Below are 115552 nucleotides of genomic sequence, written 5' to 3' on the forward strand. Positions count from 1 at the left end.
GGCTGGTCTTGAACTCTTGGCCTCAAGCGATCCTCCTGCCTAAGCTTCCCAAGTCACTGTGATTACAGTCGTGAGTCACTAGCCCAGCTCACATCACTCTTATAGATGGTAAAACAGAGTATTCAGCAGAGCAAAATTTAAAAATATAGAGAGAAACAGCAATGTTTCCAAATAGTCAATATGGCTACCTGTTAATTTCAGTCAAATAAGCAGCCAAACAAGAAGAGGGCATGGAAACCCATAGAATTTTGTTCTAAAATCCTCGAAGTTGGTTGTGGAAGTAAAAATGTTCTACACACATTTTTAGAAGTTTAGAAATTATATGACTTGCAATTTCATAAAATTCTGAGTGAACGTTGTGTCCAGGACAAAACAGATCCCTAATCAATGTATTATATTTGCACAAGTCCCCTAATGTCACAGATATTAGTCACTAAACAAAACATTTATCTATGGCAGACTGAGTAGATTCCAATTTAGGGCTGAGTGCGGTGGCTCACTCCTGTAATACTAGCACTTTGGGAGGTGGAGGTGGGCAGATCGCTTGAGGCCAGGAGTTTGAGACCAGCCTGGGCAACAGGGCAAAACCCCGTCTCTAAAAAATCTTTTAAAAAAATTACCCAATCATAGTGGTGCGTGCCTGTAATTCCAGCTACCTGGGAGGCTGATGTAGGAGGACCACCTGGGCCAGGAAAGGTCGAGGCTGCAATGAGCTGTGATCTCACCACTGCATTCCAGGGACACGAAGTCTGAAAAAAAGAAAACAAAGCTTCCAATTTAGTATTCCGTAAACCCAAAACCATAGCCACTCTTACTGTGCAAGCTTTACATAAAACTCTAACTTCCATACAGAGTTTTGTGTGGGAATTTTTGGATTTCAACTTGTCACATCATCTATGTACTTTCTAAAGTGTGAAATTAATCCAGACACTTAGAAAAAGTTATCCAAATGATTGTATTTACACAAATGGCACAAAGTGAATTAAACAGTCTATGCACATGCATACATATGTTTGAAGTCCATAAAACATTATTATTCTTGTTCTATACAATTGATATTAACTTAAATTTGCCCTCATATTAACCCTTCACATTACTATTCATTCTTTCATCTCTGAGTTTCCATCTGGGATTATTTTCTTTCCTATAAACTTATCCAACAATCTTCTATTGTTGTTTGGATATTTGTGTATTTTCATGTATACATATATAAACAGACAATATTTTATTATATTAATTATAATAATATACCATTATTGTTCATGTGGTCAATGTTCACTTTTTTTTTTCCTTGAGACAGGGTCTTACCCTGTCACCAGGCTGGAGTGCAGTGGCACAACCACAGCTCACTGAAACCTCGATCTCCCAGCTCAAGCAATCCGCCTTCCGAGAAGCTGGAACTAGAGGCACCCGACCATGCCTGGCTAATTTTTGTACAATTTTTGTACTTTTTTGTAGAAACAGTGTTTCACCATGTTGCCCAGGCTGGTCTTGAACTCTGCCCACCTCAGCCTCCCAAAGTGCTGGGAATACAGCGTGAGCCACCACGCCCAATCCAATGTTCACTCTAAATTTGCTCACGTCTTTGCCTTTTTTGTTGGGCTTCTTGCATTTCTAGGTTTCCATGTGGGTAATTTTTTTTTCCCCTGCTGGAAGGATACTCTTTCACATTTCCTTTATTGTCTGTCTGCTGATGACAAATTCTCTCAAGTTTTTGTTTCTGAAAATGGCTTTGTTTTATCTCTATTTTTAAGGAATATTTTTGCTGGGTATAGAAATCTAGATTGGCAGGGGTTGGTCTATTTGTCAAACTCTGTAACTGCATCTGATCTAATTTCCAATTATCAAGGAAACTCTACTTTTGATTCTTCCAGGGAAAAAGTAGACAGAATGAATATTTCATCATATTTGAGTGAACATAAATTCTACATTTCCTAAACTTGGGAATAAAAATATGTAACTATGAAACCTCATTCAGGAAAAAATAAATAAATAAACACACATTCCTTGTGCACCCTTCTAGTATACACAAATCAGAATAAATAAAGTGAATATCAATATTTAGAAGTTTAAAAGAGCGAGAAGTCACAAAATGCAGTCAGGAAAGTGGATTGGACTGGCAAGATGTAGTGCTGAAAGTGGAACCCTGGATGTTTGTTGGAATTCTCCAAGTTTTAGAGATTGTTCTTTTTGTCTCCTTACTCTCTTAAACACATTCATCTATTTCAACAAGTTGTTTTTTGTTTTTGTTTGTTTGTTTTTTTAAAGCTCTGGTTAGTGCTAGATACTATAAATCCTGATTAATCAGACATGGACTTAGCCTGCAACGAGCTTCCAACAGAAACATTAACAGATATGCAAATACCAGTAACAGATGGAGACAGCCATAACAGATGCATAGACAAAGATTATTCCCCGTTAAGAGCAGTGAACAATTATTTGTGGGGAATAAGGAGACTAAGGGAGAAAAGAATCAGAAAAAAGCGCCTCCAGGAGGCAGCATGTAAGTAGTACTTTTCAGAAAAGAAACGGTCATGCCAAGATAATTACAAGTGACAGATGACAAGCTTTTCTGGGAAACGTTGTCCAAGAAGGAATAGGCAAGAACTGCAGTCAGGCAGAATTACATATGCAAAAGAGCAGTGAGAAATAGGAGAAAATGGCAAATTGCAGACGGCCCTAAAAGCTAGGCTAAGAAGTCTGGTTTGAGACAAACGTCCAGCTAAAGCACTTCTGAGCGTTTTTTCCACAGAGGTGAGGGAGAAGGGCATGTATCTATTAGGTTGGTGCAAAAGTAATTGTGACTTTGCCATTACTTTCAGTGGCAAAAACCACAATTACTTTTGCACCAATTTATTCATTTATTTATTTTTGAGACAGAGTCTGGCTCTGTTGCCCAGGCTGAAGTGCAGCGGCATGATCTCGGCTCACTGTAACCTCCACCTCCCTGGCTCAAGTGGTCCTAGTGCCTCAGCCTCCCGAGTAGCTGGGACTGCAGGCATGCGACACCACCCCCGGCTAATTTGTTTTTTCCTTTTTTATTTTTGTATTTTTAGTAGAGACGGGGTTTCACTATGGTGGCCAGGCTGGTCTCGAACTCCTGAGCTCAGGCCATCTGCCCTCCTCGGCCTCCCAAAGCGCTGGGATTACAGGCGTGAGCCACAGCTCCCGGCCTACCATCCTACGAGGTAGGCATCAGGATCCCTACACAGCGAAGGCGCCCCCACTACGTATCTGTCTACAGGCGTGCTTTCTGCGGGCTCTGCTGTGGACAGCACTTGGGATGCCAGATTGACCACTGATAAGGTGGATCCGTATGTACTGCTGTGGGGCTGAGTAACTGGTAGAGGGTCCCACAGTTAGAAAGCACCTGGACCTTGGCCGGAATTGGCGGAAAGTCCAGGCAGCGGAGAGGTGCGGTCCCTGGGACTGGGCGTGCTCTCGGCACCAAGGTCAGGGCAGGCAGGCTCCGAGAAGCCCGCGCGCTCCGCCGCGTCGCACTAGTTTGGCTTCCGGAGCCCAGCCAGCTGGCGGGGCGGGTGCCTTCCAGCTGGGGGCGGGGCCTTGCCAGCTAGCGGGTGGGGCCTTGCCGCCGGTAGGGTGGGGCGGGCCGCGGGCGGTGGGCCTTGGGCCGGGTGCGGACTAGCTGAGGCGGAGAGCCGCGAGCCGCGATCCTCGAGCCGCGAGCCGCGAGCCAGGCAGTCCGGGGCATCCAGGCTGCAGGCCGTGCCCAGGCTGCGCCGCCCGCCCGCCTCCCGCGCCGCCGCGCCGCCAGTGCGAGCGCTCCTCTCCAGCATGCTGCGGTGGGGCAGCCAGGCGCTCCGGCGCTTCTCCACTGGCCGGGTGAGTCCGGCCCGGGCGAGCGTCCCGGCTGTCACCCTGTCCTGGTTTCCAGACTCCGGGGCGGGAGGGCCGGGGCGGTGGGGCTGGGGATGAGCAGCGATGCTTAGACTTTGCTAAAAACCAAGACAGCGTTTAAAACAAACAAACAAAAACAGAGAGACCTCAGAGAAGGGCCTGGGGAGGGTCCCGGATGGGAATTGGCACGCAAGCCATTGTCTACTGCCGGGAAGGGGCTGAGGATGCAGTTTTGGACGTGTCAAGTCTGGCTGGGATGGCAAGGTGGGAACGGTCACTTGGTAAGGAGGACAGAGTCTGCTTCCTTTCCTTTTTCACTTCAATCATGAGATCCCTGGTCAAGAGCCGGAGCCGTATGGGGCCGAGACCGTCTCCTGGAAGAGGAGGGGAGTATCAAGTCAGTAGGGTCCTCTTTGGCCGCCTGGGAGGTGTAAGCGCTCGAGACTGGCACGGTGGGCCGGTTCAGATAATGGCACTCAAAGCCGATGGCTGCAAGCTCAGTATTCCGGAGCTGAGCCGCAGATGGCAAAATTTCTAGAATTGCCAGGCGCTGCAGGGGCAGCCACGCTGGAACACTATTCTACTGTAGCACAAGAACCGAGTTCTGGCCCAGCCCCGCGCCTTGGAATTGCATCACCTCCTCCAGAAATGGAACCGAGAGCGGACACGTTGCACTGTGGTGCTGCCTTCAGCACCCAGGGGACCTCGGGACTGTTTAGGGAAGAGAGAGAGAGAGAGAAAAAAATAAAAATAAAAACTGTCTTATGTATCGTATCTCTTTTATAGGAAGTACATTAAAAAATTTGCTTATCGATTCTTTTTCTTGGTCGTGCCAAAGCCATATGTACATATGTATATATTCAGATGTAAAAAACTTGGAGGCAGAGAGAAGTCTTGAGTAGCACCAAAAACTGGCCCAAACTTGCATCAAAGGAAAAGCTTTCTGTATCCCAGACAACCCCAAATAATAAGAATTCGTTTTACTCTTTGCAACCAGTTCTAGTTACTTTGAGGTATATTCACCTTTTATAAAATGGGGGTGGGGAGGTGGGGAAGACCTGCTCTGCTAGGACTTTTGCCTGCTCTACTGGACCCCTCATTAGCTCCCCCCACCACGTGGCACATGAGATCCCAGATGGATAGCACAGAAAGCAAGGGGCTGTGCCGAGTGCCTGAGCCTGTTTTGTCGGTCTCCTCTGTCAACACCTTTCATTGACTTGTCTTTTTTGGAGAGCAGAAGGAAGTCTTGAGGAATGAAAAGATTTTGATAGTGGAGTTTGCTAAGATTTCAGTAATAAAAAGTAAACATCCTAGGTGGCAAATGACATAAACAAAGCCATGGATGTGGGGAAGCACTGGCGTGGTCCGGGTCTGACTGTACCCAGGGGTGCATGTGGAAAAGCAGTGACACGTATGGCTGGGAAGAAGACAGTTTCCTCAATGGTCAAAAGGAAGCTACTGAGTGATGAATGAAAAATGTGGGATGTTTTATCCTGTGAAAAATGTTCTGGACCGTATTTTATGAGTTATTCAAAATCAAACAGATACATGGCTGGTGGGAATATAAAAAGGTACGGCCACTTTGGAAAACTGTTTGGCAGTTTTGTATGTAGTTAAACATATACCTATCATATGACCCAGGAATCACACTCCTAGGTATTTACCCAAAAGAAATGAAACCTTATTTGCCCACATAAAAACCTGTTTGTTGATGTTTATAGAGGCTTTATTCATAATTGCCAAAAACTGGAAATAAATTGTCCTCAACTGGTGACAGGATAAACAAGCTGTGGTATATCCATCCATATAATGGAATTCTACTCAGTGGGGGGGGGAAAAGGAATGAACTACTGACGCATACAACATGGATGGAACTCAAATATGTATGCTAAGTGTAAGAGTCAGACTCAAAATGCTGCATATTTTATGATTTCATTTATCTGACATTTTGGAAAGAGTAAAACTATGGGGACAGAAAAAAGATTTGTGATGTCTGGAGCTGGAGATAGAAGGAAGGATTGATTATAAACAGGCATAAAGGAATTTGGGCGGTAATGGAACTGTTCTGCATCTTGATTGTGGTAGTGGTTACATGACTGTGTGTTAAAACTCACAGCATGGTACACTGAAAAGGGTGCATTTTACTGTATGCAAATTATCTTTTAATTTTAATTTTTTATTTTTTTGAGACAGAATCTTTGTCACCCGGGCTGGAATGCAGTGGCACAATTTCGGCTCACTGCTATCTCTGCCTCCCGGGTTCAAGCGATTCTCGTGCCTCCGCCTTTTGAGTAGCTGGGATTACAGACATGCACCACCATTCCCAGCTGATTTTTGTATTTTTAGTAGAGACAGGGTTTCGCCATGTTGGCCAGGCTGGTCTCGAACTCTTGGCCTCAAGTGATCTGCCCACCTCAGCCTCCCAAAATGTTGGGATTACAGGCATGAGCCACTGCACCTGGCCTAATTATCCCTTTATCTTTAAAAACTGAAAAGTCAAACAATGCTTTTAAGTTTAGTATTAAAGCAGAATGAAGGATGAATAAAAATAAAGCTTTCAGAACCTAGCAAAATCCAAGGGAAAAATTAGTTTATAACATTTCCTGATAGAATTCCTTTTTCCATCCTCTGTCTTAAATAAAGGGAGTTAGAAACATTTAATGATTTCAGCTTAGTGATATGGCTGGATCTTTTTAACTAAAACAGCCGTTTGTTTTAAAGCCCTTTGTCAATTAGGTATTATTGCCCACCTCTGATATCCTGCCTGGCTCACTGCTTCTTCTCCCCATGGTAGGAGTTATTTAGCCCTCTATTCATTTGGCGCTCCTTTGTTTAGCTTTCTCTGCCAGTGTCTCGGTCAGGTCTGTCTGGTAGCTCGGGTTTATAGCCTGGCTCCAGGTAACTTGAGGTTACCTCTGATCCAGCCCAAAGAGGTAGGACCCTTCCTTGGTCTTTGGAACCAAGTACCTGCTTTATTTCTCAGTTCTAGGAACCAGGTTCTTAACTTGCTTCCTCATTGCATGACCTCTGCTCTGGTGTCTTATCTGTTCACAGGATCTCCAAATTCAACTTCAAACCATATTTAGTTGTCAATTATACACTGAGGACTCTAAATCCTGAGGATATAATAATATTAATATATAGCATTAATAAATATTTTACATATACAGTTGTTCCTTGTCCCTTGTATTCATAGGGGATTGGTTTCAGGACCTCCCATGGATATAAAAATCTGAAGATGCTCAAGTCCCTTATATAAAATGGGGTAATATTTGTATATAACATATGCATATTCTCCAGTATAAATTACCTGTAGATAACTTATAATAATGAATACAAAGTAGATGCTATGTAAATAATTGTCCCACTGTATTGTTTATGGAATAATGACAAGAAAAATTATACATGTCTAGTACAGATGCAATTTTTTCCAAATGTTTTTGATTCATGGTTGGTTGAATCCACGGATATGGAACCCACAAATACAGAGGGCGACTGTGTACTCCTTTAATCCTCATGACATCTCAGTGAAGTAGGTACTAGGTTGAACATCCCAAATCTGAACATCTGAAATCTGAAATGCTTTAAAATCTGAATATTTTTGAGCACTGACATGACACGCAAAGGTAATGATCATGACAGCATTTTGGATTTCAGATTTTCAGAGTTGGGATGCTCAAATGGTAAGTATAATGCAAACATTCCAAAATCTGAAAATATCCAAAATCTGAAACACTTCTGGTTCCAAGCATTTTGGATAAGGGATTCTCAACCTAGATTATTATGACCATTTTACTGATAAGAAAACTAAGACCCAGAGAAGTGGACTAACTTCTTCAGACTCTCATAACCCAAAGATAAAACAATAAGCAAGAAAGAAATAGTCCCATTTTCAAGGAGTTCATAGATTAGTGGGACAGACTATTAAATCTGTGTTTTTACGAAAAGAATAATAATACACAATACACTAACTAAAATGATATACCAAAAAGGAAATATAAATGAACAATAAAATATGAAAACACACTCAACCAAACTAGTAATCAGACAAATGCAATTTAGAACAAGATACCATTTTTCACTTATCAGGGTGGCAAAAATCGTAAATTTGATGATATTGTATGTTTCGCAGGGGTGAGAAAACATTTCCTCCAATACTGTAGAAGTCAATTTGATGGTATCTACTTCAATTAAATTTAGGTTTAAAAATGATCCTGCAGTTTCACTTGTAGGTATCTGAGAAAAATACTTCCACATGGGCACAGGAAGCATGTACCACGATATTCATTGCCATGGGATTTGTAATAATGACATATTGAAGGCCAAAATATTTCTCAATAGGGACATGAACAAGTAAACTGAGATATAGCTACACTAAGGAATACTGTGCAACGATTTCAAAGAATGAATTATATGTACCAACAAGGAAAGTTATGGAACATTGCACATAATATTATTACATTTGAATTATTTTTGGAAACACAAAATAATACTTTTTGTATATATTTCCATGTTTTTATTTTTTATTTTATTTTATTTTTGAGATGGAGTCTCTCTCTGTCGCCCAGGCTGGAGTGCAGTGGCGCGATCTCCGCTCACTGCAAGCTCCGCCGCCTCCTGGGTTCACGCCATTCTCCTGCCTCAGCCTCCCGAGAAACTGGGACTACAGGCGCCAGCCACCACGCCCGGCTAAATTTGTTTTTGTATTTTTAGTAGAGACGGGGTTTCACCTTGTTTACCAGGATGGTCTGGATCTCCTGACCTCGTGATCCGCCCGCCTCGGCCTCCCAAAGTGCTGGGATTACAGGCGTGAGCCACCGCGCCCGGCCATGTTTCCATGTTTTTAAATGCCTAGAAAGATCTGTCGAATTCACACCAAACTACAATACTAGTTTCCTCTGGGGAGTGAGGAAGGGATGCAGATTGGGAGTGATAGTCAAAAGGGGCTGTAGTCTTATCTGTGATTTTTTTTTTTTCATAAGGAGATTGTGTGTATATGTAATACGTATAATTAAAAATTAGTTTAACAATTTTTATACAATTAAAATATTATAGTAGCTGCTGTGCACGGAAATCCTGCCTCTCTAGTACTGGAGTCCGTTTCTGGACTCGAGCCCTTTGGACGGTCTCTCCCTTTACTCAAAGTCTTTGAAGTGCTCTGTGGTCACCAGCCTCGGCCTAGGAGCTCTCTCCAGTCTCTGTGTCCTGAGCATCCCCCTCTGGCATTACCTGCTCATAGGCCCCTGTATTGACATCCCTCTTTTTAAAATCTTTTATCCTTTTTATGATGAAAAAACAAAAGTTGGCCAGACATCCAAGAGAGCCCTTGCTGATATCTTCTTTATATAATGATGCAATAGGAAAATCAAGTTGCACAAGTTTGCATTTATGGTGGTATCCTGAATCTTGGTTGAATCTTGCAGATCTACCTCTAGGTAAAGTGTAACTTGTTGCTTCTATTAGTATGAGAGTTTGTTATAATCGGTTGCAAGAGCTTTTACATTATTCCAAACTACATCCTGTGAATATGCTGAAGGTGGATTGCTAGGTCAGCTTTGATTTTCACGCTCTGTTCCATTCTCAACACAAGAGGTGTGCCTACCCAGAGCTAGTTCATGCCTCCACAGTTGCATAAGCAGTCTATTAGCATAGCAATTAGACTCTCCTGCTTTCAATTAACTCTCCTGCTTAAAGAAGCTCAGTGAATCTCATTGTCTTCACAATAAGGCCCAAATTATTTGACACAAAGCCCTCCATATTGTCTCTTTCCACGTTGTCACTTGTCACCATTCCCTGACTCCCAGTATTGGACACGCTGTGCACGTGCATTTGTTTCTTTGTAAATCCTGCACCCTCTGCCTGGCACTTCCCAAGGACCTCCTACAATCCTCTCCCTTTTCTCTGCCAACTCCCAAGATGGATTCTCTAAGATTCAGCTAAGGAGTTGCCTTCTGGAGAAGTCTTCTCCTCTCTTAACCAAACTGTGCTCTCCTATTCTAGCACTGTGTTACTATGTCTTAACTTGTGTGCCCTCCCTACTAGTTGGTGGATTCCCGAGGACAGGGACCACTGCTTTGTATCTTTAGTGGAGGGGTCGCAAAGAGAAATTCCCACAGAGGTCAAACAGGTAAAGCAAATGAGGGATTTGAGCTGGATGGAGGGCAGACCATGTCCAGGGTAAAGGGGCCACAACTGCTCAGCGCTAGCTGACTGTTGCTATATGGGGCCATAGACCAGGGATGGCAAACCTCCTGAGCTTTTTTTGATTTTTGTTTTCTGAGACAGAGTCTTGCTCTGTCGCCCAGGCTGGAGTGCAATGGTGCGATCTCAGCTCACAGCAACTTCTGCCTCCCAGGTTCAAGCGATCCTCCTGCCTCAGCCTCCTGAGTAGCTGGGACTACAGGCACGTGCCACCATGCCCAGCTAACTTTTTTGGACTTTTAGTAGAGATGGGGTTTCACCAAGTTGGCCAGGCTGGTCTTGAAGTCCTGACCTCAGGTGATCGGTGCCCAGCCAAACCTCCCGTTTCTTTTTCTTTTTTTTTTTTTTTGAGACGGAGTCTCGCTCTGTCGCCTGGGCTGGAGTGCAGTGGCCGGATCTCAGCTCACTGCAAGCTCCGCCTCCCAGGTTTACGCCATTCCCCTGCCTCAGCCTCCCGAGTAGCTGGGACTACAGGCGCCCGCCACCTCGCCCGGCTAGTTTTTTGTATTTTTTAGTAGAGACGGGGTTTCACCGTGTTAGCCAGGATGGTCTCAATCTCCTGACCTTGTGATCCACCCGCCTTGGCCTCCCAAAGTGCTGAGATTACAGGCTTGAGCCACTGCACTCGGCCCCCAATAGCTACTTTTTTAACCCTTACCCTCATCCAATGTCTTCTATCCATGCTTATGTCTTCGTCATTTAATTCTTTCACAGGTTTATTTCAAAAACAAGCTGAAGTTGGCACTAATTGGCCAGAGCCTCTTTGGACAAGAAGTCTATAGCCACCTCCGCAAAGAGGGCCACCGAGTAGTAGGGGTGTTCACAGTTCCAGACAAGGATGGAAAAGCTGACCCTCTGGGTGAGTGCATCTTGGGACGACTGGGTCAAGAATTCTCAGGTGCAGGTTGGCCATCAGCTGGTGTGGCAACTCTGTGTTCATCACAATACACACTCCTTCTATTTGTTGTTTTGCCCTCACCAGTGCTGGACTTCCATCTCATGGTCCAAGGTAGCTGCCTCAGCCCCTACTATCACATCTGCATTCCAGCAAGCAGGAATGAAAGAGTGGGAATCAGGGGAAAGCGTTTTATTAAGGGTGTAATACAGAGTTGTACATATTACTCCCACTTGTATCCCATTGGCCAGAACTTAGTCACAGGCCAAATCTGTTTGCAAGAGTGGCTAAGAAATATAGATTTGATTTGGGGTGGCTATGCATTCAGCAAAACTAGGGGAATCCACACTGCTAAAGGATGAAGGGGGACAACTAGCAGTCTCTGCTATATACGTGGACTTCAGAAGCATTGCAAGCATATGACTTTTAGACCTCTTTTCAGAATGAATCCTGGGAAATGAACTCTTCCTTGGTGCCTGGTCCCAGGGTCAGGACCCCCTTTCCATTGGTCATGGCCCCCTTTCCACTGGTCATGGCCATTTGGGCTCATGGCATAACTCAGAAAAAGAAAAACTACCAGGCCGGGCGTGGTGGCTCAAGCCTGTAATCCCAGCACTTTGGGAGGCCGAGACGGGCGGATCACTAGGTCAGGAGATCGAGACCATCCTGGCTAACACGGTGAAACCCCGTCTGTACTAAAAATACAAAAACTAACCGGGCGAGGTGGCGGGCGCCTGTAGTCTCAGCTACTCGGGAGGCTGAGGCAGGAGAATGGCGTAAACCCGGGAGGCGGAGCTTGCAGTGAGCTGAGATCTGGCCACTGTACTCCAGTCCAGGCGACAGAGCGAGACTCCGCCTCAAAAAAAAAAAAGAAAAACTACCAACCTCACTTATAGAGTAACTATATGAGGAAGTGGTACAGCATGTGGGTAACGGCATATATTCTGGAATCAAGGAATGAATTCTGATTCTGCCACTTACTAGCTGTATGACCTTAGGCAAGTTACTTAATCTTAGCCTCAGTTCAGCGGTAGCTACCTCACGTGGCTGCTATGAAGATTAAGTTAGATTAATGTACACAAAGTGCTCACAGTATGCCTGGTTCATAATAAGGAAGCACTAATGACAGTAACTGAGTATTCTTGTTAGAATAGTCAACGAGGACAGCCAAAAATAGCTCTGGGGCAGCCAAAAACTGAAACGGAAGCCCAACACCTGGATGTCTCAGCCAGTCTCAGTGGAGTGCATTTTTTTTTTTTTTTTTTTTTGAGATGGAGTCTCACTCTGTTGCCCAGGCTGGAGTGCAGTGGCACGAACTCAGCTTACTGCAACCTCCACCTCCCGGGTTCAAGCGATTCTCCTGCCTCAGCCTCCCAAGTAGCTGGGATTACAGGCACCCACCACCACATCTGGCTAATTTTTGTATTTTTAGTAGAGACGTGGTTTCGCCATGTTGGCCGGGCTGGTCTTGAACTCCTGACCTCAGGTGATCCACCTGCCTTGGCCTCCCAAAGTGCTGGGGGTTACAGGTGTGACGCACCACGCCTGGCCTAGAGTACATTTTTTACAATGAAGACTTCTAAGTTTCCTCCACCCCAGTTTTCTTTGCCATATGATCTTTCACAATTTCTCCCATGGTCACATATTTTTACCACCATTTATCCATTTTCCTGTCATCTGACATGTGAGTTCAGTTTTATGAACATTCACATTTTGTGAACATTATTGTGCTGGTCTCTCAGATTCTTCCAAACGGATTGACCAGGGGCTAATCATGATGGCTGGGGTCCTTCAGGACTTCCTTAGGCTTTAGAATTTAGGTTTCATGGTGGAGGCATCATCTCATCCTGAGTCAATGAATTTTGTTGTTCAGATGTAGGAGAAAGGAAGGGACACAAAAATGCAGATAGAAAGCTTTAGTTAAGACTTCTGGAAATTGCCTAAAATTAACATATATGCTATTATATATTAAATATATAAATAGTATATAAAAATATATACTATTATTATACTATAAAAGTAATATATAATATAAAACATGTATGCTAATATTAATATATACTATAATTTCTATAATATATTAATATATACAATTATATATTTTATACACTTAAACACTTTTTTTTAGAGACAGGGTCTTACTTCGTTGCCCAGGCTGGAGTACAGAGGTGCGAAAATGGCTTACTGCAACCTGGAACTCCTGGGCTCAAGTGATCCTCCTAAGTAGCTCAGACTATCAGTATGTGCCACCACATCCAGCTAATTTGAAAATAATTTTTTTTTTTGGTGGAGACGGAGGTCTCATTATGTTGTCCAGGCTGGTCTCGAACTCCTGGGTTTAAGCAATCCTCCTGCCTTGGCCTCTCAAAGTGCTGGGATTACAGGTGTGAGCCACTGTGCCTGACCGATTTTTTAAATATATACTACTTATATATAAAACTGTATACTTAAATATATATATATACATACTGAAGATATAAGACACATAGTAAAAATGACATTTCATTATGAAAAAAATAGGCTTGTGCTGTTTGCACTTTGGTGGGCCATTTCATATGGCATTAGGATGGAGCCGTTTGTTTGGGAGGGGACAGTGCTCTTCTCAGGAAGGAGACTGTGGTCTGTTCAGTGTGGCAAAGCCCTTAGCAGGAGCTGAGCATGTATTCTCCATTCTTGGCCTCTCAGCTTTGTTAACTTATTTGTTTGGTGAATTTGGGAGAAGGGAGTAGAAAAGCTCAGCTCAGCACTTGGCAGGCAGAGTGTGTTCTGGTCTACAGTTTGTTCTGTATAGGGAGCGAAGAGATTCATGGCTTTCTAACTGTGCCAGAGGTGCGTGTGTTAAATTAGTGGGTGAAGCATTGGCGCATGCCTCCAAGTCTGAAGCTGTTCTTAAAAGGTTGTATCGGTAATAAAGGTACCATTTTTTATCTAAAAAAGAAAAAGCTTTCATTAAAATCTTAAAATATCATCTAGCCAAAATCTTTTCAGTTCTAATGTATTACGCCTTAAGTATATAGATATGTATCACCTTAGTGTGATCCAATTACAACAGGTGAAATTCTAGTCACAATCTAAATTGTTCTTCACCATGTTTTATTTATAAATATTTCATGAAACTGTAAAATTACAATATGTGAATTCATAGTGATATAAAATGACTGCTAACTTCTAAAAACAAAATCTTTTTTATGCTCAGCTTTGGCTGCAGAGAAAGATGGGACCCCTGTGTTCAAGCTTCCTAAATGGAGAGTCAAGGGCAAGACCATCAAAGAGGTGGCAGAGGCCTACAGATCCGTGGGTGCAGACCTAAATGTGCTCCCTTTCTGCACTCAGTTCATCCCCATGGATATAATTGATAGTCCAAAGCATGGCTCTATCATTTATCACCCATCCATCCTGCCCAGGCACAGAGGAGCCTCTGCTATCAATTGGTGAGATTTTTTCTTCTTACATTTTTGTTTTTGAGATGGGGTCTTGCTATGTTGCCCAGTCTGGGTTCAAACTCCTGGCCTCAAATGATCCTCCTGCCTCGGCCTCCCAAGTAGCTGACATGTCAGGAGTGTGCCAGAATACCCAGTGAGACTTTTTTAATTACAGAGAGGGTGAGTGTATTTCCATTGCCTACATTCTTTCTGTTTTTTACCTAGGTGATCAAGACAAGAAACTAGGCATGCCTGAACAATTGTGAGGTCCTGATCGGTTACTACTATTGCATGAACTCCCCTGAGATCTAGAAATACAGTGTGAACCAGGACAGCATTTACCAAGAATAGCCTATGGAGTACTAGCTCCATTGACTGTTACTAGGTATTGAGCAAACAAAGGTTTTACAATCAGGAAGTTTGGTTTATGCCAGATTTTGAACTGCAGGATTCATTTGAGCTATTAATACGGGCTTTAATGTCAGTATCATAATCCCCTAGAGGGAGTCTGAATACACAATGTTCCCAAACTTATTTGACCACAGAACTTTTTTTTGCATAGAGCTTCTCAAGTACATTTCAGGAAATGCTGAATTACTTGAAATAATCATCAAGTAATTACTTGAAATGATGAAATGATCACCTTCATTGTCCATCTTCCCCATTCAACTCTAAGCTTCTTGAGGAAAGGGACTTTGCACAACATTTGTATTGCTATTTTCCAGTGTCAGGAACAGTGGCTGGTACACTGTAGGTACCTAACACCATAGGGACACAATGCTGTGGGTTGAGGTGGGCCCTCCTACCCTTTCTGCTTTCTGTCCTTTACCTGCACATCTGCCTAATATTCTTCGGTGTCAAGTTGTTGGAATAAGCTGGAAGCCTACACTTGGTTTAAATGTGATGAAAAACATTAATTGTATTTAAACTTTGATTACATGGATTGATTTCTTTTTGGCTCTTATAAATAGCACACTATTATTTAGTAGATATCTTCGCACTTAAACTTGTATTTTTTCTCAGTTTACACTGTTTCCACATGCAGAATCATTGGATCAGAGCATATCAGTATTTTCAAGGATCTTGATAACAATGCCAGTTAATTTCTTAGTATTTCTTAAGAGTTAGTGATTGATGGATTGATTTAGGTCTTGATTTGTACTCAAAAGTAAAAAGTATTTAAATTATTACATGGCTGACCTATTATCATACTCTGTCTGTATTAGCTTGAATTCATCATCACTTCTGTCTTTCACATTTGCTTCACATTCTGTCCTTTACAGAGTATCCTATTTTATCTTCTGTTCTTATTCTGCCTAATACAGGGTCAAGCACGATGTAGGAACTGGACCTAGTGGGCAAATTACTTGATCTTGAAGTAGAAAGCTGACCCCTGAGAGTCAATGAGTGGTAGTAACGATAGACTCTAATGCCTTTTTGAATTCACTGCAAGTCCTTACTATACATTAACAAGAAAGACTTAAGATATGAAGATGTATGATATAAAATAGCAGTACCATTAGACACTGCTTTTTATGAGCCCTGACATCTCCCAGTTCTACTGTTAATTTCTCATGCTAGCTTCATTCATTGTCTACCTTTCCATTATAACTCTCTTATACTTTAATATCACTAATTCATCACTTTATGATACAGTTAACCAACATTTTAAATTGAAATTCTTCTTTTCACAGGACTCTAATTATGGGAGATAAGAAAGCTGGATTTTCTGTTTTCTGGGCTGATGATGGCTTGGATACAGGACCCATCCTTCTTCAGAGATCATGTGATGTTGAACCCAATGATACAGTGGATACACTTTATAATCGGTTTCTTTTTCCTGAAGGAATCAAGGCCATGGTTAGTATATTTTGCCACCCAGAATTTAGTAAACCTTTAAAGTTTTGAAAATATTTTTTCTTTTAGCAAGAAATTATCCATATGAATTTTCACCAAAAACTTAAAGTTTAAAAACAAAATTAGATTTTTTTTTAACTAATGGGATGGTATACTTAGGATGGAAATCTGAACTTTTCAATTTCTTAGTCTATGAAACTGACTTGTTTTTCTGAGAGCAGTGATCCAATGGATGCAGTAGCATTTAAACTGCTCCATTCTTTTGCCAAATACTTGAATCTTCAACCCTGCCTATAACGATTAATTGTAAAGAAGTATATTGAATCTTAAGAAATATTGCTACGCAATTTGTTATGGAAATTTAAAAGTACTTTAAATTAGCCTCTGTAACAGGGTGAAATTTGGTGTTGCTGTATTTATTCAGAGGTGCTCTCGGGTAAAAAAAAAAAAAAATCCCCAAACATGTATACCATCAAATAAAAATATTGAAATACTTGCCTGTAAAAATATTGAAAGCTTTAGCCAATAATTTTGATGTCATTTAATTTTTTTTCAGAGCTAGTATGAGAGAAGTAGCAAGATTATGTACACTAGTAACCATTGATTTAGGAGATAGGAAAGCAGTGCTTTGCTTGTATCATTTAATGATTAAGAGAGTAGGGCTTTGATGTCAGAAAAACCTAAGCTCAAGTTTCCATTCTACCTCTTCTTTGTTGTATGACCACAGGCAAGTCACTTAGCCTCTGTAGCTTTGATTTCTTCATCTATGCAGTGTGGATAATACCATCTGACTTGTAGGGCGGTTGTGAAAATTAAGTGACACTATTTGTGTAAAGCATCTGGCCCACGGTAGCTGCTCACAAAATGATCATTACAATCAATATAGCATTCTGTGTGTTCAATGATATTTGCTGAAGCCCAGATTCTAGACCTAGTTATAGCCTAGATGGAGGTGGGTGGAATGAGCTGTAAACTTGGCTCTATTCCCCTGTGGCTATCAGACAGTTTCCTCAGGTGTAAAACAGTAATAACAATATCCACCTTGCAGGATTCGTGTTATGTTTTCAAGGGATATTTTACATAAAGTAGCTACCACAATGCTTGTCAGGATAGACCTGAAGAAATGGTAGTTATCATCATACTCTTGACTCTCTGAACAGATTTATAGGTAGTAATTCTGTTATGCAGAAACTTTAGTCAAATAGACTATGCCATTGTTGATCATTGGGCTGTAACACAGGTGACGTCTTTGGCCTTAGGTAGAAGCTGTCCAACTCATAGCCGATGGAAAAGCTCCTCGTATTCCCCAGCCAGAAGAAGGGGCAACATATGAAGGTATCCAGAAAAAGGAAAATGCTGAGGTATTTATATCAACTCAATAACACATCTCAGAGTTCATGGCCCTCTACCTTTCAGTAGTTCCCCACGTACTATGATCTTGCCAAAAGGTAAGCCAGCCTGCCCTAGCCCTACCTGTTAGAGTAGATAGGTGGCCAGACATATGCAGGAGAGGGGAGTCCCCTAAAGAAAATAAAGTCTGGGAAGACTCACGTCTGAGAGACCACCCAAAATTTGCATATTAATAGTATCTCTAATGCTGGAGTGGGTGGGCACTTAGTCAAATGTGCATAGAAAGGAGAGGAGATACTATGCAAACAAACAAACAAACAAACAAGCAAATAAAAACCACCCAGAAAGGCCTCTTAAGTCTGCTCAATAATCCTTCACTCTGCAGTTAAAATGTCAAAATAGCGCTAGCTACATGCTAATGAAAAGGGCAAAGGGGATATTCCTTAAAAAAAAATGTCATGCTAGGTGCGCTGGGCACAGTGGCTCATGCCTGTATTCCCAGCACTTTGGGAGGCTGAGGCAGGAGGATCACTCGAGGCCAGGCATTCGAGACCAACCTGGCCAACACAGTGAGACCCCTGTCTCAAAAAACAAAAAACAAAAACCTGGAGCCATAAGTACAGCTTAGGGCAGAGAAAGAAATTCCAAAAAAAAAAAAAAAAAATACAGATGCAGTAGGTATAGATTTGGCCACTATACAACCTTCCTGTGGTGACGATAGTAAACAACACAGGCATTAGGTCATATCATATCCAAAACCAACCCACACATACACACCAACTAATAATATGGGGGGTCCTGTAAACCTGAGACAAAATCTAGGTGCAGACAAAGCAGAGAGCTAAGACAGACACAAACAAATGAGACAAAAAAAAAAAAAAAAGGCAGAGACTTACCAGAGGTGGGAACTTCAAAAAAAAGTTCAACCTAATAAAAACCCAACATAAAACTCTCCAACAGCTACTGCCCTCCTCCCATCAACAGCCCGCTCTACGTCATCTTTACAAAGCATACCGTCCCTTTAAATAACCCTCTGCTTTTTATTTTCCTTCAATAAAGTCTCTTTTTTACTAAATCAGCCACCTGACAAAATACTCCAAATAAAACTAAGAAGCAAAAATTCCTTTACTTCCCAATGACATACTCGTTTCTGCCTCTGATGACGAGAAGCGTTTTTATTGCCTTTGAGGTTCACAGCCACAGGAGGCTCAGCCTGTGTTTTGTGCCTTCCTAGATTTCTTGGGACCAGTCTGCCGAAGTTTTACATAACTGGATTCGAGGTCATGATAAAGTCCCTGGAGCCTGGACAGAGATAAATGGACAGGTACGTTCTACAGACCACTCCCCCCGCCCCCCTCCCCGATTATTACCTTTGTAAGAGATAGTATAGATAAATCTGGGCTTCCCATGGTTCTTTCTTGGTCATGAGGCGGGTCTGTGATTCACTCTCCCCTTTACTCAGCATGTATTGAGCATTTATTGTGCAGCAGACGCTAAATCCGGTCCCTGATCTCCAGGAGCCTGCAGTTCTATGGGGAGTGCAGAGAAGTGAATAAACACTCTCAGTGCAGTACGATAAACGCTATCATGGAGGCTGAGACTCAGGTATATTAGGAAAGGCTTCCTAGAAAAGCTCACTGCTTTGCTCGAACCTTGAGAAGAGTTAACCAGGTTGAGAGCAAGACAAGTAGGTGAAGCCCCAGAGATAAGAGACTCCAGCACCTGGTCAAGGACTTGCAAAAGGAGTTCAGTGAAGCCAGGGTCTGGACTGTGAGGACAGGCATGGGGAGAGCTGAGGCAGGAGAGGCGGGCAGGGGCATGAAGGGTCTTCTATCCATGGGTAATTGACTCAGGCCAGGCTGCCAGGTTTCACCTCTTCCAGGAGGTTTCCTGATCTCACATGCCCAGCCTGGCAGGGTTTGATGGCTCACCTCTGGGTTCCAGCAACACTCTGCCTACCTCTGGTATGGCACATCATATATTGTGAGGGTCTCTTTATTCCCCCCAATACTAGCCTGTGAACTCCTTAGGGGCAAGCCCTTCATGTGATTGTCTTGATAATCTGAGCAGTTAAGCAGGAGTCTGGGTACATATTAAGTGCCAATAAAAATCCATGGGCTCGATGGGTGACCAAGGGAGGGAGTTTAGTGTAATGGTTAAGAGTGCAGGATCTGAAGCCAGAATGCTTCTATGAAAATTTACTGTGTAACCTCGGGCAGGTTTCTTAACCATTGGGTGCCTTGGTTTCCTCATTGTAAAATGGAACTAATAATACTGCCTCCCTTAGGTTACAGGTAATTGTGAAGATTAAATGAGTTGGCCAGCCACGGTGGCTCACAGCTGTAATCGCAGCACTTTGGGAAGTCAAGGTGGAGGATTACCCGAGGTCAGGAGTTCGAGATCAGCCTGGCCAACATGACAAAACCCTATCTCTACTAAAAATAGAAAAAAAATAGCTGGGTGTGGTGGCATGTGCCTGTAATCCCAGCTACTTGGGAGCTAAGACAGGAGAATCACTTAATCCTGGGAGGCAGAGATTGCAGTGAGATCACACCACTGCACTCCAGCCTGGGTGACAGAGCGACACTCTGTCTCAAAAGAAAAAAAAAAAGAATTAATACATGTTAACTCATTTAAGTACTTAGCCCTGGGCCTAGAGTATGTATTCAATAAACCATTACAGCATAATCATAATAGGCTCCATATATGATAGCTGATCATCCTAGAATTGCAATAAAAACTCAGTCAGCGTCAGTGTCTCTTGGTTACTGTCTGGATCCAGTCCTTTTTCCATGAACGGACTCACAAAGCACCCTGTGCTTCTCATCACTTATCACCCTGCACTGTAATAGTCTGGTTACCACTGCGCATTGCCCATCACTGATGCCCACTCCCAACACCTCCCCACCCACCCAAACCCTACCTTCAGGCTGTAAAGGCTGAGAGCTTTTGATCTCATTCACCTTTGTATCAATGGGAATATGTGATAAATGCATATTGATGCCACCTGGATGTGGGGCATTTTGGACTCTCTGGTGACATATTCACAGACTCTTTCTTGCCTTGTGTCATTTCCACGGATGTTTGAGACAGTTTCTCCCATTGTGGTGTCTCAATTTTATTACAGATGATAATATGAACTTCAGCATTTTTGCAGAGAATGATGCTTACACATACCGCCATGAACAGCTTTTCTCCTGATTTTACAATCTGTGTTTGATCTCTTTACTAGGTGGTCACTTTCTATGGCTCGACATTACTGAACAGCTCTGTGCCTCCTGGAGAACCACTGGAAATTAAAGGTGCCAAGAAGCCTGGTCTTGTTACCAAAAATGGACTTGTTCTTTTTGGTAACGATGGAAAAGCAGTGAGTGTTCAATATGGCTGCCTATGAAATCACCTTTTGATTTTCTTCTATAACCCAAGCTATTAAGGGAATAGCTATCACAAGTTATTCTGGCTTTGCACTGGGCTATGGGGAAGCTAGGACATCTGTGCCTCCATTGCTGGCTGGGGAGGAGCTGGCTCTGAGTGCCCTGATGGAGATGAGGTGTCTCAAGATAGACCCCCCAGATCTGCATAGGCTGCCTTGTGTAAAGTGGAGAGAGGAATTCAGTGGGGAGATAAGGATGTGAATCCCTGCTTTCCACTTTCTGGTCTTGGGCAGGATGATTCTTCCCTTTGAGTCTGTTTTGCCATCTATATGACAGAGAGGAGAATCTCATCTGTCTGCCTTCCCAGTGCCAGATTCTGGGAGGATCAAGAGAAATGGATGTGGCCCTCATCAGATGCCCCTTGCCACTGATCCACCAGGCAGGTGCCACCTACACTGCCTATGCTCAGGAGGGTTGGCCTTGGGCCTCAGAGTGCCCTTGCAAAGCTTCCCAATGAAGCGTTCAAAGGGAATTTGTACCTTACAGATATTTTCCAGTTGCTGCAGGATAAATCAGTTAAGACTGTAGGCTTAAGAGTCCCGCTAGTTCGGGGTTCTACTCCCAGCTCTGTTGCTTACTATCTGTGTGGCACTGAGCAAACTACTGAACCTCATTGAGCCTCCCTTTCTGCATCAGTAAAATGGGAATAATAATGGCATCCGCCTCCACTGGCATTTATGAAATTAGGTAAGATCCTTCAGCACATGCATGCATTCATTTTTTAGTATATGTGCTGCCAAAGCAAGCACTTATCCATGCATTCTTGAGCATGGTGCAGAGCGAGTGCTCAGAGGCAGCAGCTGCAGAGTTGCAGCAGCACTAGTGGTGTCTGTTATTTTCACAATAGATTCTAGTTCAAATACCTACATCCCAGTGTCAAATTTACCAGGACTTATTTGCCATTTTGAGATGTACCCATCCCTAGACCTCACTTTTTCCTTTCTGCTGCCATTATTCAAATGCCATTTCAGCCCTTTTACACATAATGGTGAATGCTTTTAATCCATATTTTTGTATTTTTCCAAATAAACTTGCCCTTATATGCATATAATCTATAGGACTCCTCCCGCCAGCCTCACTTTTGTATTGTCTCAATCTCGATTTTTATGCTTGTTTTGCTGCTATTTTGTAGCTGATGGTGAGAAATCTGCAGTTTGAAGATGGAAAAATGATCCCTGCCTCTCAGTACTTTTCAGCGGGTGAGATGTCAGTGGTAGAACTGACAGCCGAAGAGGTGAAAGTGGCAGAGACTATCAAGGTGAACACATGATGACTTTAGACTTTAATCTTACTGTTACCTTGGAAAACTGAAGCATGTTTGTAACTGGTACTATCAGTCCTCAAAGTAGTGAAATCAGAACTTTATTTCCTCTTTTTTTTGTATTAGCTGCAAGAGGAAATCAACCTCCAAATTCATGTGCTCAAACACAGTATATACAAACTGATTTTTCACATAAGACATCCAAGGCAGTTCCAGGTTGGCACGGGGGTTAGGGGTGAAGTCATTCAGGAACCAGTTTCTGTTATTTTCAAGGTCTCCCTGGGGGGTGTCTCCATTCCAGACAGCCAGAAGGCCAAAGGAGCATGTAGAATGGTGTGGAGGAGGTTTACATGGGCTAGGACTGGGGTGGTGCAGGTCACTTCCACTCCTATTCATTGGCTGCATCTAACCTGGAGAGGTGCTGAGAAATGTGGTCCAGCTGTGTGTACAAGATGAAGAGGGAATTGGTTTGGTAAAGAGCTAGCCCAGTCTCTGCCACATTGTTCTACGTGGCACTTCCCTCGTAAGAGTTTCCTTTTTGTGTAGGTCATCTGGGCTGGAATTTTAAGCAATGTCCCCATTATTGAAGACTCAACAGACTTCTTTAAATCTGGAGCAAGCTCAATGGATGTTGCCAGGTAAAACCATGACCTTATTGACTCACTAGGGATTCCCTCACTAGAGATTTTGACTTTGGCTTTGACAGTGAAATCCACACACATCCTTTGATTCGGATGTGATTACCCTATCATACCTATCTATGACACATCTTTTTTTTTTCTGAGATGGAGTTTCGCTCTTGTTGCCCAGGCTGGAGTGCAACGGTGCGATCTTGGCTCACCGCAACCTCTGCCTCCCGGGTTCAAGCAATTCTGCCTCAGCCTCCCGAGTAGCTGGGATTAAAGGCATGAACCACCAGGCCCAGCTAATTTTGTATTTTTAGTAGAGATGGGGTTTCTCCATGTTGATTAGGCTGGTCTCGAACTCCTGGCCTCAGGTGATCCGCTTGCCTCAGCCTCCCAAAGTGCTGGGATTATAGGTGTGAGCCACCGTGCCCGGCCAACACATCTTTATTCTTTATCTTTTTTGCTGTTGTTTCCACGGTCAAGTAGATATATCTACCTATTTATTTCTCTTTGTTGCCAACCAGAAGTTGTTTTCTTTTCTTTTCTTTTTTTTTTTCTTTGAGACAGAGTCTCGCTCTGTCGCCCGGGCTGGAGTGCAGTGGCCGGATCTCAGCTCACTGCAAGCTCTGCCTCCCGGGTTTACACCATTCTCCTGCCTCAGCCTCCCGAGTAGCTGGGACTACAGGTGCCCGCCAACTCACCCGGCTAGTTTTTTGTAGTTTTTAGTAGAGACGGGGTTTCACCGTGTTAGCCAGGATGGTCTCGATCTCCTGACCTTGTGATCCACCCATCTCGGCCTCCCAAAGTGCTGGGATTACAGGCTTGAGCCACCGCGCCCGGCCCAGAAGTTGTTTTCATATCTTCCGTATACCTAAAAAAGCAACCCTTAGAATTGTTTGCATCTTTTAAAAATTTGTCCTTCCAGTTTCTTAGCTAATTTTCCTCCAATATCACATCATAATTGAGAAGCTCTGGGTGAGAATGCTAACAGGGAATTTCCTATGCAGCCTGATCCAGACTATTATCTGAATAATATGTGTTACCTGATATTAATAATATTACCAGAATAATATCCGATACCTGATATTAATTATGCTTTCCCCTAAATCTTTTTTCTCCTACCCCCACCCCCCTGCAAATTACCCAGTAAGATAGATCTAGAATGAGGGTTATCAGGCTGCTTGCAAGGACAATTGTAACCAACCAATAGTCAGAATTTCTCCACAGAGGTTTAGAGCAAGTTGAAAGGGCTGGAGTCCCAGAAAGCCTCTATCGCAAGAAAACAGGACCAGGATCCTACTGGTGCAGCATCTTGCAGAGGTGTTTTTCTTCGAGTAACGCGGATAACAAGACAGCTGGGAGCTCACCAGGGACTGTGCAGTCCCTTAATGGTGGGTACAGAGAATAGAAGCTAAGAGGATTTGACCCCAGGCCACATTGTGGCCATTCACTAATTAAACAAGGCAAACATATTCCTCCTCTTGACAAAATCCTTCATATTGACAAAGCAATGTTCCTGATGAATATTCCATCGATTCACTCATTTACTTAACAACACTGATTGAACACTTACTACGTGTCAGGAACAGTGTTAGCACTGGAGATACAGTGTAAACTAGACAAGGTCCCTTTATTCATGGAGGTTTTATTCCGGAAATCAAAAACAATCATTTCAAGAGCACATAGTGTTTTCAAAAGTCAAGAGTTTTGGCTCCTCAAATTATAGATTTCTCAGCTGTGATTCATGAGTTCCCAGAAACTTCTAATTAGCTTAAGATTTCAATACTATATTATGATGATGATTATTACAGATAGGGCCTCACTCTGTCACCTAGGCTGGAGTGTAGTGGTGTGATCACAGCTCACTTGCACTAGCAGCCTTGCACTCCTGGGGTAGCCATCCTTTCATCTCAGCCTCCCTAGTAGTTGGGATTATAGGCATGAGCCATCACACCTGGCCTCAGTACTGTATTATTATTATTATTATTATTTTGAGACAGAGTCTTGCTCTGTCGCGAGGCTGGAGTGCAGTGGTACAATCTTGGCTTACTGCAACCTCCGTCTCCCAGGTTCAAGCAATTCTCCTGCTTCGGTCTCCCAAGTAGCTGGAATTACAAGTAAACGCCACCATGCCCAGCTAATTTTTGTATTTTTAGTAGAGATGGGGTTTCACCACATTGGCCAGGATGGTCTCCATCTCCTGACCTTGTGATCCGCCTGCTTAGGCCTCCCAAAGTGCTGGGATTATAGGCGTGAACCACTGCACCCGGCCAGTACTGTATTATTAATACTTTTTTTTTTTTTTTTTTTTTTTGCTAGCAGGAATTACTCATTTTCTGTTTGAGTGTCTGGCTTACCATAATCATCTGATATTATTATCTTGATTACGAAGGTATCATCTCTTTTAGAGAATAAAATGATTGAACCACAACCATGGTAGACTTTCTACACGGTACCTCGTACACCACTGCTATTCAAGAAATGTCAGATAACAGCTGTCATTTGACAAACTAACAGTGGAAATCAAAGGATTGGAAAGGACTTCAAAAATTGTATTGACCTACTACATATGGTTCTAGCTAGTACCTATGTTAACTACATAATACAAACAAATGTCCATCTTATACTTGTAAATTAGAGAAAATATTCTACAATATGACATTCATCTCTCACAATCTTTACAGTTAAGAAAGTGTCTTTGCTTCTTATTCTTTGAGTATATATGAAAGGAAAGGAGTTGACTTTATATGCTCCTTGCTATCTTGCTTATAAGTAATTAAAACATTTTTGCCTTGATTTATTTTTAGTCACGGATAAAGTTAAAAAAAAAAACTGCCACTGTCCTTTGAGATATATTTTTAATTTCTTGCCCCAGTCTTATCAATTTCTCTGATGAGTATCACAGAAGATCTCATAGGATATAAATAGGCATGCGATGTAAGTCTTACCTCAAAACAACTTGACAAATGCGAATAACAGTCTTCCTAACCCCTTTTAAAAATCTAAGTAACGCGAAGCTGGTTCTTACTTTAAGGCTGGTTGAAGAGATCAGACAGAAATGTGGTGGGCTTCAGTTGCAGAATGAAGATGTCTATATGGCCACCAAGTTTGAAGACTTTATCCAAAAGGTTGTGAAGAAACTGAGAGGAGAAGATCAAGAGGCGGAGCTGGCTGTAGATTATGTAAGCTTTTCCTCGATGTTATAACCCTAAATCAGTGAGATCCATACACTATGAAAGACTGCTGTGCCTGTTGCCCATTTGTTTTTATATTTATGACCTTTAAAAACAACAGCTTTACTGAGATTTAATTCGATGCCATAAAATTCCCTTTTAAAATGTGCATTTTGGGTGTTTTTTAATATATTCACAGGGTTGTGCAACTATTATGTCATCCAATTTTGGAACATTTTCATTATCCCAAAAAGAAGCCCTGCACCCATTGGCAGTCATTCTTTACTTTTCCAGGACTACCTCGTACAAAAAAAGTTCCAAAATTGGATAGCATGATAGTTCCTAGAAAATGCGAATCTCTTTTCTGTCTCTCTGAATTTGCCTCTTTTAGAGATTTCGTATAAATAGAATCATATAACATGTGGCTTTTTGTTTCCGGCTTCTTTCTCTTAGCATAATGTGTTCAAGGTTCATCCATGTTGTATCATCATTTCATTCCTTTTTCTGGCCAAGTAATATTCTATTGTATAAATATACCACAGTTTGTTTACCCATTCGTCAGTTGATGTACATTTGGGTTGTTTCTACTTTTTGGCTATTATGAATAATGCTATGAAAAACTCATATAAGTTTTTGCATGAACATATGTTTTCAAGTCTCTTGGGTATGTACCTAAGCGTGGAATTGACGAGTCATATGGTAACTCTATGTTTAACTTTTTTGAGTAACTGCCAGACTGTTTTCCGAAGTGGCTACACCATTATATAATGCCACCAATGTATGAGGGTTTCAACTTCTCCATATCCTCGCCAATATTTACTCTCGTCTGTCTTTTCTCTTTTAGCTGTCCTAGTGGGTGTAAAGTGGGGTCTCACTGTGGTTTTGGTTTGTATTCCCTAGTGACTACTGATGTTGAGCATCTTGTCATATACTTGTTGGCCATTTGAATTTCTTCTTTGGAGAAATGTCTTTTCTTTCAGATCCTTTGCTCATTTTAAAACTGGCTTGTCTTTTTATTGCTGAGTCTTTAGAGTCCTTTGTCTATTTTAGATACAAGATCCTTATCAGATATAAGATTTGCAAATGTTTTCTCTCATTCTGTAGATTTGCTGAAAACTTTGAGTGTCCTTTGACACACAACAGGTTTTAATTTTGATGAAGTCTAGTTTATCTATGTTCTTTTACCGCTTATGCTTTCTATATGTCTTGTCTGACACCTTTTTATTCCTCTACTTCTCCTTCACTGCTTTCTTTTGTGTTAAATATGTCTAGTATGCCTTTTTAATCCATTATTTTTGTTTTTTTTTGTTGTTGTTGTTTTTGAGACGGAGTCTTGCTCTGTCACCCAGGTTAGAGTGCAGTGGTGTGATCTCGGCTCACTGCCAGCTCTACCTCCTGGGTTCACGCCACTCTCCTGCCTCAGCCTCCCAAGTAGCTGGGACTACAGGCACCCGCCACCATACCCAGCTAATTTTTTGTATATTTAGTAGAGACAGGGTTTCACCGTGTTAGCCAGGATGGTCTCGATCTCTTGACCTTGTGATCTGCCCACCTCGGCCTCCCAAAGTGCTGGGATTACAGGCGTGAGCCACCATGCCCTGCCTTAATCCCTTATTTTTAATTTTACTAAATTTTAAGCTATTTTCTTAGTGGTTGCCTTGAGGATTATAATTAACATTTTTGCTTAAAATGGTCTGGTTCAGATGAATAACAACTTAATATCAATAGCATAGGAAAGCTTTGCTGTAACATTGTTGTGTACTTCCCTAATTTGTGCCATTATTGTCATATGAATTACATCTTTATATATCATGAGCCCACCAACACAAGTTTATAATTACTGCTTTATGAGGTTGTATTTTTAATGATAGAGTTAAAAATATATTTATACCAATGTTGATATTGACCTATGTAGTTACCTTTACCAGGCACTCTTTATTTCTTCATGTGTATTCAAGTTCATTGTCCAGTGTCCTTTCATTTCAACTTGAAGGAGTCTTCTCAGTACTTTTTGTAGGCCAGGTATGCTAGCAATCAATTTTCTGTTTTTGTTCATTTGGGAATGTTTTAATTTCGCCTTCATTTCTGAAGGATATTTTTATTGGGTATAGAATTTTTGGATGATATTTTTCTTTTATCATTTTAAATATTTCATCATATTGCCTTCTGGCCTTCATGGTTTCCGATAAGTCGTTAATTTTATTAAGGACTCTTTTGTATGATGAGTTCCTTATGTCTTGTTGTTTTTGAGATTTTATCTTTGTCTTTTGATTACTTGTTATGATATGTCTAGGTGTGGGGCCTTTGAATTTTCCCATCATAATTTGTTGAGCTTCTCGGATTGTGCATTCTTGAAATGTGCAACTTAATGTTTTTAATCAAATTTAGGAAGTTTTCAGCCATTCTTTCTTCAGATATTTTTCCTTTTCCTTTCCCTTCTCCTTCTCCTCTCCTTCTGGGATTCCTTTTATGCATATGTTAGTATACTTGATAGTGTCTCATAAGTCTCAGAAGCTCTGTTCATTTTTCTTTATTCTTATTCCTTCCTGTTGTTCAGGCTTTTATTTACCTGCTTGAATTTGCTATTGGGTCCCTCTAGTGAGTTTTTATTTCAGTTATTGCACTTTTCAACTTCAGCATTTTTATTTGGTTCTTTTAAAAATAATTTTTATCTCTTCATTGATATTCTCTGTTCGGCAAGACATTATTCTCTTACTTTCCTTTAATTCTTTAGACCTGGTTTCCTTTAGTTCATTGAACATATTTACAAAAGCTTATTGAAAATCTTTCTTTAGGAAATCCAGTGTCTAGGTTTCTTTAGGAATGGTTTCTATTAGCTGCTTTTTCCCACCTGTGTATAGGCCATACTTTCCTGTTTCTTTGCACATCTTGTAATCTTTTGTTGACAGGTGGTCATTTAAAAGAATAGAATGTCATAACTCTAGAAAGCAGACTAGCCAGGCGCGGTGGCTCAAGCCTGTAATCCCAGCACTTTGGGAGGCCGAGACGGGCGGATCACGAGGTCAGGAGATCGAGACCATCCTGGCTAACACGGTGAAACCTCGTCTCTACTAAAAAATACAAAAAACTAGCTGGGTGAGGTGGCGGGCGCCTGTAGTCCCAGCTACTCGGGAGGCTGAGGCAGGAGAATGGCGTGAACCCGGGAGGCGGAGCTTGCAGTGAGCTGAGATCTGGCCACTGCACTCCAGCCTGGGTGACAGAGTGAGACTCCGTCAAAAAAAAACAAAAAAACAAAAAAAGAAAGCAGACTTTCCCCCCATCTCCCTTCATAATGTTTGTTGCTGTTGCTGCTGCTGCTTTGTTGTTGTTGTTCAATGACTTTCTCGATTAATTCTGTAAATCTGTATTTTTTATTGTTTGCCATCATTGAAGTCTCTTTTCAGTTACCTTAATGGTCAGCTAATAATTGGGCATATATTTTCTTTTTTTTTTTTTTTTTTTTTTTTTGAGACGGAGTCTCGCTCTGTCGCCCAGGCTGGAGTGCAGTGGCCGGATCTCAGCTCACTGCAAGCTCCGCCTCCCGGGTTTACGCCATTCTCTCGCCTCAGCCTCCCGAGTAGCTGGGACTACAGGCGCCCGCCATCTCCCCCGGCTAATTTTTTGTATATTTTAGTAGAGACGGGGTTTCACCGTATTAGCCAGGATGGTCTCGATCTCCTGACCTCGTGATCCGCCCATCTCGGCCTCCCAAAGTGCTGGGATTACAGGCTTGAGCCACCGCGCCCGGCCTGGGCATATATTTTCTTATACACCTTGAGCCAATAAGTCTCCCAGCCTTTGCGAGGGGGCTCTGTTTGTGTGCTGGAATACACCTTCAGTGCTCCAGCAGGCAGTTTACAGCTCTGCTTCAGCCTTCACACTTCCTGCCTGCACAGGGCCTCAAGTGTCATCGAGAGTTAAGAGATAAGGGCCTTCTGAGGTCTTTCCTGGCACGTGCACAAGCCCTGCATATATATTGGTCTTCTGGATTCCCAGGAATAAGTCAGAGCTTTTCAATGCCTCCAATGGATAGCTCATTCCCAGTTATTCCTCTTAAGTTTTTTGGTCAGCCATTTGTTAGTGGCTGCGGGCAGCTGAAATATTAAATAATTGCCACTGATTATTTTTGACAAATGTCCTAGGAATAGGGATGTTTGTGCATTAACAAGCTCTGAGTCAGATCAAATAAAGACAAGCCCAAGCCAGGCATGGTAGCATATGCCTGTAGTCCTAGCTACTCAGGAGGCTGAGGCAGGAGGATCACTTGAGTCCAGGAGTTTGAGGCTGTGATGCACTTCATCACACTGTGAATAGCCACTACTCTCCAGCCTGGACAACATAGTGAGACTCTGCCTCTAAAGACAGAAAATCTCTGGGAGTGGAGCTTTTCAGGGAGCTGCCAGGCAGGCCAAGTAGTAATAGTTCTTTGGGATGAGGTTTTTGAAGAGCTCCAAACCCATTTCATCCCCACCAGGGGCTACTAGGCTGCTGGTTTTCACAGCTACTATACTTGCAATGATGGTTTTTTCAAGGCTATGGCAGAGCTTTTGAGAAAGATGGGAATAAGGCAGTTAATACACCATAAAGCTCACTTTTCTTAGTGTGATTCAGCTATTCTTCTTGAAATGGATTATTGCAAGTCTTTGGTTAGTTTCCAGAGTCCCGAGAGAAGTGATTTTTAACAATATTTTCTAGTGTTCTTATTGCTTTTATGAAGGAGTGGATTTTCAGAGGTCCTTACTTTACTGTCCCAGAAGTGCTTCTCACCCATTTGTTTTTAATAAGAATTAGGCAAATCTGGAAAGCAGTTTAGCATCATCTGGTTAAGAACATGAATTTTGGAGTCAGACCAACCTAAGTTTGAATCCAGGTATCATGGCTTACTAGCTGTGTGACCTTGGGCAAGTTACTCAACTTCCCTAAGCCACAGTTTGCTCCTATTATTACCCTCCATTATTATTACCTCCATTATTATTATTTCCTCCATTATTTTTACCCTATTTATAGAGTATAATTTGATTCTCCCAACAATTCTCTGTGGTGGACATTATTATTATTACTCTAGAGATTGGGTAATTATTATTATCACCTGCAAAACATTCTAGTATGCACATAACATGAAATATGTCTTCTGTTACTTGACTCATATCACCCAATTTATAGGGTAGTATTATATAATAATATATTATGTAATAATAATATGTAATATATTATGTAATAATATATAATAATATGTAATAATATATTATATATTATGTAATAATATTATGATATAATAATATATTATGTAATAATATATAATAATATGTAATATATTATGTAATAATATAATAATATATTATGTAATAATATTATGATATAATATATTATGTAATAATATTATGATATAATAATATATTATGTAATAATAATATATTATGTAATAACAATATATAATATATTATGTAATAATATATAATAATATGTAATAATATATTATATATTATGTAATAATATAATAATATATTATGTAATAATATTATGATATAATATATTATGTAATAATATTATGATATAATAATATATTATGTAATAATGATAATATCTACCTCAGAGAATTGTTAGGAGAATCAAATTAGGTGCTATATGTAAGACATTCAGCATATTCCCAGAATGATAATTTAAGAAAAGTGGACTGTTTGTAGAGACTGAACACATCAATTCCCATGAAATTTCCTTCATTATATCCCACATAAACACAATGGAAATAGCTCATAGATCATGAGCACTCAGTGTGAGAAAAGGCAAGAGACCTTCTTACTATTTTTTTGTTTCTTTTTAAAGCACTGACAATTCCTCCCTGTGAAATAATTTTTAAAATAATTAAATTTCCTTTTGAATACCTAGCATTGATACATTACCTCAGTTTTCCTCCCAATAACTGTATGAAGCCAGTATCATTATCTCCATTGCATTGTTGAAAAAAACTGATCCTCATCAAAGATCATTGACTAACCTCAATTTGCTTGCCAGCCACTGGCAGAGAGTACAATTTAGGCAACACATGTGTAACAGACAAAAAGTGAAAACTGAGAGGAACTTAAGGAAAGCAAACTTAAAACGGCACCAGTGTAAAAGGAAACCTATTGACAAAGGCATTTTCAAGGATTTCAATGAAAGCAATAGCTGCACTCCACCAATGCTGCCACTAGATGGTGGTGTTTCCATTATCTAGAGGTCTTGTGCGTTACCTTTTACCTGTTAAGAAAATCTGAAATCTGTATAAAGCCTGGCCTAGAGCACTTCTGTCTTTACAGCTTCTACCCTCCTGCCCCAGTTGCCAAGGCAAGCATCTTGAGACCCAAATCTCACATATGCATGTCTTCTGTATGGTTGGAACTAGATTTTGACTTCTCCCTCTGTATTCGTGAATATGCTTCTTTATTGCTGTTTGACACCAAATTAGTAAACACGGAAATCCATTGACTCTATTAATATCATTCTCTCAGGTTTCAAAGGAGGTCAATGAAATGATGGTAAAAATGCCATACCAGTGTTTCATAAATGGACAGTTCACAGATGCAGACGATGGAAAGACTTACGACACTATCAACCCAACGGATGGATCTGTGAGTAATTCTGTAGTGTTAGTAGTGATCACTGGTGGTGGATTTTTAGTTTATACACCGTTGTAAAAGAGGCAGTCTTAAGAAGCCCATTCATTCTCTCACTCTGCCTCTAAGCACTTCATGCAAATGTACCTCACGCTTTTCTTTCAAAGACTCAGTGCTGGTACTAGCTGCTATTAACTGTAGTAACCTATTTTATAGAACATTTATGATAAATTTAGACAGGTAGCTTTACCTATAAACATCAGAGGCACTCATCTGCATAGAGATACATGTGAAAAAATGTTTCAGACTTTGAAGACTCATGGCAAGAAATTCAGCTTTCCTAAGGCACTGGAAGAACTACAGAGTCTTCTGTCTTCCTAAATGTGTTCTTCCATAAAGTAGTATGACATGAGAAGTACCAAATTTCTGGCTCACAATTTTCATATTAAAATGGTTCTTTTTCTTTACCGTAGTACTGGATATACTCATTTCTCATCATAACATTTTTTAAAAAATCAGTAATACTCTATTTTTTCTATTAATACAATATTAATTCCAAGAACCATATTTTCATATCTCTCATGTGACCTATTTTTACTTACCTTGAAATAGACAATATGCAAAGTATCCTATGCTTCTTTGGCGGATGTTGATAAAGCAGTAGCAGCAGCAAAAGATGCTTTTGAAAATGGTGAATGGGGAAGAATGAATGCAAGAGAAAGAGGAAGATTGATGTACAGGTATTTTTATTTTTTATTTTTTAGAAAAGTAATTCTGGTAGAGATGGGGTTTCACTATGTTGGCCAGGTCTCAAATTCCTGACCTCAGGTGATTTGCCCACCTCAGCCTCCCAAAGTGCTGGGATTACAGGCGTGAGTGGTGGCACGTGCCTGTAGTCCTAGCAACTCCGGAGGCTGAGGCAGAAGAATTGCTTGAACCTGGGAGGCGCAGGTTGCAGTGAGCCAAGATCACACCACTGCACTCCAGCCTGGGCAAGAAAGCAAGACTCTGTCTCAAAAAAAAAAAAAAAAAAAGATAAGAAAAACAAGTCTACTACCTTTGGATATTGGCTAACATTGCCAACATTTTAAAAATTCCTGCAAAACATTCTGGTATTCACCTAGCATGAAATATGTCTTCTGTTACTTGACTCATATTAAATCCTATATATGTTGATTATGTTAGTATTGCTTGCACCAGGCAGGTCCTAGCTGCAAAAGAAGTTTAATAAAGAACTGTTTACAAAGACGTGGGCTAGGTCAAAGAAATCCAATAAAGGATACTGAAACATCCAGGCAGGGCTAGCAGCAGGGGGAAGCTGCTACGTCTTCAAGGTCTGAAGGGACAGGAGAAGCAGCTGTTACTGGAATCTGGCAAGATCTGTAGCTATAGGAGAAAGCCACACTCCAGTGGAGGGGCATGGCAGCTTCTGAACCACAGTCCTTCAGCGAGGGAGCCAGGGAATCCAATTCCCCAACCACTTTTTCCTTCAGTTCACCAATCTTCTGTGGGTGCCTCCCAGTGGCCTCTCACTGGCCAAGCCCAATGGGAGAGCAAGGGAACCAGGTGATATAATCTATAAAGGTCATTCACCAGGGTCAAGGTCACAGAGCAGGGTGGAGAATGGATACAGAGTGGCAAGTGGAAAATATCCAGTACCCCGTTGTTTAAAAAAAAAAACCATTTTATATCAACTTGATCTGTAAGGAATAGGAACAAGAAAGAAAAATAATAAGGACTGAGAATATTTTAAATCAGTAATGAAGGATGCCAGGAGTAACTAGATTCAATCATAAATTCCATTTGCTGTTTACCTAAAATCCAATATCTGACCTAGATCAACAGATCTCTTAGAGCAATGATATGATTTGGCTGTGTCCACACCCAAATCTCATCTTGAGTTGTAGCTCCCATAATTCCCGCGTGTCATGGGAGGGAACCAGTGGGAGGTAATTGAATCATGGGGGCAAGTCTTTCCTGTGCTGTTCTCATGAAAGTAAATAAGTCTCATGAGATTTGATGGTTTTATAAAGGGCAGTTCCCCTGAACATGCTCTCTTGCCTCTTTCCTTTATAAATTACCCAGTCTCAGGTATGTCTTTATTAGCAGCGTGAGAACGAACTAATACAAGTAAGATCTGGAACGAAGATTGTAGGAGGGGGATTTCTTTTTTTTTTTTTTTTGAGACGGAGTCTTGCTCTGCCGCCCAGGCTGGAGTGCAGTGGCCGGATCTCAGCTCACTGCAAGCTCCGCCTCCCAGGGTCACGCCATTCTCCTGTCTCAGCCTCCCGAGTAGCTGGGACTACAGGCGCCCGCCTCATCGCCCGGCTAGTTTTTTGTATTTTTTAGTAGAGACGGGGTTTCACCGTATTAGCCAGGATGGTCTCGATCTCCTGACCTCGTGATCCGCCCGTCTCGGCCTCCCAAAGTGCTGGGATTACAGGCTTGAGCCACCGCGCCCAGCAGGAGGGGGATTTCAAGTTGGACTCTAGAGTGGCCCCAAAGGAACAGCTCCGAGAACCACTACAATACAGAAGAAAACCAAATAGAGAAGTTGACCACAAAAGATGAATTTTTACTGTATCGTAGTCATTATACAGTCCTGCACTTACCTTCCCATAAAACCGAATACCAAACAGAAATCTGTTGTAGTGTTTGTAATTCATTGTGTACGTTGCTATCTTGTCTCTTCAGTCAGTGTTGGAAATATTTTTGTGCCAACTGGAAATCCTCAAATGTTCATGGGTTCTCAGAAGGTGTGGGTTCTGGGAATGTGGTTCCAGTGACTGGTACTGGCTCAATCATTGTTCCACTTCTTACGCATAGATGAGGCAAATTATATACGCTTCCAATATCCTCTGCTTCTCCTTTGTAATTCTTGAAACAAATGATTTATGAAATTATTTGTTTAATGTCTTTCTTCCCTACTGGACCATGATCTCCATAAGGGCAGAGATCTGATCCATATGTGTTTACCTCTGAATCCTCCATTGTTAGGATACTGCATTGTATGTAACAGGAGCTCAATCAATACTTGTTGAATTTATTTTTTTTTTATTTTATTATTATTTTTTGAGACGGAGTCTCGCTCTGTCGCCCAGGCTGGAGTGCAGTGGCCGGATCTCAGCTCACTGCAAGCTCTGCCTCCTGGGTTTATGCCATTCTCCTGCCTCAGCCTCCCGAGTAGCTGGGACTACAGGCGCCCGCCACCTCGCCCGGCTAGTTTTTTATATTTTTTAGTACAGACGGGGTTTCACCGTGTTAGTCAGGATGGTCTCGATCTCCTGGCCTCGTGATCCGCCCGTCTCGGCCTCCCAAAGTGCTGGGATTACAGGCTTGAGCCACCGCGCCCGGCCGAATTTATTTCTTTCACTGACCACACAGACTTGCAGACCTACTGGAAGAAAACCAAGAAGAGCTGGCAACCATTGAAGCCCTTGATTCAGGGGCTGTCTATACCTTGGCTCTGAAGACTCACATTGGAATGTCTGTGCAAACATTCAGATATTTTGCTGGCTGGTGCGACAAAATTCAGGTAAGCACAAATACTATTTGTTCTGAAAGAAAAAGGGATTAACACTGATTAGTTTGTACCAGGCACTGTGTGAGATCCTCTTTTTATGTAGATTTTTTACACCAACATAGCAGGGTTGTCTCGGTCCATTTTATGCTGCTATAACAGAATACCTGAGACTAGGTAATTTATAAGGAACAGAAATGTATTCTCTTACAGTTCTGGAGGCTGGGAAGTCTAAGATAAAGGTGCCAGCAGGCTTGGCCTCTAGTTTTAAGATGGTGCCTTATAGTACATCCTCTGGAGCAGAGGAACGGCGTGTCCTCACCTGGCAGAAGAGTAGAAGAGAGTGAACCCACTCCTGCAAGCCCTTTTTATAGCGGCATTGATCTGTTCATTAAGGTGGAGCCCTCATGACCTAAACACCTCCTATTAGGCCCTGCCCCCCAACACTGTGGCATTGGGGGTTAAGTTTCCAGCACATGCATTTTAGGAGACACTTTCAGACCCTAGCAATGGTTATAACAACTACAGGAAGTAAATGGATAGCTCTTATCCCCTTATTACATGTGAGCAAACAGAGGCTTGAGGACATGGATGCCTTTCCTATAATTTGTAGCAAGTAACCCATACGACCAGATTTGAACTCAAGATTTTCTGAATCTAAAGTCTAATGACATTCTTTGCACTTTACTATAATATCTCCTGAGGGTGTTGAATATTTTTCCAGACATTTTGGAGAAGCCTAGTACCGTGAAGGGTGTACAAATTCAAATACCTGCAGAGGCCAGAGAGCTACCATAGATGGTGGAAGAAGACTCAGTATAAGAAAAACTTTGTCTTTGAACATGTGTCCTAGGAGAAATACATTTTTAAAAATGTATTTATTTTTTTCTTTTGAGACAGAGTCTTGCTCTGTCACCCAGGCTGGAGTGCAGTGGCACCATCTCAGCTCACTTCAACCTCTGCCTCCTGGGTTCAAGCAATTCTCCTGCCTCAGCCTCCCAAGTAGCTGAGATTATAGGTGTGTGCCACCACACCCGGCTAATTTTTGTATTTTTAGTAGAGACGGGGTTTCACCATGTTAGCCAGGCTGGTCTTGAACTCCTGACCTCAAGTGATTTGCCTGCCTTGGCCTCCCAAAGTGTTGGGATTACAGGCGTGAGCCACTGCACCCAGCCAAAAAAAAATTTTTTAAGGAAAAATTTGATAAAGACACAGGAATAATAAATAAATATTTCATTTTCCTTTTACTATATAATAAATAGCAAACATGGGGTGATCAATGGCAACAACACTAGCTCCAGCACTGGGGATATAAAAGGGAGAGGTAGGGCTTGTAGCAAACTGCAGTATGCATGTTCTTCATAGACTCATAATAACCACTGCAGTACCAGTTATTGCAACCACATTCCCAGCAGCAAAAAGAAGCAAGTGAGAAAGGAGGAGTGGCAAGAGGAATTTCACAAAGCATCCTTACCTTCTCAGTACCTTTTGCTCATTTCCCTCCTTGACCATCTCTATCTGCTAAGGAGACTGGGAAACATCGTATTTCATCTGACTACATTGCTGCCACCAATGTTAATGTACAGTCAGGCAGACCTGAGTCCAAGTCAGCTTTGGCTCGTATCAGCCAATGTTGTTCAAGTTGTTTTATCTCTCAGAACCTTACTTTCCTCCTCTATAAAATGGTCACAATAATACATACTTTGCAAGTTATGTTTTGAGGACTGGAAACAAGTATTTGTACACTACAGGATTAGACAACTCTGCAACATAGCAGGTATGCACAAAAATGAAGTTTTTATTGTGATTCAGCCACAAAGTCATGCATATATTGATATTTACTAATGGTAGTTCAGGTCCATCTCTTATCCCCAATTATGAAATCCAAATAGCTCTGAAACCTGAAAATTGTTTGATTGGTTCAAACTCATTTGATGCCAAACCCTGACTTGAATGAACATAATCTATTAATAATATTTATTTACATCACTTAAAGTGAATATTCATATGTTTCAGTGAATCAATACTAGTGTGTTTGCATGGACACAGGGAGGGGAACATCACACAATGGGGCCTATCAGGGGGTGGAGGGCTGGGGGAGGGATAACATTAGGAGAAATACCTAACGTAAATGACGAGTTAATGGGTGCAGCAAACCAACATGGCACATGTATACCTGTGTAACAAACCTGCACATTGTGCACATGTACCCTAGAACTTAAAGTACATTTAAAAAAATACTAGTGTGGGCCGGGCGCGGTGGCTCAAGCCTGTAATCCCAGCACTTTGGGAGGCCGAGACGGGCGGATCACGAGGTCAGGAGATCGAGACCATCCTGGCTAACACGGTGAAACCCCGTCTCTACTAAAAATACAAAAACTAGCCGGGCGAGGTGGCGGGCGCCTGTAGTCCCAGCTACTCGGGAGCCTGAGGCAGGAGAATGGTGTAAACCCGGGAGGCGGAGCTTGCAGTGAGCTGAGATGCGGCCACTGCACTCCAGTCCGGGCGACAGAGCGAGACTCCGCCTAAAAAAAAAAAAAAAAAAAAAAATACTACTGTGTTTGATGATGGGAGGCTTATTCAAATCCTGCTGGGGTAGCAGATAATATAAGGTACATGCACTATATTACATTTCTAAAGTCCAAAAAATTATGAATTCCAAGACATAACTGGCTACAAGTATTTTAAGAAATTGTACACTCTATTAGTAGTAGCAATAAGATTTTATGTGGCAAAGCAAATGAATAGCTTTCATTAAAGCCTACTATTGTGAATCTGTTAGGATTCAATTGGCTGCATATAACAGCCAACTTAATCCTGTTTTTTAACCCTATTATTTTTCTCTCACTTTCAAGGAGTCCAAAGAAAGGCAGTCAGGACGAGTATGTGAGATGCAAACTCTTTTTCTGTCTTTGCCAGGCCATCTTTAGTACCATGTGACCTCCACCCTGAAGGCTAACTCATGATCTCAAGAAAATCACTGCAGTGCCAGACATTTCAGCAATAGTCTAAACAGGAAGAAGGAGGAAGCAGACATGGAGGGAAGAATAAAGGAGTTGAGTTAGTCTAGTTTAAATAGCAGTCACCTTCCAATGCTTTGTGCTTATATCTTCCACTGACCATCCCTAACCTGGAGAATGGGAACCATAGTATTTGATCTAGGCATATTGCTGTACCCATTATTAATACAGGGATTCTGTTACTAAGGACAGAGGGGAGAGTGGATAATAGGCAGGCAGTTCACATTCTCTGCCAGGCCAAGCAATTGGGAATGAACAAAATGAGAATTATGTTTATTCTCCTGTGTTTCATGGTTCTCTTGAGAAACAAATAGCTGTTCCTTCTTTGGCATGGATATAGTTCTTATCAACAAACACTCTTTCACATCAGCTAACAAAAAGTAAGAGAGGAAGACAGAAAATGGATCCTTTGAGATGAAATTTACTTATTTAAATTAGTAAAATAAGTATCAACTTTTCTTATTCTTTAGGGTTCTACTATTCCAATCAACCAGGCACGTCCAAATCGCAATCTGACCTTCACCAAGAAAGAGCCACTTGGGTAAGATAAGGAGAGTGCCTCTGAGTGAATCATGAGTTGTGTTATTTGAAACAACTAAGCGTGTCGAATTTCTTCCCCTGCAGTGTCTGTGCCATTATTATTCCCTGGAACTACCCGCTGATGATGCTGGCGTGGAAGAGTGCTGCGTGTTTGGCAGCAGGCAATACCTTAGTGCTCAAGCCAGCACAGGTAAGGCCACAAAGGGCCAGGTACAGAATCGCCTCCTTCTTACATCCAGTACTTCAAAAGAGTGACATATATTTATAAATAGCAAACAAAAATGAGATCGTATGGCATTTTTCTCATACATCATGGACAACTTTTCATGTCAGTAAATACTCATTTTTAATAGCTACCTAATCACATTGTATGGAGATTCTACAATTTAAAATTTTCATAATAATAGAAGCAAGCATGGTGCACATCAGTGAAGTCCATTGACTTTCTACAAACCAATTCAATTCTTGCAAAATGCCAAGTGCTCAACATTTAGGGAATTATTTAGAGTAATCATGGGATATCAGAAGAAGTATTATGCAGGTATTCAAATTTAATTGTCAAAAATACTGTAAAGGCAGAGGTTGCAATGAGCCGAGATCGTGCCACTGCACTCCAGCCTGGGCAACAGAGTGAGACTCTGTCTCAAAAATAAAAAAATATATATATATATATAAAATATGTATATATATATTAGTTCACTATATATTATATATTATATACAGAGCAAGACTGTCTAAAAAATAAAAATATATAAAATATATATTTATATGTATATTAGTTCACTATATATTATATATTATATATATTATAATATATATATATATTATATGTAATATATTACACAAAAATATATTTATATGTATTATATATTGGCTCACTATATATTATATATTATATATTATATAAAATATATATTATATATATTATATTATATAAAATATATATTTATATGTATTATATATTAGCTCACTATATATAATATATATTATAATATATATATATATACCATAATATAGTATATATTATATAATATATATTATATATACCATAATATAGTATATATTATATAATATATATTATATATACCATAATATAGTATATATTATATAAGATAATTATATATAATATATTATATATATTAGCTCACTATATATATATAGTGAAGATGTAGAAGATGAGGGAAAAGCATGTAAAAGAACATCTGTAATTATAAAAATATATCTAGATGGATAACAAGAAAATACTTTTAAGAAATAGTTAAGGTAGTTTTCAAAAAAATCTTTTAATGCTACAATAGCTTTTTAAGAAAAAAATATGGCAGCCAAGTTAACACTGGCTGAGACTTTACTATATAAAGTGCACTATGCAAAATAAGAAGAAAAACAAACTTCTTAATTGGGTTTCTGTTATATGCAGGTAACTTTACTATGTAGTAGGCATTCTGAGGTGCATAATTCATGGAGAAAACTTGGTCTTTATTCTAGAAGAGTTTATAATTTGTTACCTCTCAATCTTTCATTTCTTCTTTCAGAGCTTAAAAAAATACAGTTTCATTTGGCATAGCTACATGGTCATGTGACCATGGCCATTTTGTTTTAATCATTAAAAACGATTTGAAAAAGTAGGTATACATTCAAAGTTTTCAAAATTCAAAAGATACAAAGAGGTAGATAGTGAAATGTCTCCCTTCTATCATTACTCCCCAGCCAACCAGTTTACCTCCCAGAGACAACCAATGGGATAAATTGTTATCTATTAGTGGCTTAGATATTCCAAAGATAGTCTGTACCTATATATGTGTATATTTATGAATATGTAGTTTTAGATGTATATGTAGAGAGATATATATTATTATATGTAGATATATATTATTATATATGTATATATGTATATATTGCTAATTAATGGGCATAAAGTTTCAATTACTGGCCAGGTGAGGTGGCTCACGCCTGTAATCCCAGCAGTTCGTCTATTTTTTTTTTTTTTTTGAGACAGTCTCGCTCTGTCGCCCAGGCTGGAGTGCAGTGGCGCAATCTCGGCTCACTGCAAGCTCCGCCTCCCAGGTTCACGCCATTCTCCTGCCTCAGCCTCCCGAGTAGCTGGGACTACAGGCGCCTGCCACCACACCTGGCTAAGTTTTGTATTTTTAGTTGAGACAGGGTTTCACCGTGTTAGCCAGGATGGTCTCAATCTCCTGACCTCATGATCCGCCCACCTCAGCCTCCCAAAGTGCTGGGATTACAGGCTTGAGCCACTGTGCCCGGCAATCCCAGCACTTTGGGAGGCCAAGGCAGGTGGATCACTTGAGGTCAGGAGTTCAAGACCAGCCTGGCCAACATGGTGAAACCCCATCTCTACTAAAAATACAAAATATTAGCTGGGCATAGTGGTGGGCACCTGTGATCCCAGCTACTCCAGAGGCTGAGGCAGGAGAATCGCTTGAACCTGGGAGGCAGAGGTTGCGGTGAGCCGAGGTCGCACCATTGTACTCCAGCCTGGGCAACAAGAGTGAAACTCTGTCTCAAAAAACAAAGAAACAAACAAAAAAAACAACTTCAATTATGTAAGATGAATAAGTTCTAGAGGTCCTCTGTACAACATTGTACCTATAGTTAATACTACTGTATTTTACACTTCAAAATTTGTTGAGAGGCCGGGCGCGGTGGCTCAAGCCTGTAATCCCAGCACTTTGGGAGGCCGAGGCGGGCGGATCACGAGGTCAGGAGATCGAGACCCTCCTGGCTAACACGGTGAAACCCCGTCTCTACTAAAAATACAAAAAACTAGCCGGGCGCGGTGGCGGGCGCCTGTAGTCCCAGCTACTCGGAGGCTGAGGCGGGAGAATGGCGGGAACCCGGGAGGCGGAGCTTGCAGTGAGCCGAGATCGCGCCACTGCACTCCAGCCTGGGCGACACAGCGAGACTCCGTCTCAAAAAAAAAAAAAAAAAAAAAAAAAAAAACAAAATTTGTTGAGAGTAAAGCTCACATTAAATGTTCTTACCACAATAAAATAAAATTTTTAAAAACACACACAAAAGTAGCATTTTATATACTTACCAAAAAAAAATTCTTCCTTTTTTTTTAGCAGTTTCCATCGTATAGATAAAACATTTTACTTAACCAATCCATAATTATGGATATTCAGATTTTCTCTCCTTTTGCTGTATAAACCATGCTACAGTTAATAACCTTATAAACCTTATAAGTATAATGCACATGTGCAAGTATATTTATAGGATATGTTTCTAATTGCAGAATCCCTCAGTTAAAAGATACATATATTTGTGTGATAGATATTGACAAAGCCATCCATGGGGGTTGTATTAGCTCACCAGCATTATACAAGACTACTGTTTCCCACTCTTGTTTAATGGGTGCACAACACATTAAACAGCAAGAAGCTAGCTGAGTGAAGTGAGGAGACAGATAATCTAGCCCAGTAGAGCTCCACACTGGCTGTACATTAGAATCACCTAAAGTTCTCCTTTTAAAATGCTGATATGGGGCCCCACTGGCAGAGACGGGGCCCCATATCAGCATTTTAAAAGGAGAGATCTGATTTAATTGCTCTGAGTTGGAGACCACGCATTGGTATTACTTAAAAGCTTCACGTTTTTCCAAGACACAGCCAGGGTGGAGAACCACTGAATGATATCCAATGAGAGTGCTAATTACTGAGGAATGGCAATGAGTATATATAATGTCCAAAAATTACAAACATTCTTTGAGTGCATACCAGTTGCCAGGCAGGTAGTAGTGATGAAGATACACAAAGTTTCTGTCCCCATGGAAATTACAGTCTGGCTCTATCTGCAGTTTAAAACTGGCAGTTTTGGCCGGGCGCGGTGGCTCAAGCCTGTAATCCCAGCACTTTGGGAGGCCGAGACGGGCGGATCACAAGGTCAGGAGATCGAGACCATCCTGGCTAACACGGTGAAACCCCGTCTCTACTAAAAATACAAAAAACTAGCCGGGCGAGGTGGCGGGCGCCTGTAGTCCCAGCTACTCCCGAGGCTGAGACAGGAGAATGGCGTAAACCCGGGAGGCGGAGCTTGCAGTGAGCTGAGATCCGGCCACTGCACTCCAGCCTGGGTGGCAGAGCAAGACTCCGTCTCAAAAAAAAAAAAAACTGGCAGTTTTATAGTTGAAGATAATTTAAATCCTGAGAATGAAAGACCCAAAAGTGCCATTGTTATGCTGGACTTTTTTATTTTATTGGATAATATTATGCAGTGATGCATTTATAATATTAGGGCTCTGTGTGAACGTCAAGAGGACTGAATTTAGATGACTCTTCTTAAACCGGTTGTCTGCTTTGTTATATGTGTGAAAGATTCCCTCCTGGCTTCATACAAAAGCAAGCAGATTTTCATGGCCTAGAGTGGTTTGGTCCAGGTGTGACAAATTCTGACTTTATTAACCTCATATTTAGCAATGACCTACACTTGCCCAGAACCATACTAGAGGCTTTCCCATATATTATGCAAACCTATAATCCTGCAGGGACACTGGATAGCCAAATGGAAGAAAATCAATAGAAATGAAAAGAGCTGTGATAGAGATGAAACCATTTATTTTATTTATAAATGACATTTTAAAATCTTTATATTCTTACTTTAAAAGAATTATAATTAATTCAGGATAGTTTTTAAACATCTTTCTAATTATGATGGTTTCATACCAAGACATAATCAGATATACTTGGGCTAGGATCATCTTCAACTATACTAGATGTAAATCCACTATTTTAACAGTCTTGATAACTTCAAATATTTTGGGCCAACTTCTCATCGAGTTAAATCTACACTGACATTTTACAAACCTCACAATGTGACTGTCATGGACCTGTTACTAGAAGGAGGAAAAGTGGTAGCCCTGCCTCTTTCTTGTTTGCTTGTTAACATTATTATTTATTGTGCAGTTTCTATGCACATTTTTTGGCCACTTGTCCATTTTATGAAGACAAACTTAATTAAAATAACAACATAGTCTGTGAAACCATGTAATCCAGCCTGTAAACTTCATCAGAGGGCAATCTTCTGAAAGCAAATGAGCAAGGGAAGGAACCACTGCTACCCTCTTGGCCTGGTGAGCCTCTATTCTTTCCTAGGACACTGCCCATACCTTTGTGACCTATGACCATATGACCTTCATTCAGACTGTGTGAGAGCAGCATTATCCAGCCATACAATAAATGTTAGTTATGGTTCATTTATTTTATATCTTTGTCAGCTAAAATATATAAATAAAAGTTCCACTATTTTCTTTTCGCACCTCAATGGATCCTCTTGCACATCCCATTTTTAGAGTCCAAGCTAACCAAGTACTGACTTAAGACTGGATGGATGTTGGTTTTTAAGAGTGTGAAGGTATTGCTTTCATTTTGCTTTGGAGATTTGCATTGCTATAATAGATGTTTAAGGTGAGATCCATATTATGCCACTTTTTATGTGAGAAAGAAGGAAAAATAAGAAAATATGTATTTGCTGATTTGAATACAAGGAAGCACAGGAAAGATAAACTAGAGACTAATGAAACTGATTATCTATACAACATGGGATGAATGGGGTGGAAAGGAGGGTGGGAGAACAACATTCTCTGAATGGACGTTTGAATAGTCCTGACTTTTGGAAGCATATTCCCCATATTCAATGACAACAAAAAAAAAAGAAATATAATCAACAAAGATGGGGCCAAAACCCTAAAAGTAAATGTAAACAAAACAAATTAAGCCATATTTCAAATGAATAACATGACTCCATTGAAGAGAGTGAGGAAGCATGAACCCAACTCACTTTTGACTAACTTTGGACTATATGTCCTCAGGATAAAGGCAATGCAAAACAACAACAACAAAAAAAAACCCAAATGCATATTCAACTCTAATTAATAGGCTTCTTTTTCACAGGGACATGGCTTAACAATTCTCAAATTACTTTCTCTATGTTTTAGGATTAAGCAAATAATTAAATATATTGTGGATAATGGGAGCCATGTCTCTCTTTCTTGGAGAAGAGAATGACAAATGTAAAAAGGGCAGAAGGATAGAATCGACCCTGAGATATTGGATAAAGGTATCAGTGTATTTAGATAGTTAAATAAAGAAATGGATATAGGCATATGTGGGATAGATACACACATATATTTAGGGGGGTGTGTGTGTGTTGTGTATACATACATCTCTTTCCCAGCTCTGTCTGCTAAAAGGGCCTAGAAGCGATGACCCCTCAATAATGTCCAGATATCTTGGTTTCTAAAATACCATTCTTCTCTCAAAGAAACTTGGGCTCCTTGGAGAAGGAGCTGGTGTAGGGAAGAATCAAGATGAATCTGAAATATTTTGTTGGGCCTGAAAGCAATGTAATGCTCCAAGAGTAATAGGGGCATGGCAGAATGATAAGGGGCCATACTAAAGGGACTGCCTCAGCCAAATCTAGAACGACTGAACATCAAAATCAATAACAATAGTAAAAGATGACAACCTGCTGATTACAGTAAGAATCTATGTGTTCACACTGATATTAATTAATTAAACAGAAAGGAAAACACTTAGAGAGCCAACAAGTACATGTAAAATGAATGATGGAATTGGAAAATCACCATTTGGCAACCATCATAATACTTTATGATTATTATCCAGAAATTATCCATGGATACTAAAACTAGTGGATAAAAATTTGAGGAGTACCTCCCCACAAAATATTTATTAACTACAATGTATAAAATAGTAACTTACAGCGATGATAGTTGGCAGACCACATTTGCCAAATAATCGAAATCAACTTTCCAATATTGGAACTATTCTACAGCACGTGCCTCCCAATGTGATGTCCTGAGAAAAGCCCAGCATCGCTCCAGTGGTATTGTTCCCAAAAGTGCATAACTTGAATCTAATCATGAGAAAACATCAGACAGATCCAAACAAAGAGACATTGTATGAAATAACTGGCATGTACTCTTCAAAAATGTCAGTGTAATGAAATAGAAAACTCAGAAATTCTCCTAGATTACTGGAGACTACAGATAGAACTAAATGTAATGCAGATGTTGGATTTTCTTTTGCTGTAAGACATTATTGGGATAATTGGTGAAATCTGAATGTGGTCTGCAAATCATGTATTCTATCAGTTGTTAATCTCCTGATTTTGATAATTGTACTATGGTTATGTAAAAGAATTTCTGGTTTTATAGAAAATGCACACAGAAGTATTTAGAAGTATGGGATATGTCTTTACTGTATTCTTAAATAGTTCAGAAAAAGATACCCCTTAAATGTGTCTTTAAAAAATAGTTTAGAAAAATATATATAGAAAGATAAAGCAAATGCAGTAAAATGTTAACATTTGAGGAATCTGAATGGAAATGTATATAAGGAATACTTGTACTATTTTTGCATCTTTTTGTAAGTCTGAAATTATGGCAAAATTAAAAAAATAAGACAATGTACAATAATAATAAAATAAGCTCTAGTGCAGCTATCAAGGGAAAACTGGGTTCTGGGCTAAAGGTCAGATTAGAGCCTGAAGAAGGTAATTGCTGTCTGCTTCTCCTCAGGTCACGCCCTTGACTGCTTTGAAGTTTGCAGAACTGTCTGTGAAAGCAGGCTTTCCAAAGGGGGTCATCAACATCATTCCCGGCTCAGGCAAGCCACTAAATGACTCACTGTGCTATAACTAATGAATGGTACTGGGGGAGCTGAGTGACTGTTTTACCACTAGAGACTTGTCCTGAATTATAACTGTATTAAAACTAAATACAACTTACCAAACAGTTAAGGATGAATATACTTACCATGTGCTAAAATCTTAAAATGGAAATACAGTGGTGGGTGAGTGGCAGTGGGGAGGGGGGTTGTACAATCATGTAAAATTACCCTAAGATGTTCCATTTTGATTTTCAAGATAAAAATCAAGGCTTACCCATCATTATTTTGGGAGTCTGATAATTTCATAAAGGGTATTATTTTAGACTTTCATCAGTTTGCAATTAATACAGAAAATGTAAAACGAAGGTGTCGATGAGAGCTTAGACTATCTACTTTCATGAATTTAAAGCCATCTTCACTATATGAATTTGAGTATGTTTTTGTTTTTGTTTTTGCTTTTTGAGATGGAGTCTCACCCTGTTGCCCACGCTGGAGGGCAATGGTGCGATCTTGGCTCACTGCAACCTCCGCCTCCTGGGTTCAAGTGATTCTCCCTCAGCCTCCTGAGTAGCTGGGATTACAGGCACGTGCCACTATGCCCGGCTAATTTTTGTATTTTTAGTAGTGACAGGGTTTCACCATGTTGGTCAGGCTGGTCTCAAACTCCTGACCTCGTGATCCGCCTGCCTCAGCCTCCCAGAGTGCTGGGATTACAGGTGTGAGCCACCGCGCCCGGCCTTGAGTATGTTTTAATTCATGTTTTATTCCCTGATTCTACAGGTGGCATAGCAGGACAACGTCTGTCTGAACATCCTGACATCCGCAAACTTGGTTTCACTGGTTCCACTCCTATTGGCAAACAGATCATGAAGAGGTATTGGTTTTAATATGTTGATTCACTGCAGATCCTGTTAAACGAGGTTTCAATTTTTGTTTAAACAGAGTACTTTTTGAGTGAGGAAAACTACATCTACTTTGGAAGGGAAATCTACTTATCACTGCTGAGTACTGAAATATTTGAAAGTAATAAAATACTTTCCAAAGCATTAAAGCCCAGAGTTAATAAAACCAAAGCTATGTTGAAATTCTACACCCTACTGGTAGTTTTAATAATTCAGGACAAAAGGCTTTCTGTATTAAAGCTGTGGCCCAAATTGTTTTCAGAGTATGGGTAAAAAACCAAAAAGATACATACATGTGAAATTTATATATTTTATATGACAAACCTGGATTATTCATAAAATGGAGTCCCCCAAAGCAATATTTTTTTTAAACTGTAAGCAATCTAAATGTCCAAAATAAACCAGTTGTTAAAATATGTCAATGTAATGGAACACTGTGCAGTCACGTTCAGAGAGAATTTTAATAACATTGAAAACTGTTGTTAAAATAATAAATGGAAATAAAAATAAAGTATAACATTGTATATACTGGATGATCTCAACTATGTTAAACAAGGCAAAAGCTATGGTAGGACAGATCACAAATAGGTAGTATATCAAAATGGTAAAAACAATGGTCACTGAGGCATGGAACAGAATTTTGTGATTTTTTTCTTCTGTTTGCATTTTGGGGGAGGTCTTTTCAAAGTGTTTTAAATAAAAATACTTTTGTAAGAAAGGAAAAATAAACAGCATACTTTTAAAAATTGGTATTTTTTCTCCCAATGCTTCAGTAGTCTGGTTAGAGGTTTAATTCCTTGCCAGCCTTTTATGTAACCAAAATTTCTAAAGAATTTGAATTAACTTATGAGAATCTCTAATCATTTGACCACAACATTATTGAAAATTTTTTATTATGGAAAAGTTCTAATATATAGAAAGCAGAAAAGCAAGATGAATTCTATGTACTTATCACTCAGCTTCAATGGTAATCACCATTCTACCTTCTATGTTTTATCTATGAATAAGTTTTCCCTTTTCCTTTCTTTCTTTCTTTTTAAGAGACACAGTCTCACAGTGTCACCCAGGCTAGAGTGCAGTGGTGATCACAGCTCATTGCAGCCTCGAATTCCTGGGCTCAAGCAATCCTCCTGCCTCAGCCTCCCAAGCAGCTGACACTACAGGCGCACACCACCATGCCTGCCTAATCTTCTTGTTTTTTATAGAGATGAGGTCTTACCATTTACTCAGGCTGGTCTCACACTGCTGGCCTTAAAGGATCCCTTCTGCCTTGGTCTCCTGAAGTGCTGGGATTACAGTTGTGAGTCACTGTGCCTGGCCTTGAATAAGTTTCTTAATATTACTGAGGCTCAATATGTTTTCCATGCCAGGTGGTAACTTACAGCTTAAAAAGTGTGTGTGTGTGTGTGTGTGTGTGTGTGTGTGTGTGTGACAGAGAGAGAGAGAGATGTTAACTAAATGCTCATTTCTCATTTATATTCCTCTAGCTGTGCTGTGAGCAACTTGAAGAAAGTTTCCCTTGAGCTTGGTGGCAAGTCTCCACTTATAATATTTAATGACTGTGAACTTGACAAGGCTGTGCGAATGGTAAGAGAGGGTCAAATTCAAGTAAATAAGTACCTGGGCCAGGTGCGGTGGATCACGCCTATAATCCCACCACTTTGGGAGGCAGAGGCGGGTGGATCACTTAAGATCAGAAGTTCGAGATGAGCCTGACCAACATGGTGAAACCCTGCCTCTAATAAAAATGCAAAAACATTAGCCAGGCATGGTGGTGGGCACCTGTAGTCCCAGCTACCCAGGAGGCTGAGGCAGGAGAATCTCTTGAACCCAGGAGGCGGAGGTTGCAGTGAGCTGAGATCACACCACTGTACTCCAGCCTGGGCGACACAGTGAGACTCCATCTCAAAAAAAAAAAAAAAAAAAAAAAAAAGGTGTTTGCTTCTAAAACACAATTCACCTCTTTCTTTATCAGAGGTCTTAAATGACATTTGGTTTTTGTCTAGTCATAAATTAAAACCATCGTTTTTATGGTTAGAATTGGGAATACTCAGAGCACTTCGTTTTTAAAAATATGTCTTTATAATTCCCCTACTAAGGTGTTTTTAAAACAGGATATAAGTCATAGCAGGCATGTAGAACAGTTCAAAAGATATTCTATTAAGGCTTCTAGCTTCTCCCTCCTTTCCCTACAACATCTCACCCCATCAACCTGAACAGTCCTGCTTTTACCTGTTTTGCACATTGAGCTTCTGGTAAGCCTTTTAGACACAACAAAGGGTTTAATATTTAACAAGTAATTAGCAACATCAGTTTCCTGGTTTTAACAATGTACTATGGTTTTATAAGATGTTATCACGGGGGAAGCTAGGTAAAGGGCACAAAGGAACTCTCACACTATTTTTGCAACACCTTGTGAGTCTTAAACCATTTCAAAGGATAAAGGCTTATTTTAAATAAAATGTAAAGGTTAAAACAAACAAACATTGGCCTAGTTATCATTCTTCACCTCTGGGATACAGACATAAAATGAGTCAATGCTTGGCATGGGTTGTGCTAAGCTTTCTTGTAATTGTGGGGGAAACTTACGGTCTTCCCAGTTCTGTACAACTGTCCAGCCTGTGCACTAAGCAGACTCTGTTCACCACTGCCCCTAACTGTAATTTTAATGCACACTCACAGCCAAACTTCATCATGTAAGCATCCCAAAGAGAATGGAGTGGCCTGGGAGTGAAGAAGAACCAAGTACCCCTGTGGCCAGGGCCTTTGAATGAACCGTCTGGAGGTTTCAGTGACAGATAATGGCTGGGGGTACTCAAACTGACATCAGGGGTTGGGACTCCCCTGAATGTCTGGGTTAGGAATATATAACCATAAAGAGTCTGTTTTAACAATTTAAGAACCCCAAACCCAAGATGGCCAACATGTTTTTGTAATGTTTACAGATAAAATGTATGCACAGGAAAAGCATGTTATTTCAAAGCATTCATTATACTTTTTGTTTTTGAGATGGGATCTCACTATCTTGCCCAAGTGGGTCTTAAACTCCTGGGCTAAAGTGATCCTCCTGCCTTGGCCTCCCAAATGGGTGGAATTACAGGTGTGAATCATTGCACGCAGCCACATCCATTTTTTTTTTTTTTTTTTTAATATATACAGTCCAGGGAGGTTTCCTGCAGGTGAATTAGAAACTGGATTTCTAAAAAGGGAAAAATGCACAGAGTGCATCAGTCTTCCAAATCTGTCATTTTTAAGTGCCTTCATTTCAAAGATTTCTCAAACTTCTCCTTGAAAAGTAGGTATTTTTTTTCATGAGGGGGTTAGAGAGGCTTTCTAAATATTTATGATTTATGGCTGGGCATGGTGGCTTATGCCTATAATCTCAGTACTTTGGGAGGTCGAGGTAGAAGGATCACTTGAGTCTTGGGGTTCAGGACCAGCCTAGGCAACATGGCAAGACCCTGTCTCTACAAAAAAAATAAAATAAGCCCAGCGTAGTGTTCACCTGTGGTCCTAGCTACTAGGGAGACTGAGACGGGAGGATCACCTAAGCCCAGGAAGTTGAGGCTGCAGTGAGCCATGATCACGTCACTGCACTCCAGCCTGTGCAACAGAGAGAGATACTATCTTAAATAAATAAATAAATACAAATAAAAAATTTTAAAAATTGTGATTATACATTCTAATGTAGAGATTTTTAAAAGCAAAACTTGGTATACAAGTTATTGCATTTAAATTTATAGAATAATCTAGACTTTTCTAGGCCAAGGCAGGAGGATTGCTTAAGCCCAGGTGTTGAGACCAGCCTCAGCAACACAGTGAATCTATGTTCTGTCATAGATGGAATGTCACATGGAATCTAGCTCTGTCACCCAGGTTGGAGTGCAGTGGTGTGATCTCAGCTCACGGCAACCTCTGCCTCCCGGGTTCAAGCGATTCTCCTGCCTCAGCCCCCTGAATAGCTGGGATTACAGGGACCTGCCACCACGCCCAGCTAATTTTTGTATTTTTAGTGGAGATGGGGTTTCACTGTGTTGGCCAGGTTGGTCTTGAACTCCTGACCTCGTAATCTGCCCACCTCAGCCTCTCAAAGTGCTGGGATTACAAGCGTGAGCCACCATGCCTGGCCTAGATTTTCTTTTAACACAAAATTTGTTTCTAATGACACATCTTTATTGTTACACATACATTTTTTTAAAAAAATGCTCATGGACCAAAAGGGGGAAAGGATAAGCAAAATCTCTTAAATCATGCTAAATCAAAACAGAGTATCTCCAAGAATCTTTCATCACTAACAAGGCCAAGAGGATTGTCTATGACTTATCTATGTTGTCTGCTGTCTTCCAAAAACAACTAATTCCCTCTGTGTACAACTTTATGGGAATCTTGACTTCTCAAATGATGTTAGCAGTATTTTCTCTTCTCCCACTGAAGGGCATGGGAGCAGTATTTTTCAACAAAGGAGAGAACTGTATTGCTGCTGGGCGGTTGTTTGTGGAAGAATCCATCCATGATGAATTTGTGACAAGAGTGGTGAGGCACCTTCACATTTACTCTGAGTCGTTTAGAGATTTTGCTTTTACTTGAAAAATCATACTTCTAGGATTGTTCATGAATTTTCAGGTGTGATAACAGTATTGTGGTTATGTTTTAAAAAAAAATCAGCCCCTAGTTTTTTTTATAGCTACATACTGGCATATTTACAGATTAAATTATATGATGTCTGCAATTTGCTTCAAAATAACCCTGGAGGACAGGAAATGAGTGGGGGAATAAATTGGCCAGAAGTTGGTAGTTGTTGAAGCTGGGTGATGAGTACATGGGGTTTCACTGTATTATGTGTCTACTTTCACATGTGCCTATGACTTTTTTTATAGTAAAAAAGAGGTTTATATAAAAACCTGATAAAGTATATTGAAGAGCTATGATACCTTACTCTACATTTGTAATACATTAGATCCTTGACACGTGTGAGAGTTACACTCCTAGATTTTTATAAATCTCTAAATAAACTATGAGAGATATACCACGAATCCCCAATTGCAGTTGACATGATAGCATATAATTCCTTCCACTAAAATAACTAGCTAAATAAATAAACAGCCCCAGTACATTGATCATGACTCCATAAACATGGGACTAAAAGTCATCTATAAGAGTGTTAAGATGAATTATGTGGCTAAAATAAACTCTAACTTATACCATGTTATTATGAAGGTAGTATTAATCATGAATTTGCTTATATTTGCAAAACCAGCACCCAGTGATTTTTTCCCCAGAGCCAATTCCCTACACCCCCACCCACCAAAAAAACGAAGATATTCTTTCTTCATAAGAATGAGTAACAAGTAAGTCATATAGACAGGCAGATGGAGGGCAGTCAGGTAGGCAGTGGCTGCCTCCTGAACATCACAGTGTAATTTAATTTTGTGTCTCACTAAAGTAAAGTCTGCAGTGCTACATGTCATGGGCTTTCACAATCAGCTACAACTTGTTGAAATTTCAAACACTGAGACCAGAAATATCAAGGATTTGCTGTATTAGTACATCAACAAGCATATTTTACAAACAGGCTGTTCGTATTCATTCTTCAGCAGCATTTCTCAAGCACCTACTTGGTACCAAACACTGCATGCTGGGAATATAAAGGTGAACAAGGCAGACATGGTCCCTGGCCACTCAGAACTTCTCATCCAGTGCAGAACCCTGGGGAATGCACTAAGAGATTACGGCCAGGCCTAAATTCAAAGTCATGGACCTGCTGGGTCATAACTCCCATTCTTCTTACCAGAATTGGACTTAACATTAGAAGATGCAGAAGTAGGTTAAGATAACTGGGAGTAGAAGAGGTAATTACAAAGACATGTCAGTGATGAACATTGTGCAGTGAAGATTGTTTTTCATCAGAGCATTCTAGTGAGGCATCTGGCATGGCTGTACCATGAGAATTTTACAAGGGCAGTCTACCACATTTGAGGAGGAAAAAAAAAAGATAACAATGTGACCATTTTAGAAATTCTTTTGCCATGAAGAGTGTAAATATGTGATATTAATAAATATTTCAGAACATCAGTTTGCTATTCTTTTTTTTTTTCTGAGACGGAGTCTCGCTCTGTCGCCCAAGCTGGAGTGCAGTGGCCGGATCTCAGCTCACTGCAATCTCCGCCTCCCAGGTTCACGCCATTCTCCTGCCTCAGCCTCCCGAGTAGCTGGGACTATAGGCGCCCGCCACCTCGCCTGGCTAGTTTTTTGTACTTTTTAGTAGAGACAGGGTTTCACCGTGTTAGCCAGGATGGTCTCGATCTCCTGACCTTGTGATCTGCCCGCCTCGGCCTCCCAAAGTGCTGGGATTACAGGCTTGAGCCACCGCGCCCGGCCAGTTTGCTATTCTTAATGGATTAACATTTAGGATAATTTTCATACAGTGTATGTAGCTTATATTGTGCTAGTAGGTAATGGTTAAGGACTTTGGATTTCAAGTGGAAAAAGTCTACGGTATTTAGTGGTTGTGGGCACTTATTTAACCCCTCTAAGCCTCAGTTTCTTCTTCTGAGAGGCTGAGGTGGGAGGATCACTTGAGCTCAGAAGTTCAAGGTTGCAGTGAGCCGTGCCATGCCACTGTGATCCAGTATGGATGACAGAGTAAGACCCTGTCTCCAAAAAGGAAAAAAAAAAAAAAACCAAAACCACCACTACCTCTAGTACTATTGTAAAGACTAAATGACAAAACATCTATAAACACCTTAGTATAACACCTACCACATGGTAGAAACTCCATTATTATTGTTATTAACAATGAATTGTGTTTTTATGGACTGGGTAACATACAGGTAGAAGAAATTAAAAAGATGAAAATTGGTGATCCACTTGACAGATCCACTGATCATGGGCCCCAAAATCATAAGGCCCATCTGGAAAAGCTGCTGCAGTACTGTGAAACTGGAGTGAAAGAGGGGGCCACTTTGGTGTATGGAGGAAGACAAGTCCAAAGGCCAGGTAAGATCACCTCTGTGGGGGTTTACTGGGTGCCCGCCTTCTTCAGTTGGAATGGACAGCGACAGTTTAAGACCAGCCTGGCCAACGTGGTGAAACTCCATCTCTACCAAAAATTAGCCCAGTGTGGTGGCGTGCACCTGTAATCCCAGCTACTGGAGAGGCCGAGGCACAAGAATCACTTTAACCAAGGAAGCAGGTTAAAGTGAGCTGAGGAGGCTGCAGTGAGCTGAGATCAAGCCACTGCACTCCAACCTGGGCAACAGAGTGAGACTCTCTCAAACAAAACAAAACAAAACAAAATAAAACAAAACAAAAGGAGAGACAACTGGATAATATGTGTCGCCTGATGGAATGAAATGTGTAATACACAGTATCACCTATGAAGTGTTCCTGCCAAAAAAGCTTAAGCTGAATCTAATTATACATTTAGGCCAATCTTTCTATTCATAGGAACTGTAGTAGGGAGGGAGGAAGGAACAGGAAGTTATTTTTTAGTGGGTATAGAGTTTCAGTTTTATAAGCTGAAAATAGTTATGAAAATAGATGGTGGGGAAGGTTGCATATTATGAATTTCATAATACTGAGCCATACACTTAAAGATGGTTACAATGGTAAATTTTATGTTATGTGTATTTTATCACAATAAAAGTCATTGGGAAAAAAAAGCAATACAAGAGATAGAGAAACAAATATCACCCAAAGGAAGCAATGATAAATCCAGAAAGAAAGATAATGTATAGAACAACTGACCATCTCTTTAACATGATGATGGAATAAAAAATAAGGGCAGGACAAAATGGGGAAATGTTTTAGAGTAAAAGATCCTTAAGAAATTTAAACACCAAATACAATGTGTAGAAAAATTTGAATCCTAAATCAAACAAACCAACTGCAAAAAAGCTAATTTCTAGACATTAAGGAAATTAAAATATAAATTCTGAATAAAGAATACTTACTACTTTTGTTAAGCATGACACTGTATAGTGGTTATGTAAGAAAATATCCTTATTTTTTGCAGATTTGTACTGAAATACTCAGGTGTTAAAATTATGATATCTAGAATTTGCTTTAAAATATTTCAATAAGGAAAAGATAAATAGAGCAAAATATGGATATTTATTTTACCATTCATTATACTGTTTTCTCTACTTTTACATAGGTTTGACATTTTCATAATAAAGATATTAAAAAATAAGAACCTGGGCATGCCAACACCAAATAGAGAAATGCAACTCTTCTTGGTTTTACTGAGCCAGAGGGAAAGAAAAAATTATAATGTAATTAAGTGAGAGGACTATTAATTGAAAATGACTTAACCTATAGTTGACATTTTTTTCTTTGTTTTTTCCAAAAAGGCTTTTTCATGGAGCCGACCGTGTTCACAGATGTGGAAGACCACATGTACCTTGCCAAAGAGGAATCCTTTGGGCCTATTATGGTCATTTCTAAATTCCAAAATGGGTAGGTTCTTCAGACACAATTTAACTTAGGTTTTGACTAGATAAGTCATTTTTCCCTTTGCCACTGTGCTATATACACAGCATGAAATTAATGAACATGTAATTTTCTACCATAAGAATAATTAACTTAATTAATTAGAAGTTACGCTTTTGCTAACATCATAGATCATAGCATATTTTTGCTTTCCAGCTTCAATTAATGGCCAACATAATGGGCTTTTAGCTGATTAAATTTTAGTTTTTCTGCACTCGACATTTGAGATGTCTGTGGAACAAAGTAAATAACTGAGAAATAACAAAACTGGTTTTCACATTTACATTCCTATGGTAGGTGGCATCTGTGAAATCTTATTTCCCCAGAGGAAGAGTGCTGTTATTATAGGGGATATTGCCCCCCAAAGCTTGATATTCAACTTTTCATGGAAATGTTCACAATCATCATATAATCAACAGTAAACGGCATGCTGGTTTGTGATACTACAGGAAACTTTGCAAAGAGTTCAGCTTATCAAAGAGGACCAAGTGGTAACTGAGCTCATAAAACAATACTTAATAGAGTGGGGTCTCATGGTATACTGCATAAAATTCTTCAGAATGGCTTTAGATTTATTTCAGCCAATGAGAACTTGAAAAAAAATAAAGAATGGACTTTCTCGGTCTTCGATAGATACAGTATAAAAGACTTCAGGGGACTATAAGGTGTAGTGAGTAACCTTGGATATATCCATCCAAGGATGCATACTATCCCATTTCTCATCATACATTCTCCCATGGTGTCGGTGTTAAACGTGCAGACAATAGAAGTCAGGTTTGAGGGAATCTCCTGTAACATGGTTAAGTCACAACCCCTGTCCTTAAGGAGTTTATTATCTAACAGGGGAGACAGACAGAGATGACAGTTAGTCCACAGAGGGTCAGAGGCAGGATGGTGCAGTGGGTCAGAGGACAACTCTGCCTCCTCTCCCCTCGCTACCTCTCTGAGCTTGGGTCAGTTACTTAACCACTCCGCACCTCACTCCTATAATCCCAACACTTTGCAAGGCCAAGGTCGGGGGATAGTTTGAGGCCAGGAGTTTGAGATCAGCCTGGGCAACACAGGGAGACCCTGTCTCTACAAAATTAAAAAAAAAAAAATCAGCTGGGCATGGTGGCATATTGCCTGAAGTCCCAGCTACTTGGGAGGCTGAGGTGGGAGGATCACCTGAGCCCAAGGAGATGGAGGCTGCAGTGTGCTACGATTGTGCCACTGCACTGCAGCCTAGGCAACAGAGCAATACCTGGTCTCTTAAAAAAAAAAAAAAATTTAAGCAGATGGCAGTAATGTTTTCCTGTTTCTAGCATAGATGGGAACATTTTCAGAACATAAAATGAATCTTTTGCTTTACATTTAATGAAGTTTTATGTCTTCCTAAAAACATAGGTACATTGATGGAGTGTGGCAGCAAGCAAATAATACAGAGTATGGTTTGGTAACAATGTCTACCTCCTTAGGTCATTCTGAGTATTACTAAGTCAAGTATTTGCTGTTGCTACTGCCATCAATATATGCTTGTCATTGCTGTAGACGTAAACAATGTGGTATGGAGCTATGGTGATATCCTGATAGTCCTCAACGAGAAATGGCATAAAACCATCTTTCTCTCTCTAGTCCATTCTATAAATATTTGGGTCTCTATGCATCAGGAAGTGTGAGAGTTTTAGCAGAGTCCAAGTTCACTCCAGGTTAGGTTCCAGATTTCTTGTGCAAGTTTAAAATTTTGAATAGTCAAGATGCCTTTGAAAATCCCTTCATAAGGTATTACACTGAAACCTGTGCTATCTCAATAAATTCAGCACGATTTTTTCCTCCAGTTTTGGAACAGATCCTGTGTCTTTGCTGGAGCACCAGATGAAATACCTGGCTTGGCCAGGCGCAATGGCTCATGCCTGTAATCCCAGCACTTTGGAAGGCCAAGGCGGGTAGATCACTTGAAGTCAGGAGTTCGAGACCAGCCTGGCCAACATGGTGGAACGCCATCTCTACTAAAAATACAAAAATTAGCTGGGTGTGGTGGCGGGCACCTGTAATCTCAGCTACTTGGGAGGCTGAGGCAGGAGAATTGCTTGAACCTGCGAGGCAAAGGTTGCAGTGAGCTGAGATCACACCACTACCCTCCAGCCTGGGCGACAGAGTGAGACTCCATCTCAAAAAGAAAAACAACAACCACCACCTGGCTTGTATTTGCTGGCCACGTGGTAGAAAATGTGTGTGTTTTTAAGCATTCAGATCATGCTAGAAGAAGGGGACATACGCTATGATGGCACATTAGAACTCGACTCAACTGAGAAAAGAGTAGGTTCATGTCTTCACCTACTTGGATGTGTATACAAACTAAGTCAAAAGGCAGGGAAATCACGGGACCTGTTTTGTTGAATAAGCACATGTAATCCCATTCACTCTCATTCGACGATGCAACACCATAGCATAAAGAGGTGTATGAGACGTGAAGTTATCCCTGCCCTCGGGGAGCTTTTATCTTCCAATTTATGGATGGCGAACCATTACCTACAGGAAGAGTTAAGTCAGCACTATATAGTTGGTTCTACCAAAATATTAAGTTTGGAAAAGTATGTGCTACCTGATGATAGCTGGCTTTTATTGAACATTTATTGTGTTCCAGGCATGATATGTTCATTTCATCCTCATGACTAGACAGGTCTTTTTATTATTATTTCCATTTTTCACAATAAGAAATGAAGGTGTGGGGAGATGAAGTCATTTACCCAGAGCCCTCTCACAGAACCACCCTACTCTCCCACCTCGACAGTGGCATTGGTGGGATCTGAAACGGCTTCAGGCACTGAAGGAGGCTTGAACCTGGTGTGCAAAATCGGAAGAGATGGAAGGAAATAGGGAGGACACTCTGAAAATCCATCTAGAAGTGGGAGTCATGGGAGAGGGGAGGGAGTGGGAGATCATGAATGAGAACCATTGAAGAAGATTGAATATATGACTTTGGGTCAGATTTTAAAAGGTGTTACATGGTATATATGAAAAATGTAATACTAGACTTGTAATATTTTGGGGGACTTTCTTTTGGTGTGAGCCTAATATTTTTCATTTATAAAAATTTAATCAGGCTGGGCACAGTGGCTTATGCCTGTAATCCCAACACTTTGCAAGGGCAAGGTTGGGAGACAGTTTGAGGCCAGGAGTTTGAGATCAGCCTGGGCAACACAGGGAGATGCTGTCTCTAAAAAAAAAAAAAGAATTTTTTTTTTTTAATTAGCTGGGCATGGTGGCACATGCCTGTAGTCCCCGCTACTTGGGAGGCTGAGGTGGGAGGATCATTTGAGTCCAAGGAGATGGAGGCTGCAGTGAGCTATGATTGTGCCACTGCACTGCAGCCTAGGTGACAGAGCAATACCTGGTCTCTAAAAAACAACAACAATGACAACAACAAAAAAAACATTTAAGCAGATGGCAGTAATGTTTTCCTGTTTCTAGCATAGATGGAAAAATTTTCAGAACGTAAAATGAATCTTCTGCTTTACATTTAATGAAGTTTTATGTCTTCCTAAAAACACAGGGACATCGATGGAGTGTTGCAGCGAGCAAATAATACAGAGTATGGTTTGGCCTCAGGGGTTTTTACAAGAGACATAAACAAAGCTATGTATGTGAGTGAAAAACTACAAGCAGGAACTGTTTTTATTAACACGTATAACAAGACAGATGTGGCGGCCCCATTCGGCGGAGTTAAACAATCTGGCTTTGGAAAAGACTTAGGTATGGCTTTACTTTTCTGCTTCACATTCCCTTTGTTGTCACATCACAGAAAAATCTGCTGTATGTTTCATGACTTGTGTATGATTTTGAGGGGCATTTCCTACATGGCAGTTAGATCTGGGTTTAGAAGGGCACTCTTTTTTAAAATATTAAACATTTCTATTGAATATACCATACACACAGAAAAGCGTACGCATAGTGTGGAAAGATACTTTTTTTCAAAAGATTAATGTTTGAAAGGAAAAAGAAATTGCAACAATATACTTTAGCTGAAATATATTTGGTGTTTAATCTGACATTTGGCATGAACTTGGGTTAGCTGTCACGAGATTAAATGGAACCAAGAGAGGCAAATGGGTGGGGAGCAATAACCAGCGAGCTCCAAGAATAAATCCTGTCTTGGAGCTTCTTGGCAGGCTTTCAGAGTCAACACTGAAAAAACCCTGCAATTGGCAAGGTTCGGGGGAGCCTGAGCAATAAGAATTAAGAGTTTGTAAAAAGCCCAAAATGCAATTCACTGTGAGCAGTGACACTCACATCTTTCTTTTTTTTTTTTTCTTTTTTTTTTTGAGACGGAGTCTTGCTCTGTCGCCCGGGCTGGAGTGCAGTGGCCGGATCTCAGCTCACTGCAAGCTCCGCCTCCCGGGTTTATGCCATTCTCCTGCCTCAGCCTCCGGAATAGCTGGGACTACAGGCGCCCGCCACCTCGCCCGGCTAGTTTTTTGTATTTTTAGTAGAGACGAGGTTTCACCGTGTTAGCCAGGATGGTCTCGATCTCCTGACCTCGTGATCCGCCCATCTCGGCCTCCCAAAGTGCTGGGATTACAGGCTTGAGCCACCGCGCCCGGCCGACACTCACATCTTTCAAGCAATAGCTTACTTTCAGTGCCAAACCCATGCCAGGCCCCATTCCACTTAGCCTGTATAAGCAAAAGCAATTCTCACACGAGCTCAGAGGAATAGGTACTACTGTTATCTTATTGTACAGAACAGGAAAATGGGGCTCAGAGAGGCTGGATGAGTTGCCTCAAGTCACAGAGCCAGGCACTGGCAAGAGAGAATTCAAAGCCAGGCAGTCTGGCTGTAGAGCGCATCTCTTATTCCCCTCAGTCTGCTGTGTTGTTTCAAAAACTGAAATGTTTGTGATTTACTGAAATTACAGTCTGATAAGTTTAGTTCATTTGGAGCTTTTTTGTTTTGTTTTGTTACATTTTCTCTTTACTAATTATTTTGGCAATGTATTTGCAACAGTAAAAGTAGTTCTCATTTTAAATTCCACTGGGTGAAGGTAAGGGCTTGTTTCCCCCTTTTGCATGTCTTTAATCTGGTTTTCATGCCTGAATCCAAATCATGGTGGGAGACTTTCTTAGGGAACTTATCATTAGAAAGTGAGGCATCCCTGTTTCACCCGTCTTTTGAGAGAAAGAGCAAGTGTATTCGACCAGCTTCAGGTCTGTTTTACTATAAAATACTACAGTTTTTCTCATAGTTTCTTCCTCCCCAATTTTAAAACCCCTTAGCCCAGTGGTTGTCAACCTTAGTTGCACAGTGGATTCAAATCACCTGGGAGCTTCAAAAAATACAGAGATACTGATCTAATTGGTCTAGGGTGTGACCTGGGGTCAGGAGTCTTAAAAGCTCCCTGAGTGGGGCCGGGCGCGGTGGCTCAAGCCTGTAATCCCAGCACTTTGGGAGGCCGAGACGTGCGGATCACAAGGTCAGGAGATCGAGACCATCCTGGCTAACCCGGTGAAACCCCGTCTCTACGAAAAAATACAAAAAACTAGCCGGGCGAGGTGGCGGGCGCCTGTAGTCCCAGCTACTCGGGAGGCTGAGGCAGGAGAATGGCGTAAACCCGAGAGGCGGAGCTTGCAGTGAGCTGAGATCCGGCCACTGCACTCCAGCCTGGGCGACACAGCGAGACTCCTTCTCCAAAAAAAAAAAAAAAAAAAAAAAGCTCCCTGATTCTAATGTGGGGACAAAGTTGACGGTCCTTATTTTAGCTCAACTTCCAGAATCATGCACTCATTAGTTTCCCCATGGTATTCACTGCCCTTTAACCATTGTAGAGATTGATGACGGTACTGGCTCAAAATAGAAAGGTCAAAGAAAGGCAGATCTATTTATTTTTTGCCTAGACAGGTTCCCCTGTGTTTCTAACAAACAATATAAACTGAATTTTCCTTATCTTTAAAATAAGATTAAACCAAACGATCTCAAACTTTCCTGTGCTCAGTTCTGCTTTAATTAATATAATCTAGAAGACAGTATCCTGGTTACTTCTGTTTAGCTTAAATGGACAAAAAGGCAGAGTCCGTCATCAAGTAGGGAAATAAAAGAGAAGGGTTTTGGTTTGAAGCTGACCAGACAACACTCTCCGCTCCTAAGAAAGCCTGGTAGCCGGTCTGGGCTGTTACTATTCAAAGTGTGGTCCATGGACCACTAGCGTCAGCATCATCAGGGAATGGTTAGAAACACATAACCTCTGGCCCACACCAGATTTAATCAGATCAGGGTCTGCAACTTAGCAAAGTGTTCACATGGTTAGTATGAACCTCAAAGTGTGAGAAGCACTGGCTTAGGCTACATTCCATTGACTTAGTGACCTGTACACCTGCGTACACCTATGTCTGAAGGTCTGAAGACATCACATGTCTGCCTTTGAGTGTGGTTTGTCAATTGCTTTTCTCTGCCCTAGGTGAGGAAGCTCTACATGAGTATCTCAAAACCAAGACGGTGACGCTGGAATATTAGAGCAACACTATCATCAGGAAAGCCTTGACAGATAGCCCTTTTCAACTCGGGACACACTTAAGAAGACTGGGTGTGCTGAGGCAGGAGGTGTCAGCCACAAACCAAAAAATACACAGACGAACCATGAAGAGGGTCAGGCCATGCTAAAGCATTTACACACGTGCCTATTTCTAATACACCTTCCAGTGATTTGCAGTTGTTGGGTTTTCACCGTTGTGTATCATATGCATTTCTAAAATACCAAGCTGCTTTTCCCCTACCTAGACGAATCTATTCATAGTTTCCATCTTGAAGATGTCAGTACCATGCAGTATAATACACAAAGTGCATTTATTGGAAATTTTGTATAATATGTACAGGTTTTTAACCTCTGAACTATACATAGGGGGTTATTAAAAGGATTTTCTATAAATTTGCTTCTAAGGAACAGTATAACTTGTAAGGAATGTGAAGGTAGTTCTTTTTTAGTATTTGGAAATAAGATACATCTTTGTGCCTTTGATGTTCCATTTTTTTTAACCCACTATGATGGGTGATTAACCTAGAAACATTATCTTGAGTGCCTACTAGGTACAAGGTACTATATTATGTTCTGAGGAGTATACAGAATTTAATGACATGATGGCTGGCCCCCACATAAATTTTAGTAAATAGCTTTTGAAGTGAATTTTACGTATGGTATAGTAGGAAGTAAATAGCCTTTGAAGGCTGATCCTGGTTGGTATCATACCATCTTACTACCGGTGTGACTTTGGGAAACTGCTGCAACTCCTCTGAGCCTCCGCTTCCCTATGTGTAAAACAGAGATAGTAAATGCCTTCCTCAGGACCCTTAATAGGAGAATTCCTTGCAGTAATGTAAGTAAAGCACCTCACATTAATGCGTTGCTCATAGTAAGCACTCAAATTTTTATTTTTATTTTTATTTTTTTTTTGAGACAGAGTCTCGTTCTGTCGCCCAGGCTGGAGTGCAGTGGCCGGATCTCAGCTCACTGCAAGCTCCGCCTCCCGGGTTCACGCCATTCTCCTGCCTCAGCCTCCCGAGTAGCTGGGACTACAGGCGCCCGCCACCTCGCCCGGCTAGATTTTTGTATTTTTTAGTAGAGACGGGGTTTCACCGTGTTAGCCAGGATGGTCTCGATCTCCTGACCTAGTGATCCGCCCGTCTCGGCCTCCCAAAGTGCTGGGATTACAGGCTTGAGCCACCGCGCCCGGCCAGTAAGCACTCAAATTTAACTCTGATTTCCTCCATCATTATTCTTAAAAGATATTGAGATAGTTTAACTAGATGAATTCATTTCCCACAACTCTTTTCAATCATCAATGCCTAGACTATTTTTCTCATCCATTGTTCTGACACAATGCCTGATACAGCAGCACTGAAAAATGCCACATAATGAGAAATGGCAATAGTGCAAGGAAAAGGGGTGCTTTTCTTTGGGCAACTCGCTTGTCCTTCATGGGACATCTTACTTTCCATTATTCCACCTATTGGTTCTGCTGCTCACTGGCTGTGTGATCTTGGGCAAGACTGTAATCTAGTATCTCGGAGCCTAGATTGAGTGTCTATACAATGAGAATCAAATCTCTATCTCAGTAGGTATTGCAAGGAATCATTGACATAATATACATAATGCACTTAACAATGCGTTTGGATCATGGCGTTGAAGAAATGGAAACTATTAACAGCCCATTTCCCGTTGGCAGACAGAAGTAGTCGGGTGAGTACGTTTTCACCATCTATGTGTGACTAGAAGGTGGCAAATTTCTGAATCACAGGAGTCTCCAGAAGATAGCCAGAAAGTTAAATTCTATTAGTCCTCCTTTAAAAATAAAATTTCAGTCAACATTCCTTTTTCTTTGGCTTTGAAGAAGCCCTTAGGGAATATTTGTCATTTTGGAGACTTGGCAGAATAACATGAGATTAGAGAATCAATAAAAACTAAACAACAAAATCAGAGGCAGAGAACATTTTCAAAAGGAAGAATAGCAGGTTTGATTCCAGCATGATAAATGGAGCGAATTTGGCCTGGAAGCACTTTTGATTATTCTATAGCTCATTTACCATCCCAGAGTTTGGCACAGCTGCAATTTTAAGTTGGAATGAATATTCACTGGGGCCAAAATGACAGTTCATATTTGAGTAAAAGTGACAAAAGCCTTTTTATAAGTAATCACTTTTAAGTGAAATGTTTTAACTGATTTCATATGATTTAATCAAATTATTTTAATGATGGATGGAATGGCAAACAAAAACATGCCTGTTCTTCTAGACTGATTTTACTTTACCCTCTAATGTTCATCTCAGTAGCGGTGTTTTAAATCTTCTCTGGGCTGCAAAACTCTTTTGGAAATCTGATAAAAGCTATGACACACACTTCCTGTGTCCCGCTTCTACCCCCAAATTCATGTGCACACACAGAATTCTGCAAATATCTTCAAGGGGTTCACAGACCTCCCAAAGGCCATGCTTGGGCCCCAGATTAAGAATCCCTTTCTCTATAGCAAGTTTTAAACATTTCTTACCAGCTTACATTTTTAGATCTGTAAAATGTAATCTGTAAAATGAATCTCTGATCAGAATCAAAGGCTCTGTGTAATACATAAAGTTACCAAGTCAGCTGGAATTGGAACATCACGATCCCCAGCCTACTGGGTGATTTACTTAATACACAGAGTAATAAAATCATCACTGTTGCTTCAGATCACAGGTTATTTTGCTAATAATGCTAAAGATGAAGCTGTGATCTTATTATCGCCTGAATGGGGAGGTGTCGATGCTTTAAGCAGTTCCATTTTCCTTCTAATTCCCCATCCCCATGCCTTTGCTACAGCTGTCCCCTTTTGCTCTAACACCCTTCCTGGATCTTCCTACCCCTACCTGGGCTAATTGTCTCTCCTCAATGCTCCCACTTTTCTCAAACATAGCATTTATCACTTGTACTAAAATTACTTGCCTTCCTAATTGGATATGAGCAACCCTCCCCCACTCCAGGATGGGCCTTCCGTCAATAATAATACAACAGCTACCATTTATTGAGGGCCTCCCGTGTGCAAGACCTTAGGCTAAGCATGTTTTAAAGCTCACAATGTCTGAAAAAAATGAAGAAATCGAGGTGCTTTTCTTACTACCTCTACCCCAGAGCCATCATTACTTTTTTTTTTTTTTTTTTGAGACGGAGTTTTGCTGTTGTTGCCCAGGCTGCAGTGCAGTGGTGCGATCTTGGCTCACTGCAACCTCTGCCTCTTGGGTTCAAGCGATTCTCATGCCTTAGCCTTCCAAGTAGATGGGATTACAGGCATGTGCCACTACACTTGGCTAAGTAGAGATGGAGTTTCACCATGTTGGCTAGGCTGGTCTCGAACTCCTGACCTCAAGTGATCTATCTGCCTTAGCCTCTCAAAGTGCTGAGACTACAGGCATGAACCACTGTGCCCAGCCCATTACCTCTTTCCTACAATTTTGCTCAAGTCTCCCAACTGGTCTTCTGGATTGCTCTCTTGTGTGGTCCTGTTCAAAGCTTAAGTCAGACAGTGTCACTCCTCTGTTTAAAACCTTTCAATGGCCCCCATTTCACGTAGACCAAGTCCAGCATATTTACCTGACCTACCGATCTTGCTCCTGGCTACCTCTGACCTCATCTCCTGTCAATTTCCCTCTCATTCTGTTCCACCATCCTGACTGCCTTGACTTCCTCAACAGAACAAGCCTGCTACTGCCTCAGGGCCTCTGTCCTTACTGTTCTTCTTCCCAGGGGTGTGCTGGTAAAATATTTAACAAGTAGTTCTCAGGGGCGGGGGAGACAACCCTAATTTGTAGCATTTGCAGGTATCTGTGTGTAAATACTTTCATCAAGGCTACTTTTGAGCTACTAATTTGCCTTCACTGAACACAGAGTTTGGGAAGAGATGCGTGCCATCAGAACAAATGCAAGCTAGCACCAGCACACCACTGCCTCATCCTGCAACTCTTGCCCATACACAACCTCATGGCTGGCTGGCTCACTTCCTGCAGGTCTCTCCTCAAATATCATCTGATTAGAGACACATTCCCTGATTATGCTGTCTAAAATAGGCCATATACTCCCACATTCATACCCCATCGGCTGTCATTCTTTATTCTAAGTGCATTATTTTCATAGCACTTATCACTACCTGTTGTATATTAATCAATGATCTTTTCCCATTAGAATGTGAGTTTCATGAACAGGTACTTGTTTTGTTTAATACTGTATCTCCAGTCCTAATATGTAACAGGCGCTCAATAAATGTTTGCTTTCAAATGGAAAGGTTAAGTAACCTGCTGAAATCACACAGCTATTAAGTGGCAGAACAGGTTTTCAAGCAATGAATCTGGTGGTTTTAACTAAGTTGAGATAGTTTTTATTCCTAATGCCTAAATCAGGGCCTGGGTAGTGAGCTGTGGGCACATATTAAGAATTAAACTTAAAAAATAATAATAAGCAAAATGGACATTATCTGTAAAATCTTTTGTGGAAGTGGCTAGAGCTAGGGTAAGGAACCAAATTTGGTTCCCCATACCTGCCCTCCAAGAAAATAAAGCTGTCAAGGAAAATCTGCGCTGAGTAGGATATAAGGGATGATGGATAAGGCATGAGACATGAGAGATAAGGGGGATTAAATTATTATTAATATTATACAAATGATGCCTGATTTTTAAAATGATTAAATACCCAATTATGTAAAACAAATTTTATAAAATAGGAAAGTAAGACTTACTCAACTATAATTTGTTGAGTCAACGCAAAAATCTATTTGGTTATTTCCAAACAGAAAGAGCCTACAGATGATATCTGAGATTGTTTCAAACTTTTTCTGTGAATATGTGTACTTTTTTTTTTACAGAATTAATATAATACTGTTACCTGCTTTTTCAATTAACAATATATCATAAGCATCTTTCTATGTCAATAAACACAGTTCTGCATATTTCAATGGCTTTAATTTAACATGTTCTCTATTGTCGGACATTTAGATTTGCTTTTTGCTATTTTAAATGTCACAAAAAATCTTATATAAAATTTATGACCAAAGTCATACTTATGTAATTAGAACAAAAACCTGGAAGTGGAATTCCTGAATCAATAATCCCACTGACAATTTTCCCAAATCTTTGCCAACATTGTGTATTACAAGTTATGCACTTGGTATCTCTATGCCAATTTTCTCAGCTGTGAAGTGAATATAAGTGTATCTCATAAGGTGATAGCCTTTTTTTAAAAAATAAGGAAATTTATTCTACCACCGAAAACAGCCCAGCAATAGTGCAGTATACAGGTTATTTGATGCAGTGACTCTATTATGTTCTTTGCTCTTGTCTGCTATCTGTGGCGTGCTCACTTTACCCTCAAGAGCTGGCTCCATTCATGGCCACGAGAAAGGAGTTCCAGGAATCATATCCCATCATAATGATAGGGACAGGAAACAGGAAAATTCTGGACAGAAGAGGATGGGTCCCCAGTGAGGGCCCCACCCTTAAGCCTGGAACCACAGCCCAAAATGAGAACGTGCATTCCCGTTTTCCTGCTCGAATGTTGCCTTTTCCAAAACCACTCATGGCCTGCCCTACCCCAATCCTGTGCCCACAAAAACCTCTGCAAGCAGAGAGAACAGGAGCAGTAGCTGGCCATCAAAGACTACGGTTGGATGTTGGAGAGAAGCAGCTTGATTTCAAAAGGACAGCTTGACAGTGTTGCTTCAAAAAGTTGCTCAGCCAGGCCAGGGACAGCTGGACTCCAGGGGAAGATTATTTTCCCGTTCTGTCCCTTTTTCAGCTCCCCTTCCCGCCGAAAGACGCTTTCATCGGCAATAAAATCCCCTGCATTTACCCTTTCCAACTTTCATGCACCCTCATTTCTCCTGGACACTGGACAAGAATTTGGGTGCAGGTGCAAAAGGCTGTCACACTGACCCTCCACTGAGCTGTTAACACTTAAGCCATCTACGGACAGTAAAGCTAAAAGAGAGTGGACTGTAACCCTCTTTCCGGGGCTTCAGGGGTCACAGGCAGCCCTCTAGATGATGCTGTGAGGCCACATGGAGTTTTGCTCCTGCCACTGCCCAAAAGCACTCACCCAGCTCCTGCACCTGCTCACCTGTACTCCCCTTCCTGCAAGGGGTGGAACACAGTGGGACAGAGTGCGTGGAGTCTGCTGCTTCTGGCACTGAAGCAGCTGGCTAGTTCTAGTGCCTGTGCACTCCCATGAAGGGGTCAGGGAAAATTTCCTGCCTTGCTATCTTGTCCTTTCTTCCAAAAGAAAGGAATCATTTTGTCATGTGCCTCCTTTCTAGGAATGAGAAATACATTCATGTGTCATGATTCCTTCTGAACAAGGCAACATTAGGGATTTTTGTTGTGTGAACACCACAATGTGTCGCACGATTTCTTCTGAGCAATGCATCATGAGGCGATTGTGTCATGCGAATAGGCTGTATGATACAGCCTATTGCTCCCAGGTTACAAATGTGTACAGCATGTTACTCTACTGAATACTGTAGGCAACTGTAACACAACAGTAAATATTTGTGTATCTAAAAATACCTAAATATAGAAAAGTACAGTAAAAATATAGTCTTATAATCTTACGGGACCACTGTTGTATATGTGGTCCATCGTTGACCAAAATATCATGATGCAGCACATGACTGCACTTTCCTTCCCAAAAGTCTACAGACTTTCCAGAAGACTTGCTGGTTAGGCTCACATCACGTGCCCATTCCTAAACCAGTAATTGGCAAGAGTTTTCCATGAACAGATGGTGAGGAGTCAAACACGAAGATTCCAACATTAAAACTTTTGGGAAAAGTCTATAAATCATATATATCCTGTATTTTTGCTTCAGGATTTTGACCCAGGATTGTGAGCTGATGTTTAAGCTGAATTATTTTGTTGACATAAAGAAAAGGAAACAAGTCAGTTTAATGAACATTTATTGTATATTCCAACTGAGTGAAAGGCACTATGCTAGGCAGTGAGAGAAATACAAATGAAAGTAAGACTCAACCTCTTTTCTTACATTTCTTTTTCTTTTCTTTGAGAATGTCTCTGTCACCCAGGCTGGAGTGCAGTGGCATGATCTTGGCTCACTCCAACCTCCACCTCCTAGGTTCAAGCAATTCTCCTGCCTCAGCCTCCCAAGTAGCTGGGATTACAGATATATGCCACCATACCTGGCTCATTTTCATATTTTTAGTAGAGACAGGGTTTCTCCATGCTGGCCAGGCTTGTCTGGAACTCCTGACCTCAGGTGATCCACCCACCTTGGCCTCCCAAAGTGCTAGGATTACAGGTGTGAGCCACCATGCCTGGCCTTTTCTTACATTTCTTATCACAGTCATGGATACAGGCAGAGTAACACAAACTATCCTGCTAGGCAGTTTTTAAAAATAACTACCATATTTGATGCATAATTAAAATGTTAATGGAACAGATGGGAGATTTATTCAGAATGAGGTTTTTGCTTCAAAAGCCATTATACCTAATTTTCAGATCTGTAACTGTCACAGAGCCATAGAAAGACGGTACGCCACAAGTTTGAAGAGAACATTTCATTCATTTTAGGAGTGCCACTGTTCTCCAAATGACTGCCATCAACTCACACCTAAGCATCAGAGTAAGCAAAGGGTTGGAAAACCAAAGCACAACAGTAATGCACTTTCCACACACTGTAGGGCAAACTGCTTTCAAACAAAACAACTTTTAGATAAAGCCATAACATACTGATATGTTTCGGCTGTGTCCCCACCCAAATCTCATCTTGAATTGTAGCTCCCATAATTCCCACGTGTTGTGCAAGGGAGCTGGTGGGAGGTAATTGAATCATGGGGGCAGGTCTTTCCTATGCTGCTCTCATGTGAAGAAGTCTCACAAGATCTGATGGTTTTATAGAGGGGAGCTACCCTACACAAGCTCTCTTGCCTGCCACCATGTAAGACATGACTTTCTTCCCGTTTACCCTCTACCACGATTGTGAGGTCTCCTCAGCCATGTGGAACTGTGAGTCCATTAAACTTCCTTTCCTTCATCAATTACCCAGTCTTGGGTATGTCTTTATTAGCAGTGTGAGAACAGACTAATATGCGTACATACAATCAAGTCCTCAAAAGTTAAATTTACAACCCATTAGCCTTTACATAATGTATGAGTGGTGGTAACTCTTAGAATAGTTGCTAACACTGAAGGGGCTCAGTAAGTACCAGCTATTGTTGCATCTGCCAATTTGATAGGTGAAGAATGCAATCTTGATTTCATTTGCATTTCTCTGATAAATGGAATTGAATTCTTTTTCTGTGAATTACATCCTTATTTGCTATGGTCTTTTCACTACTGAGACTGTCATTTTTTTCTAAAATGTAAAAGCCTGTGATATATTAATGACACTCTGTCATATTTCAGATATTTTTCCCAGTATTTCCCTTATCTTTTGAATTTATTTGCAACACACCAGTTTTTAATATTTATGAGGATGAATTTTGCACTCTTTTCCTTTGTAATTTTTAGGCTTTGATGTTATGCTTTATTTTCAAAAAAAACCTTTCTTGACTATTTTACTAAATATAAACCTGTATTTTGGTATGGAACGCTTAAAATTTTTTTTTACATTTAAATCCTTAATTCATATAAAATTCATCTTGGCTAGAGAATCTAATCTTGTTTGAAATAGCTGGCATTGTTTATGAATAATTCATCCATTTTACCAGATTACACAAGTAGTCTCCCTTTATCCATGGGGGATACATTCCAAGAGGATGCCCGAAACATTTGATAGAACAGAACCCTATATACACTGTTTTCAATCTGAGAATCCAGAAGGCTAAGTGACTAAAGGGTGGGTAACACATACAGCATGAATATGCAGGACAAAAGGACAATTCATGTCCCAAGCGAGACGAACTGGGACAGCCTAAGATTTCATCACATTATTCAGCAACTTAAAACTTATGTATTATTTCTGGAATGTTCCATTTAATATTTTTATATTGTGGTTGCCTACGGGTAGCTGAAACCGTGGAAAGCAAAACTGACAATAATAACTGTACTTGAAATTACACCTTTATGTTCTCCTGCCTGGAACAGTCTATGATGGCTTATTAAAGTCTCCTGTACACCTTCACATATCCATTTAATCCATTTATTATCATTATTCCATGCCTACTGTGTACCACACACTATGCTAAGTAGTGAAACAGATAAATGCAACTGTTCACACAAGGTAGCATAGCATCCAGTGGAAGAAGATCTTTAAATAAGTATTTATGCCAATAACTCATCATGGCTGTGGACAGTTCGGGTGTACTCTTTCCAGCTGAAAAAATCCTGTTTCAGATCTGTTCATTTCTTTGCACAGTGAGTGAGTCACAGGCAAGGAGAGCTGGTTCCAATGTCCAATAAGAAAGATCACAAAGGACCTGGATAATCATCTTCACAGCAATCACAAGAAGCCTCAGGCCAACGTGAGGAATCGGAAAGAATAGAATTCAAAGAAAACCCGAAAACATTAGCAAAGTTCCATCAGCTCTACACACTCACAGATAGTCCTTAAATTCTCAGGCCTCTTTCCTGAGCAAAAGTCAGGCTCATGGTAGATGAAGTCGCAAATAAATTTAATAAAACCAAGAATAGGGCAGAAAGGTAACTCCAGCCTAAGGTCATTTTGACCTTTGGAAGGGAAAACCAGCTGTCGCCTTTCTTTGTACTATGCCCTCCAAATTTTCCTGTGATGTCCCTATTTTCTACATTTGATAGGTTTCGAGCTGTGGGCAACTGTGTGGAACAGTTTTAATAGCTAAGAAGTTTTGCTTTACCAAAAAAAAAAAAAAAATCAACTAAAAACTAATTTTTCCAACTAGTAAATTCTGCATGCATTGTATGACTTGCACTGTCACCAACAGTGATTACACTACAAAGCATCAGTTTTCCAACTCAAACTAGAAAGGAATTTTTAAAATAAAAATAGATTGAGAATAGCTAAATACAGCTGACACTTGAACAACACAGATTTGAACTGTGTGGGTCCACTTATACATGGATTATTTTCAATAAATACATTTTTTAACATTTTTGGAGATTTGTGACAATTTGAAAAAATTCACAGATGAACTGCATGGCTTAAAAAATAAAAAAATTTGAAAAGTTAGGTATGTCAAAAATGCATAAAAGATACATATGTAGATACCAGTCCATCTCATCATTTCTACCATAAAAAATACATAAATCTATTATAAAAAGTTAGAATTTATCAGCACTTACCCACACAAACACTTATAGATGGTACCTAGTGCCATTTGCAGTTGAAATACAAACAAGTGCAAAGACACAGTATTAAATCATAACTGCATAAAATTAACTCTGGTACTGTGATAACTTTGTGGTCATCTCCTGTTGCTATTGCCATGAGCTCCTGTTGCAAGTATCTACTCATGATACCATGTGACACTAATCATCTCTGTGTGAACAGTTCCTCTCTACAGTAAATTGCCTATCACAGTAAAAAGTGATCTCTTGGCTGGTTGGCAAGATGGCCAAATAGGAACAACTCTGGTCTGCAGCTCCCAGTGAGATCAACACAGAAGGCAAGTGATTTCTGCATTTCCAACTGAGGTACCCAGCTCATCTCTTTGGGACTGGTTAGACAGTGGGTACAGCCCACAGAGGGGGAGCAGAAGCAGGGTGGGCGTTGCCTCACCCAGGAAGCACAAGGGGTCAGGGAACTCCCTCCTCTAGCCCAGGGAAGCCGGCGAACTCCCTCCCCTAGCCAAGGGAAGCCATGAGGTACTGTGCCGTGAGAAACAGTGCACTCTGGCCCAGATACTATGCTTTTCACACTGTCTTCACAACCCGCAGACCAGGAGATTCCCTCGGGTACCTACACCACCAGGGCCCTGGGTTTCAAGCCCAAAGCTGGGCGGCCATTTGGGCAGACACCAAGCTAGCTGCAGGAGTTTCTTTTCATGCCCCAGTGGTGCCTGGAACACCAGCGAGACAGAACTGTTCACTCCCCTGGAAAGGGAGCTGAAGACAGAAAGCCAAGTTGTCTAGCTTAGCAGATCCCACCCCCACAGAACCAAGCAAGTCAAGATCCACTGGCTTAAAATTCTCACTGCCAGCAGAGCAGTCTAAAATCAACGTGGGACACTTGAGCTTGGTGGGGAAATGGGGTGTCAACCATGACGGAGGCTTGAGTAGGCAGTTTTCCCCTCACAGTGTAAACAAAGCCACGGGGAAATTCGAACTGGGCAGAGCCCACCACAGTGTGGCAAAACCACTGTGACTAGACTGCCTCTCTAGATTCCTCCTGTCTGGCAGGGCATCTCTGAAAGAAAGGCAGCAGTCCCAGTCAAGGGGGTTATAAATAAAAGTCCCATCTCCCTGGGACAGAGCACCTGGGGGAACAGTTGTCTGTGGGTGCAGCTTCAGCAGACTTAAACATTCCTGCCTGCCGGCTCTGAAGAGAGCAGCAGATCTCCTAGCACAGCATTCAAGCTCTGCTAAGGAACAGACTGCCTTCTCAAGTGGGTCCCTGACCCCTGTGCCTACTGACTGGGAAATACCTCCCAGCAGGGGTTGACAGATACCTCATAGAACAGATCTCCAGCTGGCATCTCGTGGGTGCCCCTCTGGGATGAAGCTTCTGGAGGAATGAACAGGCAGCAGTCTTTGCTGTTCTGCAGCCTCTGCTGTTTACCTGATACCCAGGTAAACAGGTTCTGGAGTGGACCTCCAGCAAACTCCAGCAGACCTGTAGCAGAGGGGCCTGACTGTTAGAGAAGGAAAACTAACAGAAAGGAATAGCATCAACATCAACAACAACGATGTCTACACAGAAAGCCCATCCAAAGATCACCAACATAAAAGAGCAAAGGTAGGTAAATCCACGAAGATGAGGAAAAACCAGAGCAAAAAGGCTGAAAATTCCAAAAAACAGAACACCTCTTCTCCAAAGGATCACAACTCCTAGCCAGCAAGGGAAAAAAACTGGGCAGAGAATAAGGTTGACGAATTGACAGAAGTAGGCCTCAGAAGGTGAATACTAACAAACTCCTCTGAGCTAAAGGAGCATGTTCTAACCCAGTGCAAGGAAGCTAAGAACCTTGAAAAAAGATTACAGGAATTGCTAACTAGAATAATAAGTTTGGAGAAGAACATAAATGACCTGATGGAGCTGAAAAACAGCATGAGAACTTCGTGAAGCATACACAAGTATCAATAGCCTAATTGATCAAGCAGAAGAAAGGGTATCAGAGATTGAAGATCAACTTAATGAAATAAAGCATGAAGACAGATTAGAGAAAAAAGAATGAAAAGGAACAAACAAAGCCTCCAAGAAATATGAGACTATGTGAAAAGACCTAGCCTATGTTTGATTTGGTGTACCTGAAAGTGACGGGGAGAATGGAACCAAGCTGGAAAACACTCCTCAGGATATTTTCCAGGAGAACGTCCCAACCTAGCAAGACAGGCCAACATTCAAATTCAGGAAATACAGAGAACACCACAAAGATATTACTCGAGAAGAGCAACCCCAAGACACATAATCGTCAGATTCGCCAAGGTTGAAATGAAGGAAAAAAATGTTAAGGGCAGCCAGAGAGAAAGGTTGAGTTACCCAAAAAGGGAAGCCCATCAGACTAATAGTGCATCTCTATGAAGAAACCCTATAAGCCAGAAGAGAGTGGGGGCCAATATTCAACATTCTTAAAACGAAGAATTTTCAACCCAGAATTGCACATCCAGTGAAACTAAGCTTCATAAGCGAACAAGAAATAAAATCCTTTACAGACAAGCAAATGCTGAGAGATTTTGTCACCACCAGGCCTGCCTTACAAGAACTCCTGAAAGAAGTACTAAATATGGAAAGGAAAAACCGGTACCAGCCACTGCAAAAATATACCAAATTGTAAGGACCATCAACACTATGAAGAAACTGCATCAACTAATAGGCAAAATAACCAGCTACCATCATAATGACAGGATCACATTCACACATAAAAATATTAACCTTAAATGTAAACAGACTAAATGCCCCAATGAAAAGACACAGACTGGCAAATTGGATAAAGAGCCAAGACCCATCAGTATGCTGTATTCAGGAGACCTATCTCATGTGCAAAGACACACATAGGCTCAAAATAAAGGGATGGAGGAATATTTACCAAGCAAATGGAAAGCAAAAAAAAAAAATCAGGAGTTGCAGTCTCTGATAAACAGACTTTAAACCAACAAAGATCAAAAAAAGACAAACAAGGGCATTACACAATGGTAAAGAGATCAATTCAACAAGAAGAGCAAACTATCCTAAATATATATGCACCCAATACAGGAGCACCCAGATTCATAAAGCAAGTTCTTAGAAACCTACAAAGAGACTTAGTCTCCCACACAATAACAGTGGGAGAGTTTAACATCCCACTGTCAGTATTAGATAGATCAATGAGACAGAAAATTAACAAGGATATTCAGGACTTGAACTCAGCTCTGGACCAAGCAGACCTAATAGACATCTACAGAACTCTCCACCTCAAATCAACAGAATATACATTCTTTTCAGCACCACATTGCACTTATTCTAAAATTGACCACATAATTGGAAGTAAAACACTCCTTAGCTAAATGCAAAAGAACAGAAATCATAACAAACAGTCTCTCAGACCACAGTACAATCATATGAGAACTCAGGATTAAGAAACACACTCAAAAACGCACAACTACATGGAAACTGAATAGCGTGCTCCTGAATGACTACTGGCTAAATAACGAAGTTTAGGCAGAAATAAGTAAGTTATTTGAAACCAATGAGAACAAAGACACAATGTACCAGAATCTCTGGGACACAGCTAAAGCAGTGTTTAGAGGGAAATTTATAGCAGTAAATGTCCATATTACAAAGCGGGAAAGATCTAAAATCGACACTCTAACATCACAATTAAAAGAATCAGAGAAGCAAAAGCAAGCAAATTCAAAAGCTAGCAGAAGACAAGAAATAACTAAGATCAAGAAATAACTAAGATCAGAGCAGAACTGAAGCAGATAGAAACACGAAAAACCCTTCAAAAAAAATCAATGAATCCAGGAGCTGGTTTTTTGAAAAAATTAACAAAACAGACCACTAGCCTGATTAATAAAGAAGAAAAGAGAGAAGAATCAAACAGACACAATAAAAAATGGTAAAGGGGATATCACCACTGATCCCACAGAAATACAAACCACCATCAGAGAATACTATAAACACCTCTATACAAATCTATAAACACCTCTAGAAAATTCAGAAGAAATGGATAAATTCCTGGATACATACACCCCCCCAAGATTAAACCAAGAAAATGTCAAATCCCTGAAAAGACCAATAAGTGCTGAAATTGAGGCAGTAATTAATAGCCTACTAACCAAAAAAAGCCCAGGACCAGAAGAATTCACAGCCGAATTCTATCAGAGGTACAAAGAGGAGCTGGTACCATTCCTTCTGAAACTACTCCAAACAACAGAAAAAGAGGGACTCCTCCGTAATTCATTTTATGACACCAGCATCATCCTGATACCAAAACCTGGCAGAGACACAACAAAAAAAGAAAATTTTAGGCCAATATCCCTGATGAACATCGATGCAAAAATCCTCAATAAAATACCAGCAAACTGAATCCAGTAGCACATCAAAAAACTTACCCACCACGATCAAGTTGGCTTCATCCCTGGGATGCAAGGCTGGTTCAACATACATAAATCAATAAATATAATCCATCACATAAACAGAACCAATGACAAAAAGCACATGATTATATCAATAGATGTAGAAAAGGCCTTCGATAAAATTCAACACGCCTTCATGCTAAAAACTCTCAATAAACTAGGTATTGATGGAACATATCTCAAAATAATAAGAGCTATGACAAACCCACAGCCAATACCATACCGAATGGGCAGAAGCTGGAAGCATTCCCTTTGAAAACCAGCACAAAACAAGGACACCCTCTCCCACCACTCCTATTCAACATAGTATTGGAAGTTCTTGTCAGGGCAAGCAGACAAGAGAAAGAAATAAAGCGAATAAAAACAGGAAGAGAGGAAGTCAAATTGTCCCTGTTTGCAGATGACATGATATTTAGAAAAATCCCATCATCTCAGCCCAAAAACTCCTTAAGCTGATAAGCAACTTCAGTGAAGTCTCAGGATACAAAATCAATGTGCAAAAATCACAAGCACTGCTATAAACCAGTAACTATAAACCAATAACAGAAAGCCAAATCATGAGTGAACTCCCATTCACAACTGCTACAAAGAGAACAAAATATCTAGGAATACAACATACAAGGGATGTGAAGGACTTCTTCATGGAGAACTACAAACCACTGCTCAAGGAAATAAGAGAAGACAAACAAATGGAAAAACATTCCATGCTCATGGATAGGAAGAATCAATATTGTGAAAATGGCCACACTGCCCAAAGTAATTTATAGATTCAATGCTATCCCCATCAAGCTACCATTGACCTTTTTCACAGAATTAGAAAACTACTTTAAATTTCATATGAAACCCCAAAAGAGCCCGTATAGCCAAGACAATCCTAAGCAAAAAGAACAAAGCTGGAGGCATCATACTACCTGACTTGAAACTATACTACAAGGCTACAGTAACCAAAACAGCATAGTACTGGTACCAAAACAGATATATAGGCCAAAGGAACAGAACAGAGGCCTCAGAATTCACACCACACATCTACAACCATCTGATCTTTGACAAACCTGACAAAAACAAGCAATGGGGAACGATTCCCTATTTAATAAATGGTGCTGGGAAAACTGGCTAGTCATATGCAGAAAACTGAAACTGGACCCCTTCCTTACACCTTATACAAAAATTAACTCAGATGGATTAAAGACTTAAACATAAGACCTAAAACCATAAAAACCCTAGAAGAAAACTTAGGCAATACCATTCAGGACCCAGACATTGGCAAACACTTCATGACTAAAACACCAAAAGCAATGGCAACAAAAGCCAAAATAGATAAATGGGATCTAATTAAACTAAAGAGCTTCTGCACAGCAAAATAAACTATCATCAGAGTGAACCGGCAACCTACAGAATGGGAGAAATTTCTGCAATGTATCCATCTGACAAAAAGCTAATATCCATAATCTACAAAGAACTTAAACAAATTTACGAGAAAAAAACAACCCCATCAAAAAGTGGGCTAAGGATATGAACAGACACTTCTCAAAAGAAGACATTTATGCAGCCAACAGACACATGAAAAAATGCTCGTCGTCACTGGTCATTTGAGAAACGCAAATCAAAACCACAATGAGATACCAGTTAGAATGGCGATCACTAAAAAATCAGGAAACAATGGTGCTGGAGAGGATATGGAGAAATAGGAATGCTTTCACACTGCTGGTGGGAGTGTAAATTAGTTCCACCATTGTGGAAGACAGTGTGGCGATTCCTCAAGGATCTAGAACCAGAAATACCATTTGACCCAGCAATCCCATTACTGGGTATATATCCAAAGGATTATAAATCATTCTACTATAAGGACACATGCACACGTATGTTTACTGGAGCACTGTTCACAATAGCAAAGACTTGGAACCAACCCAAATGCCCATCAATGATAGACTGAATAAAGAAAATGTGGCACATGTACACCATGGAATACTATGCAGCCATAAAAAAGGATGAGTTCATGTCCTTTGCAGGGACAGGGATGAAGCAGGAAACCATCATTCTCAGCAAACTAACACAGGAACAGAAAACCAAACACCACATGTTCTCACTCATAAGTGGGAGCTGAACAATGAGAACACATGGACACAGGGAGGGGAACATCACACACTGGGGCCTGTTGGGGGGTGGGGGCCTAGAGGAGGGATAGTATTAGGAGGGATACCTAATGTAGATGACGAGTTGATGGTGGCAGCAAACCGCCATGGAACGTGTATATCTATGTAACAAACCTGCAAATGATCTCTTATGGTTATCGCATGTTCGTCATCTTTAGTGCAATATTGTAAACCTTGAATAACACCATAGGTAGGAACCATATAAAGTGCTACTAGTGATGTTAGAATTTCTTCCAAGAAGCAGAGAAAAGTCATGACATTACAAGAAAAATATGAATTGCTTGATGTGCACCATAGACTGAGATCTGCATCTGTGGTTGCCCACCATTTCAATATAAATGAATCTACCATAAGGACTACTGTTAAAAAAGAAAAGGAAATTTGTGAAGCCATTGCTGCAGCTGTGCCAGTGGGCACAAAAATCTTTTTGTGAAATACATTTTTATTTCCTATTGAAAATGTAGCTTTTATGTGGGTGCAGGATTGCTATCAAAAAGGCTAGACTCTAATATGATTTGAAAAAAAGGGAAGTTATTAAATGACAACTGAGAGCAAAGGGGAAGTGAAGGTTCTAAAGCTGGAGAATTCAATGCCAGCATAAGATGCTTTGAGAATTTTAGAGGTTTGACTTAAAAAAAAAAAAAAAAAAGTCAAGATAACAGGAGAAGCAGCTTCTGCTAACCAAGAGGCACCAGCCAAATTCCCAGGTGCCAATAAAAAAAATCATGGAGAAGCAAGGATATCTTCTCAAGCAGGTTTTTAATACAAACAAAAGTACCCTCATCTGGGAAAAAAAAATGCCGCAAATGAAATAATCTGTACAGCAAACCCCCATGATGCACAAAATACCTATATAACAAACCTGCAAACAAGTACCCCTGAACCTAAAAGTAAAAAAAAAAGAGCCACAAAAGACATCAATTAGTAAAAGAAAAAAAAAAAAAAAAATTAGTAAAAGAAGTGAGCACGATTGAAGGCAGGAAGGGATAGGCTAACTCTACTGTTTTGTGCAAGTGCAATCAGATTTATGATCAGGGCTGCCCTTATCTGTAAGGCTGCTAATCCCCGAGCCTAGAAAAGATAAACACCAGTTGCCAGTCTTCTGATTGTACAACAAAAAGTCTTGGACAAGACCCCTTTCCCTGCATTGGTTCCATCAATGCTTTGTCTCTAAAGTCAAGAAGTATCTTGCCAATAAAGAACTGTCTTTTATAGTTCTTCTGATATCAGACAATGCCCAGGGTCACCCAGAAACCCATCAGTTCAACACTGAAGGTATCAAAGTGGTCTACTTCCCCCAAACAGAAGGCCTCTAATTCAGCCTCTAGGGTCAGGGGATCATGAAGACTTTTAAGGCTCATTATACATGATACTCTATGGAAAAAATTTTCAAAGCTATGCAAGATAACACTGATAGAACATCATGAAATTCTAGAAGGATTACACCATTGAAGATAATATCATTGTTATAGAAAAAGCTGTAAAAGCCATCAAGCCTGAAACAATAAATTTGTGCTGAAAAAAACTGTGTCCAGATATCATGCATGAATTCATAAGATTCACAATGGAGCCAATCAAGGAAATCATGAAAGAGATTGTGAATGTGGCAAAAAAGGTGGGGCAGGTGAAGTGAAGGGTTTCAAGATAGGGATCTTGGAGAAATTCAAAAGCTAACAGACATCACACCAGAGGAATTAACAGAAGACAGCTTGATAGAGATGAATGCTTCTGAGCCACAGTGCCAGACGATGAGGAAGGTGGAGAAGCATCAGTACCAGAAAACACAATGACATTAGACAATCTGGCAGAAGGGTTCTGATCATTCAAGGTTGCTTTTGACTTCTTTCACAACATGGACCTTTCTATGACACACACACTAAAACTAAAGCAAATGGTAGAAGATTGGTACTGTATAGAAACATTTTTAGAGAAACTGAGTCAGGAGAATAGGGTCTGGAAGCAGGGAACCTAAGGCCAATTCACACTGACTTCCTAGACTGAATCAAAAGGAAAACCCCAATTTTCCATGCCCGAGTAACAAAAGGATCAGAGGCTACTCCCTTTGCAACTACCCCACTACTGTGTCACAGATGGAAAATGGCAAGTACTTCTGGTCCCCTCCTGCAACCAATCAGACTGGTCACAGGCCTAGTCTTCATTTGCGCAGGGTTATAACTTTGTAACTTCACTTCACCTTCCACAACCAATCAGATGTTTGCATAGGGTGTAATGCAGTAACTTCACTTCAGCCTCTGACAGGTCACCTTCAGCAACTAATCAGACTGGCTGCAGACCACTACTTCATTTACATAGGGTGTAGACCAAGTAACCAATGGGTATTCTTAAATACCTCAAGATGGTATTTAAACCCCGGAAAATTTTCTAACCAGCACTCGAGCCACTTGCTTGAGCCTGTTCCCACTCTGTGGAGGGTACTCTCATTTCAATAAATCTGTGCTTTTGTTGCTTGATCCTTTCATTGATTTGCATGTTTTATCCAATTCTTTGTTCAAAACGCCAAGAACCCAGATGACTCAGAGTCAAGACCCTCCACTAGTAACAAAATGAATAAGTCAGAAAGTCAGACAGAAATTACAATGTATTTCCATAAAGTTACAGTGAGTGTGCCTTTTCCTTCTTCTCTACCTCTTCCACCTCTGCCAACCCTTCTGCTTCCTCCTCCTCAACCTACTCAACCTGAAGACAATGAGGATGAAGTCCTTAATGATGATCCACTTCCATTTTAAGAACAGTAAGTATATTTTTCTCTTCCTGATTTCCTTAGTAATATTTTCTTTTCCCTAGCTTACTTCACTGTAAAAATACAATATGTAATATATATAACATACACAATATGTGTTAGTCAACTATTTATCTTATCACTAAGGCTTCTGGTCAATAGTAGGCTATTAGTAGTTAAGTTTTCAGGGAGTCAAAAGTTATACATAGATTTTTGACCACAAAGGGGGTCAGCACCCTAACTCCTGCATTGTTCAAGGATCAACTGTATAAGTAATTCTTTTCTTTGTAAAATCTTTTTTCTTTTTCACATATTCCTCCCTCATTAAACCCATTTTGATGGTGACAAATAAGTTTGACTTTATAATAACCTAAAAAAACTAGGTTATTTTATTCAAAGGGATACTTTAAAACAAAACTGCTAATTTTTACGTATTTATTTATTTTTTTGAGACGGAGTCTTGCTCTGTCGCCCAGGGTGGAGTGCAGCGGTGCGAGCTTGGCTCACTGCAACCTCCACCTCCCGGGTTCAAGTGATTCTTCTGCCTCAGCCTCCCAAGTAGCTGGGACTACAGGTATGTACCACCACACCTAGCTAATTTTTGTATTTTTAGTAGAGATGGGGATTCACCATGTTGGCCAGGCTGGTCTCAAACTCCTGACCTCGTGATCTGCCCACCTCAGCCTCCCAAAGTGCTGGGATTACAGGCGTAAGCCACCGCGCCTGGCCTTTATTTTTACTTTAAAACAAAATTGATGTTTCTGAAATCCATGCTGAAGAAGAAAGATGCTAACAAATTCACTCATCACCATGTGCAAAATTAAGCTTTCTAAACTCTACCTTAGAAGAGAGTAAAGGTCATTCTACCCTGGGAAGACATCCAAATGCTATATATTCCAACTCTTTAAAAACCAGCTCTGGTTTCTGTGAGAAACAAAATACATCCAATATTACATATGTGAAATTAAATAAGCAGGAGGCCATTAGCCTGAGACTCCCTTGGTACTTGTAGTTCCTATATACAAACTGCAATCTTACTCAGTAATAAACAAACCAAAACCTAACTTAGCAGTATACTTTTGTAACAGATAGTTAGGTTTAAGCCAGAGAGAAACAGCTAAGCTTCAGCCAATCATAGGCAGTAAAGTTATCAGACCATGCACAAATAAGGCAAATGCCGAGCTGTAACCAATTGAGCTATTTCTGTAGTTTACTTCCACGTTCGATTTACACTTATGAAACCATACTCTCCGTGCCACAGAGTGGGACACTCTGAACCTTTCAGTTTTTAGTGCTAATTCATAAAATTGTTCTTTGCTAAAATAAACTGTTAAATTTAATTTGTCTAGAGGTTTTAACAGTTAAGTTTTTGGTGTCAGAAGTGGGATCCAAAGGTGACTTCCAGCAACCACCCAGGAGCACCCTAGTGACCAAATGAATGTATTTGCTGGGCCCATTGTATCCATTCCTCTCTCACAGCAACTGGAGGTTGTGCATGATTTTCCTTTCAGATTACAGCTACATAAATTTATGTTTTGAGATCTCCAAATTTACTTGAACAATTCTTTTACCAAACAGGGTCCAGAGACTGGGTCCACTAGAAGGCCTATGATAAGTCACAAGAAGACAGGGAATCATGAGTTCATCTGGATCCATGGAGTCTAGAACTCCTCCATCTGGAACTAGAGCCAATTTCGTGTATAAGAACTACAGACTCGGGGTGTGTTGCTTTTCTAAAAAATGAGTGAAACTTACAAAAAATAATTTAGAATTCCAGTGGCCCACAGTGGGAAAGTTTTAACCTACATAAACTTGTTCACTTGCAAGGCACATTACAAAAGAAAGAATCCAAAATGCTTCATAAGCAATGAGATGTGGCCGGGCGCGGTGGCTCAAGCCTGTAATCCCAGCACTTTGGGAGGCCGAGACAGGCAGATCACGAGGTCAGGAGATCAAGACCATCCTGGCTAACATGGTGAAACCTCGTCTCTACTAAAAATACAAAAACTGGCCGGGCGAGGTGGCGGGCGCCTGTAGTCCCAGCTACTCGGGAGGCTGAGGCAGAAGAATGGCGTAAATCTGGGAGGCGGAGCTTGCAGTGAGCTGAGATAAGGCCACTGTACTCCAGCCCGGGTGACAGAGCGAGACTCCGCCTCAAAAAAAAATAAAAATAAAAATAAAAATAAATAAAAAATAAAAAATAAGCAATGAGATGCATTTTTTAAATTGGTACACACAGGCAGCTAAAAGATTCCTTATAGAAGGCAAATGAAAAGCTTAAGAAGCTTAAGGATGATACAAAAAAAGACTATCTTGACTGATTCAAACCTGTTTTGTTCTTTCTCTTTATCCATCCTTACCTCAATACTCTGAGTCTAATAACCTTTTTGCTCAACTACTCTTTCACTCTAAAGATAATGAAAAAAGGCAAGTTAGACAAATGCCTTACAAAATGGGATTCTCTGATCAGCCAGGCCTGCCTGCCTTATAACCACCTTTACTCCATGGTCAAAAATTAAGCTTCCAGACATGGTAAAAGACATCCCTAGCCCAAGGGAAAACCCCCAAAAATGTACTGAAGATCTTAGAATTCTCACAGGAGCTTACAAGCCAGGACTCCCTGACCAATTTATTCATATGATACTGGGACACGGCAAAGCTTAAAAATGTATGACAACAGAATGGGAAAAACTTAATGAGGATATTAAAGACTCCCCCCAAAACCTCATCAAGAGTAGGGCTAATGAGAGCTAGAAAAATTGTCGAAAACCTTTAAAATTCAATTCCTAAGATTTTGCTACAAAAAATTGATTGGTCCATCATACAATCTCATAGACAAAAAATAGAATGAACCAGTTTCAGATTACAGGGTCCATTCAGAAAGACTATTTGTAAAACACTCCAGGTTCCAATACACCAAGGGATACTTCTAGCAATGCCTGAAAGAGGATTAACAGCTCTATTTGTAAATGGGGCTCATCCTGAACTTAGTAACCTGAATAAAAAACACAAACCAGGATGGGAAGTTACAGACGTGATTGAATTGATGGCCCTAGCTAAACTCTAGAATTCTAGAGTAAGTAAAAGACCAAAGGTCAAAAAGCTCATGTCTCTCTAATTACAATAATCACAAAGACCAAGACCAAAGGGACTTCCTCTCCCTTATTTTAAGCTAAAACCAAGATATTTTAGACCAATAAATTATTTGCCCTAAGGTGTCTCCCTTCTTTGCAAACCACTAGGATGCTGGAAAAGAGATTTCACACTCTTACGTCGGTATACCAGTAAGCCTCCTTTCTTTGGGCCATACTATTTCCCCACCAGAGTGAGTCCACAAGGTGTTTTTTTTTTTTTTTTTTTTTTTTGTTGAGACGGAGTCTGGCTCTGTCGCCCAGGCTGGAGTGCAGTGGCCAGATCTCAGCTCACTGCAAGCTCCGCCTCCCGGGTTTACGCCATTCTCCTGGCTCAGCCTCCCGAGTAGCTGGGACTACAGGCGCCTGCCACGTCGCCCGGCTAGTTTTTTGTATTTTTAGTAGAGACGGGGTTTCACCGTGTTAGCCAGGATGGTCTCGATCTCCTGACCTTGTGATCCGCCCGTCTCAGCCTCCCAAAGTGCTGGGATTACAGGCTTGAGCCACCGCGCCCGGCCCACAAGGTCTTAACTCTAGAGATAATAATCAACATTGATGAGCATCCAGGGAATTCTCCAGAAAACTGCTCCCCATAATAACTTTAAATAAACATGGAAAAACAGCAACTCAAAGTACTATTTAAAAAAGAAAAGAAATAAACATGGAAAAACAAAAGTTAAAACAAATGAAAAATCTTATACAATTCTGGTGGATACTAGAGCCACTTTCATCTACCATAAACTTTACCTTAATAAGCTAATGCATCCCTCAGAGTAAAAACACGTACTCTGTGGAAACATCATTTCTGTGGTAGGGTTTCAAATCAAGCTCAAAAGTTTCCCATAGTGGAAGCCATCCAACTGACATTGGTGTCATTTACAGAAAATCATACTTTTTAACTATGTGATACTGCCCCAGTAAATCTGCTGGGGCAAGACTTGCTCTCCAAGGCAAAAGGGCATATAAAATTATCTTTCAGAGGGACAAATAATCTTAGAATTTCCTGACTCTCCTGAACCAGAACTGTTATGCTATCTTTTTTTTTTTTTTTTTTTTTTGAGATGGAGTCTCGCTCTGTCGCCCAGGCTGGAGTGCAGTGGCCGGATCTCAGCTCCGCCTCCCGGGTTTACGCCATTCTCCTGCCTCAGCCTCCCGAGTAGCTGGGACTACAGGCGCCCGCCACCTCGCCCGGCTAGATTTTTTTTGTATTTTTTAGTAGAGACGGGGTTTCACCGTGTTAGCCAGGATGGTCTCGATCTCCTGACCTCATGATCCGCCCGTCTCGGCCTCCCAAAGTGCTGGGATTACAGGCTTGAGCCACCACGCCCGGCCAGAACTGTTATGCTATCTAAAGGCAGAAACTGAAAAAATATTGGTGGGATGAGTATTCTAAAATTGCTGAAATGGTTTATAACCAATGTTTCATTTATCAAGCTCATAATCCTGGAAAGATAATCAAAATTTTAGGTGGTACATTTCTACTGCCTGCTGGACCATTTGAATGTTTACAGATGGATTTCATCAACTGCCACCTTTAATGGGATAACAATATGTTCTTATAAAAGTCTGTGTGTTCTCTAGTCAGATAGAAGCCTTATCATGTAGGAAGGCCAATGCTATGACAATAACTAAGAAGTTGTTAGAAAGTATGTTCCTCCTGGGGCTTCCCTGGAGGACTCTCCAGCAATAGAAGAACCTGTTTCAGTGGACAAGTTATAAAACACCTAAAACAGTTCATCAAACACAATAGTATTACCATCATCCCTAACACCATTAATCTTCTGGAAAGGTCAAAAGAATAAATGAAACTTTAAACTGAAATTGGTAAAGTTAACTGAATTTATTGAATTGCCTTGTCCAAAGGTATTACCATTGGCCTTACGGGCTATTAGATCCACTCCAACAGAAAATACAAAATAAATTAGTTTCTTATGAAATAGCTACTGAAAAACCTACGCCCCTAATAACAAAACCTCATATATCTCCTGCTCCTATAAACTGACCTGACTAAATACTGCAAGGCCTTAATGTATTATGCCAAAGTGTATTTTCACCAGGTTAAAAAAAAAAGCCTTTCATGATCTATCAATGGAGGACAACCAAATCTTTCACAATCTGGAACATGGAGATTGGGTCTTCTGAAAACAACATGAGTGAAACATTGCCCTCAAACCCTTATGGAAGGGACCATACCACACTCTTACCACTCATACTGCAGCAAAAGTTCAGAGCCTCCAGACTTTTGCCGCAGTATGGGTGGTAAGAATTTGATCATGGATCAAGAGTTCTCTTCTCTATCATCATGAAAACTATGTCCCTTTTCTTTTTCCCTTATTTCCTATTGCCTTAATCTTTCCTTTTTCTTACAGGAAAATCCATAGGACCATAATTTATGACCACTTTAGGTAAGGCTCATGCTCTAGCAAAAAAACTGTTTGGGTTTGTGGGCTAATGAGTAAAAACCAGGAAACAATTCCACTAATGCCAACACCTCTCTGAGTTCCCAAAGAGAATTACCCTGACACCCCAAAGGAAGAGAAAGCAATCCTTGATGTTCTAAATGTCACTGCTATTTGCTTGCCTACACTCACTGAAAGCAATATCCTAACCTTTCCAATTAATAACCTAACCACTATCAAATACAGAACATCAAACCAAGTGATGCCTACAAAAGGTATATTATGCTTCCAGGTATCACACACACAAGACTTGGGGACTATCTATGGGGGCACTAGTGATTATTTGTATAATGTCATTGGATTAAATATAGTAAGATGCTTTTCCATTAAATGTGGTTATGCACACTTACGCTATAAAGGGAACAGGTTGGAGGCAAGATGATCAGCTAGATGCAGCCAGAAGGAACACCTGCCACCAAGGGCCTGGGATATCAGGAAGACTGATACACTCCTAGCAGATCTTCAGAGGCAGGGCATTGAGAGTGGATGAAGGGAAGACACAGATGCTGGGCTGAAGAGGGAGGAAACGGGGAATGCTGCAAGGCGCTACCACACACTAGGACTCGTTCCTGGCCCCTGACTCCTGGAAAAGGGGTGAGTTGAGCAGGCAAACAGCAAGTGACTCTCACCACAGGCCTCTGGAATCTGGCAGGAGACCCCAGGACCCCCATGGACACTTGAGCTTGCATGGACAGCTTCTTAGAGAAGTGGTAGGAGCAGAACTCTAGTTGGTGCAGAGCCCAGAGGCTTTGGTGAGGGAGCATCTGTAGTGGATCATGGCCAGGGATGCCCATCGCCCATGACTCACCTTGCTCCCCTAAGAGACTTCAACCCTAGAGGAACTATCAGACCTAACAAATGCTGGGCAGTCTTGCCTTTGAGACCTGGCCAATCTGAACTAAGCACTCCTCAGTTTCCTGGCCTCTTCGTGGGCCTCAGCCTGGCTGTCCCTGCTTGCAGTGCAGCCTTGGATGCTCAGGTGGGATGGGTCCTGGGGGCCTACACCATAGCACCTGAGTTGGCAGATCGTGCCTGAATGGCGGAGAACTCCAGCACCACGCCTACCCGCAACAGACCGTGCACCAGACCACCTAATACCACTCTCTCCTCCCACTGCAGCCTCCCCCATGCCACCTTGCCTGCAGGCGCTCGCATGCAGCCAATACCCGAATCACTTTGCCAGCACCTGTGCACACAGACCTTGCCTTCAATTTCCTGTCAGTGCACTCAGCCATGCCACTACTGCTGGCTTGAGTGCACTGCACCTGACCACCATGCTGCCACTGCCACTGGAGCATCTGCAGGTACGGAGACCACCAGTACCCCACCCCGACACCAACACTGCCACCAGCTGCAAAGCTAGGCACAGTGACCAGTGGACCTGCCCTGCGCCCTGCGTAGTCACTGCTGCCAGCATGAACGTGCACACACTTGGCACCAGTCCCGCAGCCACCAGTACCCTGCCCCTTTGTCAACACTGCCAGTGGTGTGAAACTATGCATGGACACCAGCGGCCCACCCTCCTACCCTGAGTGCCCACTGCCACGCAAAGAGGGCACACACAATCTAGCAGTGGCTGCAGCGCCCCATCCCCATGCTAACACCACAGCCACTGCAAAAGCCTGCACAAAAACAGCACCCTTGCAACTGCCGGCACCCCTCCGAAGCTGGTGAGTGTGCACCGCACCCCACTGCTACTGCTGGCACGTGCATATAAGGCCACTGCCATACAAAGCACTTTGGCTGGGACCACCCATTGAAGTGTTCTTATCAGTGGTCCAGAAATATCTTGGCCCCTCTAGCAGAGCAGGTTCCTAACCTCCAGTGGCCAGAGAACAAAGCCAGGGACCTGATATCAGCCCCCCACAGAATTACAGCATACAGTCCAGGAGTCCTGAGTTGAGCCTTGGCCCCTGAAAACCTTCTAGAAATGAAGTCAGTTGGCTAAACCCACTTCATACCACAATTATACATACAAGGACATAAAGTAGGATAAAAGAAAAAAAAAAATCCAAAGGATAGCAACTTTAGGCACATGAGCCCACAAAGATAAAAAAGAACCAGTGCAAAAACTGACAACTCAAAAGCACTAGAATGTCTTCTTACCTTCAAACAACTACACTAGTTCCCCAGCAATGGTTCTTAATCAGGCTGAGATGGCTGAAATGGCAGAAATAAAATTCAGAATATAGACAGGAATGAAGATCATCAACATACAGGATAAAGTCAAAACCCAATCTGTGGAATCTAAGGGTTACAATAAAACAATACAGAAGCTAATAAACAAAATGGCCATTATAAGAAAGAACCAAACTGATCTGATAGAGTTGAAAAACACACTAAAAGAATTGCATAATGCAATCACAAGTATTAACAGCAGAATTGACCAAGCTGAGGAAAGAATCTCACAGCTTGAAGACTGGCTCTCTGAAATAACTTGGAGAAAAAAAACAATAAAGAAGAATGGACAAAACTTCTGAGAAATATGGGATTATGTAAAGAGACCCAATCTATGACTCACTGCTGTGACTGAAAGGGAGAGAAACCAAGCAACTTTGAAAACATATTTCAGGATATCACCAATGAAAATTTCCCCAACCTTGCTAGAGAGGCCAACATTCAAATTCAAGAAATGCAGAAAACCCTTGTGAAATACTATACAAGTAGACCAACCCAAAACACACAGTCATCAGATCCTCCAAGGTGGAAATGAAAGAAAAAATGCTAAAAGCAGCAAGAGAGAAGGGACAAGTTACCTACAAAGGGAACCCCATCAGGCTAACAGCAGAACTGTCAGCAGAAACTCTACAAGCCAGAAGAGATCAGGGGCCTATAGTCAGTATTCTTAAAGAAAATAATTTTCAACCAAGAATTCATATCTGACCAAACTAAGCTTCATAAGCAAAAGAGAAATAAGATCCTTTTCAGGCCGGGCGCAGTGGCTCAAGCCTGTAATCCCAGCACTTTGGGAGGCCGAGACAGGTGGATCACGAGGTCAGGAGATCGAGACCATCCTGGCTAACACGGTGAAACCCCGTCTCTACTAAAAATACAAAAACTAGCTGGGCGAGGTGGCGGGCGCCTGTAGTCCCAGCTACTCGGGAGGCTGAGGCAGGAGAATGGCGTAAACCCGGGAGGCGGAGCTTGCAGTGAGCTGAGATCTGGCCACTGCACTCCAGTCCGGGCGACAGAGTGAGACTCCGCCTCAAAAAAAAAAAAAAAAAAAAAAAAATCCTTTTCAGACAGGCAAATGCTAAGGGAATTTGTTAACATCAGACCTGCCTTACAAGAGTTTTGGAAGGGAGTGCTAACTATACGAAGAAAAGACTGGGTTACCAGCCACTACAAAGACACACGTAAGTACACAGATTAGTAACACGATAAAGCAACCACACAGACAAGTCTGCATAGTAACCAGCTAACAATATGACAGGATCAAATCCACACATATCAATACTAACCTTGAATGTAAATGGGCTAAATGCCCCAATCAAAAGAAACAGTGTGGCAAGCTGGATAAAGAAGCAAAACCCAATGGTATGCTATCTTCAAGAGACCCACCTCACGTGTAATGCCATCCAGAGGCTCAAAGTAAAGGGATGGAGAAAAATCTACCAAGCAAACCGAAAGAAAAAGGCAGGGGTCACTATTTTAATTTCAGACAAAACATATTTTACAAAGAAAAAAAAAAAGACGAAGAAGGGCATTACATCATGGTAAAGGGCTTAATTCAACAAGACCTAACTATCCTAAACATATATGCACCCAACACAGAAACACCTAGATTCATAAAGCAAGCATTCAGAGACCTACAAAGAGATTTAGATAATACTGGGAGACTTTAACGCCCCACTGACAATATTAGGCAGATCATCAAGGCAGAAAACTAAAAAAGATAATCAGGACCTAAGCAACCAACACAGGAAAAGAAAAATACCGCATGTTCTCACTTATTAGTGGGAGCTAAACATTGAGTGCACATGGACGCAAAGAAGGGAGCAGACGCCAGGGCCCACTTGAGGACGGAGTGTGGGAGAAGGGCACGGATTTAAAGTTACCTACTGGGCACTATGCTTATCACCAGGTGACGAAATAATCTGTACGCCAAACCCCCACAATACACAATTTGTCTATATAACAAACCTCCACATGTACCTCTGAACCTGAAAGTTAAAAAAAAAAAAAAAAAGAAAATAATAAAACGTAAAATATCTTTTTAAAAGGAGAGGAAGTATAAAAAAGTCAGTTTCCTCCTAGACCTTGTTCAGGAACTATACAGATGTACCAGTGGATGAACTGAACTGACTCATGCTCAAATAGTACTAGGTAGCCCTCTTTTCCAGTCTCAGAGGGTCTGCCTGTATTGGTCTACAGAAAATATGCTTACTCCATTTTGCTCCCCACTGGTTAGGATCTTGCTGTTTGGCATGATTCAATCCTGCCTTCCAAATAGCTTCCCGGAAAGTCCCCACAAATACCTCCTATTATTAGAGTCTAAAATGCTCAGCAATTGAAATTTAGCACCAACCTTGGAATAGATGAAAATAAAGATAAGCTAGTTTCCAGCCAGGCGCAGTGGCTCATGCCTGTAATCCCAGCACTCTGAGAGGCCAAGGCAGGTGGATCACGAGGTCAGGAGATTGAGACCATCCTGGCTAACACGGTGAAACCCCATCTCTACTAAAAATACAAAAAAAAAAAAAAAATATCCGGGCATGGTGGCGGGCACCTGTAGTCCCAGCTACTCAGGAGACTGAGGCAGGAGAATGGCGTGAACCTGGGAGGCAGAGCTTGCAATGAGCCAAAGATTGCGCCACTGCACTCCAGCCTGGGCATCAGAGCGAGACTCCCATCTCAAAAAAAAAAAAGATAAACTAGTTTCCACTGAGGAAAGATTGCAGTGGGGCTCCTGGGGACTCACTCTTTGTGGTGGTTGGGTGCTAGTCATATGGAATTTAAAACTAATGCACAGATAAGGAAAAATCTTATTTTATGGCCAACCAGACCTCCTGGGGTAGAAGTCACCCTCTGAAAGTATTTAACAAAAGTACTCAATGGGATATCATGCAGCCTTAGATCTCCTCTTCGCTCATGTTGGGAGTTATGTGTGGCGCTAAACAAAACTGAATGTTGTACCTATTTTTCCAGATTTTGCTACTACAGAAAATTCAATACAATAATGTAACTGATACTGTTGTTTCTTTGGACACTGCCACCATATGCATGAAAGACATTTCTCAAGGGAACAGAACACATGATGTTTGCAGGAAGAGCTAACAGTTAGTTTGCAGGCACCCCAAATGGTGGATGACAAGCTGGGCTTTTCCAAGGTTTTCTAATCTTTATGTTTCTTCCAGGGGGTCTCCAGATTCCTAAGACTTTTGTTATAAGGCTAATGACAAAAAATGGCTACCTCTTTAAATAAGACCATTTACAGCAACCACAGTCCTTAATCACCACCACTTCCCAAACAAATACCATGATTAACTGGTCTCAAATACTGTGAACCGTCTACATTGCCTGAACTTTGACTTGTTTGATTTTGATGAGTATGGTTCATAGGGGCTCCTGTCAAGGAGTCCACTTCAGTTTCTTGGTATTATTCTCCCGAAAGTCATCGTAATAGTCTCTTTGGTGTGTGATACCCTCTCAAGAGTCTTAAGCACTTTTATACAGCCATCCATTATGCGCTAAATGGTCTTACTGACCTGACATCATGACTTGTGAATTCCATCCTGAGACCAAACAAGTCCATTATAATGGTGATGGAGAGTGGCATCAACGCCTAAGGTTTTGGTCAATCTCTTCAAGATCCAGAGACTGACAAAAAGGAAACTGTTAAATAAGCAGAAGGCCATTACTAACTGCAATCATGAACACACCAAAACCTAACTCAGGAGTGTATTTTTATAGCAAATCGCCAAGTTCAGCCAATCACAAACAGCCAAGCCTCAGCCCATCAGACGAGGCAGCCTTAGGTCTCCTTAGATCAGACCATACCTATGGGACATGAGGCAGCCTTAGGTCTCCTCTTTGCCTTATTTAGGCAAACACCTAGCTGTAACCCATCAAGTTATTTCTGTACTCTACTTCTGTGTTCAGCTGATAGAAGCACACTTTCCATGCTGTAGAGTGGAGGTCTCTGAACCCCTTTCAGTTTACAATGCTACCTAACTCATGAATCATTCTTTGATCAAATAAACTCTGTCAAATTTAATTTGTCTAAAGTTTTTAACACATAAAAGCACTATAGGTGCCTAAAAAGCAAGAGTCAGTGAATCATTCTTTTTCACAGAATTTGCAGACATATGTCACCTGTTTCTTTTCAGAACATTTATTTGACTATTTCTTTTTTTTACTTGCTGGACTGTCCAAAACTTCAATCTTGCCTTTTCCACCTTCAGAATTGGGAAGCTTAATGTTATCTACGGTGACTTCAGATGTGATGCTGTCATCTTCGTCCTCTGATTCTGAACTGTTCTCTGAACTGTCTTGTGAACTCTCTTCTGAACTGTCCGCTTCTTTTGAATCCGACTGATTCATCTCAAACAAAGCCACATCCTGCAAAAAGTAGTGGGCAGGAAATCTATTTCAGAGCAATTCCTTTTTTTTTTTTTTTTTTTTTGAGGCGGAGTCTCGCTCTGTCGCCCGGACTGGAGTGCAGTGGCCAGATCTCAGTCAGAGCAATTCCTTAAAAAGTCATAACAGCCGGGCGCGGTGGCTCAAGCCTGTAATCCCAGCACTTTGGGAGGCCGAGGCGGGCGGATCACAAGGTCAGGAGATCGAGACCATCCTGGCTAACCCGGGGAAACCCTGTCTCTACTAAAAAATACAAAAAACTAGCCGGGCGAGGTGGCAGGCGCCTGTAGTCCCAGCTACTCGGGAGGCTGAGGCAGGAGAATGGCGTGAACCCGGGAGGCAGAGCTTGCAGTGAGCTGAGATCTGGCCAGTGCACTCCAGCTTGGGTGACAGAGCGAGACTCTGTCTCAAAAAAAAAAAAAAAAAAAGTCATAATAAAACAATATTGAGAATAACCAATACTCAGCAAAAATATTGAAACATAAAGGATAAGAATTTTTTTTTTTGAGACAGTTTTGCTCTGCTGCCCAGACTGGAGTGCAGTGGCGTGATCTCAGCTCACTGCCACCTCCGCCTCCTGGGCTTAAGTGATTCTTGCACCTTTCAGCCTTCTAAGTAGCTGGGACTACAGGTGTGCCCCACCACATCCAGCTAATTTTTATATTTTTAGTAGAGATGGGATTTCACCCTGTTGGCCAGGTTGGTCTTGAACTCCTGACCTCAAATGATCCACTGCCTTGCCCTCCCAAAATGTTGCAATTACAGGTGTGAGACAGCACACCAGGCCACAAGGATAAGAAACATTTTTAATACAACGTGGCTCTTTTATACTTTTAGTTGCCAGGATCTGTCATAATGATGATTTACATTTACGATAAGTGTCTAAAATATCTGCTACGGTCTAATTCTATATACCCTAAACACATTCAACAACATTCATTCTGCAAATACTAACATGAGTTAGGCACTACACTAGGTACCAGAGACTCAACAACAAAAAAATCAAAACAAACCCCTCCCTTTGGTGAAATTTACATTTTCAGGCAGAGACTCGTAAATTACAACCTGCAGGCCAAATCCTGCCCACTGCCTACTTTTGTTCAACTCACAAAGTAGGAATGTTTTTTCTATTTTTTTTTTTTTTTTTTTGAGACGGAGTCTCGCTCTGCCGCCCAGGCTGGAGTGCAGTGGCCGGATCTCAGCTCACTGCAAGCTCCGCCTCCCGGGTTCACGCCATTCTCCTGCCTCAGCCTCCCGAGTAGCTGGGACTACAGGCGCCCGCCACGTCGCCCGGCTAGTTTTTTTGTATTTTTAGTAGAGACGGGGTTTCACCATGTTAGCCAGGATGGTCTTGATCTTCTGACCTCGTGATCCGCCCGTCTCGGCCTCCCAAAGTGCTGGGATTACAGGCTTGAGCCACCGCGCCCGGCCTGTTTTTTCTATTTTTAAGTGGTTGGGGGGAAGAAATTAAAACACTGCTATTCACAAAAGGTGAAAATTATATGAAATTCTCATTTCAGCACCCATACACAGTGACACACTGCTCTAATTGAGCCAGTAAGAGATCACTCAGGGCCTTCCGTTGGAACTGTTGAGAGAGAAATCTTTCTGAGTTGCTGAATCTAAGGCTGAAGCTGCTGATAAACTGGCGAACTGCCACAGGTGGGGGAAGAGCATGCTCTAGATTAGGCCAACACTAGGAAGCAGAACCAAGAGACAGAGCGGCTGACCTCTGAGGACACTGAGCACCCAGATCCAGGTGCACCTGAAATCACCACCCCTGGAGTTTTTTTCCCCCAATAAAATGTTTTCCCCTTGCTTATTCATGTATGTATTGTCAACGGCTGCTTTCACACTATGACAGCAGCGTTGACAGTAAGCCCCACAGAACCTAATGTATTTACTATCTGGCCTCTTACAGAAACATTTGTTGACTCTTGTTCCAGAGGCGAAAGAAAGGCAATAAACAAATACATATAAAGCATAATGTAGGATTGTGAAAATATGGAAAAATAAAGCAGGATAAAGTAATAATAGAGCTATCGGGGAAGACCTCTCGATCAGGTGACAAATGAAAAGAGACAGAGGGAGTCGAAATGGAGAAATCTAGGGAAAAGCATTCTACCTGAGAAAACCACAGGGGAGAAGATCGGGTACAGTGAGACTGGTGCTAGAGGGCAGTAAATGAAGAGGACTATGTAGGAGATAAGGTCAGACAGAGCAGCAGTGCCCAATCTCTTTGACACCAGGGACCGGTTTTGTGGAAAATTCTTCCACGGATCTTGGCAGGGATGTTTTTGGAATGAAACTGTTCCACCTCAGATCATCAGGCATTAGAATCTCATAAGGAGCACACAACCTAGATTCCTTACATGCACAGTTCATAATAGGGTTCATGCTCCTATGAGAATCTAATGCTGCTGCTGATCTGACAGGAGGCAGAACTCAGGTGGTAATGCACGCTCACCCACCACTCACCTTCTGCTGTGCAACCTGCTTCCTAACAGGCCACAGACCAGTACCAGTCCACAGCCTGGGGGTTGGGAACCTCTGAGATAAGAGAACTGCAGGCAGGATCATCTGGGCCCGTTGAAGGACTTAATTTATTTGAAACATGATGGGAAGCCCCCAGGTCCCAAACTGTGTGAAGAACAGACCCCGGGGAAGAAACAGTGAACGCAGGAAAACCTCTTAAGAAATTGCTGCAATACTCCAAAGGAGAGACCATAATTACCTGGGCCAAGAAAGGTCCAAAGGAACAGCAGAGGTTGTACAAAGTGGTTAGATTTGGGATATATCCTGGAGGGAGAGCTGACCAGATTGGCTAATGAATTAGATATTATTAACAATTGTCAGCCGGGCGCGGTGGCTCAAGCCTGTAATCCCAGCACTTTGGGAGGCCGAGACGGGCGGATCACGAGGTCAGGAGATCGAGACCATCCTGGCTAACACTGTGAAACCCCGTCTCTACTAAAAATACAAAAACTAGCCGGGCGAGGTGGCGGGCGCCTGTAGTCCCAGCTACTCCGGAGGCTGAGGCAGGAGAATGGCGTAAACCCGGGAGGCGGAGCTTGCAGTGAGCTGAGATCCGGCCACTGCACTCCAGTCCGGGCGACAGAGCGAGACTCCACCTCAAAAAACAAAAAAACAAAAAAACAACAAAAAAAATTGTCTCAGCTCTGTCCAGACACAGATATTATAAAGGGAATTCCAGTGCAGAAACAAGATATGAGTATAAACTGAGAGAACATTTTTACACATAGCTTATGTAATCAGTTGCTCTCTTCTACACATCATTTATTTGTGCATACTCAATAAATCAGACTATGATTACCTCTTTTGGGGCTTGGACAGAAAAAAAAATCCAGTTAGGACATTGAGTAGATTAATGCTTCAGAATAGCAAATATAGCATTTGACTTGGAAAAAAAAAAAACCTTCCTGTGACATCATATGACTAAATCATAAAATGACTATGTACCTATACAACATTGGCAACATGAGTTAACACCAGGAAAATAAAAAATTGAAAATAAAATAGAAAAGTTCTCTTCTTCTTAGGTGACAAGCAGAATAGTAATTTCACCATATGAAAACAAAGCATAATTACCATTTGTATAACTTTACCATGAGGCCCATCAATGTTTTCAATATTGAAACGACCAGGTGGTGCAGCTGCCATTTCTTTTCTTAGCTTTTCATTTGCCCGTGCCATCTGTGGGAGAAAGGTCTGCACCTGGTCCAATACTGTGAAAAGTAAATACAGCATATCAACATTTATGCCAGTAAATTCTGAAACCTAGGATTTCCTATAAACACTTCTGAATTGCTGGGCGCGGTGGCTCAAGCCTGTAATCCCAGCACTTTGGGAGGCCGAGACGGGCGGATCACGAGGTCAGGAGATCGAGACCATCCTGGCTAACACGGTGAAACCCCGTCTCTACTAAAAACTACAAAAAACTAGCCGGGCGAGGTGGCGGCGCCTGTAGTCCCAGCTACCCGGGAGGCTGAGGCAGGAGAATGGCGTGAACCCGGGAGGCCGAGCTTGCAGTGAGCTGAGATCCGGCCACTGCACTCCAGCCTGGGCGACAGAGCGAGACTCCGTCTCAAAAAAAAAAAAAAAAAACACTTCTGAATTGAGTATTAATAATAGCAACCATAATTACGTATCTTTTAGTTCCCTTCATTTAAAAACCCTCCATCCTCTTCTGAATAAAGCAGTAGGACTACACAATCCAGCAATTAATTGTTTCTCAAATGTTTTGTTTCTCATATATTCCCAGGACTGTAAACTCCTAGAAGGCTGGCATTCAATGAATAGTAACTAAATAGGGAGGCGGTGTGACTTAACAGTTAAGAGCACCAGTTTCTGAGGCTTTAGGGTAAGACTGACTAGGTATGTACAGAATCCTAGTTTTACCTCTATCTGAATTACCCTGGGCCAGTTAATTAAGTAGTGGTTATTTCTGCCTACCCAACATCTGTTCCCCTTCTTCTGCTAATATAACCCTTGCTTTCCTTTTAAGCTGGTGTCACTCTTGGTCACTCTTGCCCCTTACCCCATGCCTACATTCTCCACATCCTTGGCCACTGTACCGTGCTTTAGTGGCATCACAGTGACACGCTGCTCTAGTCGGACCAATAAGAGATTACTCGGGACCTTTTGTTGAACTGTTGAGAGGGCAATCTTTCTGAGTGAATGACTGAGTTGGCTGAATATAAGGTTGAAGCTGCTGATAAACTGGCAACTCGCCACACGTGGGGGAAGAGTATGCTCTAGATTAGCCCAATGCCTAGGAAAGCAGAACTAAGAGACAGAGTGGCTGACCTCTGAGGACACTGAGCACCTGGATCCAGATGCACCTGAAATTACTGCACCTGGAGTACTTTTTCCCCCAATAAAAAGAGCTAACATAATTTCTTTTTCTGCTTAAGGCAATCTGAGCTGGATTTTAGCCATTTGCAACCAAGAATCCTAATTAATACATTTAATTCTACCACTTGAAACCTCAGTGTACTAATCTATAAAAAGGGAGTGATAACTGTCAGTCATTGTGCCAAATACAGAGCAGTCAACAAATATGAGTATTTTCTCTCTCAAAAGAGGCCCAGCACATAACCATGCATATAACAAGCTCTGAGAACTTACGTAACTGCTATGGCTACCTAACAGATGACTACAATGTCCAGCGGAAGGAAGAAGAAAAGAAAATAGCGGCCAAGGTCAAGTAGACGACCGCTATTTGTAAACGAAGGTGCTGGAAGAACTGCCTAAGAGCATGTACACAAATACAGCCCCACACAATAGGGAATGTTAGCTCTCATTCCCCTTCAGATACACAGAAAGAGAAATTACTAATACAAATAAAAGGTATTTTTCGGCCGGGCGCGGTGGCTCAAGCCTGTAATCCCAGCACTTTGGGAGGCCGAGACGGGCGGATCACGAGGTCAGAAGATCGAGACCATCCTGGCTAACACGGTGAAACCCCGTCTCTACTTAAAAATACAAAAAACTAGCCGGGCGAGGTGGCGGGCGCCTGTAGTCCCAGCTACTCGGGAGGCTGAGGCAGGAGAATGGCGTAAACCCGGGAGGCGGAGCTTGCAGTGAGCTGAGATCCGGCCACTGCACTCCAGCCTGGGTGGCAGAGCAAGACTCCGTCTCAAAAAAAAAAAAAAAAAAGGTATTTTTCTGTCCTTAGATTTAAATCTATTGCTACAGACAGAAAATCTGGTCCCGCTTTTGTTTCCAACTAATGAATCAAGTAGAGCAAAACAAGTACCAAAATGTGTGGCCTGAACCCTGATCCTCAGAAGCCAAACAATTCCACCATACTCTAGCAGAGTATATGCTGAACGCTGAGGCTAGTCCAGTGGTACTTCTTCTAAATTAAATAATATCCAACACATGACACCATAATATTAAAAATGTCCAGCATCAGGCCGGGCGTGGTGGCTCAAGCCTGTAATCCCAGCACTTTGGGAGGCCGAGGCGGGCGGATCACGAGGTCAGGAGATCGAGACCATCCTGGCTAACACGGTGAAACCCCGTCTCTACTAAAAAGTACAAAAAACTAGCCGGACGAGGTGGCGGGCGCCTGTAGTCTCAGCTACTCGGGAGGCTGAGGCTGGAGAATGGCGTAAACCCGGGAGGCGGAGCTTGCAGTGAGCTGAGATCCGGCCACTGCACTCCAGCCTGGGCGACAGAGCGAAACTCCGTCTCAAAAAAGAAAAAAAAAAAAAAAAAAAAGAAGAATAGTGAACTCAAGGAAATCAGCAATAGAAGCTATCCAAATTGAAACACACAAAACATAAGACCCAAACAAACAATGAATGAGCTGTGGGACAACCCCAACTGGCAAAATTAGGTGTAACTGGAGTTCCTTCAGGAGAGGCGAGACAGGAGCAAGCAACAACATCCGTAAAAATTTCCCAAATTTGATAAAAATTATAAACTCATAGATCCAGTAAGTTCAACAAACCCAAGCTCAAGACTCACAAAGAAAACTACAAAGGGCACATCACCATAAAATCAGTAAAAACCAGTAATGAAGACAATCTTAAAGGCAGCCAGAGAAGAAAAAGAAACACCATATTCATGACACAAATTGACAGTAGACACGGGCATCAGAAACAATGCCACTGAAAAGAAAGTGTAGTGATGTCTTTAAAGTACTGGAGAAAAAAGAAAAAGCAAAAACCCACACTGTCAGCCTAGAATTCTAAATCCATTAAAGCTTCTTCCAAAAACGGAAAGCAAAATAAAGACTTTCTCAGACACACAGGGCTGGTAAGTCTATCACCAACAGAGCTGCACTATCAAGAATGATGTTTACAATGAAAAACCTGATTTTTTAAATGTGCTGAAGATTTGAACAGGCCCTTTACCAAAGACATACAAACAGTGACACATGGAAAGATGCTCAACATTATTAGCCATTATAAACAAATTAAGATCACAATGTGATACCACTATATCCACACTAGAATAGTTAAAATTAAAAAGGCCACACCACATTTTGGTTAGGATATGCAGCGACTAAACTCTCATCCCTTGCTGGTGGAAATGCAAAATGGCAATTTCTTCTTCGTTAAAAAAACAATTCACACCTTCCATATACCTGCAATTCCACTCCTAGGTAAGGAACCCCTCAAAACAAAAACCTATGTCCACAAAAACTGGTTTTTGGATGGACAGCCACCATGTGGTCATTTTAGCTATTGTAGATTTAGTGCTACAGTAATAATGCTAGTTAAATTCTCCTTTCAGAGTACTCACGATTTCTTAGTTTATTGATGTGATACCTTCATGCTTATTTACATTGTTTTTATTGAAATTTTTTGCCTTTTTTTTTTAACATTAAGAGTGAATTAGAGAGGCCGGGCGCGGTGGCTCAAGCCTGTAATCCCAGCACTTTGGGAGGCCGAGACGGGCGGATCACGAGGTCAGGAGATCGAGACCATCCTGGCTAACACGGTGAAACCCCGTCTCTACTAAAAATACAAAAAACTAGCCGGGCGAGGTGGCGGCGCCTGTAGTCCCAGCTACTCGGGAGGCTGAGGCAGGAGAATGGCGGGAACCCGGGAGGCGGAGCTTGCAGTGAGCTGAGATCCGGCCACTGCACTCCAGCCTGGGCGACAGAGCGAGACTCCGCCTCAAAAAAAAAAAAAAAAAAAAAAAAAAGAGTGAATTAGAGAGAGGGCATTCATGTAATACTTAAAGTCTGAGTGTGGGACATACTTATGAATGTTCACTACAGCAACACTACAGAATAATTAATAAAGAGAATTGGCCATTATGCCGTATTCTAAGTAATATTTATCATTTAAATAATTGTGTCCAATTCAATGGGATGTGGTTGTGGTTTTCCATCCATATATATTAAGTGTGAAGCTCAGTAACCTTTAAAAAAATTTGCCATGGAGATTAACAATTGTTTTTGACTTCCCAAAATTCATCCAACAAGCAGGTTTTCACGAAAAAGCTACCCTCTTAAGGTAGAGAAATAATGTAAGAAATCCTATCCTGTGTACCGACTTTATCATGTAAATCCCAAGTAAGGCTTGTTCCACTGGACTATCTGTGGTTTGATACCTGACCATGAAGGCAGAGACCATCCCGACAAATAACAGCTTAATTAGACAAAACTCAGCATTAGAGAGCGTGAGAGAGGGAAAGAGGTACTTACAGGGACTCCTCTCTATCCGAACTGTTTGAAGAGAGGAGGTCTTCCTGGACTTAGTTTGGGAGTTGATGAGCAACCTGTCCCATATACCTGAAAATACAGACACACAAACACCCTTAATTTACTACTGCATAAAAAAGCAAAGGCCCATCAGTAAGCCTCTCACACGACCAGTCTTTAAGTCTTGACTGTTCACACACCCCAAGATTTTTTTTTTAAAGCGGCACTCCAAGCTCCACTACAACATTTTAATTATTTATGTACAGACACCTCTCCTTTCTTACATCTGTCTCATTCACCTCTAACACCAATGCCAGGTAATAAATGCACACTAATCTGCACTTTTCTGGATCAGAAATTCATCAGTAGACCAGCGTGGGTCTGCAATGACAGAATGGAGGAAGCTACAGAGCATAACAATGGTTAAGTGAAGCCAGAAATGGTTCCTAGTTGTGTAACAGTGGGCCACTCACCTGATCTCCAAGCATTTGTTTCTTCATTAGTAAAACACGCTTGCCTGGTATTTTCCCTTCCCTGAAGATGTTCAACCCAAGAAAAACAGCCTTTTGGCGATTTTGTCACCCACTCTACCTTTTCACCCTCATCTCTCACTACTCAAATCATCCCAACCCTCTACTCCGTCAGAGTTCCAAGAGGGGAACTTACAAAACTCAAGGCTTTGCACACCCTATTTCTAATACCCAGAAAATCCCTTAACTCTCTGGTTAAAAAACATATCAGCAAAGCAGAGCGCAACAAACATCCATTGAATGCCTACTACTGAAGGCTACTGGATTCGAGATCAGAGCACAGACTCTGGAGCCAGACTACTTGAATTCAAGTCCCAGTTTTGCTATTTTCTAGCCACATAATCTCCAGAAAGTAAATTACCTGTATGATAAATCATGTCTCAGGTTCCTTAACTATGAAACAGAGATAACAGATTTTCTGCAAAGGGTTGTTGTGAGGAGTAGATGAGTTAGTTCCTGGGGCATACATAGTAAGGACTACATAAGCTTTGGCTATCATTATTGTACTTCCTTCGTAATCTCTGGGTTCTCATAAAACCCTTCTACAAGCTAGTATTTACTGACAACATGTCCAAGCCTTTTTACGCATTCTCCTCCTAACAAAAATTCTACAGGCAATACTACTTTTTTTTTATTTTTTTATTTTTTTTGGAGACGGAGTCTAGCTCTGTCGCCCAGGCTGGAGTGCAGTGGCACGATCCTGGCTCACTGCAAGCTCCGCCTCCCGGGTTTACGCCATTCTCCTGCCTCAGCCTCCCGAGTAGCTGGGACTACAGGCGCCCGCCTCGTCGCCCGGCTAGTTTTTTGTATTTTTTAGTAGAGACGGGGTTTCACCGTGTAGACCAGGATGGTCTCGATCTCCTGACCTCGTGATCCACCCGTCTCGACCTCCCAAAGTGCTGGGATTACAGGCAATACTACTACCACCATTTTCCAAATGCAAAAACTGAGGCTTAGGGAATGAAAATAACTCTAAGTCCCACCAGTTAATTACTAGTGGAGCTGGGATTCGAATTTTTTTTTTTTTTTGAGGCGGAGTCTCGCTCTGTCGCCCGGACTGGAGTGCAGTGGCCGGATCTCAGCTCACTGCAAGCTCCGCCTCCCGGGTTTACGCCATTCTTCTGCCTCAGCCTCCTGAGTAGCTGGGACTACAGGCGCCCGCCACCTCGCCCGGCTCGTTTTTGTATTTTTAGTAGAGATGGGGTTTCACCGTGTTAGCCAGGATGGTCTCGATCTCCTGATCTCGTGATCCACCCATCTCGGCCTCCCAAAGTGCTGGGATTACAGGCTTGAGCCACCGCGCCCGGCCGGGATTCGAATTTATGCTTTTAAAGTCTACCTATAGTGTCTGAAATGCTGTGTGGATTTCCTGGATGTATGTCTTCCTGTACAAGACAGCAACACTAAGGGGTGGTCGGTTTGGGTGTAAGGGAGGAAGGGACTGTTAGCATAATATTACTCCGCTTCCCCCTACCAGCTAACTGCTCTGACCCAGGCAGCCAGACCAAAAGCCCTCCCTTCTCCAAAAGAGTTCGAGAGCGTCCCAGCTTCCAGTGCAGGGTAGGTGCCTAGCAGCGGCGCCTGGCAGGATGGGCGCTCACTACCTTGCAGAATGGGAACCACTACCTGGGGCAACCGTTCCGGGCCCGCAGCCGGGTGCCCGCCCCAAAGCCCCCACCCCTGCCGCCAGCAAAGCACGCCGGAATCCCGCAGCAGTCCCCGGGGCTCCCCTCGAGCGTACGGAGCCCGGGCAGCAAGTCACCGGCTCCCGGGCTGCACCGGCCGCGCCTCCTCCGCCGCACGTGTGCGGCCCATGCCTCTGTCACCCGTCCGTCACCTCCGCGGCCGTCGCTTCCCGCCGTCAGCAGCTCCTTGGACACTGGGACTCCTGAGGAGTCCCGGGTGGGCGACAAGCAACTCGGGTTACCCTGGGACTTGTCATGGACCTCCATGCTTCCCTCAAGCCTGCACTCTAAGGCCCGGATGCAGGAAAGAGGCTCGGGTAAGGGGGCGGGGCGAGGGCCGCGATTGGAGGAAACTGCGGCGGGCGGAGTAAGGAGCGGAGAGAGAGGCGGGGTGAGCTTGGTGCAGGCGGGAGGCTGCGCCGGAGCTGGGGCCATTCATACCTCTGGAATAAAGTAAGGTTCGGACTCTGTCATTAAAAAAAAAAGAGCTGGCTCGATTTCGCCTAATTCGGGCATAAAGAGCATAACATTAGGCTGCCCTCCTCTTTATCCTTTTTTATTAAATTTATTTTTTAATTGGTGAAAAAACACGTAACAAAATCTACCATCTTAACCATTTTTAGTTGTACAATTCAGTGGTGGCAGACCTCTGGGTCATTTTCATCATGCAAAACTGAAACTATACCCATTTACCCCTACTCCAGTCCCTTGGTAACCACCATTCTACTTTCTTTCTTTCTTTCTTTTTGAAACAGCCTTGCTCTGTCGCCCAGGCTGGTGCCTCAACCTCCCGAGTAGCTGAGGTTACAGGTGCACACTACCACGCCCGGCTTATTTTTGTATTTTTGTGTAGAGACGGGTTTTCACCGTGTTGACTGGGCTGGTCTTGGTTTCCTGACCTCAGGAGATCCACCCACCTTGGCCTCCCAAAGTGCTGGGATTACAGGCGTGAGCCATCATGCCCGGCCACCGTCGTTCTCCTTTCTGTTACTATGAGCTTGACTACTTCAGATACATTATGTAGGTGGAATCACACAGTACTTCTCTTTTTGTGACTAATTTCACTTAAAATTATACCCTCAAGGTTTAGACATGTTGTATCACATAACAGGATTCTCTTTTTTTTAAGCCTGAATAATATGCCATTGTATGTATATACCACATTTTCTTTTCTTTTCCCTTTTCTTTCTTTCTTTCTTTCTTTCTTTCTTTCTTTCTTTCTTTCTTTCTATTATACTTTAAGTTCTCGGGTACATGTGCACAACGTGCAGGTTTGTTACATATGTATACATGTGCCATGTTGGTGTGCTGCACCCATTAACTCATCATTTACATTAGGTATATCTCCTAATGCTATCCCTCCCCCCCTCCCCCTACCCCACAACAGGCCCCAGTGTGTGATGTTCCCCTTCCTGTGTCCAAGTGTTCTCATTGTTCAATTCCCACCTATGAGTGAGAACATGCGGTGTTTGGTTTTCTGTTCTTGCGATAGTTTGCTGAGAATGATGGTTTCCAGCTGCATCCCTGTCCCTACAAAGGACATGAACTCATCCTTTTTTTATGGCTGCATAGTATTCCATGGTGTATATGTCCACATTTTCTTAATCCAGTCTGTCATTGATGGACATTTGGGTTGGTTCCAAGTCTTTGCTATTGTGAATAGTGCCGCAATAAACATACGTGTGTATGTGTCTTTATAGCAGCATGACTTATAATCCTTTGGGTATATAGCCAGTAATGGGATGGCTGGGTCAAATGGTATTTCTAGTTCTAGATCCGCACATTTTCTTACCATTGATCTCTCAGCAGGTGTGCAGGTTGCTTCCACCTCGTGGTCATTGTGAACAATGCTGCAATGAACATGGTTGTACAAATATCTCTTAGAGACCCTGCTTTTCACTGCTTTGGGATACATACCCAGACGTGAGATTACTGGATAATAGGGTAATTCTACTTTGTAGCTTTTTGAGAAGCCTCCATATAGTTTTTCATAGTGGCTGTACCATTTTACATTCCCACAGTGCACAAGAGTTCCGATTTCTCCACAGCCTTGTCAATATTTCCTTTTTCTGTGTGGTTGCTTCTTTCTTTTTGACAGTGGGCATCCCAGTAGGTGTGAAGTGATATCTTGAAGTTTTGATTTGCATTTCTCTAATGATTTAGTGATGCTGAACATCTTTTCATGGGCTTGTTGGCCATTTATGTATTTTCTTTGGAGAAATGACTATTCAACTCCTTTACCCATTTTTAAAATCTGGTTATTTGTGTTTTTGTTGTTGAGTTATAGGAGTTCTTTATATGTTCTGGATATTAACCCTTTATTGGATATATGATTTACAAATATTTTCTCCCATTCTGTAGGCTGCCTTTTCACTCTGTTGTTTCCTTTCCTCTTTGTTAAGTCTTTATTGACCTCCTGCAGTATGTCCAGACCCCTCTTACATAGGATTCAAAGCAGAAGCAGCAGAAATCTTGGACCAATCTTTTCTGCTTATTTCTGACAGAGCAGAGGCTCCAGAGTCAGCCTGGAGTGGATTAAATCCAGTGTCATATTATTCATATAGTAGTTGTGACTTTGGGCAGATCACTCCCTGAGCTTCTGTCCTTCTCTGTAGAATCAGGAACATAATACTTCCTGGGGATGTTATAAGGAATAAAAGAGAAAAGGAGTAAAATGTATGTAATGGCACTTGTGATACAGAATGACTGGGCTCCCAGCTAAACCCCACTCTAAAGCATGGAACTGTGGCCCTAAGTGACAATAGCTGACCCCATTTTTCACTCAAATGTTGCCTTTTTAGCCCACCATGTCCCTATCCTGTGCCCATAAAAAGACTTCATCTGGAAGAGCAATATAAATGGCTAAGTGTTGGGGATACAAGCAGAGACTACAGATAGATGCGGTCAACTTCAGATGGTGTGGCTTCAGGGAAAGATCACCTTCCTCCCCCACCATCCCCTTTCCAACTCCCCATTCCATTGAGAGCCACATCCATTGCCCAAGAAAATCCTCCACATATACTACCCTTCGATCCATTCATGTGACCTGATTCTTTCTGGACACCAGACAAGAACCCATGAGGGCAGGGGCTGGGACATTGCTCCAGAGCCCACACACAGCCTGCTCTCACCAGAGAGGAGTGACTGGTCAGTTCCAGCATTCATATTTTCGCTCTGGTTCCTGACTCACTTGCACGCTCCCTCTCGTGAGTAGTGGCAAGCAGCAGGCTGAGTGAAATGAGCCATTCCAGTTCCTGCCCATGAAGGGGGTCAAGGTCAAGGGAATAATCCCATCTCACTGGTGGCAGCATTATTATGATCATCATAATAAAATAACACTGTATTATACCAAGTTATAAAAGCTAGGCCTTAAGAATTATGAGAGAAATAACAATAGGCACTGAGGAAGAAAACACTGATTAATGCATTTTAAAAGTTATTTCACTATCTTCCTACTTCCAGTTAAAACCTATTAAGTCGGCCGGGCGTCGTGGCTCAAGCCTGTAATCCCAGCACTTTGGGAGGCCGAGAAGGGCAGATCACGAGGTCAGGAGATCGAGACCATCCTGGCTAACACGGTGAAACCCCGTCTCTACTAAAAATACAAAAACTAGCCGGGCGAGGTGGCGGGCGCCTGTAGTCCCAGCTACTCGGGAGGCTGAGGCAGGAGAATGGTGTAAACCTGGGAGTCAGAGCTTGCAGTGAGCTGAGATCCGGCCACTGCACTCCAGTCCGGGCGACAGAGCGAGACTCCGCCTCAAAAAAACAAAACAAAACAAAACAAAACAAAACAAAAACCTATTAAGTCTCCTACTTCCAGTTAAAACCTATTAAATCTAGAGATCCTTTGCATTCCCAGCACTGAGCTTGTAATAGGTACACAGTTAATGATTAATCTGTGTTTGACGAATGAAAGAACAAAAAGAAGATGAACAAATGAATAATTGTTAATTAACTGTTTTATTGATTGACCACCTCGACAAACCTGGATTCTAGCCACTGGAAATGTCCTCAAATCACTTTTCTGAATTGTTGGTTGAGATCTGAAGTATCCCACAGGTACAGCGCCATGCAAAATGAATGGGGCTGTTCTTGCATTGCTATAAGGAAATAGCCAAGACTGGGAAATTTATAAATAAAAGAGGTTAATTGGCTCACCATTCTGTAGATTGTAGAGTAAACATGATGCTAGCATCTGCTAAGCTTCTTGGTGGGAGCTTCAGGAAACCAACAATCATGGTAGAAGGCAAAGGGGGAGCAGGCACATCACAAGGCCAGAGCAGGAGCAAGAAAGACTGAGCAAGGTGGCCAGACGTGGTGCAGTGCAAGATTTGGGCAGGGATACACATCCAAACTATATCAACACTGCTAGTTTGTAAGAATAGCTTAGAAATGAGAAATGAAGACATTCATATCTTGCCAAGATAGTGTAGAAAATGCACTGGCAGAATTTAGTCACCCTTCCAGAAAATTATGTTGTTAACTAAAAGAGCAGTTTTGTAAAATATGAAGGTGAATATAAAACATAGTTTTTCTACTTCTAATCTCTTTGAAAGATAATTGAGTGTTTAAAGCAAAAAATATGTATCATGGGGTTTATAACAAATATAGAAGCAAAATGTATGGCAAGAATAGCACAGAAAACGGAGGTGGTAAATGGAAATATACGTTGTAAGGATCTTATATTTTATGTGAAGTGTTTTTAGTAGGGTTTGAAAATAGATGGTGATAAGTTAAAATTTTACATTGTAAATACTAGAGCAACTACAAAAAAATTTAAAAAGATGGATATCGAATCAGCCAATAGTGAAGATAAAATGGAGCCATAGGCCAGGCGCGTTTGCTCACGCCTGTAATACTAGCACTTTGGGAGGCCGAGGTGGGCAGATTGCCTGAGCTCAGGAATTCAAGACCAGCCTGGGCAACCTGGTGAAACCCTGTTTCTACTAAAAATACAAAAAATTAGCTGGGCATGGTGGCATGCACCTGTAGTCCCAGCTACTTGGGAGGCTGAGGCAGGAGAATTGCTTGAACCTGGGAGTAAAAAAAAAAAAGGAGCCATAAAATATATTCAATTAATCCAAAAGAAAGCAACATAAAAAACAAAGAGGAACAAAGAACATTTGGGACAAATAGAAAACAAATAACGTCATAGTACAGGTAAGCTATACCCATTTCAGTAATGACATTAGATGTAAATTGGTGTCTTCCTTCATCTGGGCTGCTATAACAAAATGCCATAAACTGGGAAGCTTATAAATAAAAGAAATTTATTTCTCACAGTTCTGGAGGCTGGAAGTGCAAGACCAAAGTACAAGGAGATTTGGTTTTTGGTGAGGACTCACACTCTGATTCATAGATGGCCCCTTCTTGCTGCATTCTCAGATGGCAGAAGGGACAAGGCAGCTTTATTAAGGGCATCATCCCATTCATAAGGGTTCTACCTTTATGACCTAATCACGTCCTTAAGTTCCCATGTCTTATGTCATCATCTTGGCAGTTAGGATTGTAACATATGAACTTTGAGAGGACACAAATATTCAGACCATAGCAATTATTCTAAGACGTAAAGCAAAAAAAATTGACAGACTAGATAAAACAAAACCCAACTGTCGGCTGTCTGCAAGAAATTTGCTTTAACTGGAGAGATACGGTTAGGTTAAAAGTGAAGTGATTTAAACAGATAAACTGTGCAAATACTAAACAAAAATAAAGCTGAAGTAGCTATATTGCTATCAGACAAAATAGATTTCAAAACAATATTACCAAGGATAAAAAGGGACTTTTCATAATGATAAAGAGATACACTTGTCATGATGATATAACAATAATTGTGTTTGCACCTAATAACAGACCTTTTTTTTTTGAGGCGGAGTCTTGTTCTGTCGCCCAGGCTGGAGTGCAGTGGCCGGATCTCAGCTCACTGCAAGCTCCGCCTCCCAGGTTTATGTCATTCTCCTGCCTCAGCCTCCCAAGTAGCTGGGACTACAGGCGCCCGCCATACCTCGCCCGGCTAGTTTTTTGTATTTTTAGTAGCGATGGGGTTTCACTGTGTTCACCAGGATGGTCTCGATCTCCTGACCTTGTGATCCGCCCGTCTCGGCCTCCCAAAGTGCTGGGATTACAGGATTGAGCCACCGCACCCGGCCATCTTTTTTTTTTTTTTTTGAGATGGAGTCTCACTCTGTCTCCCAGCCTGGAGTGCAGTGGCGCGATCTCCGCTCACTGCAAGCTCAGTTGCCTCCCGGGTTCACGCCATTCTCCTGCCTCAGCCTCCCGAGAAGCTGGGACTACAGGCGCCCGCCACCACGCCCGGCTAATTTTTTTTGTATTTTTAGTAGAGACGAGGTTTCACCATGTTCGCCAGGATGGTTTCGATCTCCTGACCTCGTGATCCGCCTGCCTCGGCCTCCCAAAGTGCTGGGATTACAGGCGTGAGCCACCACGCCCGGCATAACAGAGCTTTATAAAATAAGAAGCAAAAACTAATAGAACTAAAAGGAGAAATAGACAAATATTATATTACTTTTGGAGATTTCAACACTCTTCTCTCAGAAATTAGTATAGAACAAGTAGACATAAAACCAATAAGTATGAAGAAGACTTACTATCAACCAACTTAACCTAACTGACATACAGACCCTGCAACAGCAGAATATACGTTGTTTGAACTGTTTACAGCAATCAATAACATAGATCATATGCAAGGCCATAAAACAAGTCAAAAAACATGAAAATAACTGAAATAATACAGAGTTATCTGATGTTAACTAAGCTTAAATAATACAGAGTTACCTGATCTTAACTAAGCTAGAAATCAATAACAAAAAGATATTTTGACAACCTCCAAATATTTGCAAATTAAATCATTCAGTTCTAAAAAAACTCATGAGTCAAATAAAAAATACAGGGGAAGTTATAAAATATTTTGAGCAAAATTAAAATGAAAACACAAAATATCAAAGTTTGTGTGATAAAGCAAAAGCAGTGCAAAGAGGAAAATTTATAGCATTAAATGCTTATATTTAAAAAGAAAATCTCAAAAATGTATCTAAGCTTCAGCATTAACTAGACAGAAAAGAGCAAATTGAATTCAAAGCAAGTAGAAGGAAGAGAATAATAAAGAGTAGACTAAAATAAGAAATAAACACAATAGAAAAATATTTTTAAAAAACCCAAAACTGACTATTTGGAAAAAAAATCTGTAAATTGATAAACTGTATCCGGACTAATCAGGAAAAAAAAAAAAAGAGAGAGAGAGAGGACACAAATTATCAGTTAAAAAAAAAAATGAGGCCGGGCACGGTGGCTCAAGCCTGTAATCCCAGCACTTTGGGAGGCCGAGACAGGCGGATCACGAGGTCAGGAGATCGAGACCATCCTGGCTAACACGGTGAAACCCCATCTCTACTAAAAATACAAAAACTAGCCGGGCGAGGTGGCGGGCGCCTGTGGTCCCAGCTACTCAGGAGGCTGAGGCAGGAGAATGGCGTGAACCCGGGAGGTGGAGCTTGCAGTGAGCTGAGATCCGGCCACTGCACTCCAGTCCGGGCGACAGAGCGAGACTCCGCCTCAAAAAAAAAAAAAAAAAAAAAAGAAAGAGGAATATTATTACAAATTCAGCACACATCAAAAGGATAAGAGAATATTCTGAAAAATTTTAGCAAAAATTTTTAATTTAGATGACACATAAATTCTATGCAAGACACAAACTGCCACAATTCATTCAAGAAATATAGGTAACCTGAATAGCCCCATATCTTCTATTAAAAATTTCATATTTGAAAATCTTCTCAGAAAGAAAACATCAGCCACAACACTGATATGTTTTTTTGTTTTTTTTGAGACGGAGTCTCGCTCTGTCACCCAGGCTGGAGTGCAGTGGCCGGATCTCAGCTCACTGCAAGCTCCGCCTCCCGGGTTTATGCCATTCTCCTGCCTCAGCCTCCCGGGTAGCTGGGACTACAGGCGCCCGCCACCTCGCCCGGCTAGTTTTTTGTAGTTTTTAGTAGAGACGGGGTTTCACCGTGTTAGCCAGGATGGTCTCGATCTCCTGACCTCGTGATCCGCCCGTCTCGGCCTCCCAAAGTGCTGGGATTACAGGCTTGAGCCACCGCGCCCGGCCAACACTGATATGTTAAAGGAAACTTTTAGGAAAGAAATAATGGAGGTTCTACATAAACTCATCCAGAGAATAAAAGAAATGATTACACTTCCCAGCTCATTTTATGAGGTGAGCTTGATATTAAAATCAGACAAAGACATTACGGGAAAGTATAGATCAATATTCCTTATCATAGATGCAAAAATTCTTAAAAAAACTTTAGTTTGTTAAATAAATTTCTTTATGTATAAAAAAGATAATATATTGTTACCAAGCATAATTATCCAGGAAATGGAAGGTTGTTTTAACTTTAGAAAACCTATCAGTGTGATTTATCCTAATAGCAGACTGAGGCAAAAAAAACTAAGTCACCATCTCAGTAGACGCAAAAAAGCTTTTGACAAAATTCAATACCTATTCATGATAAAAAGCTCTCTGCAAACTAGTAGTAGAGGAGAATTTCCATAACCCAATAAAGGACATCTATGAGAAATCAACAGCTAATATCATAAATATTTTTCCTCTAATTTTGAGAATAAGGCAAAGAAGTCCATTCTCGCCACCTCTACTTATCAATTAACTAGAGTTCTTTACTGCTGCAATAAGGCAAGAAAAAGAATAAAAGGCATAAAGATTGGAAAGAAGGGATTATAACTGTTTTTATTCACAAATGAGATAATCATCTATATAGAAAATCCTAAGGTTTATCAGTTTTATTTTTTTTTCCAAAGTTCCAGATACAAAAAATATTAGAATTAATAAATAAATATGGGAAGGTAGCATGATATGAAATCAATATACATAATCAACCATTTTTCTATATGCTAACAAGCAATGGGAAATTAAAATAATTTTATTCACAGTATAAACAAAATACATAGGGATAGAATTATCAAAATATATGAAAGATGATTACAGTGAAAACTGTAAGAGCTTGGTTGAAGAATTAAAGAACAGCTAAATAGAGTTGTATACCATGTTAATGGGTCAGAAAACTCATTACTGTTAAGATGTCAATTCACCTCAAATTAACAGGCCCAATGCAGTCTAGTCAAAATCTCAGCAAGCTGTTTTGTAAAAATTGAGAAAATTGATTTAAAATTTATATGAAAATGAAAAGAACTTTCATTTATATGAAAATGAAAAGGCAAAACATTTCTGACAGAGAAGAATAAAGTTGTAGGATATAACACTGTCTGGTTTGAAAACATATTATAAAAATAACAAGAGTCAAAACAGAGTGGTATTGGTGTAAAGACACACTATTAGACTAGTGGAACAGCATAGAAATCCAAGAAATCGGTCTACACAGGTATAGTTAATTGATTTTTGATATAGGTATCAAGATAATATAATTGGGAAAAGGTACTCTTTTTAATAAATGGTCTTGGAATAATTGGATCCATATGCAAAATAATGAACCTTGATTCTTACCTCACACCAGAAATGTAATTTAAATCTAAAAGGATCAGAAAGGCAAACTTGAGCTAAAAGTATAAAACTTCTAGAAAAAAAGAGAAAATATTTGTAACCTTCATTCAGGCAGAACTTTCTTAGATAAAACATGCTACTATCCTTTCAAAATTCATAGGTTGAAATCCTGACTGCCACTGTGATGGTACTAAGAGACGGGGCCTTTAGAGGTGACTAGGTCATGAGGACAGAGCTCTCATGGATAGATTATTGTCTTTATAAAAGAAGCCCCAGAGAGCAATCTTGCCCCTTCCACCAAGTGAGGATGCAGCAAGAAGGAGCCATCTATGAACCTGAGAGCAAGCTCTTCCTCACCAGATACCAAATCTCCCAGTGTCTTGATCTTGGACTTCCCAGCTTCCAGAAATGTTAAGAAATAAATTTCTACTTTTTGGTCATCAGGAAAGTCTGAGTCCTGTCCTCTCACCCGCCTCCCTGGACACCATGAACTTCACCACTCGCTCCACCTTCTCCAACAACTACCGGTCCCTGGGCTCTGTCCAGGCGCCCAGCTACGGTGCCTGGCCAGTCAGCAG

The 115552-nt window shown here is 41.3% G+C and overlaps 2 protein-coding genes across 3 annotated transcripts; one reads left to right on the forward strand and one right to left on the reverse strand.

The window, feature by feature from the left end:
• The first annotated feature begins 3627 nt into the window (after nucleotides 1-3627).
• Nucleotides 3628-64180, forward strand: ALDH1L2 (aldehyde dehydrogenase 1 family member L2). Its single transcript, XM_033220813.1, has 23 exons — nucleotides 3628-3843; nucleotides 10774-10918; nucleotides 14151-14385; nucleotides 16071-16236; nucleotides 17493-17594; nucleotides 18818-18907; nucleotides 20816-20950; nucleotides 22150-22275; nucleotides 22825-22916; nucleotides 25939-26086; nucleotides 32566-32685; nucleotides 33283-33410; nucleotides 36055-36205; nucleotides 39681-39751; nucleotides 39835-39940; nucleotides 47306-47393; nucleotides 48177-48270; nucleotides 49786-49885; nucleotides 52733-52831; nucleotides 55129-55294; nucleotides 56650-56755; nucleotides 60324-60523; nucleotides 63222-64180. Exons 1-23 carry the CDS (start codon nucleotides 3796-3798, stop codon nucleotides 63275-63277), a joined length of 2772 nt encoding a protein of 923 aa, XP_033076704.1. The 5' UTR covers nucleotides 3628-3795; the 3' UTR covers nucleotides 63278-64180.
• A 30601-nt stretch (nucleotides 64181-94781) lies between these two features.
• Nucleotides 94782-110853, reverse strand: CUNH12orf45 (chromosome unknown C12orf45 homolog). 2 transcript variants are annotated; one of them, XM_033220815.1, is made up of 4 exons: nucleotides 110785-110853; nucleotides 103228-103314; nucleotides 98652-98788; nucleotides 94782-95024 (listed from the first exon to the last, which is right to left on the reverse strand). In XM_033220815.1, the coding sequence occupies exons 1-4, from the start codon at nucleotides 110816-110818 to the stop codon at nucleotides 94806-94808; spliced, it is 477 nt and encodes a 158-aa protein (XP_033076706.1). In that variant the 5' UTR covers nucleotides 110819-110853; the 3' UTR covers nucleotides 94782-94805. The 2 variants fall into 2 exon arrangements, with proteins under 2 accessions (XP_033076706.1, XP_033076705.1); XM_033220814.1 differs by lacking the exon at nucleotides 110785-110853 and adding an exon at nucleotides 105592-105750.
• Nucleotides 110854-115552: the final 4699 nt, after the last annotated feature.

This window comes from Trachypithecus francoisi, unplaced genomic scaffold, assembly GCF_009764315.1.
Source record: "Trachypithecus francoisi isolate TF-2019V2 unplaced genomic scaffold, Tfra_2.0 Lachesis_group11, whole genome shotgun sequence".
Lineage (NCBI taxonomy): Eukaryota > Metazoa > Chordata > Mammalia > Primates > Cercopithecidae > Trachypithecus > Trachypithecus francoisi.

Bases quoted from the DNA above. Each gene is read 5' to 3' on its own strand.
- ALDH1L2 (XM_033220813.1), top strand. From the start codon at position 3,796: ATGCTGCGGTGGGGCAGCCAGGCGCTCCGGCGCTTCTCCACTGGCCGG. The intron at 39,752-39,834 runs GTAAGATAAGGA...CTTCCCCTGCAG, and splicing joins ACCAAGAAAGAGCCACTTGG to TGTCTGTGCCATTATTATTC. The intron at 39,941-47,305 runs GTAAGGCCACAA...GCTTCTCCTCAG, and splicing joins TAGTGCTCAAGCCAGCACAG to GTCACGCCCTTGACTGCTTT.
- CUNH12orf45 (XM_033220814.1), bottom strand. From the start codon at position 105,706: ATGGAGGTCCATGACAAGTCCCAGGGTAACCCGAGTTGCTTGTCGCCC. The intron at 103,315-105,591 runs GTGACGGACGGG...CTGTATTTTCAG, and splicing joins GGGAAGCGACGGCCGCGGAG to GTATATGGGACAGGTTGCTC. The intron at 98,789-103,227 runs GTAAGTACCTCT...TACTTTTCACAG, and splicing joins TCGGATAGAGAGGAGTCCCT to TATTGGACCAGGTGCAGACC.